This window comes from Rhinoderma darwinii, chromosome 3 (genome assembly GCF_050947455.1).
Source record: "Rhinoderma darwinii isolate aRhiDar2 chromosome 3, aRhiDar2.hap1, whole genome shotgun sequence".
Taxonomy (NCBI): domain Eukaryota; kingdom Metazoa; phylum Chordata; class Amphibia; order Anura; family Rhinodermatidae; genus Rhinoderma; species Rhinoderma darwinii.
In genome coordinates this window covers 393,767,380-393,911,558 of record NC_134689.1, presented here as the reverse complement: position 1 = coordinate 393,911,558, position 144,179 = coordinate 393,767,380, and the positions used below count along the sequence as shown (strand labels likewise).

At 43.8% G+C, this 144,179-nt stretch overlaps 2 protein-coding genes across 3 annotated transcripts in view; one reads left to right on the top strand and one right to left on the bottom strand.

Annotated features, from left to right (window-relative positions):
* The window catches only part of RAVER1 (ribonucleoprotein, PTB binding 1), a 14,761-nt gene extending 11,523 nt beyond the window's left edge, over positions 1–3,238 (top strand). For both annotated transcript variants that reach the window (XM_075858966.1, XM_075858967.1), the window contains exons 12-14: positions 630–764; positions 844–927; positions 1,981–3,238. In XM_075858966.1, coding sequence (XP_075715081.1) covers positions 630–764; positions 844–927; positions 1,981–2,127 — 366 coding nt within the window. In that variant the 3' untranslated portion in view covers positions 2,128–3,238. The remainder of the gene's footprint in view (positions 1–629; positions 765–843; positions 928–1,980) is intronic.
* Positions 3,239–64,124: 60,886 nt separating this feature from the next.
* LOC142748360 (intercellular adhesion molecule 5-like) lies at positions 64,125–92,199 on the bottom strand. Its single transcript, XM_075855447.1, has 5 exons — positions 91,977–92,199; positions 75,534–75,809; positions 69,405–69,638; positions 67,592–67,864; positions 64,125–66,792 (listed from the first exon to the last, which is right to left on the bottom strand). The coding sequence occupies exons 1-5, from the start codon at positions 92,038–92,040 to the stop codon at positions 66,677–66,679; spliced, it is 963 nt and encodes a 320-aa protein (XP_075711562.1). The 5' UTR covers positions 92,041–92,199; the 3' UTR covers positions 64,125–66,676.
* Between the last annotated feature and the right edge of the window lie 51,980 nt (positions 92,200–144,179).

Below are 144,179 nucleotides of genomic sequence, written 5' to 3'. Positions count from 1 at the left end.
TATCTGCTGCCATTTGTTTGGACTGTTGCATAGCGGCTGACAACTGCAGAAGATGGCATGGGCACAGCTTCCAAACCTGTGCCATCCCTAGGACTATCTGCGCCATACCGTTGTGGGAAGGGGTTAATATTAGAAAGTTGAGGCTGCAGCGCAGTAGTTGCTGCTTATTAGCGACTCTTGAGCGGGGGACTCTCCCTCTGACGTCCTATATGCCCTAGTAGCCACACGTCTGCGCCTCTGACAGCAATTCATTCTTGTAATTTGGGTTCTATGGGCAACTACTTTGTCCTTGCGCACACTCGCCTGAATTCTCTATTCAACATTTCAGCAATATGTTCTTACTAATACTGGCAAAACTGCTATATGGACCGTATTGACTCGTAAGGTCTCTTGGGGCATCTGACTGGCATAGCAGGTCTCACCAATCATTAGTTTTCAGTGCAGTGAATACGACTGCTTCCCCTCCCCACAACAAAGGGCCTCGTGTCACGGCGTCTCGGGTGCTCTGTCCGGGGACCGGATGCCTTTAGCAGCAGTTCTGTGTCACATCTCACTACTTTACCCCCCCCCCCCCCCTCTGTTAACAAGCAGAACTTTGAATTCCTGTTTGTATATATTGTACTCTGCAGATTTCCCCGCCCTCCAGATTTCGGGAGAGAAGCAGCAGCATGCCAGCCCCTTTGCCTCCCTTCATTGGAGGATCATCTACCTCTTACTTCACCAGCGGCTTGCAGGCTGGACTCCAGCAGACGCACCTGAATAAAGTAAGAGCGCCCCCTACTGGTGTTGTAGCTGCTCTGTATTTTTTCTATTGGATTTTTACCTGACCAGTTGTTTCTACAGGTGCTGGGTAGGCGTCCAAGCAGTCCTGGGGGAGTCGCATTAGATTATGAGGATCAGAGTCTGCCATCAGGAAACTCGTGTAAGGTGAGAACTCTGCCTGCCAGGAGGCTTTGTAATCTATTCTCATAGGTCGGAGCATCACACGATAACTGCATGGGTTTCTACTTTTCAAAACCTTCATTGGTGCTCAAAATCTAGTTGTCATAAACAGAGGCTCTTCTAAGTGGATCATGGAATTGTAATGACAGGGAAACAGATCTCAAACTGGAAATTACTCCAATCCTAGCGCAGCACCATAGACTGAAGCACTTACTACGGTCACCTGCCCAAAATAAATGCTGAGAATGTTACATTCCCCCCCCCCCCCCCACCCCCCCCCCCCTTCTAGGCCCCGCTCTTCCTGAGGTATTGGTGCTGTTAGTTTTGATGATCGACATGCTAATGAGGCCTTGGACTGTTCAGTGGGTAGCCAACACCGCTCACTTGGCAAAGTGAACCTTTCTGCTCGGACGCTGTCCAATCAGAGCGGACATTGTGTGAGCAACTCTGCTCTGATTGGACGGCATCAAAGTTCACTTCCACTTGGCAAGTGAGGTGTGAACTGCCCACTTGACTGTCAAAGGCTGCATTAGCATATTTGGCCCCAAAAATAACTGCACGGTCTCCCAAACGGTGGGGCTTAGGAAAAAAAAAACACGAGTCTGAGTCGCTGGCAATCTGACAGCAATGTCAGCTGCATTTTTTTTTTATTTTTTTCAGGTGACAGGTTTTTATATTATATGCTCAAATGAACTGTTAAAGCCAAATAAAACCATAATCCACCACGTGAGATGCTTGCTTGCTTGACTAAAGTTTCGCTAAATGGCTACTAACACGCTGCGTGGTGCTGTTCCTCTGTTGGTCCTCCTGGAAATGTGCCTTATTGACAGCTGGGTGTTACCGTTCTTCTATGGGGAATAACAGAGGAACAACACTACGCAGCGTTCTAGGACCAGGCGCAAGTATTCCTGAAACATATGTTGGTACAGCGGCCTGATCCTCTTTAGAGTAACCTTCCTCCCCATAAACAAGTCCGCAGTATATCATGGCATGTCTGGTTTCGTTCTCTGTCCTAATCTGTTTTCACTTTTATCTTAGACTCCCATAGGAGCACAGAAGCGAGGCTTTTCGCACTTGATCCCATCCCCCGAGCCTAGCCCTGAGGGGGGCTACGTTGGACAGCACTCGCAAGGCTTGGGAGGGCACTATGCCGACTCCTATATGAAGCGCAAGAGGATATTCTAGCTGCTGCCCGCCTGTCGCTGACAGCACCAAAGTGCCTGCTGCTCTGTCAGTTGCATTAGATTAAGGCTCTTATGTATTCAGTGGATTAACCACTAAGCTGCCAATGCTGTTTGCCATTGGCGCTTTGGAGTTGACCCCTATTTGTGTATCCGCTCTGCGCCTGGTTTATATATTCTACAAGTTTGTTTTTATTTAAGGTTTTCTATGTAAAGCTTCAGACTTCATTTACTCAGATTATTTAATTTATCTGTTTTTAATTGTTCTGCCCCCCCCCCCCCCCCCTCTCCGGCTGTCTCTTGTTTTGGTCCGCTGTGTCTTGTCATCTGTCAGTCGTGCTGGTGTTCATGTTGCTTTTCTGAGCCAAATAAGTTCCCTTCACGCCCTACCTATGCCAATCTGCTGCTTGCTGGGCACCTTTCATGTTGGAACTATTTTACAGCCCTGTCTTTGTAAATTTGCTTGCCATGTATTTACCTGTATACTTATAGGGGTGGTCTCTGGATCGTCCACCAACATCCAATTGGCTGAGGTTTTAGGCGCCCCCTGCAGGAAATGCACTGTAAAGCCGCCTGGGCACATTAAATACTGACCTGGCACTTTTTATTATGTTATATGGTGGAGGGTCTGGAAACAACTCCCGTTACCTCAAATACAAAAGGGCTGGGCGGATCAGATCTGTATTTGCTGCGTTCTTTTATCCTTTGAGATTTTACTTAGTTCGTAAAGTGCGATTTTTCAATGTATGATTTTATGCTTGTGATTTGGCAAGTTTTTTTTATTTTATTTTTTTCTGGACCTCCAGCAGTGTATCAGATAAATGGTTGGTGTGATTTTACTCTTATAACTGCGCTAATGTTGGATGACTTCTCCGTATGGGCATCATGTATAAAAGGGAAGGCGTTGCCTACAGCAACCTATCTCTCTCCCCATGTTACTATGGGCAACTTTATTTTGTTTTTTTGCGACCTCCCATAGTGTCTTACCAATCTGCTACACCGGGATCATTGCAGGGGTTTTGCTCGGGTGCACATGTGACTTTACTTTTGTGTTCCTCTGACTGTATCTAATGCTGGAAGTTACTTTTATTGCGAGTAAAACTATTTATAACAAACTAATTGGGTTTTATATTCATTCACCACTTGCAGGAAAGGATTATCCAAAACTCACTTCACTTATGTATAACTTATTTTATATTCAGCACTACATGGGTAGAATCTATCCTCGTAACTTGTATTTAGATGTCATTTATTTTATTCTGACCAATTGTGTGTTTTGTTTTATTAAAAAAAAAAAAAAAAAAGTGAAATCCCCAGTAATTAGAAGTCTTTGAGGTCCGTGTTAAACGGTCATGTCTGGGTGACCGCTAATATGGCTGACGTTACTGGCCACACAGGGTAGTAGTGTCTCTTTTATTTATATCTATATAATTTTGGGAACCAGTTGCATGCAGACCATGGAGTTGGATGTCGGTGTTTATTACAACGTGATAGGTACTGGCTTAGTTGGTAAAATTGGTCCTGCCAGTGTGTGATGGTGACGGGTTCCTCTTGAGGGAAATGCTCACATATTTATCATAGACCGCTGGCTCTGAGAATATCTTGGACAGTCTAGGCCGATGTCTTGCAGGATCAAGTCACACATCCTCCCCTACTTGGTGCAGGGCTAATCTCTGCTAGGGATATTAACCCTTTGTGGGCATCTTCAGTTTGGGCTTTTATCTGTGCTGTATATCTGGGTCATTATCCCTGTCCTGTATGTGACTGGTTTACCTGCTGGAATTTTTTTGAATGGGTTTTAAAAGTAAAGACTTTATGGAAAGAAACGATCGTGTCTGTTTCAATGTGTTCAGGTCATGCTCAGCTAATCAGATGCCGTCTGGTCGGTGTAGGGATCAATGGGCCTATCATTTGGAACAGTCTACCCTCTGAAAACACCTCGGCGACATGACAAGCCTGGGGTGGGGATTTTGTTAGACATTAGTGGCCGGTGCACCCTGCAATCGTGCCAATTGATTGACATGCCACAGTTGCTGTTGATTACAACCATCACCCTTTAGATGGTGTGGGCACAGCTCCAGTGCCCATTAGCTGTAGTCTTGGCAATCCCTTTGGTTCATGTGTACATTTTAGACTGGTTCTAGATAACTATAATGAACCTGTGGTTGGCACCAGTAAAATGCTCCATGGAAACTGCTTTAAAGCCGTTTTCTTTTTGGAAGGAGGTTCCATCTGAAGTGTCTTGTCATTCTACATTATAATGGCTTCTGAAGCTGTGGGACTTGCTTGCTCCCTGCTACTGCTGTGATTACCAGAGAAGAATGGGTTAACTCCCCGATATCAAGGCCCTTTCTGGAGATGTTCTTCATGAGATTTGTCAAACTGGACCCGACGTGGTGGAAAGTATAGGATTTACACAGAATGATCTAGCCTGCTGATGTGTATATTATCTATGTAGACTGAGGATCTTCACCATATAATTGCTGCCATCTTTATACAGAACCGGATTATATTACACCAAATAGGAGTGTGTCTGGGGCCATATGAGAACACAGCCCAATATATAGCATGTAGAAAAAGCATGCCCCACCATGTGAAGGATCCCAAATACATGATAGGCTATATTCGGACAGTGTGGTTTCTCCCACTATTTAAAAAAAAAAATTTTTTTGTCTTTTGCATCAAATTATTGTAAAATGTTTTTTAGATGCATATTTTTTTTAAGGTGGTTTTAACTGCATCATCTGAATATAGCTTTATGTCTAGTGTAGGGGCATGATGGATTTAAAGGCACCAAATACAATCCCTGTGTCATGCTCCACCCCCTGCACTGGACAGAACAATGGATCTGCTTTCTCTGTAATGTTCCTTTAGGCCTCATACACACGAGCCTGCATTTGCAACCATATCATTTGCAATTGCAGACTGTATAAAACACATGTTAACCTATGGGCCAATGCACACGACCGTGGTTTCCACAGTCCATGCATTACCCGGACCACAAACAAAATAAATAAATAGTATGTCATACAGTCCAAGCTCATTGAATCAATGTGTGCGATCTGTGAATTGCGGATGATACGCTGCAGCCCGTCGGTGCTGTAATCACAGACTGTGCGCATCTATGGTCGTGTGCGTGAGGCTTTACAAACAGCGTTTGTGTGGTAAAGTCTATAATGAAATACATCTTAATCATTGAATACAGAGGTTTCATTCACTCCCATCTCCACCGTGTATAAATCCAGCACTCGCCGTGTAGTCGTCTTTATAAACATTTGTGATAGAATGGGTCGTCATAAAGAGGTCACTGAATTCCAGCGTGGTCGAGTGCTGAGGTGCATAAGAGTCGCCGACGCTCTACTTACTCAATAACTAGTGCAAACCTCGTCTGGGATTAACATCCACACAAAAACTGACATGGCATGGGTTTCCATGGCCAAGCAGCTGCATGCCAGCCTTACATCACCAAGGACAATGCCAAGCATCAGATGGAGTGGTGTAAAGCCGCCGCCACTCTATCTGGCGAACACCAGGAGAACGTTGCCTGTCTGGCTGCATTGTGCCATCTGTAAAGTTTGGTGGAGGAAGGATGATACTGTGGGGGTGTTTTTCAGGGGTCGGTTTAGGCCCTTTAGTCCCAGTGAAGAAAAATATTAACACTTAATCATAACAAGACATATTGGACAATTGTAGTTTCCAAGTTTGGGGTTCGGCCCTTTTATGTTCCAGCATGACTGTGCACAAGGTCCATAAAGACATGGCTGGTTGGGGAAAGTTTGGTCTGGAAGAACATGACTGACCGCACAGTGTCCTGACCACAACCCCTCCGGGATGAACTATAACGGAGAGGGTGAGCCAGGCTGTCTCCCCCAACATCAGTATCTGATCTCCCAAACATTCTTCTGGGGCAAAAATTCTCACACTCCAAAATTTTGCAGAAAGCCCCGAGAAGAGTGGAAATGGTTATAGCTGCAAAAGGGAAACAACTCCATAGGATGGGATGTCATAAAAGCTCCTGTAGGTGTCCTAATACTTTTGTCCATGTAGATAATAAATCGCACTACAAACCATCCTTTTATTTGCAGCTTTTATCTAGCCTTTTGGTGGGTTTGTGTAGTTGGTGGCATCTTTTTAAAACACGGCATGCTCTAGTATGGCATTTTTCTGGCGTTTTCTACATAGGCCTCTCTAAAAGGAGTTAAAAAACACCAGAAACAAGTGTGACAAAGGGAAATAGAAAATACCACCCGAAAACACTTGTAAAAGAGGCAGTTCAAAAACTTGAATTTTTTTATGTGCAGAAAAAAACATTTGCAAAAAAGGCCCTTAGAAGTATTCATACGCTCATTATTTTTTTGGGCGGGGTATTGGGATAAAATAATCACGAACACTTCCTTTTACACGTAAACGTAAACCTGCGCAATAACATAAGCTCCCATCTAGAACTGACCTGATAGAGGGCTATACCATTAAAGAAGACCTCTCACCTCTAATGACTCGTCTGTTGTAGTAAATACTTGTATTCCCCATGAAATACCAATTCTGGAGCATCTTTCCTTATAGCTCTGTGTTGTGCCATTCCTCTGTTATTCCTCCAGGAAATATATGAATAAATGGACAGCTGGGTATTACCAGTAGGGGGGTGTGTCCCTACACAGTCACTCCCTCAGAGCTGATTGGACATTGGTCAGTCTGTGTAAGGACAACCCCCCTACATGTAACACCCAGTTGTCAATTTATTCATACATTTCTAGGAGGAATAACAGGGGAACGGCACAACAGATTTCAAAGAAAAGATGCTCCAGGATTGTTATAATAAAAGGGAATGCAATTATTTATTAAAATAGACATTTCAGCAGAGGTGACAACACCCCTGAGTACATTATACCCGTGCCTGTGTGGTTATTCCAGTTCGACCTGTGTTCCCTCTAAGCTTTTCGCTCGGGAAAGGAACGGGTTAAAATAACATTCTCACAAGATCAACAAGCCCAATAATGGAAAGGAACTCAGAGTGAGAGTAATGCGACCAACACACGGTTTTACTGCAAATCAGTGCAGGTTTTAAACTATTATTAACCCCTTGGTGCCACAAGCCGTACATTTACAAGTCTGCTCTTAAGGATCAGTTCAGTAAATGTATGGTAGTGATGATGCTGGCACAGAAGCCGAGCCAGGGGAGGACGCCAGTCGTCGATATCCAGCTCCCTGTAGTTAGACGCTGTTGTCAATAGTGACCGTGGCATCTAAGCGATCAAAATAAATGGAGGGGGCTCTCGTTTCCCGATCAGGGGTGTGATTGTTAAATATGGCAGCCAGGGGAGTAAGGCAGGCCCCCATGACTGCCATACAGAATTTCCTATGAAAAAGACAAACAAAATAAAGAATAACTGAAAAATAATAAAAGACATGGGTTTAGGAACAGTTACGGCTCTTGTACACGACCATGCCACTCTGCACGTTTTTCATGGCATCCGAGTGGCACCCGATAGTTTTCACGGACCCATTCACTTCAGTGGGTGAATTGGGTCTGTGAAAACAGACCCAACTCTCCGATCTGTAGGAAGATAGAACATGTCCTATCTTTCCATGGATCACGGACAGGACTCGGGTGGCGCACACAGTCGTGTGCAAAAGCCCTTAGGGAAAACGAAGAAAATCCCTGTGTCCTCAAGGCCAATAATAGCTTAATCTGTAAGGGGTTAATGTGTACGTTTGTGCCGGCAAACAGCAGTTCAACCAAAAACCGCACGGACTATAACAATCGTAAAACCTCATGTCAGCTTTGTGTTTATCACGGCTACTATGCTAAGGGTGCAGTCACACACGGCAGATTTTGTTGCAGAATTTTCTGCGACTGAAAATCTGTTCCATTCATCTGAAGGAACCTCGCAGAAATCCATGCACCTGATGCAGAAAAAAAACATTCAGATGAATGGAACGGATTTTTAGTCACAAAAACCCCTGCAACAAAATTTGACGCGTTTGACTGCAATCTTTAGGCCATGTTCACACAGGACGGACACGCTGCGTAAAAGCACACAGCGTATCCACCCTGAAAGCCGCAGGGATCTCCGCCGTAAAAACCGATATTTGTTCAAATCTCATCCACTCTGCTGCTACCGTATTATACTGCGGATTTTCCGCAACGCAAACCGTTGCGGAATATCCACAGTACTTATGCTACGTGTGAACCCGGTCTATTAGGGCTTGAACACAGTTCTAATCACCTGAACTACCAGCATAATAGACACCAGAAATGCGCCCGTATTACGCTAGTACAATAGACCCATCTAAGGCTTCGTTCACATCTGCGTCGGGGCTCCGTTCATGCGTTCCGTCGGACCTTTTCGTCAGGGTAACCCCTGAATGGAATCCAAACTAAAAAAAACGGAAACCATAGGGTTCCATTTGTATCATTATTGATTTCAATGGTGACAGATTCGGTGCCAATGGTTTCCGTTTGTCACCGCTGTGTAAGTGTTTCGAGTTTTGACGGAATCTATAGCGCAGTCAACTACGGTATTGATTCAGTCAAAACAACGGAAACCATTACACAACGGTGACAAAATTATCTAGCTGCATGTAAGCGTGCCCGTATATTACTCACCCGAGACGTGGAAATTGCCACAACTGTACTTACCGTGAAGCCGCAGCAGTTCAACGTAAACCAGGTACGTTTTTTGCAGCTTGGTTCTCAGCTGCGCGGCAATTACCACAGCTCAGCTACATCTTATATGGGCACCCGTAAACATGGACAGTCACTGGGGGGGGATTTAGGGCTCAGGCACAAGACACTTGCGCCAAATCCATCATGCCAAGTGTAACATTTTAGCAGCTTGTTCGATCGATGGCGTTTGTGACTAGAATGGGTAAGATTGTACTTTCTTGATCCCGGTGTGTGAGTAGGCTTCCGCGCCAACGTATAAAAAATGGGAACTCCGCACTCCAAGGTATTATGCAATAAGTGATATTTTATTTCACATATAGCGAATAGTAGTAATCCAAAAATAGGTTTAACATTTCGGTCTATACATTCGACCTTCTTCAGACACAGATTACGGATACGCAGCGCTTGCGACCTCGTGGCTGTCAGGTAATTGCGCCATTACCTAACAGCGACCGAGGTGACAAGCGCTGCATAGCCGTAATCTGTGTCTGAAGAAGGTCGAATGTATAGACCGAAATGTTAAACCTATTTTTGGATTACTACTATTCGCTATATGTGAAATAAAATATCACTTATTGCATAATACCTTGGAGTGCGGAGTTCCCATTTTTTATACAATGAGTAAGAAATGTGGGTTGTCCAGGATTAGAAAAAAAGTGTTCCCCCCCCCCCCATAAACAGCACCACTCTTATCCATAGGATGTGTCAGGTGTTGCAGCTCAGCCCCATTCATTTGAATTCAGACAGCCTGCAATACCAGACACAGACAAGAGTGGCGCTGCTTCTCCTAAAAAAATCATTGTTTTATTAATCTTGGACAACCAGGAAACTAGAAGCGCATTAAATGCAACCACCAGGCGTTCCCTTACAGAAAGCGCCGCCACTTATATCGAAAATTAAACCAGAGCGCAGTTTGTCATTTAGTATAACCCGGAGCCAGAACTTGAAGCTCCTGGTCCTGAACGCAAACAGGGCCCCCAACTAGACCATTTGTAGTTTTGGTCTCATGACCTTTTGGGCTTCACCCGCAACTACTGCCCCGCCTATAATTACACCGCTGGCACAACCAAATTTCCTAGAATGTAAGGGTCTATTCACACTGCTGCAATTTTATGGCAATAAATTGTGATTTGGCCACATATTGTTACTAGACCCTTCGATAATTGCGTCACTAGTCATTCCCTAATCTATATGTTATTGGGAAGGACTAGGACAGCCGCGGGTAGTCAAATGCTACATTGCCACATCTTACTTTCCTTTGATGATGCTGTATCTGAAGTTCTACATTGGACCGTGGAATTACCATCATGCAAGAGTCCAAAGAAATTCAGCTCTGCTACATCTGTCTGAAACATAAGTATATGAAGCTCCACACTTTCATATCAATCTATGGATATGCCCTCCACTCCTACCCTATAGAACCTGCACTCAGCTGCTTGCTGGGTATTCTGATCCAAAAGAGAAACAGCGCCACCAGCTGTCCACCTTTTATTAACTTGCCCCACAGGGGAGGATCATAGGAAGCAACAGGTGATCTTATTCTACAAATCACTCCCATTGCCTCCTGATCCATTTAACCCTCAAGCTGCTGAACAGAGCCCAAATTATTCTAAGGCTCCAATTGCTTAGCCCTCCCAGCAGACCCTCTGAAGGGTTAATATCTGTCCCATAGCACAGAGCTGGATTTTAATATGGCCCCAGCACCCAGGATGATCATTTTACACAAGGAATCGCTTGGAGTGAAGGTATTTTTGTTTTTTGATTTAGCAAAAATCTCACATACGATCAAGAAGCAGAGAAGGTGCAGGGGTTTTCCTAATCATCTATGGAACAATCCCCTTCCCAGGGGGGAGGCTTTGTGCATACTGAGCCCCTAAATCAAGGGATCCAGCGCCATGGAAGGGCTGATGCTTGTTGATGGAGATTATCCGGATTTTTCCTTGCTGGAAGAAGTTCTTTTGCCTCCTTATTTTGAGTCCGACCCGTGTTCAACTAGGGTCAATGTGCAAAGTGAGACGATTACACTTTTGGCACAATCGCAGTACCAAGAACAACCACGAGGCGCCGCTGTTGAATTGAATGACTCGGGAAGCTTACGGGGAGCCATGGACGCTAAACTGCAAAACCGCAGACGATCCAGCAGAGGGCGCAAGAAACGCGGCGCCAACAACAGGTGTGCTATGTGCATGCAGCGCAGGGAAGGATTGTGGGATACATCTAGTAATGTGGACAAGAATAGGTGTAATAATAAAAGGACTATAAAGAGGGAGGTATACAGGACTATATAAAGGTATAATAATAAGAGGACTATAAAGAGGGAGGTATACGGGACTATATAAAGGTATAATAATAAAAGGACTATAAAGCGGGAGGTATACAGGACTATATAATGGTGTAATAATTAAAGGACTATAAAGAGGGAGGTATACGGGACTATATAAAGGTATAATAATAAAAGGACTATAAAGCGGGAGGTATACAGGACTATATAATGGTGTAATAATTAAAGGACTATAAAGCGGGAGGTATACAGGACTATATAATGGTGTAATAATTAAAGGACTATAAAGAGGGAGGTATACGGGACTATATAAAGGTGTAATAATAAGAGGACTATAAAGAGGGAGGTATACAGGACTATATAAAGGTATAATAATAAGAGGACTATAAAGAGGGAGGTATACAGGACTATATAAAGGTATAATAATAAAAGGACAGGACTATATAAAGGTATAATAATAAGAGGACTATAAAGAGGGCGGTATACAGGACTATATAAAGGTATAATAATAAAAGGACTATAAAGTGGGAGGTATACAGGACTATATAAAGGTATAATAATAAGAGGACTATAAAGAGGGAGGTATACGGGACTATATAAAGGTGTAATAATAAAAGGACTATAAAGAGGGAGGTATACAGGACTATATAAAGGTATAATAATAAGAGGACTATAAAGAGGGAGGTATACGGGACTATATAAAGGTATAATAATAAAAGGACTATAAAGAGGGAGGTATACAGGACTATATAAAGGTGTAATAATAAAAGGACTATAAAGAGGGAGGTATACAGGACTATATAAAGGTGTAATAAAAGGACAGGACTATATAAAGGTATAATAATAAGAGGACTATAAAGAGGGAGGTATACAGGACTATATAAAGGTGTAATAAAAGGACAGGACTATATAAAGGTATAATAATAAGAGGACTATAAAGAGGGAGGTATACGGGACTATATAAAGGTATAATAATAAAAGGACTATAAAGAGGGAGGTATACAGGACTATATAAAGGTGTAATAAAAGGACAGGACTATATAAAGGTATAATAATAAGAGGACTATAAAGAGGGAGGTATACAGGACTATATAAAGGTGTAATAAAAGGACTATAAAGAGTGAGGTATACAGGACTATATAAAGGTGTAATAATAAAAGGACTATAAAGAGGGAGGTATACGGGACTATATAAAGGTATAATAATAAAAGGACTATAAAGAGGGAGGTATACAGGACTATATAAAGGTATAATAATAAAAGGACTATAAAGAGTGAGGTATACAGGACTATATAAAGGTATAATAATAAAAGGACTATAAAGAGGGAGGTATACAGGACTATATAAAGGTATAAAAATAAAAGGACAGGACTATAAAGAGGGAGGTATACAGGACTATATAAAGGTATAATAATAAAGGGACTATAAAGAGGGAGGTATACAGGACTATATAAAGGTATAATAATAAAAGGACTATAAAGCGGGAGGTATACAGGACTATATAAAGGTATAATAATAAAAGGACTATAAAGAGGGAGGTATACGGGACTATATAAAGGTTATGCAGATACAAAAAATAGGAGAGGAAAGGGGTGGGGAAGAAAAACAAATAGGAGGTGACCCCCTGGTCAAACAGGCAATCGTCTCAGCGTAAATATGAAAATATCAAAAAGTTTATTAGCAAAATATAATAAAATTGACAAAAATAACACCAATTGTGATCCTGTATCCAAAAAATTAAATAAACACAAATATGGGGGAACTGAGACGTCACAGGCCCGGCCGGGTTATTAAAATGAGCTCATATGGTACAAATAACCAAGTCGCTTATGGAAGCATAAATGATGCTACACATAACTGTATCATTCATGCCAATGTAATCACAATCTCATTACTCACACGGTCTATATATGATCAACTCACTTACTACTTACTATACAGATACAATTAGGTGTAGCATCATTTATGCTTCCATAAGCGACTTGGGTAATTGTACCATGTGAGCTTATTTTAATAACCCGGCCGGGCCTGTGACGTCTCAGTTCCCCCATATTTGTGTTTATTTTATTATTTGGATACAGGATCACAATTGGTGTTATTTTTGTAAATTTTATTATATTTTGCTAATAAACTTTTTGATATTTTTATATTTACGCTGAGCCGAGTGCCTGTTTGACCAGGGGGTCACCTCCTATTTGTCCCCCCCTTTTCCTTCCCCCCCCCTTTTCGTATCTGCATAAGGCCTTATTCACACGAACGTGTATGGACCTATGTTAGTCAATGGGGCCGTTCAGACAGTCCGTGATTTTCACGCAGCGTATGTCCGCTGCGTAAAACTCACGACATGTCCTGTACTTGGCTGTTTTTTTCGAGCATCATGCACCCATTGAAGTCAATGGGTGGGTGAAAATTGCGTGATTCGCGCTACAGTTGTAAAATAAATGAACGAAAACATAAAAGCACCTCCTGCTTTTATGTTTGGAAACATAAAAACAGAGTGTCATAAGCATGACATATGCGCGAAAATCACGCAGTACATACTGATGACACACGCAACTGCAACGCGCAAAAAACTCTGCGTTTTTTGCGAGCGCAAAACGCACACGTTCGTGTGAATAAGGCCTTACTGTTATTCCCTGGTTGGCACCGTACGATTTGTACTGAGCTCAAGCTGATTTAGAAATTATCTGATCTTCATATTTATTCTACTATATAAAGGTATAATATAAGGACAGGACTATAAAGAGGGAGGTATAATATAAGGACAGGACTATAAAGAGGGAGGTATAGTATAAGGACAGGACTATAAAGAGGCAGGTATAATATAAGGACAGGACTATAAAGAGGGAGGTATAATATAAGGACAGGACTATAAAGAGGGAGGTATAATATAAGGACAGGACTATAAAGGGGAGGTATAATATAAGGACAGGACTATAAAGAGGGAGGTATAATATAAGGACAGGACTATAAAGGGGGAGGTATAATATAAGGACAGGACTATAAAGAGGGAGGTATAATATTAGGACAGGACTATAAAGAGGGAGGTATAATATAAGGACAGGACTATAAAGAGGGAGGTATAATATAAGGACAGGACTATAAAGAGGGAGGTATAATATAAGGACAGGACTATAAAGAGGGAGGTATAATATAAGGACAGGACTATAAAGAGGGAGGTATAATATAAGGACAGGACTATAAAGAGGGAGGTATAATATAAGGACAGGACTATAAAGAGGGAGGTATAATATAAGGACAGGACTATAAAGAGGGAGGTATAATATTAGGACAGGACTATAAAGAGGGAGGTATAATATAAGGACAGGACTATAAAGAGGGAGGTATAATATAAGGACAGGACTATAAAGAGGGAGGTATAATATAAGGACAGGACTATAAAGAGGGAGGTATAGTATAAGGACAGGACTATAAAGAGGCAGGTATAATATAAGGACAGGACTATAAAGAGGGAGGTATAATATAAGGACAGGACTATAAAGAGGGAGGTATAATATAAGGACAGGACTATAAAGGGGAGGTATAATATAAGGACAGGACTATAAAGAGGGAGGTATAATATAAGGACAGGACTATAAAGGGGGAGGTATAATATAAGGACAGGACTATAAAGAGGGAGGTATAATATTAGGACAGGACTATAAAGAGGGAGGTATAATATAAGGACAGGACTATAAAGGGGAGGTATAATATAAGGACAGGACTATAAAGAGGGAGGTATAATATAAGGACAGGACTATAAAGAGGGAGGTATAATATAAGGACAGGACTATAAAGAGGGAGGTATAATATAAGGACAGGACTATAAAGAGGGAGGTATAATATAAGGACAGGACTATAAAGAGGGAGGTATAATATAAGGACAGGACTATAAAGAGGGAGGTATAATATAAGGACAGGACTATAAAGAGGGAGGTATAATATAAGGACAGGACTATAAAGAGGGAGGTATAATATAAGGACAGGACTATAAAGAGGGAGGTATAATATAAGGACAGGACTATAAAGAGGGAGGTATAATATAAGGACAGGACTATAAAGGGGAGGTATAATATAAGGACAGGACTATAAAGGGGGAGGTATAATATAAGGACAGGACTATAAAGGGGGAGGTATAATAAAAGGGAAGGACTATAAAGGGGGCGGTATAATAAAAGGACAGGACTATAAAGAGGGAGGTATAATATAAGGACAGGACTATAAAGAGGGAGGTATAATAACAAGACAGGATTATAATAAAACAACAAAACCACAAAGAATACAAAATGTTCTGTAATAATTCAAGTCAAGTATAATATTTTCCCATTAGGAATAATAGAATAATAATAATAAAAAAAAAATCTCATAAAATACCGTAATTACAGACATTGCTTGTTTCTTGCGTGAAAATCGCAGTCGCATGAGATTTTATAATTCCTTATGGGGTTTAGAAAAGTAAATAAAAATCACATGGGCAATTTTTTTGGACCTTGAGAGCAAATAAATGACCAAAGATGACCGCACTAATGTGAATGCGTTAGATCGCAGTGTGGTATCGCGCCTTATGGCATACGTCATATAGGAGGTCCCTGGCTATGAGCCAGAACACAGAGCCGCGACATTCACCTGGATGGCTGGCCTGTAATGCTATATATCTGGCCGGACAAGGCTTACCCAGAAAAATCAGCTGTTTCCCGGAGTTGTCAGCGGCCCGGCGCGATCAGCTTAATACCGCGGCGTCTCCATTGATTAGAATGATTAGAGAAACGGTTTGGTTTTTCTTTTTCCTGAAACAGCGCCATTTCTGTCCATGGGCTGTGTCTGGTATTGCAGCTCAAGCACATTTATTTGAATACCAGGCACAGTCGGATGAGATTAGAAAACGTTATTTTTTCCGTGTCCATCCTACCATTTAAGATCTTATGTGATCGCGATTTTAGACCATATCACAATCCAATTTTTATTTTTTTTTCACTCCTGAAAGAAAGCTCCACTTTAAAAAGCAGAAAACCCATGTGAGATAAGTTGTCATGGAGGCCCGGCCTAAGATCCCATGCACACGGCCATATTCCGGATTTTTGTTGTACGGTTCTACAGGGTGGGCCATTTATATGGATACACCTAAATAAAATGGGAATGGTTGGTGATATTAACTTCCTGTTTGTGGCACATTAGTATATGGGAGGGGGAAACTTTTCAAGCTGGGTGTTGACCATGGTGGCCATTTTGAAGTCGGCCATTTTGTATCCAACTTTAGTTTTTTCAATGGGAAGAGGGTCATGTGACACATCAAACTTATCGAGAATTTCACAAGAAAAACAATGGTGTGCTTGGTTTTAACGTTACTTTATTCTTTCATGAGTTATTTATGTCATTATGGGTGTCAGGTCCGAGCATTCCTAGATGAACAGTTTCCTGGAAAGTGGATTGGTCGTCGTGGGCCAGTTGAATGGCCCCCTAGGTCTCCCGATCTGACCCCCTTAGACTTTTATCTTTGGGGTAATCTGAAGGCAATTGTCTATGCTGTGAAGATATGAGATGTGCAGCAACTGAAACTACGGATACTGGAAGCCTGTGCTAGCATTTCTTCTGCGGTGTTGCTATCAGTGTGTGAAGAGTGGGATAAGAGGGTTGTATTGACAATCCAACACAATGGGCAGCACTTTGAACACATTTTATAAGTGGTCAGAAACTTGTAAATAACTCATGAAAGAATAAAGTAACGTTAAAACCAAGCACACCATTGTTTTTCTTGTGAAATTCTCGATAAGTTTGATGTGTCACATGACCCTCTTCCCATTGAAAAAACTAAAGTTGGATACAAAATGGCGACTTCAAAATGGCCGCCATGGTCAACACCCAGCTTGAAAAGTTTCCCCCCTCCCATATACTAATGTGCCACAAACAGGAAGTTAATATCACCAACCATTCCCATTTTATTTAGGTGTATCCATATAAATGGCCCACCCTGTATAATATGGGCCCATACTATATCTCCATGTGTAAGGGGATGTTCACACAGGCAAGAGACGCTGCAGATTTTCTGTTGCAGAAAATCTGAGGCGGAAAATCTGCAGCGGAATCTCAAAAATTCACATGTAAATTGGACACTGAAATCTGCAGCAAATAGTGCGTGTTTTTCTGCGCATATTGCTGCATAATTTCCGCAGCGGTTTTCACCTGCGGATTTAGTGTGAAGCATTGATAGTAGAAAACGTTGTGTTCTTGCGGTTTTTACTGCGCATTCGCTGTACAAGCTGCAACACAACTCAACTTGCGATTTTTAGTGCGAAATCTATGGTCTCCGTGGAAGTCTATGATCCAAACATGCAGCGTTTCCGCACAGAATACATACATTGACATGCTCCGGATTTGAAAGTCGCACCTCCGAACACTTCCCGCACAATTTTTTACGTTTTTTTTTCCTGCAGCGTGTGGCTGGGATTTGCAGAAATCCCCGGCACTTTGCTGCTACTGTAAATGCTGCGTAACTTCCAAACAGAATTCTGTCGCGGAAATTCGGCAGAATATACAGTAGTAGCAAAGTGCCGGGGATTTCTGCAAATCTCAGCCACACGCTGCGGAAAAAAAACCAGCTAACATTTTGCGCGCACAGTGTTTCAAATCTGCCGCATGTCGGTTTACGCTGCGCTTGCTGTGCGGAGATGCTGCGTGTTTGGCCCATAGACTTCAATAGGGAGCATACTGTACATTTCGCACTAAAAATCGCAAGTTGAGTTGTGTTGCGTTTTGTACAACAATTCCGCAAGGGAATCGCAGTATAGACCATGGAAAATCCACAGGTGCGCATAAAGTTTGCTACAATCAATGCGTCAGACTAAATCCACAGGTAAATCCGCTGCGGGTGTGCAACAAAAACGCAATATTTTCTGCAGATTTCTGTGTTTGATATACCTGCAGTATTTTCTAGATTCCGCTGCAGATTTTATGTTGCTGAAAATCTGCAGCGTCTCCTGCCTGTGTGAACATACCTTAAGGGTATGTTCACACGCACTAATTACGGACGTAATTCGGGCGTTTTTGCCCCGAATTACGTCCGAAAATAGCGCCTCGATAGCGCTGACAAACATCTGCCCATTGAAAGCAATGGGCAGACGTTTGTCTGTTCACACGAGGCGTATATTTACGCGCCGCTGTCAAATGACGGCGCGTAAATAGACGCCCGCGTCAAAGAAGTGACCTGTCACTTCTTTGGCCGTAATTGGAGCCGTTATTCATTGACTCCAATGAATAGCAGCGCTAATTACGCCCGTAATGGACGCGGCGTTCAAGCGCCTGCACATGCCGTTACGGCTGAAATTACGGGGATGTTTTCAGGCTGAAACATCCCCGTAATTTCAGCCGTTACGGACGCCCTCGTGTGAACATACCCTAATACTATCTCTGTGTGCGATATTGAGGCATACAGAGTTTATTTTCCTCACACATTCATTGGCGTTTTTCACTGTGTTTTTTTGAGGTAAAAAACGCTGCAGCCAGATGTTATTCTAAAGTCTATAGTGAATTACTGAAAAAAGGCTACATACCCAGTGTTTTGGTCTATGGCTTTTTGGGGTCCGTGCCGTTTTGGGCACAAAAGTCTTTGAATTCACATTGGGCTGCATCAAAACTTACTAATAAAATGACCCAGAAACGAATTGGATGAAAGACAAGAAGGTTTATTTCTGGGCAAAGTAAAAAAAATAAAAATTGCAAAAATAAAATCTTATACTTGCTTAGAATATTGAACAGGATTTTTATTTTTTCATCAATTTCAATCACATAATGTTGCTTTGTGGGCCCAGCCTGGGGTTCATACCTTGCGCCCCACACACCTGCTATATTGTAATACCAGGTAGCGCCACCAGATGACGCTAGATGTACAGCACTGACGGGAGCGCTATTCATTTAGCGCACCAGGCGATAATGCGTCTATGTATTGTGTATCAGGAATAGCGGGTGTTGAGTACAGGGGCAGGTACTGGTAGAATACCACGGTAAGGTGAAATATGAGCCGAATAAATACACCCAAAGTAGCTCGTCTATTATAATAATATATGGGGAGGGGGGTGGGGTGTATCCAGCGGCTGACCACCTGACAGAACGCTGTCCCTCATATCTGGACGTACATTCCACACTATAATAACATAGTAACGATGTCACCCCCAGGACTGGTTGTTACATTGTGTCTAGTGCCGCTCGTTACACTCTCCTCATCTCCTCAGTTACATTGTGTCCCGGTTATAGTCGCGATATTCCTCTGTATATGTGAACAGGTTTATGTGACTGGAGAGGCTTCATTACTGCCCCTTACTCATTCCCGCTTATATTTCCCGCTCAAATCCTAAATAATTACATCCCCAGAGGAACTGGTCTACAAGCTACGGCTCATGTCCTGCTGGGAGTTGTAGTGTCCTAAACTGCTGAGGAGCCAGAGCTTTACTACAATGTGGTTTCGACAGATATTGAACATATGAATATTTCTGTGAGAAAATACCTGTTCACACACACTATATATATATATATATGAGTGCCCCTTAAACAGGGTTAGCCAGGGAATATGTTTGGAGAATGTCCCACATGTAGGGCTATGCAGTGCCCCCATCACAGTGCTGGCAGCCAGAGAGTGCCCTTATTAACAGTGCTGACAGACTGAGCCCCTATAAGCAGAACTAGCCAGAAAATGCCCACAGAAACATTAATTTCACCAGAGAGTGTATCTATTAAGGGTCAGTTCACGCAGAGTTCTTTGACACGTATTTTGACACGGAAACCGCGTAGGAAAACCCGCCAAAAAAATGGCCGAAAATTCCTCTCATTGATTTCAATGGGAGGCGGAGGCATTTTTTCACTCGAGCGGGAAAAGCGCCTCGCTGGAAAAAGAAGGGACATGTCCTATCTTCGGGTGTTTACGCCTCTGACCTCCCATTGACATCAATGGGAGCCAGAGAAAGCGTAATTCGCTGCGTTTTTTGCCCGCGGTGCTCAATGGCAGGCAGAGTAAAATCTGCCTCAAAATTACAAACGGAATTTTGAGGCAGATTTTCTGCTTGCAAAAAACTCAGTGTGAGCCCAGCCTAACAGTGCTGATAGTATCCTATAAACAGGACTAGCCAGAAAGTGCCCCCATATACAGTGCTGATAGTATCCTATAAACAGGACTAGCCAGAAAGTGCCTCCCTATACAGTGCCGCCAGACAGAAAGTGTCCCCATATACAGTGCTGCCAGACAGAAAGTGCCCCCATATACAGTGCTGCCAGACAGAAAGTGCCCCCATATACAGTGCTGCCAGACAGAAAGTGCCCCCATATACAGTGCTGATAGTATCCTATAAACAGGACTAGCCAGAAAGTGCCTCCATATACAGTGCCGCCAGACAGAAAGTGTCCCCATATACAGTGCTGCCAGACAGAAAGTGCCCCCATATACAGTGCTGCCAGACAGAAAGTGCCCCCATATACAGTGCTGCCAGACAGAAAGTGCCCTAATATACAGTGCAGCCAGACAGAAAGTTCCCCCATATACAGTGCTGATAGTATCCTATAAACAGGACTAGCCAGAAAGTGCCTCCATATACAGTGCTGATAGTATCCTATAAACAGGACTATCCAGAAAGTGCCCCCATATACAGTGCTGCCAGACAGAAAGTGCCCCCATATACAGTGCTGCCAGACAGAAAGTGCCCCCATATACAGTGCTGCCAGACAGAAAGTGCCCCCATATACAGTGTTGCCAGACAGAAAGTGCCCCCATATACAGTGCTGCCAGACAGAAAGTGCCCCCATATACAGTGCTGCCAGACTGAAAGTGCCCCCATATACAGTGCTGCCAGACAGAAAGTGCCCTAATATACAGTGCAGCCAGACAGAAAGTTCCCCCATATACAGTGCTGATAGTATCCTATAAACAGGACTAGCCAGAAAGTGCCTCCATATACAGTGCTGATAGTATCCTATAAACAGGACTATCCAGAAAGTGCCCCCATATACAGTGCTGCCAGACAGAAAGTGCCCCCATATACAGTGCTGCCAGACAGAAAGTGCCCCCATATACAGTGCTGCCAGACAGAAAGTTCCCCCATATACAGTGCTGCCAGACAGAAAGTGCCCCCATATACAGTGCTGCCAGACAGAAAGTGCCCCCATATACAGTGCTGCCAGACAGAAAGTGCCCCCATATACAGTGCTGCCAGACTGAAAGTGCCCCCATATACAGTGCTGCCAGACTGAAAGTGCCCCCATATACAGTGCTGCCAGACTGAAAGTGCCCCCATATACAGTGCTGCCAGACAGAAAGTGCCCCCATATACAGTGCTGCCAGACAGAAAGTGCCCCCATATACAGTGCTGCCAGACAGAAAGTGCCTCCATATACAGTGCTGATAGTATCCTATAAACAGGACTAGCCAGAAAGTGACTACATATACAGTGCTGCCAGACAGAAAGTGTCCCCATATACAGTGCTGATAGTATCCTATAAACAGGACTATCCAGAAAGTGCCTCCATATACAGTGCTGCCAGACAGAAAGTGCCCCCATATACAGTGCTGCCAGACAGAAAGTGGCGCCATATACAGTGCTGCCAGACATTAAGTGCCCCCATATACAGTGCTGCCTGACAGAAAGTGCCCCCATATACAGTGCTGCCAGACAGATAGTGCCCCCATATACAGGGCTGCCAGACAGATAGTGCCCCCATATACAGTGCTGCCAGACAGAAAGTGCCCCATATACAGTGCTGCCAGACAGAAAGTGCCCCCATATACAGTGCTGCCAGACAGAAAGTGCCCCCATATACAGTGCTGCCAGACTGAAAGTGTCCCCATATACAGTGCTGCCAGACAGAAAGTGCCCCCATAGACAGTGCTGCCAGACAGAAAGTGCCCCCATATACAGTGCAACCAGACAGAAAGTGCCCCCATATACAGTGCTGATAGTATCCTATAAACAGGACTATCCAGAAAGTGCCTCCATATACAGTGCTGCCAGACAGAAAGTGCCCCCATATACAGTGCTGATAGTATCCTATAAACAGGACTAGCCAGAAAGTGCCTCTATATACAGTGCCGCCAGAAGGAAAAGTGTCCCAATATACAGTGCTGCCAGACAGAAAGTGCCCCCATATACAGTGCTGCCAGACAGAAAGTGCCCCCATATACAGTGCAACCAGACAGAAAGTGCCCCCATATACAGTGCTGATAGTATCCTATAAACAGGACTATCCAGAAAGTGCCTCCATATACAGTGCTGCCAGACAGAAAGTGCCCCCATATACAGTGCTGCCAGACAGAAAGTGCCCCCATATACAGTGCTGCCAGACAGAAAGTGCCCCCATATACAGTGCTGATAGTATCCTATAAACCGGACTAGTCAGAAAGTGCCCCCATATACAGTGCTGCCAGACAGAAAGTGCCCCCATATACAGTGCTGCCAGACAAAGTGCCCCCATATACAGTGCTGCCAGACAGAAAGTGCCCCCATATACAGTGCTGCCAGACTGAAAGTGCCCCCATATACAGTGCTGCCAGACAGAAAGTGCCCCCATATACAGTGCTGCCAGACAGAAAGTGCCCCCATATACAGTGCTGCCAGACAGAAAGTGCCCCCATATACAGTGCTGCCAGACAGAAAGTGCCTCCATATAAAGTGCTGATAGTATCCTATAAACAGGACTAGCCAGAAAGTGACTCCATATACAGTGCTGCCAGACAGAAAGTGTCCCCATATACAGTGCTGATAGTATCCTATAAACAGGACTAGCCAGAAAGTGCCCCCATATACAGTGCTGCCAGACAGAAAGTGCCCCTATATACAGTGCTGCCAGACAGAAAGTGCCCCCATATACAGTGCTGCCAGACATAAAGTGCCCCCATATACAGTGCTGCCAGACAGAAAGTGCCCCCATATACAGTGCTGATAGTATCCTATAAACAGGACTATCCAGAAAGTGCCTCCATATACAGTGCTGCCAGACAGAAAGTGCCCCCATATACAGTGCTGCCAGACAGAAAGTGGCGCCATATACAGTGCTGCCAGACAGAAAGTGCCCCCATATACAGTGCTGCCAGACAGAAAGTGCCCCCATATACAGTGCTGCCAGACAGAAAGTGCCTCCATATACAGGGCTGCCAGACAGAAAGTGCCCCACATATACAGTCAACTGCTCTATGTTCTCCGGTGTGTGGTTTATACACCTCCGCTGCAGTATGTTCCTCATAAAAATTAATAACAAAGTAAAAACCCCACAAGTAACATCAATGTGAGGATGGAGCAGTGGTCATGTTGTAGGTAGATGGGAGGATGGAGCACTGGTCGTGTTGTAGGTAGATGGGAGGATGGAGCACTGGTTGTGTTGTAGGTAGATGGGAGGATGGAGCACTGGTCGTGTTGTAGGTAGATGGGAGGATGGAGCAGTGGTCGTGTTGTAGGTAGATGGGAGGAGTGAGCACTGGTCATGTTATAGGTAGATGGGAGGATAGAGCACTGGTTATGTTGTAGGTAGATGGGAGGATGGAGCACTGGTTGTGTTGTAAGTGGATGGGAGGATGGAGCAGTGGTTGTGTTGTAGGTAGACGGGAGGATGGAGCACTGGTTATATTGTAGGTAGATGGGAGGATGGAGCCTGGATCATGTTGTAGGTAGATGGGAGGATGGAGCCGTGATAATGTTGTAGGTAGATGGGAGGATGGAGCACTGGTTGTGTTGTAGGTAGATGGGAGGATGGAGCACTGGTTGTGTTGTAGGTAGATGGGAGGATGGAGCACTGGTTGTGTTGTAGGTAGATGGGAGGATGGAGCACTGGTTATGTTGTAGGTAGATGGGAGGATGGAGCCGTGATCATGTTGTAGGTAGATGGGAGGATGGAGCACTGGTTATCAAGTAGGTAGATGGGAGGATGGAGCAGTGGTTATCATGTAGGTAGATGGGAGGATGGAGCACTGGTTATCATGTAGGTAGATGGGAGGATGGAGCCGTGATCATGTTGTAGGTAGATGGGAGGATGGAGCACTGGTTGTGTTGTAGGTAGATGGGAGGATGGAGCACTGGTTGTGTTGTAGGTAGATGGGAGGATGGAGCACTGGTTGTGTTGTAGGTAGATGGGAGGATGGAGCACTGGTTGTGTTGTAGGTAGATGGGAGGATGGAGCCGTGATCATGTTGTAGGTAGATGGGAGGATGGAGCACTGGTTATCAAGTAGGTAGATGGGAGGATGGAGCAGTGGTTATCATGTAGGTAGATGGGAGGATGGAGCAGTGGTTATCATGTAGGTAGATGGGAGGATGGAGCACTGGTTATCATGTAGGTAGATGGGAGGATGGAGCCGTGATCATGTTGTAGGTAGATGGGAGGATGGAGCACTGGTTGTGTTGTAGGTAGATGGGAGGATGGAGCACTGGTTGTGTTGTAGGTAGATGGGAGGATGGAGCACTGGTTATGTTGTAGGTAGATGGGAGGATGGAGCCGTGATCATGTTGTAGGTAGATGGGAGGATGGAGCCGTGATCATGTTGTAGGTAGATGGGAGGATGGAGCACTGGTTATCAAGTAGGTAGATGGGAGGATAGAGCAGTGGTTATCATGTAGGTAGATGGAGCACTGGTTATCATGTAGGTAGATGGGAGGATGGAGCAGTGATCATGTTGTAGGTAGATGGGATGTTGGAGCACTGGTCGTGTTGTAGGTAGATGGGAGGATGGAGCACTGGTTGTGTTGTAGGTAGATGGGAGGATGGAGCACTGGTCGTGTTGTAGATAGATGGGAGGATAGATCAGTGGTTATATTGTAGGTAGATGGGAGGATGGAGCAGTGATCATGTTGTAGGTAGATGGGAGGATGGAGCTCTGGTCGTGTTGTAGGTAGATGGGAGGATGGAGCACTGGTCATGTTGTAGGTAGATTGGAGGATGGAGCAGTGATCATGTTGTAGGTAGATGGGAGGATGGAGCAGTGATCATGTTGTAAGTAGATGGGTGGTTGGAGCAGTAATCATGTTGTAGGTAGATGGGAGAATGGAGCACTGGTTGTGTTGTAGGTAGATGGGAGGATGGAGCACTGGTTGTGTTGTAGGTAGATGGGAGGATGGAGCACTGGTCATGTTGTAGGTAGATGGGAGGATGGAGCAGTGGTTATCATGTAGGTAGATGGGAGGATGGAGCACTGGTTATCATGTAGGTAGATGGGAGGATGGAGCACTGGTTGTGTTGTAGGTAGATGGGAGGATGGAGCACTGGTTGTGTTGTAGGTAGATGGGAGGATGGAGCACTGGTTGTGTTGTAGGTAGATGGGAGGATGGAGCACTGGTTATGTTGTAGGTAGATGGGAGGATGGAGCCGTGATCATGTTGTAGGTAGATGGGAGGATGGAGCCGTGATCATGTTGTAGGTAGATGGGAGGATGGAGCACTGGTTATCAAGTAGGTAGATGGGAGGATGGAGCACTGGTCTTGTAGGTAGATGGGAGGATGGAGCAGTGATCATGTTGTAGGTAGATGGGAGGATGGAGCACTGGTCTTGTAGGTAGATGGGAGGATGGAGCAGTGATCATGTTGTAGGTAGATGGGAGGATGGAGCACTGGTCTTGTAGGTAGATGGGAGGATGGAGCAGTGATCATGTTGTAGGTAGATGGGAGGATGGAGCAGTGATCATGTTGTAGGTAGATGGGAGGATGGAGCATGGGTTATCATGTAGGTAGATGGGAGGATGGAGCATGGGTTATCATGTAGGTAGATGGGAGGATGGAGCAGTGATCATGTTGTAGGTAGATGGGAGGATGGAGCACTGGTCGTGTTGTAGGTAGATGGGAGGATGGAGCAGTGATCATGTTGTAGGTAGATGGGAGGATGGAGCACTGGTTATCATGTAGGTAGATGGGAGGATGGAGCACTGGTCATGTTGTAGGTAGATGGGAGGATGGAGCACTGGTCATGTTGTAGGTAGATGAGAGGATGGAGCAATGATCATGTAGGTAGATGGGAGGATGGAGCACTGGTTGTGTTGTAGGTAGATGGGAGGATGGAGCAATGATCATGTAGGTAGATGGGAGGATGGAGCACTGGTTGTGTTGTAGGTAGATGCGAGGATGGAGCAGTGATTATGTTGTAGGTAGATGGGAGGATGGAGCATGGGTTATCATGTAGGTAGATGGGAGGATGGAGCACTGGTCATGTTGTAGGTAGATGGGAGCATGGAGCACTGGTCATGTTGTAGGTAGATGGGAGGATGGAGCACTGGTCGTGTTGTAGGTAGATGGGAGGATGGAGCAGGGGTCATGTGTCATGTGTCGTAGCTGTGACTGCTATAGGGGTAATGTAGTATTACATGGCAGCAATTCAAATACCTGGTGAAGTCCACCAGAGAGGAAACTGCTCTTCCTTAGGTCCTCTGTAATCTCCATATGAATTGTCATTATGGGACCACCCCTTTGAATAGGTGTATTTGCAGTCCTACGTAAATCCACAATGAATTGTATTAAACATAGCTCTGCTCCATCTGTAGTTAGTTTTTCATGGCAGGTGAAGATTTTGCTTCCAGTTGGGAGACCATGGGGCATACTTTAAAATAGAAAACAAAATATTTATTGTGGCCCAAATTACGTTTCAAATGCGCCACTTTTATAATACGATTGTGCCACTTTTCTGGTGAACTTTATTTGATAAATGTGCCACTGTTTCTGCTACTGGTCCTCTTACAAAACCACTGAATCTCCACCGGATGTAATACGACTTTTATTACGTATGGATTCATATAGCTAGTATTGAACTCCATGGGAGCTGAATAAATCTGTATGGAGTGATTACCCCCTAGTGGTGGCTACCTGCAGCTGCAACTCGCTGTGCTACTTCCTCTATGGGAAAAAAGTTGCAAAAAATCTGTCCATGTTAAATGTAGAGATTTTTACAAAATTGCCTGCAAATTTGTTCCTCATAGGGAAACATTGAAGTAATCCTGCAATTTTGCCACGACTCTATACATTTATTATGTAGCTTTGGAGGATTTTTAGTTAATTTCAGATATCAGACTGAACAACACACTTAGGCCTGATTTACACGAGCGTGTGCGTTTTGCGTGCGCAAAAGGCACTTAACATCTGCGTGTGTCATCAGTGTATGATGCGCAGCTGCGTGATTTTCGCGCAGCCGCCATTATTATGACACTCCGTTTGGATGCTTGTAAACAGAAAAGCACGTGGTGCTTTTCTGTTTACATTCAGAGTTTGACAGCTGTTGCGCGAATCACGCAGTTCGCACGGAAGTGCTTCTGAGCGGCATACGTGATTTTCACGCACCCATTGACTTCAATGGGTGCGTGATGCTCGAACAGCGCACAAAGATAGGACATGTCGTGAGTTTTTTTCAGCGCACTCACGCTCAGCAAAACTTGCGGACTGTCTGCATGCCCCCATAGACTAATATAGGTGCGTACGACACGCGTGAAAAGCACGCGCGTCGCACGCACATATATCACGCATGTGTAAACGAGGCCTTAGACTTGTTTATGACACACAGATATTTTTTATGTTTTTTTTTTTTTTTTTTACAAATATTATACAGTTAAAGGTCATGGGTATTTTATAATAGTTTCTACAGTTACACAATTCCTTAGATAAAAAAAATAGACACAAAGGCAAAAATGTGCAGTAAGGATAAATTCCAGATCGCCCTCTTCTGTTATGGATTCTATTCCAGCTGTTCCTTAATTATCTGTTTCCAGGAAAGATGGGTGAAAACCAATATGGCTGCTATTACAGCTCTCACCCGGCATTCTCGGGCCACTGAAGGACAATCTGTTTAATTTTGCAGTGCTGCAAGCAGGGATGGTAGAGGCACCTGGTCAAGAAATTTGGTGGGGTCTCGCATCCAGGGCCCCACCTGACTTCCTATCAAAACCACATATAGGAGACGCATTAGTAGCCCTCTCCACTAAAGTCTATGGTAGTTATGGAGCCGGCCTCTTCCAAAGACTTCAAAAGAATAAGCCACATGCATGCGTGCTCCACCTCCTAGCTGGATAGGACCACCAAGAGGCCATTACGTAGGGTGGGTTAGAGAGTCCCTAAAGTGATTGAGGCCCCAGGACGCGTGCCTCATGTGCCCGCCCTATATTCCGACCCTGATTACAGGGAAGTCAAAGCGTATCTTGCCCATGTGCAGCAGGTACCCGGTTGATGGATCTGGTCTAGGCTAAAAACAACGCCAGGTTGAATGTGGTGGTGTCTGTGAAAAATTTTCATAAATGAGACCTGCTTATATGTGTTAATAAAGTGGTGCCGGAGCTTCATAAATATGGTGTTCAGCCAAACACTAACATTTTCAATGTAAATACTCCAGGAAGCTGAAATAAATGCAATTAAAAATCTGCCCTATAGAACTCTAAATCCTCTGCTTCCTTTCACCCAGAAAGTTATAAAACTGGATGTCTGCAGCCACCACTAGGGGGAGCTCACTACATATGGATTTTTACATCTACTATTGTGAACATTTCTGTGCAGTGAGCTCCACTTAGTGGCTGCTGCAGGAAAAACACTATGGGCAGATTTCCTAAGAATCCCACCCCATCAGACATAAAAAAAATTCACACACTCCTCCGCTTCTCCCTTCAGGCTCCCTCAGAATGCTGCGGCTATGCAAAGGACCTGGCGCAGGGTAGTGTCAGGGCCTTATATGTAACACAGCACTCAACATGCGTGCTTCATCACATACAACGTCCTGACACTGCAGGGCGAGCGTACGTTGTATGAGTCGCAACGTGATGAGAGAGCCTGAGCGGTAGATTTACTCTGTAATTTATGCCAGCAAAATCAAAATGCCTCGCTCCTAGTGAATGTCTTGGCGTATGCATGCTCTACTGGTTATCATGGACCGATAAAGGAAATCCAGACTAATGCAGAAATATAGGGTTAGAGGCATTGTTCGAAGCTGAGGCCAGAACTTCTGGGCCCCATTAAAACGGCTTGTCCTTCCAGTATTGCAGGTATGCCACTGAGAACCCTTTTAAGGAGGTTGTATAAGATCTAAAATAAAGGATCTGTTTTTTTTTTACAAATAGCGCCACTTTTGTCTATGTGTTGTTTCTAGTATTGCAACTCCGCCTAATTCAAGTAAATTGGGCTGAGCTGCAATTTTAGACACAGCCCATGGACAAGAGTGGCGCGGTTTCTAAAATCAAAACAGACCTTTTTACTAATCTCACTCAACTCCTTTAAGGCTGTGTTCACATCAGCGTTCCCTTCCGCTGAGGGGTTCCATTGGAGGTTTCTGTCGGGTTAACCCCTCAACCGAAAGGAAAACTGAAGCCTTAGATTCCGTTTCCCTCACCATTAATAATAATCTTTATTTATATAGCGCCAACATATTACGCAGCACTTTACAATTTAGAGGGAACATGAAACAAACAATATCAGACATTACATAGTGACAAAGTTCATTTACAATTCAAACCTGAGGAGTGAGGACCCTGCTCGCAAGAGTTTACAATCTATGAGGAAATAAGGGAGACACAAAGTGTAACAGTGTTTGTTCTGTACAATGGTCCGGCCATTTTTATACACGTGGGGTGGTAACATAAAGCTGCATGAGCCGGTCACCAGCCAGTATCCGTGTATGACGGACATGAAGAGAAGGAGTGTGAGGGAATCTTATTCTGATGACTAATCTAAAAGGAGGGCCATGGAAAGGAGTCAGATTAGGGAATGTTATAGGCCTGTCTAAATAGATGTGTTTTCAGGGCACGTTTAAAACTGAGGCTATTGGTAATTAATCGAATTGTCTGAGGTAGCGCATTCCAGAGGACTGGTGCAGCACGAGAGAAATCCTGGAGACAGGAGTGGGAGGTTCGGATTATGGAGGACTTTAATCTAAGGTCGTTGGCAGAACGTAGAGCCCGAGTAGGGTGGTAGACAGAGATGAGGGAGGAGATGTAAGAAGGTGCAGCACTGTGCAGAGCTTTGTGGGTGAGAGTAATAAGTTTGGGTATGGGCAACCAGTGTAGTGACTGGCAAAGATTAGAGGCGTTGGTGTAGCGGTTGGTCATAAATATGAGCCTGGCTGCTGCATTGAGGATAGATTGGAGAGGGGAGAGTTTAGTGAGGGGAAGACCGATTAGTAATGAGTTACAGTTACATTGAACTCAATGGCGACGGAAACCTAGTTAATGGTTTCCGTTTGTCCCCATTTTGACTAAATCAATAGCGCAGTCGACTACGCTACTGGTTCCGTCAAGAGCAACGGAACACTGTCACAGCGGTGACAAACAGAAACCATTAGCTAGCTTTGCATCACCATTGAGTTCAATGATGAGGGAAATGGAAGCTAAGGTTTCAGTTTGCCTTTCCGTTGAGGGGTTAACCCGACTGAAACCTCAGATGGAACCCCTCAACATTAGAGCAACGCTGATGTGAACAGGCCCTAAGATGCCCGCAGGTGCAGTAACCTTGTCTAAGCACCACATCACCACAACAGGTTGAGGGCCTCAGGTTTACCTTATTACCAACTGTTGATACTGAAGCAGACAAGTCAGGATAGGGAACAAGTGTGGAAATCAGAGAGGAACAAGGTCAAGCTAAGACGAAAAAATGTGGTACTCCAGTTTCTGAGCTGTATGTTATTAAACAGGCCAAGAGTTCAGTACAGAAGCAGATGATGACCAGGATCACAAATCATTTGACAATTGAGACAAATAAGCCAAAAGAGAGAGAACCTATAGTCATGTGGACAAAAATGTAGGACCAAGACAAGAGTCAAGAATGAAGTCTGAGAAATAGCTTTTAGGTCATGTACTAATCGGCAAGCATTTGTGAATATGGGACTCTTTAAGCAGGAGGAGATGGTGGTGGATCGTGGGGAGGTGACAGGGTTATGGTCACTTGGGACCCATGAGTGTTGTGAGCCAATGACCACACCATCACAGCTCATTGACTGCATTGTTGTTAGTACCGATGTCGAATAGGATTGGTGGTCCTTTATAGACCATATACAAAATGACATGGCCGATGTGACCTGTGTCGATCGTTTTTATAAAGCTAGCACCATATATGATGCATGTTTCCCAATATTTTAGTTTTCCATTGGTTTTCACATGAGGGATTTCTTCCATTATTATCTTAACTATTTTTCTTCCTAACCTACATCTTATTTTTTCTTTTTTAAAGGTTCTCTTCAGCAAAGGATGATAACTGGTGCCTGTCAAGAAGCAACTTAAAAAATTCCCCAAAAATTAGGCAAAAAATGTCATGTGCGACAGAAATTCCAGAACCCAGTATTATTTATTTACTGGAGGAAAGCATGAAAAAGCTACCAAAATGTGAGAGTACCCTGGAAGATGACCAAGTCTCCAAGAACAGTTGCTCCATGAATGGGGAACACATTAGGACCTCTTCTCTAAAGAAGAGTTATAGAGTCACTCAAAGTTCTTCCAGTATGACTAGTAATGCTATGGAGCTTCTGAATCTAATTAATATAAAATGCACTCATTTAAATAAATTAGGAGATAATCTAAGGATAGAAGATATGGATCACCGGTGGAGGAACGGTCCCAAGACCATGAAGGATAGCACTCCGAATTGTGCTGTCCTTTCCTTGGCTTCTGCTAATGAAACACTTAAGGTTCAAGACTCAGGATGGGAAAGCCCAATTAAAAATGGTGTCCTGTGGTCTGAAGATCACAACTCTGGTACTTCAGGTGAAGTGTCATTTGTGGAAAGAGATGAACATCAAACTGGAGAATGTTCCTTCCGAAGTACATCCACAAATTATGAGTTGTGTATAAGAAAGACCCCTCGAAAGCAACAGACCCCAACGAAAGGAGTGGAAAAACAGGATCCCTCCTTCCAGGGCATTGCGTTTCAGATGCATCTTTGTTTCGAGAAGGAGAAATGTAATGACTGTCGGCTCATTGTGACATCCTTTTACAGGTACGTAACATAAATTATTGGGGGATGTGCCATAGCATTTCCATTGAAGTATCCTTGTTAAACTATAGCCATAGGGGTTGCCCATGATTAGAAAAATATGGCTGATTTCTTCCAGAAACCGCGCCACACCTTTTCCATGGGTTATACATGTACTGCAGCTTTGCGCCATTGAAGGGGATGCGGCTGAGTTGCAATACCATGTACAACCTATTGACAGGTGTGGTGCACTTTTTAAAGATAGTAGCCATGTTATCTAATTCTGAACCACTTTATTAGACATAGCTTGGATGTTCGTGCAAAGGCTACCAGGGTCTACTTTTAGGGGAATACATAGCAGAGAGATGGCCACAAACCAAATCCATGCTGGGACAGGATGGCTTTGTGATTATACGATCCTACCCTCTTATCATCTTTTGTCAGACAGATTGGTATTGTGATGCCTGGGTTGATTCTCCTCTCACATGTTTGCTAATGTTTTGGAGAAGTGGAGCCTTATAAAAGTTCACATCACCTATATGGAATGGGGTTGCGGCCAATCTGAGGTGCGCCTCCTCTTTCTAGAGACCCCATCGCAGTTATATGTATTGTACATGTTTGTCTAGTCCTGTGTGGATTGTTCCCTCATAGACTGAAGCTTTGCTCCTCATTTTTAGCACATATGGGGTTGGTGTACTTGTAGTCTCTAGAAGCACCTTTACATTTCTAGATTGGAGGTTGCGGCTAGAATTACCCATGAAAAAAACCCAGTATAAAGTCCAATGAATCAAATCAGTGCAAAGTCTGAGGAGAAAAATGTTAACAATAACTATTGCTAAAAATGGTGTCTTAACCCCTTTAGGACGCAGCCTGTTTTGGCCTTGTGGACACAGATGATTTTTTCAAATCTGACATGTGTCACTTTATGTGGTAATAACTCCGGAATGCTTTTGCCTATCCAAGCGATTCTGAGATTGTTTTCTCGTGACATATTGTACTTTATGTTAGTGAAAAAATTTGGTCGATAAATTCAATATTTATTTGTGAAAAACGTAAAATTTTAGCGAAAATTTGCAAAAATTGGCATTTTTCTAAATTTAAATCTATTTGCTTGTGAAACAGATAGTAATACCACACAAAATAGTTACTAGTTAACATCCCCCATATGTCTACTTTATGTTTGCATCATTTTTTTCACGTACTTTTATTTTTCTAGGACGTTACGAGGCTTAGAACTTTAGCAGCAATTTCTCATATTTTCAATAAAATTTCAAAAGGCTATTTTTTCAGGGACCAGTTCAGTTGTGAAGTGGCTTTGAGGGCCTTATATATTAGAAAGTCCCCATAAATCACCCCATTTTGAAAACTGCACCCCTCAAGGTATTCAAAACCACATTCAGAAAGTATTTTAACCCTTTAGGCGTTTCACAGGAATTAAGGCAAAGTAGAGGTGAAATTTACAAATTTCATTTTTTTTGCCGAAATTCATTTGTAATAAAAAAAATCTGTAACACAGCAGGTTTTACCAGAGAAACGCAACTCAATATTTATTGCCAAGATTCTGCAGATTTTAGAATTATCCAACATGTGGCCCTAGTGTCCTAATGGACTGAAACACAGGCCTCAGAAGCAAAGGAGCACCTAGTGGATTTTGGGGCCTCCTTTTTTTAGGAATATATTTTAGGCACCATGTCAGGTTTGAGGAGGTCTTGTGGTACCTAAACAGTCGAAACCCCCAAAAAGTGACCCCATTTTGGAAACTACACCCCTCAAGGCATTTTTCTAGGGGTATAGTTAGCATATTGACCCCACAGTTTTTTTGCAGAATTTAGTGGAATTAGTCTGTGAAGATGAAAATCACCTATTTTTCTGTGGAAACATAGAATTTTTTTCATTTTTACAAGGAATAAAGGAGAAAAAGCCGCCCAACATTTGTAAAGCAATTTCTCCCGATTACGGCAGTACCCCATATGTGGTCTTAAACTGATGTTTGGACCCACAGCAGGGCTCAGGAGGGAGGGAGCGCCTTTTGGATTTTGGAGCGCAGAGTTTGCTGGATTGGTTTTCAGTGCCATGTCGGGTTTGCAACGCCCTGGAGGGAGCAAAACAGTGGAAACCCCCCAAAAGTCACCCTATTTTGGAATCTACACCCCTCAAGGAATTTTTCTAGGGGTATAGTGAGCATTTTGGCCCCTCAGGATCTTTTTTAGAGCTAAGGTGACCAAAAAAACAGCGATTTTGGAGCTTTAAATTCTTTATTTATTACAACGTTCACCGTGCGCAATAAATTACGTTTTAATTTATTCTGCCGGTCGGTACGATTACGCCGATACCATATGTGTATAGTTTTTTTTAAGTTTTGCAGCGTTTGCACAATAAAATTACATTTCTATAAAATAATTTATTTTCTGGGACATGCTATTCTGAGCCGTAACTTTTTTATTTTTTCGTCAAAAAAGCTGTGGGAGGTCTTGTTTTTTGCGGGACGGGTTGCAGTTTTTATTGGTACCATTTTGGGGTAAATGCGACTTTTTGATCACTTTTTATTCTATATCTTGGGAGGGGTGGTGACCAAAAAATAGCGATGCTGATAGTTTTCCGTTTATTTTGTTTGCTGCGTTCACCGTGCGGAAAAATTAACATTATAGTTTCATCGTTTGGGTCGTTACGAACGCGGCGATACCAAATATGTGTACTTTTTTTAACGGTTTCATTTTTTCCCTATAATAAATGACTTATTATAGGAAAACAAAACCTTTTATTTTTACACTTTTATAAAACATTTTTATTAACTTTTTTTACTTTTTACACTTTATATTTTTGTTTTATTAACAAAATTATTAGCTCTGATTGCTGCTAGAATACATTACACTACCTAGGTAGTGTAATCTATTCCAACTGTCAGTGTGACGTCACAGTCACTCTGACAGTTGGTCTACGAGGATCAGCAGAGGCTGATCCTCATAGGCTGACATACATGGCAGACTTGGGGGCCGTTGTCTGGCCCCCGGGTGCCATCACAAGCATCAGAAGCCCCCACGATTGCATGAGGGCTGCTGATGCGCTACAAACCCGCTACATGCGGAGATCGCAATCGAGCCCCGCATGTAACAGGTTAATTGCCGAAATCAGCGGCGATGAGCCGCTGATCGGCAACACTGGAGAGTGTCAGCTGTCGGGGACAGCTGATCTCCAAGTTCCCAATGCACACTGTCGCCGACAGTGTGCATCGGGAACGACACAGTGACTTCCTGTCACTCTGACAGGAAGCCTATCAGGACCAGCCGAAGGTTGGTCCTGATGGGCTTCCGTCCATGGCAGACCCGGAAGCCATTGTTTGGCTTCCGTTTGCCATACTAACTATCGCCAGACCCCGCGATTTCGGACGGGGCTCTGCCGATATGCTAGAAACCCGATCGCCGAATTTAAGGGGTTAATTCGCTGAAATCAGCGGCAAAGGACCGCTGGGCGGCAAGAGGGGAGTGTCAGCTGTCGGCGACAGCTGACCACCCGGTTCCCGGTGCACACTGTCGCCGACAGTGTGCACCGGGAAAAACTCAGTAACTGTACGTCCTCGTGCGGGAAGTAACCTCCCGCAACGACGGACAGTTACGTCCTCGTGCGGATAGGGGTTAACAGCCGGACTGACCTTCTGTATTTTTTGCAGCCGAGGAAGAAGTAAGAGAAAGAGCACAAAATCCAGACTCCGATTTAAATCAACTTCTCTGTCCAGTGGCTCAGAAGACGATCAGATGCCTACATCCACCTCAAGTAGTGATCTCTATGTTACACTGTTGTCTATGGTCATAGATAATAATCACACTGCACTGTATAATGATAGCGAGTATCTATACACTGATAATAATCACTCTACACTGTATAATAATACTGAGTATCTATACACTGATAATAATCACACTGCACTGTATAATAATACTGAATATCTATACACTGATACTAATCACACTGCACTGTATAATAATACTGAATATCTATACACTGATAATAATCACACTGCACTGTATAACAATACTGAGTATCTATACACTGATAATAATCACACTGCATTGTATAATAATACTGAGTATCTATACACTGATAATAATCACACTGCACTGTATAATAATACCGAGTATCTATACACTGATAATAATCACACTGCACTGTATAATAATACCGAGTATCTATACACTGATAATAATCACACTGCACTGTATAATAATACCGAGTATCTATACACTGATAATAATCACTTTGCACTGTATAATAATACCGAGTATCTATACACTGATAATAATCACACTGCACTGTATAATAATACCGAGTTTCTACACACTGATAATAATCACACTGCACTGTATAATAATACTGAGTATCTATACACTGATAATAATCACACTGCACTGTATAATAATACCGAGTATCTATACACTGATAATAATCACACTGCACTGTATAATAATACCGAGTATCTATACACTGATAATAATCACACTGCACTGTATAATAATACTGAGTATCTATACACTGATAATAATCACACTGCACTGTATGATACTGAGTATCTATACACTGATAATAATCACACTGCACTGTATAATAATACCGAGTATCTATACACTGATAATAATCACACTGCATTGTATAATAATACAGAGTATCTATACACTGATAATAATCACACTGCACTGTATAATAATACCGAGTATCTATACACTGATAATAATCACACTGCATTGTATAATAATACAGAGTATCTATACACTGATAATAATCACACTGCACTGTATAATAATAATGAGTATCTATACACTGATAATAATCACACTGCACTGTATGATACTGAGTATCTATACACTGATAATAATCACACTGCACTATATAATAATACCGAGTATCTATACACTGATAATAATCACACTGCACTGTATAATAATAATGAGTATCTATACACTGATAATAATCACACTGCACTGTATGATACTGAGTATCTATACACTGATAATAATCACACTGCACTGTATAATAATACCGAGTATCTATACACTGATAATAATCACACTGCACTGTATAATAATACTGAGTATCTATACACTGATAATAATCACACTGCACTCTATAATAATACCGAGTATCTATACACTGATAATAATCACACTGCACTGTATAATAATACCGAGTATCTATACACTGATAATAATCACACTGCATTGTATAATAATACTGAGTATCTATACACTGATAATAATCACACTGCATTGTATAATAATACAGAGTATCTATACACTGATAATAATCACACTGCACTGTATAATAATACTGAGTATCTATACACTGATAATAATCACACTGCTGTATAATAATACTGAGTATCTATACACTGATAATAATAACGCTGCACTGTATAATAATACCGAGTATCTATACACTGATAATAATCACACTGCACTGTATAATAATACCAAGTATCTATACACTGATAATAATCACACTGCACTGTATAATAATACCGAGTATCTATACACTGATAATAATCACACTGCACTGTATAATAATACCGAGTATCTATACACTGATAATAATCACACTGCACTGTATAATAATACCGAGTATCTATACACTGATAATAATCACACTGCACTGTATAATGATAGCGAGTGTATATATACACTGATAATAATCACTCTACACTGTATAATAATACCGAGTATCTATACACTGATAATAATCACACTGCACTGTATAATGATAGCGAGTGTATATATACACTGATAATAATCACTCTACACTGTATAATAATACTGAGTATCTATACACTGATAATAATCACACTGCACTGTATAATAATACTGAATATCTATACACTGATACTAATCACACTGCACTGTATAATAATACTGAATATCTATACACTGATAATAATCACACTGCACTGTATAATAATACTGAATATCTATACACTGATACTAATCACACTGCACTGTATAATAATACTGAATATCTATACACTGATAATAATCACACTGCACTGTATAACAATACTGAGTATCTATACACTGATAATAATCACACTGCACTGTATAATAATACCGAGTATCTATACACTGATAATAATCACACTGCACTGTATAATAATACCGAGTATCTATACACTGATAATAATCACTTTGCACTGTATAATAATACCGAGTATCTACACACTGATAATAATCACACTGCACTGTATAATAATACTGAGTATCTATACACTGATAATAATCACACTACACTGTATAATAATACTGAGTATCTATACACTGATAATAATCACACTGCACTGTATAATAATACCGAGTATCTATACACTGATAATAATCATACTACACTGTATAATAATACAGAGTATCTATACACTGATAATAATCACACTGCACTGTATAAGAATACCGAGTATCTATACACTGATAATAATCACACTGCACTGTATAAGAATACCGAGTATCTATACACTGATAATAATCACACTGCACTGTATAATAATACCGAGTATCTATACACTGATAATAATCACACTGCACTGTATAATAATACCGAGTATCTACACACTGATAATAATCACACTGCACTGTATAATAATACCGAGTATCTATACACTGATAATATTCACACTGCACTGTATAATAATACAGAGTATCTATACACTGATAATAATCACACTGCACTGTATAATAATACCGAGTATCTATACACTGATAATAATCACACTGCACTGTATAATAATACCGGGTATCTATACACTGATAATAATCACACTGCACTGTATAATGATACCGAGTATCTATACACTGATAATAATCACACTGTACTGTATAATAATACTGAGTATCTATACACTGATAATAATCACACTGTACTGTATAATAATACTGAGTATCTATACACTGATAATAATCACACTGCACTTTATAATAATACTGAGTATCTATACACTGATAATAATCACACTGCACTGTATAATAATAGTGAGTATCTATACACTGATAATAATCACACTGCATGTATAATAATACCGAGTATCTATACACTGATAATAATCACACTACACTGTATAATAATACCGAGTATCTATACACTGATAATAATCACACTGCACTGTATAATAATACCGAGTATCTATACACTGATAATAATCACACTGCACTGTATAATAATACCGAGTATCTATACACTGATAATAATCACACTGCACTGTATAATAATACCGAGTATCTATACACTGATAATAATCACACTGCACTGTATAATAATACCGAGTATCTATACACTGATAATAATCACACTGCACTGTATAATAATACCGAGTATCTATACACTGATAATAATCACACTGCACTGTATAATAATACCGAGTATCTATACACTGATAATAATCACACTGCACTGTATAATAATACCGAGTATCTATACACTGATAATAATCACACTGCACTGTATAATAATACCGAGTATCTATACACTGATAATAATCACACTGCACTGTATAATAATAATGAGTATCTATACACTGATAATAATCACACTGCACTATATAATAATACCGAGTATCTATACACTGATAATAATCACACTACACTGTATAATAATACCGAGTATCTATACACTGATAATAATCACACTGTACTGTATAATAATACCGAGTATCTATACACTGATAATAATCACACTGCACTGTATAATGATACCGAGTATCTATACACTGATAATAATCACACTGCACTGTATAAGAATACCGAGTATCTATACACTGATAATAATCACACTGCACTTTATAATAATACCGAGTATCTATACACTGATAATAATCACACTGCACTGTATAATAATACTGAGTATCTATACACTGATAATAATCACACTGCACTGTATAATAATACAGAGTATCTATACACTGATAATAATCACACTGCACTGTATAATAATACTGAGTATCTATACACTGATAATAATCACACTGCACTGTATAATAATACCGAGTATCTATACACTGATAATAATCACACTGTACTGTATAATGATAGCGAGTATCTATACACTGATAATAATCACACTACACTGTATAATAATACTGAGTATCTATACACTGATAATAATCACACTGTACTGTATAATAATACAGAGTATCTGTACACTGATAATAATCACACTGCACTGTATAATAATACTGAGTATCTATACACTGATAATAATCACACTGCACTGTATAATAATACCGAGTATCTATACACTGATAATAATCACACTGTACTGTATAATAATACAGAGTATCTATACACTGATAATAATCACACTGCACTGTATAATAATACTGAGTATCTATACACTGATAATAATCACACTGCGCTGTATAATAATACCGAGTATCTATACACTGATAATAATCACACTGCACTGTATAATAATAATGAGTATCTATACACTGATAATAATCACACTGCACTGTATAATAATAGCGAGTATCTATACACTGATAATAATCACACTGCACTGTATAATAATACCGAGTATCTATACACTGATAATAATCACACTGCACTGTATAATAATACAGAGTATCTATACACTGATAATAATCACACTGCACTCTATAATAATACCGAGTATCTATACACTGATAATAATCACACTGCACTGTATAATAATACCGAGTATCTATACACTGATAATAATCACACTGCATTGTATAATAATACTGAGTATCTATACACTGATAATAATCACACTGCATTGTATAATAATACAGAGTATCTATACACTGATAATAATCACACTGCACTGTATAATAATACTGAGTATCTATACACTGATAATAATCACACTGCTGTATAATAATACTGAGTATCTATACACTGATAATAATAACGCTGCACTGTATAATAATACCGAGTATCTATACACTGATAATAATCACGCTGCACTGTATAATAATACCAAGTATCTATACACTGATAATAATCACACTGCACTGTATAATAATACCGAGTATCTATACACTGATAATAATCACACTGCACTGTATAATAATACCGAGTATCTATACACTGATAATAATCACACTGCACTGTATAATAATACCGAGTATCTATACACTGATAATAATCACACTGCACTGTATAATGATAGCGAGTGTATATATACACTGATAATAATCACTCTACACTGTATAATAATACTGAGTATCTATACACTGATAATAATCACACTGCACTGTATAATAATACTGAATATCTATACACTGATACTAATCACACTGCACTGTATAATAATACTGAATATCTATACACTGATAATAATCACACTGCACTGTATAATAATACTGAATATCTATACACTGATACTAATCACACTGCACTGTATAATAATACTGAATATCTATACACTGATAATAATCACACTGCACTGTATAATAATACCGAGTATCTATACACTGATAATAATCACACTGCACTGTATAATAATACCGAGTATCTATACACTGATAATAATCACACTGCACTGTATAATAATACCGAGTATCTATACACTGATAATAATCACTTTGCACTGTATAATAATACCGAGTATCTACACACTGATAATAATCACACTGCACTGTATAATAATACCGAGTATCTATACACTGATAATAATCACACTACACTGTATAATAATACTGAGTATCTATACACTGATAATAATCACACTGCACTGTATAATAATACCGAGTATCTATACACTGATAATAATCATACTACACTGTATAATAATACAGAGTATCTATACACTGATAATAATCACACTGCACTGTATAAGAATACCGAGTATCTATACACTGATAATAATCACACTGCACTGTATAAGAATACCGAGTATCTATACACTGATAATAATCACACTGCACTGTATAATAATACCGAGTATCTATACACTGATAATAATCACACTGCACTGTATAATAATACCGAGTATCTACACACTGATAATAATCACACTGCACTGTATAATAATACCGAGTATCTATACACTGATAATAATCACACTGCACTGTATAATAATACCGGGTATCTATACACTGATAATAATCACACTGCACTGTATAATGATACCGAGTATCTATACACTGATAATAATCACACTGTACTGTATAATAATACCGAGTATCTATACACTGATCATAATCACACTGTACTGTATAATAATACTGAGTATCTATACACTGATAATAATCACACTGCACTTTATAATAATACTGAGTATCTATACACTGATAATAATCACACTGCACTGTATAATAATACCGAGTATCTATACACTGATAATAATCACACTGCACTGTATAATAATACCGAGTATCTATACACTGATAATAATCACACTGCACTGTATAATAATACTGAGTATCTATACACTGATAATAATCACACTGCACTGTATAATAATACCGAGTATCTATACACTGATAATAATCACACTGCACTGTATAATAATACCGAGTATCTATACACTGATAATAATCACACTGCACTGTATAATAATACAGAGTATCTATACACTGATAATAATCACACTGCACTGTATAATAATAATGAGTATCTATACACTGATAATAATCACACTGCACTGTATAATAATACCGAGTATCTATACACTGATAATAATCACACTACACTGTATAATAATACTGAGTATCTATACACTGATAATAATCACACTGTACTGTATAATAATACCGAGTATCTATACACTGATAATAATCACACTGCACTGTATAATGATACCGAGTATCTATACACTGATAATAATCACACTGCACTGTATAAGAATACCGAGTATCTATACACTGATTATTATCACACTGCACTGTATAATAATACCGAGTATCTATACACTGATAATAATCACACTACACTGTATAATAATACCGAGTATCTATACACTGATAATAATCACACTGTACTGTATAATAATACAGAGTATCTATACACTGATAATAATCACACTGCACTGTATAATAATACTGAGTATCTATACACTGATAATAATCACACTGCGCTGTATAATAATACCGAGTATCTATACACTGATAATAATCACACTGCACTGTATAATAATAATGAGTATCTATACACTGATAATAATCACACTGCGCTGTATAATAATACCGAGTATCTATACACTGATAATAATCACACTGCACTGTATAATAATAATGAGTATCTATACACTGATAATAATCACACTGCGCTGTATAATAATACCGAGTATCTATACACTGATAATAATCACACTGCACTGTGTAAGAATACCGAGTATCTATACACTGATAATAATCACACTGCACTTTATAATAATACCGAGTATCTATACACTGATAATAATCACACTGCACTGTATAATAATACTGAGTATCTATACACTGATAATAATCACACTGCACTGTATAATAATACAGAGTATCTATACACTGATAATAATCACACTGCACTGTATAATAATACTGAGTATCTATACACTGATAATAATCACACTGCACTGTATAATAATACCGAGTATCTATACACTGATAATAATCACACTGTACTGTATAATGATAGCGAGTATCTATACACTGATAATAATCACACTACACTGTATAATAATACTGAGTATCTATACACTGATAATAATCACACTGTACTGTATAATAATACAGAGTATCTATACACTGATAATAATCACACTGCACTGTATAATAATACTGAGTATCTATACACTGATAATAATCACACTGCACTGTATAATAATACCGAGTATCTATACACTGATAATAATCACACTACACTGTATAATAATACTGAGTATCTATACACTGATAATAATCACACTGTACTGTATAATAATACAGAGTATCTATACACTGATAATAATCACACTGCACTGTATAATAATACTGAGTATCTATACACTGATAATAATCACACTGCGCTGTATAATAATACCGAGTATCTATACACTGATAATAATCACACTGCACTGTATAATAATAATAAGTATCTATACACTGATAATAATCACACTGCGCTGTATAATAATACCGAGTATCTATACACTGATAATAATCACACTGCACTGTATAATAATACAGAGTATCTATACACTGATAATAATCACACTACACTGTATAATAATACTGAGTATCTATACACTGATAATAATCACACTGTACTGTATAATAATACAGAGTATCTATACACTGATAATAATCACACTGCACTGTATAATAATACTGAGTATCTATACACTGATAATAATCACACTGCACTGTATAATAATACCGAGTATCTATACACTGATAATAATCACACTACACTGTATAATAATACTGAGTATCTATACACTGATAATAATCACACTGTACTGTATAATAATACAGAGTATCTATACACTGATAATAATCACACTGCACTGTATAATAATACTGAGTATCTATACACTGATAATAATCACACTGCGCTGTATAATAATACCGAGTATCTATACACTGATAATGATCACACTGCACTGTATAATGATAGCGAGTATCTATACACTGATAATAATCACACTGCACTATATAATAATACCGAGTATCTATACACTGATAATAATCACACTGCACTGTATAATAATAATGAGTATCTATACACTGATAATAATCACACTGCACTGTATAATAATAGCGAGTATCTATACACTGATAATAATCACACTGCACTGTATAATAATACCGAGTATCTATACACTGATAATAATCACACTGCACTGTATAATAATACAGAGTATCTATACACTGATAATAATCACACTGCACTCTATAATAATACCGAGTATCTATACACTGATAATAATCACACTGCACTGTATAATAATACCGAGTATCTATACACTGATAATAATCACACTGCATTGTATAATAATACTGAGTATCTATACACTGATAATAATCACACTGCATTGTATAATAATACAGAGTATCTATACACTGATAATAATCACACTGCACTGTATAATAATACTGAGTATCTATACACTGATAATAATCACACTGCTGTATAATAATACTGAGTATCTATACACTGATAATAATAACGCTGCACTGTATAATAATACCGAGTATCTATACACTGATAATAATCACACTGCACTGTATAATAATACCGAGTATCTATACACTGATAATAATCACACTGCACTGTATAATAATACCGAGTATCTATACACTGATAATAATCACACTGCACTGTATAATAATACCGAGTATCTATACACTGATAATAATCACACTGCACTGTATAATGATAGCGAGTGTATATATACACTGATAATAATCACACTGCACTGTATAATGATACCGAGTATCTATACACTGATAATAATCACACTGCACTGTATAAGAATACCGAGTATCTATACACTGATAATAATCACACTGCACTTTATAATAACACCGAGTATCTATACACTGATAATAATCACACTGCACTGTATAATAATACCGAGTATCTATACACTGATAATAATCACACTGCACTGTATAATAATACAGAGTATCTATACACTGATAATAATCACACTGCACTGTATAATAATACTGAGTATCTATACACTGATAATAATCACACTGCACTGTATAATAATACCGAGTATCTATACACTGATAATAATCACACTGTACTGTATAATGATAGCGAGTATCTATACACTGATAATAATCACACTACACTGTATAATAATACTGAGTATCTATACACTGATAATAATCACACTGTACTGTATAATAATACAGAGTATCTATACACTGATAATAATCACACTGCACTGTATAATAATACTGAGTATCTATACACTGATAATAATCACACTGCACTGTATAATAATACCGAGTATCTATACACTGATAATAATCACACTACACTGTATAATAATACTGAGTATCTATACACTGATAATAATCACACTGTACTGTATAATAATACAGAGTATCTATACACTGATAATAATCACACTGCACTGTATAATAATACTGAGTATCTATACACTGATAATAATCACACTGCGCTGTATAATAATACCGAGTATCTATACACTGATAATAATCACACTGCACTGTATAATAATAATGAGTATCTATACACTGATAATAATCACACTGCGCTGTATAATAATACCGAGTATCTATACACTGATAATAATCACACTGCACTGTATAATAATACTGAGTATCTATACACTGATAATAATCACACTGCACTGTATAATAATACCGAGTATCTATACACTGATAATAATCACACTGCACTGTATAATAATAATGAGTATCTATACACTGATAATAATCACACTGCACTGTATAATAATAATGAGTATCTATACACTGATAATAATCACACTGCACTGTATAATAATAATGAGTATCTGCACACCATATTGAATAAATACTTTTGTTTAGGAAACAAACAATGTGCATCTTGTAAGACCCAGAAAACTCCACTGTGGAGGGATGCAGAGGATGGCACACCACTATGTAACGCCTGTGGAATCAGGTAAAGTATGAAATGCAAAACAAAGTATTAAAATCTTATATGAAATGTGGTGTAGGAATCATAAATATCTCCTGCTATAGGTGGTGTGGCAACAGTTTACATGGCACTAGTGAGCTTGAAATCGCAGTCTGCAGTCTGTTATGCATTTGCTATGTATATTTGAGATAGGAATGGATTGTGAGTCTTTGCAATTATCTCCGTTTGGTTACGTCATATTTATAGATGTATATATGAATAAAGTGCCATATCATCCCAAATAATTTGTGCCATACAGTGCTCACATAAATAGTGGACACATTGCCCACAGAGAACCATGTGTTTTCTATACAGTACAATAAATGACATACTGTACCCATATAGAAACCAAATATTGCTCACAACATGCCAAATAATACCTACATACAGCCATATAGTGCCTCACAGTTTGCAAATCACTTCTCTAGGGCAGCGTTTATCAAAGTGCGAGGTGCGGGTCCATGCCGGTCCTGGGCATTGGTACAAAGTAAGAACTCCAGCCATATAGTACTGCTGGTTGATTACGGTGGCTATTTCCGCTTCCCCGCTGACGCTTCGTGTAATACTGACTAAGCGTTGGCTGAAAGGAAGCTGAAATTGATCAGGAGTGGGGATTAGCGAATGTTCTGAAATTCGTTTTGGGTCCGATTTTGTCGAGCCGGCCATCTGCTTCAACTCAGTCTGACTCTGAATAAATTTGTCGCTAATTGAAAGTGCCCCGATTCCCCTGACAAGTCGCGTATGACACTCTGAGGACTTCTAGGATTTTATCCAACCCCTTTTAGGCTCTTTAACACCAAGACAGCATTAGTAATGTTAAAGTAACCGCAACTTATATGTCCATGTGTAAACGGATGATAGCCGGTGGTAACTTAGAGCCTGTTTAAAAACGCACTGCACTGTCAGATTTTTTTATGCTTTTTAAAATTAAAAAACGTCAATTGGACACAGACCGAAGTATATCCAAATGCTTGATGCAGTATAACACGCCAATTTTTTTGTAGTTGTATCAGATATATGCAAAACAAAAAGTGACGTTCTGTCCGTGATGTCTGTTTCATAAGGCAGGGGCACGCTATCAGCGCTAGGATTAAATGGTAACTAAACTTTCCAAAAACGTTTGACCTGTCATAGTGACATGTCAGAAGTTTTGATCGGTGGGGGTCCAAGCACTGGTTGGCGCTGCTTAAGTAATATGGGCGTTGCATGGTGGTATTAGTTTGGCACTGCTGGGTAGGTATGTTGTGCTGCACTGTGGCATTGGTTTAGCGCTGCTTGTGAGGTATGTTGTGCTGCATTTTGGTATTTGGTGCTTCTAGGGGGTGTTCTGTGCATTGCACTCTGGTGTTTGGTTAGTTCTGCTGAAGTAACATGGGCACTGCATGGTGGTATTTGTTTGGCACTGCTAGAGACGTAATATGGGTGGGCTCTGCCTAGCAGTATTTGTTCGCTGGTGAGGCGCCGGCATCACCATAGATCGGCTTGTGAGGTCTGAGTAGAAGAAGTTTGAGAAGCCCTGATATAGGACATAGATTAATTAGTTTTGTATGTGACCTTAGATTTACATAGTGGGGCTATAAACTGTTGCTGTTGTATATCAAACTAAGCTGCCCACGCATTCTTCTGTTGATGGTGAATGTGTATGGCATGTATACTTCTATAGGTTTTTTGTTATATTACTTGATTTCCATGATTGTGTTTAGGGGAATCTATAGTTACTTATTTGGATTGATCATTGTATTTTCATAGGTGGCAGTATACAATCCACTTCTGTTCAAAAGAAGGCCTTTGTTGTAAAGGAAGGGTTTTTGGCTCAGGGTGGACCACCTTAACCTAACCTTTCTTTATAGTTTTGACTTGTTGAAGCCTCTACAGAGATCTGTCTAGAGAAATCATTTCTCATGCAACTCCTACCCACACACTCTGTTTCCACACGGAGCTGGAAATCTTCCCACATTCCTCGGCGTGCCCGGGAATTCCCACTTAGCACGTGCAACTAACTTTTTCCACTGTTTTTCAAATTAAATGTTGGACTCTAAAAACTCTCCAAAACCAATGCACGATGCAAGATTGCAGTCACTTCTTTATATGTTTAGTGTCTACCAGAATCCCAGTGTTCCCAAATGCAGAGCTGTCATGCCTGGATTTCCAGCAGGGAAAACAACACTGAATTCTCACCAGGTTCTCAATCTGTCATTGTTCAGGAGCCTACAACCTATTCCCAAACAGGCATGGGAATATTTGCGACTTATGGCACACATTGCACCTGAAAATTAGGCTGATGTACCCCAGACAGGTATTTGTCTTATTAATTCTCCCACATTGTGCATGTAGAATATCGCTGACGAGGTCCTTGAGAAGACCCCCATTGAATTGTGCGTTTGCACAGGTCGCATCACTTGTTACTAATGAAGCCACTGGCTCTAATAGCCTGGGCACCTGGAGTTTCACCCTTAATCGCACACTTGGTGCCTGAAGCTATGAAAAGTCAGCTTCATTCCCTAGTTTATTGATTTGGCAGTATGATTTTGACACTATATAATGCACCATAAGCGTGGCCTTTGATAGATGGTATTACACAGGCCACCAACCAACCAATGGCCCTGGATTTAACTATAGTTCAGTAGATGTGTGCGTCGTCCTGGTCTTGGGGGTGTAATATGGACATTAAAATCCAGCTGCATTATTGCTCTTTGGAACTGGCCTTACTTAGGTTAAAAAAGTCACTCATCTGTCAAATTCAACCTTTCTACGGACAAGATGCAAAACAAAATCCTCCAGGTGATTGTAGACAATTTTGCATCATGGAGAATGGGGGATTCCTTTGTGAGCCTCCAAAGAATCCCTGGATCAATTTATCATCACCCCCCCCCCCTTGGTAATAATAACCACTAAGATTGTATTTGCCATGATTACCTCTTAGAATTGGGTATTCCAATATTTACTCTTACTGTAAAGAACCCTTTCCTGTATTGATGTTGGAATTGTCTTTTATCCACTCGTAAATTATATCCCCTGGTCTATAAAGAATACACAAATCATCTGCAGATTCTTTATATTGACCTTATATACACACCGATCAGCCATAACATTATTACCACTGACAGGTGAAGTGAATAACATTGAGTATCTGGTTACAATGGCCCCTGACAAGGGGGTGTATATTAGGCAGCAAGTGATCAGTCAGTTCTTGAAGGTGTTGTGTTGGAAGAGGAAAAATAAGCAAATGTAAGTATCTGAGCAACTTTGATAAGGGCTGAATTGTAACAGCTAGACGGGCATCTCCAAAATGGCAGGTCTTGTGGGGTGTTACTGGTATGAAGTGGTTAGTACCTACCAAAAGTGGCCCAAGGAAGGAAAACCGCTGACAGGTTCATGGGTGCTCAAAACTTGTTGATGCATCTGGCGAGTGAAGGCTAGCCTGTCTGATCTGATCCCACAGAAGAGATACTGTAGCAAAAATTACAAAAAAATTACTGTTGACTATGATAGAGCGAGCACACAGAGCATCACAGCTTGCTACGTTTGACTTGTCTGTGGCTACAAAGCTCTAGAGTGCCCATGCTGACCCCTGTCCACCACCAAAAGCGCCTACAATAGGCACATGAGCACCAGAACTGGACCATGGAGCAGTGGAAGAAGGAGGCCCGGTCTGATGAATCACATTTTCTTTTATATCATGTGGACGAGCGGGTGCGCGTGCGTCACTTATCTTGGGAAGAGATGGCATCAGGATGCACTATGGGAAGAAGACAAGGCGGTGGAGGCAGTGTGATGTTCTGGGCAATGTTCTACTGGGAGACCTTAGGTCCTGGCATTCATGTGGATGTTATTTTGACACATACCACATACCTAAACATTGCTGCAGACCAACTACACCCCTTCATGGTAACAGTATTCCCTAATGGCAGTGGCCTCGTTTAGCAGGATAATGCCTGGCTCACTGCAAACCTTGTTCACTAATAGTTTCATATAGAGGTCAAGGTGTTGACTTGTTTCCAAATTCCCCAGTTCTCAATCCGATCAAGCATCTGTGGGATGTGCTGGAAAAATAAGTCCGATCCATGGAGGCCGCACCTCACAACTTACAGAACTTAAATGGAGAGTACATTTTAAACAACGTGTGCTAATCTAATAGTATACCTGATATATATCAACCTGCAGAAAATGGGGGTTTGTCTTTTCACTGCCTACTATACAAGTTTATAGAGAGGGGAGGGGGAGCAGAGTGAAAAAGACAGACAGACTGCAGCTACTCATAAGTGTTTTAACTCACCCCAGTGCTGTATTCCTAGCTACACAACTCATTACTGTTATATAATGTTCTTCATGCTGCAGCAGCTTATATATATGATAGGGATAGAAGAGGAGAATCCTGCTCATCTATGTGTGCAGTGTATAGAAGACATGATAGCCGTTCGGCTTACTAGCTGAGGGACAACTGAGAATTATAGATGAGCCTACAGAGGGGAAAACAATGCAGAATACAAGTCATATAATTGCCAGAAATAGCGTTATTCCTCATGTACACACATATGACAGCTTCTTCTGAAAAGTTCCCTGAAAGGTTAGGTGGCACGATGGGTGCGTGAACCCACTGGGCCGTACCACCGTAGCGGGATAGCAGCTGGCCAACAGGATACCAAGTCAAAGTCTATCGTTCGGATAAGGGTACCTGTGGTAAATTTATACAGTAGCGATGGTAGGCTCGGATGGGACCTTGGCAGCAGGCAGACACCATGCATGGTGTAACACGGAAGGCATAGTATACAGCGCAACACAACTCCAACTCTTTATGGCACAGGAACAAGGTAGCCCAGGATACAGGTAGCAGGAACGGGAACACTGGGAACTGGAAAACACTAAGGGACCATTTGCAAAGACTAACATGCGTAACACAGCAACGCTCAGGCAATGAAGGAAGGGGCAGGGCACTTCTTATAGTCCAGGGTGATCACGGGACACAGCAGAGTGAAGCGGAAGTGAGCGCTGGCGTCTCCTGAGGAGGAGATGCGGGCCAGCGCTCACTGATCCATGGCTGCGGCCGTCAGGGAGTGAGTAATCCCGACGGTCCGCAGCCATGGGTGTTACAGTATCCCCCCTTTTATGCCCCCTCCTCTTTGGGCCAGAGCGGGAGAGAAACTTCTTCAGGAGGGTAGGAGCATTGAGGTTCTCCTCTGGCTCCCAGGACCTCTCCTCTGGACAAAACTCCCTCCAATCCACCAAAGTTCTACCTCCTACACTCTTGGTGTCCAGGATCTCCGTAACCTCGAATGTATCTGGTGAACTGCTAGGGGCAACTGTAAGACTAGGAATCTTGGTGTAGTGGTTCAGGACCACAGGCTTCAGGAGGGAGACATGGAAGGAGTTGGGTATCTTGAGGGTAGGAGGCAGCCGAAACTTGTAGGAGACAAGGGTCCGAGGAACCTGGGAGCAAACTTGTATGATGGCAGCCTCAGCCAGATATTTCTAGAGGACATCCAGACCTTGGTACCTGGAAGAAACTGGGGAAGTTTTCTTCTCCTTGTGTCTCCCTTTCGTTTCATGCGGTCGACCACCAGCAGAATGGGGGATCAGGTTTGCTGCCAGATCTGCAAGAAGGCCCTAAAAGCAGAATTGGATGTGGGCACCTCGGACATAATGGGGGCATCGGACACAGGCAGAGGCTGGAGCAGGCCAGCAGGTTTGGAGTGAGCAACCTTGTTGGCCGCGCACACCGTGCAGGACCAAACAAAGTCCTTGATGTCTTTGGGCAGCGTGGGCCACCAGAAATGATGGGCAATGAGGTCTCTTGTCTTATGGGTACCCGCGTGACCTGCCAGTTTGAAGCTGTGTCCCCATCGGAGGATTCTCCCTCTGTCTGCCAGGCGCACAAAAATCTTCCCCGGAGGGATATCTCTTGCTTGCAGAGGGTTGACAGACATAATTCAGAATGGATCAATAATATTTTGTGGAGACTCCATGGTGTCCTCTGTCTTGAACTACCTGGATAAGGCATCGGCCCTCACAGTCTTGTCGCTCGGGCGGTAATGGAGCTCAAACTGGAACCGGGCAAAGAACGGCGAGCACCTGCCTTGACGTGGGTTCAGTCGTTGGGCCATCTGGAGATAGATGAGGTTCTTGTGGTCAGTAAAAATCAGGATGGGATGAGCTGCACTCCTCTAGTAAGTGTCTCCATTCCCCCAGAGCCAACTTGATGACCAGTAAATCCCGATCCCCAATCGAGTAGTTGCGCTCTGCGGAAGAGAAAAGTTATAGTAATAGCCACATACCACTGCCTTGCCTTTGGGACCTCTCTTGAACGGAAGTGCGCCAGCACCAACCGAAAACGAAAACTGTCGAGATACATCAGGATGATAAAGGTTAGAGGCTGACTTGAAGGCACTCTTTAGGCTATTAAATGGGGATTCAGCCTCTGGAGTCCACACCTTGGAGTTCATGCCTCTCTTGGTGAATTGCCGGTAGAAATTGGTGAATCGAAAGAAAAACGCTGTATGGACCTTACGCCTTGAGGATGTGGCCATTCCAGAATGGCCTTTACCTTCTCCAGATCTATCTTGAGACCTTGGTCCGAGATGATGTAGCCCAGGAAGGGTAGAGAATTCCTCTCAAACATGCACTTCTCCAGCTTTGCATACAGGCGATTTCTCCCTCAATCGCAGCAGAACTTGACGGTCATGTCTCTGATGAGTCAACGGGTCTGGGAAAATAATTAAGATGTCATCTAGAAGATGTCATTGACGAATTCTTAGAAGACTTTACACAGGGCGAAGGGCATCTCCAGATATTCATAGTGCCCATCTCGGGTGTTAAATGCCGTCTTCCATTCATCACCCTGGCAATCCGGATGAGGTTGTAAACCCCACGCAGGTCTAGTTTATAAAAAAGGTTGTCTCCTCGTATGCGGTCAAAAAGCTCTGAAATCTATGGCAACAGATATCTATTTTTGACTGTGATCTGGTTGAGACCCCGGTAGTCAATGCAGGGTCGCAGAGAACCGTACTTCTTTTTGACGAAGAAGAACCAGGCTCCGGCCTGGGACGAGGACTTCCGTATGAAACCCCTCTCCAGATTCTCCTTAATATAGGCCGACATAGACTGAGTCTCTGGCAAGGAGAGAGGGTATACCCTACCACGGGGAAGGGATGCATCAGGAACCAGCTCGATAGGGCAGTCATACGCCCGGTGTGGAGGCAGCGTCTCCGCCTCCGTCCTGCTGAAGACATCCGAGAACAGAGAATAATGAGAAGGCAATCCTGCCAATGACTGAGGCCGAGGAGGCTGGGCCGTATGGATCTGCCCCAGGCAGCAGTTGAGGCAGTTGGGACCCCACTGAAGAATCTCTCCGGAATTCCAGTCCAGAACTGGGGCATGTAGTTGGAGCCTGGGCAGGCCCAGCAACACAGGATTGATGGCCTTGGGTAGAACAAGAAACGAGATGAGCTCGGAATGAAGGGCTCCCAATGAAGGGCTCTCGGTTTGGTCACAGCTATGATCGGGTCTAGCAAGGGTAGTCCATTCACCGAGACGACGATCAATAGCCTCTCCAGGGAGGTCGTAGGCAACTGGAGGATATCTGGAAAACACTAAGGGCCCTTCTTATAGTCCAGGGTGAACATGGGCTAATTTGGTATACAATTCAGGTGCAAGTGCTGGCCCTTTAAGGCCTGGCACGAGCGAGAGCACGCACCCTACGGGACACAGCAGAGTGAAGCGGAAGTGAGCGCTGGCGTCTCCTGAGGAGGAGATGCGGGCCAGCGCTCACTGATCCGTGGCTGCGACTATCAGGGGGTGAGAAATCCAGACGGTCCGCGGTCATGGGTGTTACATTAGATACACTTTAAAGGATCTGCTGCAAACGTCTTAATGCCAGATACCATGGGACACCGTCAAAGATCTTGGGAGTCCATGCCTTGACGGGTCAGGGCTGTTTTCTAGTACGAAGGGAACCTACAACAATATTAGGCATGTGGTTTTAACCCTTTCCTGCCGCAGCCATTTTTCAGGATTTTCACTTTTGTTTTTTCCTCCCCACCTTCCAAAAGCCATAACTCTTTAATTTTTCCATCAATATTGGCATATGAGGGCTTGTCTTTTGCGGGACGAATTGTAGATTTTCACAGCCCCATTTTTTGTACCATAAATTGTAGTGGGAAATGGAAAAAAAATATATATGTGGGGTGGAATTGGAAAAAAGAGATTCCTCAACCTTTTGGGTGGTTTTGTTTTTAACGGCGTTCAACGTACAGTAAAAACGGCATGTTAACATTATTCTGCGGGTCAATACGATTACAGGGATACCAAATTTATATCGTTTTCTTTTATGTTTTACTACTTTTACAAGGAAAAAACTGATTGTTAAAAATAAAATTAGATTTTTGTCACCACATTCTGAGAGCCATAACATTTTTATTTTTCTGTCGATTTAGCCGTGTGAGGGTTTATTTTTTGCAGGGCGGGCTGCAGTTTATATTAGTACCATTTTGGGGTTCGTGAGACTTTTTGATCACTTTTTATTTCATTTTTTGTAGGAGAAGAAGGGACCAATAAACAGCAATTCTGATGGTTTTAATTTTTGTATTTTCTACGGCGTTCATCGTGCAGACTAAATAATGATATATTGTAATAGTTCAGACTTTTACGGACGCGTCGATACCGGTTATGTTAGCTTTTGAATTTTTTCACATTGTGCTTGAGAGAAAATGGGAAAAGGGGGGTTTTATGAGCTTTTAATTTTTTTAGTTTTTTTTAAAATTTGTTAAAAAAAACTTTATTTTAATGATTTTTTACTTGTCCCCCTAGGGGACTTTAACCAGCGATCGTTAGATCGCTTGCATGATATACTGCAATACTAATGTATTGCAGTATATCGCGTTTCTGACAGTCTCCTTTGAAGCCCTGCCGGAGGCAGAGCTTCATAGGAGTAGAAAGATGGCGGACCTGGGGGACTTCGTCAGGTCCCCAGGCAGCTGTGCCAACCAACGGCTCCCCCCATCTCGCCGCGGTGGGGCCGTTGGGACGTTACAGGGGGTCGCCCCCCTGTTTTTAGTAATTTAAATGGCGCGATCGCTATTGAAAGCGGCATATAACGGGTTAAAGAGGCTCTGTCACCAGATTTTGCAACCCCTATCTGCTATTGCAGCAGATAGGCGCTGCAATGTAGATTACAGTAACGTTTTTATTTTTAAAAAACGAGCATTTTTGGCCAAGTTATGACCATTTTCGTATTTATGCAAATGAGGCTTGCAAAAGTACAACTGGGCGTGTTGAAAAGTAAAAGTACAACTGGGCGTGTATTAGTGCGTACATCGGGGCGTGTTTACTACTTTTACTAGCTGGGCGTTGTGTATAGAAGTATCATCCACTTCTCTTCACAACGCCCAGCTTCTGGCAGTGCAGACACAGCCGTGTTCTCCAGAGATCACGCTGTGTCGTCACTCACAGGTCCTGCATCGTGTCAGACGAGCGAGGACACATCGGCACCAGAGGCTTCAGATGATTCTGCAGCAGCATCGGCGTTTGCAGGTAAGTCGATGTAGCTACTTACCTGCAAATGCTGATGCTGCTGCAGAATCAACTGTAGCCTCTGGTGCCGACACGATGCAGGACCTGTGAGTGACGTCACAGATCTGCACTGCCAGAAGCTGGGCATTCTGAAGAGAAGTGGATGATACTTCTCTTCAGAATGCCCAGCTAGTAAAAGTAGTAAACACGCCCCGATGTACGCACATAATACACGCCCAGTTGTACTTTTACTTTTCAACACGCCCAGTTGTACTTTTGCAAGCCTCATTTGCATAAATACGAAAATGGTCATAACTTGGCCAAAAATGCTGTTTTTTTAAAAATAAAAACGTTACTGTAATCTACATTGCAGCGCCTATCTGCTGCAATAGCAGATAGGGGTTGCAAAATCTGGTGACAGAGCCTCTTTAAACAAGCGGGATCGCGCTCGAAAGGGATCCCGCTCGTTACCCAGAAGTGTCGGCTGTAACACACAGCCGACACACTCGCTCTTTGGAGCGGTCTCCGCGTGTGAGCCCGCTCCATATTCCCCCACCCGGCTTGCACCGTATATATACGGCGGATGTCGTGAAGGGGTTACTGTTGTGGCTGATCAGTGTATATTGCTTGAGTTTAATTCATACTTGTCCAGAAGTCTTCCACAATCTGAGAACTCCCAGGCTCTTGGCAGGTGTAAGCATTAGACACAGTCTAGACCAGGGGTCTCAAAATCGGCCGGGTAAGTGGGCCACATATAGAAAAAATGGGAAGTTGATGGGCCGCATTATTTTCAAATTTGATACAATACAAAATTATTGTTAATCAGTTAGTTATTTGAACTACTATAATAATACTACATTACTATAATAATAATACCGCTAGGTTTAAAATTTGAGAGATTTCTCCACGTGCTTATTTCAACAATCCAGTTTTGCCGTTTAAGTGTCGCTAAATGTAGTCCGGCGGCTCAGTTAGCAGCGTTTGGCAGACAGACATGTCAAGATTGGGCAGCCCACTTTAGATAGTGCCACAGTGCCCTCTGCGGATGCTGCCACAGTGCCCTCTGCGGATGCTGCCACAGTGCCCTCTGCGGATGCTGCCACAGTGCCCTCTGCGGATGCTGCCACAGTTCCCTCTGCGGATGCTGCCACAGTGCCCTCTACAGATAATGCCACAGTGCATTCTGTAGATAATGCAACACACCCCTAGATAATGCCTCAGTGCCCTCCGTAGATGCTGTCACAGTGCCCTCCGTAGATGCTGCCACAGTGCCCTCCGCAGATGCTGCCACAGTGCCCTCCGCAGTACCCTCCGCAGATAATGCCACACACACCCCAAGTAGATAGCTCCATTGGGGCCCCCTCTAGGAGTGGAATCCCCAGCCAGTGCTTTGCCGACGCTTTGGATGGGGATTCCTCTACTGTTGGAGCCCCAATGGAGCTATCTACTTGGGGTGTGTGTGGCATTATTTGCAGAGGGCACTGTGGCAGCATCTGCGGAGGGTGCTGCGCATATATATGGACAGAGATGTCTGGGAATTCCACAGAGTCCCGGAGCAGAGCCTGTACTAGCGCTCTGCCCGGGGCTCCGCTCTGGGGAAGCCCCAGACATCGTGTGTCCAAACATGGACACCGATGTCCGAGAATTCCACAGAGTCCAGGAGCAGAGCCGATACTAACGCTCAGCACGGGACACTGGGGAAGCACCAGACATCGCTGTTTATATGTGGACAGCAATGTCAGGGAATTCCAGTGTCCCAGAGCAGAGTCTGTACTAGCGGCTCTGTGTCCCGCGGGCCGCAGATGACCACCCCAGGGGCCGCAGGCGGCATGCTTGAGGCCCCTGGTCTAGTCTGTAGCTGTCCAACAGAGACAGTAAGTCATACAACACTCCTACTCGACAGAGCGTCTCTAAAACAGTGCCACAGAGATCAGTTCAGGGCTTTAGCCCCTCCCACCATGCATCTCATGCTCTACCTTTTATGGTAGTTATGTCACTGCACACATCATTAGACTGGGTTCACATAGAGTTTTTTGCAGGCGGAAAATCTGGCTCAAAATTCAGTTTGGAATTTTAAGGCATATTTTGCTCTGCCTGCACGCCGATTTTCGTGGCTTTTTCGCCCGCGGCCATTGAGTGCTGCAGGCAAAAAATGCAGTGAAATACGCTTTCTCGTCCTCCCATCGATGTAAACGCCCGAAGATAGGGCACACCCCTTCTTTTTGCCTCTGCCTCAATCAATGGGAGGCATTTTCAGCCTTTTTTTGGCGCGTTTTCTGACGCAGTTTCCGCATCAAGAAACTCGTCAAAAAGCTCTGTGTGAACTCCCTCTTTCACTACCAGGTGGGTATGATGTTCTTTCTGTGGAATGCTGTATTTTTCTACCAGATATCCAAAAATTTCCGTTTTAGACTCTTCAGTACAGAGGACATTCTTGGAGATCATTCTTTTCTCTTCTTCCTTTTTTTTTGCAAATCTAATCCAAGTATTGACATAGTTGGTATTGCTAGTCTCCTGTGAATCCTATTTTCACCCAGTCACTTTGTTATTCCGGAGTACAGATAATAGGCAGGAGATAGCAGAGCGTCTCAAGTAGAAAATATATTTAACAGTCCGTCCAGACAGGTCAGTCTGTACCTATCTACAGTAGTCAGTCCATCAGTCTACCAGTCCAGCAACATCACTTTAAGGCCAGGATCCCACACGCAGTTTTGATGACGTTTTTGGCTCCATTCATTGAGCCAAACCCAGGTGTGGACAAAAGAAAGGAGATTCATCAGTTCTTTCCTTTATGCCTTTCCTTCATTTTGGATCCACTTTTGGCATTAGCTCAAAACAACTGAGCTAAAAACTGCACCAAAACTGTGTGTGTGTTCTTGTCCTTAGCGTTTTTATTCAGGCATAAAACTTTCTGAACTCACATTGAATGTTTTATGCAAGAACAAAAAAGAATAAAGTGATGCTGACGTCCGGCAGCTCTTTCTCTCATTGTGGAGTCCTAAGCACTGTTCTTAGATGAGGTTACAAGGCCTTAATGGGAATGTGTCATGTATTTAATTTTAGTTTTATTAATTAAAGACTTTAAATACTTAGATAAAGATAAATGATCTGTTTGCTCTTATTTTTTTTTTTTATGTTGTAGGTATTTTATTTTTTATGTATAAAACCTTCCCTCGGGGCAGCCATATTGGAGACACACACTTCTTTTCTGTAGTTCCTGTATAGTCTGTGCAGCAGGGTGTGTGCGCTTTATGGCAACTGAAATGAATTTGAGTAAATTGACATAGAAATAGCATAGTCTCAAGGAAGTGATAAAGGTCCAGTCCCTCCCCCAGAGAGCTGCATACAGAGCCTTATCTGTGTATATAGTGTACAGTCCTAGCCAAAAGTTTTGAGACTAAAACAAATTTTGATTTTCATAAAGTTTGCTGGTTGTGTTTTTAGATCTTTTTAGCCAGACTTTTCTATGGTATACTGAAGTACAATTATAAGCATCTCATAAGTTTTTAAACTTTTATTGACAAATACATCAAGTTTATGCAAAGACTTAATATTTACAGTTTTGACCCTTGTTTTTCAAGACTTCTGCAATTCCCCTGGCATGCTGGATATCAGCTGATGGGCCAAATCCTGACTGATGACAACCAATTCTTGCCTAATCAGTGCTTGAAGTTTATCACAATTTCTGTGCTTTTGTTTGTCCACCCACTTTTTGACGATTCATCACAGGTTCTAAATGGGATTGAGATCTGGGGAGTTACCTGGCCATGGACCCAAAATGTCAATATTTTGTTCACTGAGCCACTTAGTTACCACTTTTGCCTTGTGACATGGTGCTCCATCATGCTGAAAAAAAGCATTGTTCATCACTAAATTGCACCTGGATCATTGGGAGAAGTTGCTTTTGGAGGATGTTTAGATACTATTCTTTATTCATGGAAGTGTTCTTAGGCAAAATTGTGAGTGAGCCCACTCCCATGGATGAAAAGCAACCCCACACATGAATGGTCTCCGGATGCTTTACTGTTGGCATGACACAGAACTCATGATGGCGCTCTCCTTTTCTTCTCCGAACTATCATTCTTCCAGATGTCCCAAACAGTCTGAAGGGGGCTTCATCAGAGAAAATAATGCTACCCCAGTACTGTGCAGTCCCATCCCTATACTTCCTGCAGAATATCAATCTGTCCTTGATGTGTTTCTTGGAGAGAAGTGGCTTCTTTGCTGCCCTTCTTGACACCAGGTCATCCTCTAAAAGCCGTCGCCTCACTGTACGTGCAGATGCACTGATACCTGCCTTCTGCCATACCTGAGCAAGCTCTGCACTGATGCTGAACTGATCCCATAGCTGAATGCTCTGTAGGAGATGGTCCTGGCACTTACTGGACTTTTTTGGGTGCCCTGAAGCCTTCTTCACAGCAATTTAAGCACTGTCCTTGAAGTTCTTGATGATCCGATAAATGGTAAGGGGCAATCACACAAGCAGCAATGTCCTTGCCTGTAAAGCCCTTTTGATGCAATGCAATAATGACTACACGTATTTCCTTTGAAAGTAACCATGGTTAACAGAAGAAGACAATGATTTCAAGCACCATCCCCCTTTTAAAGTCCCAAGTCTGCTCTTATAATTCAATTAGCATGACAGAGTAATATGAGCTGCCTTGTCCTCGTTAACACTTTCTCCTGAGCTAACTTAGGATCACTGAAATGATGTTAGCAAGTCATTTTGTGGCAGGGGCTGAAATGCAGTGAAAATGGGGTTTTGGGATTAAAGGGAAGGTGTCATGATTTTTTTTTTTATTATATTGCTTTTAATATAATATTAACAAAAATTGTATTTAATTGTGTTCTCATTTTTTACTTTTTAATGTATTCTTACTTTTACTTCTCTATGGGGGGCTGACATTTATTTTTCATCTCTCTGTGTCGATTAACGACACATACAGAGATGCTATATGGCACATACAACCCCATAGAGAATGCGAACGGGAGCCATTCCATTTTCAGTTGCGTGCGCCGTCTATGTGGGAACGGCGCATGCGCCGCTCCCACACAGACCAAAAACGAAGCTCGTTCGTAGAGCGAAATCCAGCGCCATTTTCATATGGACCGGAAGCCGCTGCCGGACAGTAAGATGACGACTTCGGGCCGCGGCTTCCGGCCATATGTTCAATGAAGCGAAGGCGTAAGGAAGAGGAGCATAGACCAGCGGAGGCGGTGGCAGGAGCAGGTAATTTATGTTCGTGTATGATGTGTGTATTATGTTCGTGTATGTTCGTGTGATATGGTCTGCTGAGCCCTGTATCTAATCCTCCTAGCACTGTACAGTCGCTCAGAAAATGGCGGCACACAGTGTAGGAGGTTTGAAGAAATTCAAACCCTTCCTTCTCCCGGCACTAGCCAGAAGAAGAGAGGGGGGATTGTGTGAGGACACTAGAGGAGAGTGTTTCCTCCCCAAATTTGCAGCATAAATCAATGAGGTTGCTTTACCACCGTGATCATGCTGCAATTTTGGGAATTGCTCCCTCTAGTGGCCAGCACATGGAAATAATATAAATTAGAATCTAATTTATAATATTTCCTGACTTGTGAAAAAATTAAAACAATGTGTAATCACTTAAATACTAATTGTTTAACTGAATTTATTTTTTTAGAATTTCAATCGACACATTCCCTTTAAGTTAATTTTGATGGCAAGGAATGTCTTTGCAAATCATCTGATCACTCTTCATAACAATTTAGAGTTAATGCAAATTCCACTTTAAAATGCAAGTTTCAAACTTTTGCGAAAACTAAAATTTGCGCCATTCTCAAAACTTTTGGCCAGGACTGTAAAGTATTACTGTCCTATCTATTAGAGCTGTCATTAACTTGCCCACCCTCTAATGATAATTAAATGACTCCCCTCTTCCTGTGCCTCTATATACAGCAAAGCTGACAAGTGAACCACAGAGAACAGAAAATATCAGCTTGATGCGACTGCTCTAGTGGCTGGCGTGAAAACGGCAATATTTATAGATTTTTTTTATTTTTATGTGGATAGACCTTTTTAAAAAAATGCGTATAATAAAAGCCTGATTTAAATAATATGTCATTTTCTGACGATGTATTCCCTTTAAGGGTTAAGACCTGAACTTCTTTGTATGTTCTTCTTGGATGTGTTGTGACTTTCTGGATGAGTTGTTGCTGCACCCTTGGACTAATTTTAGCAGAACAGCCACTCCTGGAAAGATCTGAAATGTTCCAAGTCTTTTTGATTTAGAGATCTCTGTAGTTTGATTATGTCAAAGAGCATTAGAAATAGCTTTGATACACTTTCTAGACTGAAATATTTAAACATCTCCTCTGGAATCTCCTTTTGCTGTAGAAACGTCTTGACTAGTTCTCTCTCATTGTAATCTTCAGTATGTATTGAGGTTTAGGCTGAGTTTACTGCATATTTGCCACTTATTTTTAACAAAAATTTCACAAGGGAACACAGCCTAATTCTGTTAAAATGACAGGATAATGATCTTAGATTCGACAAGAGTGGCTGAAATAAAAATGGATGTGGTCAGTCCATAAAATGTATCTTATTAACCTTTAAATCTTTAGAAATTGGATAATAAGGGAACAAAGAAGGCAGTCACATTTTTTTATAGGCTGTATTCATATGTGATGTTTTTGTTTGAGATTTTACAGTAAAAATTACAGTAAAATATTTTATTGAATATCGGAAAGGGGACAAATAATTTTCAAAGCATTGTACGTCTCAATTGGTGTCATAACCTACGTGGAAATTTGATAAACCTCATCACAAGCAGACAGACCCCTTATGGAGTGAAATCTAAACCAGTGTTTTTCTAAGACTGTGGCGCCCCCAGCTGTTGCAAAACTACAACTCACTTCTGCTGTCAGGGCATGCTGAGAGTTGTAGTTTCGAAACTGCTAGAGACTCCTAGGTTGGAGACCACAAAAGCTATACAAATGCTTCAACCTTCTTGTTTAGAAAATGCAGAGTTTATTATGTGCGTTATCCAATTAGATTCTGCATATTTTCTTGCTATTCTATGATACAGCAAAGTCACTTGTAAGTTGCTGTTTTCACAGTTTCATGAAATTAAGAGTAAAAACAGAAGAGCAGACTCATTCCTGCCAAAATGCTTTGTACTGAGGTCTGGTCTCTTCTATAAAAGATTGTTTATAGTTACTGTTCTATGTGTTTGTGGTTGTCAAGAGCCCAGTTTAGAATTTCTCAAAGATTTTTTTTCCCTATCTGTCTTGCCTGAAGGAATAGCTTTAGAATATCAACGCTGAATATTTCTACATGGGAAAGTGTTCAGATATCTCCCATTTCTACACCAACAAAATGGACTGTGCACTCGCATTCTCGGAATTGGTGGGTTTCCGTCATTGGATAGGTCATAAGTCAATCCTTAGTAAAAATCGCAATACTTCACTTTATGAGGTCTCGACCACAACCTTGTGAACAGCTTCATGTCCAGACACTGAATGAAGAAGCTCCATCTGCCTCTAACATAGCAGGAAGTCACAGCACAATCTGAAGTACCATTTAATGTCTGTCTGCAACTGAGGACACTCCCTTCACTCTGTCATCTATTGTCAGAGAAAACAAAAATAATGAATGTTTTAATTTAGATCTGCCTGATCCTTTTATCCCCTCAACAGATCAGCGGCCCAGCGTTGTGTTGCAGCCAATTATCCGACTCTCGCTATAGAAATTAGATAGTTGTCACCTCTCACTACAAACATGCCACCAACTAATGAAGTTGTAGTTTTGATCGACCGGTGGCATGGCTTTCTGTCATCTGTATCCTAGGTTCTGAACCGGTGGTATGTGTACACCAGGGGTTATACTCCATGTCTCTAGGAAGCACCTGCACTGTCCTCATGCTGTGCTTTTTATGGGTGCAATACAGTGTAGCTTCATATCCTTGGGGTACTTTTAATGCAATTTATTTGAGTAATGTGTATTTGGCTTGGGAACATGGAGAAACATTGATACATGACCACCTTCTAAGAATGTGATAGGCATTTGGTCCCAATTTCTTGTATAAGTATTTTTTATTATGTTTGGTAATTTATTATTTATACACCAAATTATAATACATATGACAAGCACATAAAACATATTGTAATATACAGTGTATAAACTCCTTCTATATTGTATCTTTGAATAGCAACCCCCAATATTCCATTGAATTTCTACACCCCTACTCTTATTACTTCACATAACAATAGCTCCTCTATTACATTGACTTGTAAGCTTTCATGCTATGCTGTTATCTTAGGTACAAGAAATATGGTATGAGATGTGGCCGATGCTGGAATATCCCCAAAAAAGATGGAAAATCGTGCTCGAGATACTGTGGATGTGGTGGGATGTTTAGGGCTCCTGTATAAAATCAGGTAACTTTATGTTTTGTCAGACTGATGCCATGGAATATTCCGGGTATGTTATAATAGACACTCCACTTTAATTTGTAAGAAACAAACCATTTTTTGATACATTTTATTGAGCTATCTTTTATCAGACATTCATCATCAAGTTTTTATAACGTTTTCTGATTGGATGAACTTAAACAAGCCTGTGCAACATAGAAAGGCAGTCTACTGAATAGCAGTCCTACTAAGACCACCTATAAACATGTAGCTGTCTGTACTGAGATGGTGGTCATAATGGTGTTAAGGTCTGGGGGCCCCACTAGGAACAGTAGCCCATTTACAATTGCAACCTCTGTAACCCACACTAGGCCACAATTGTCTATTAGGCCATTGGTTACAATGAGCAGCTCTTACTCTAGTAGTCCTGATGTATTTATGTATTACATGAACTCCCACTTACTTGAATGTAATGCCACATAAATAGTAAGCAGGCAATTATGCTGACATTTACAACCAATTGCTGGGACCTCTCATGATCAGCTCAATGCAAGTGGATGCATGAGAGCGGTTCATCATTAAAAAGACTGTCTGGATTACCAGAAACTATTTTCAGAACCCATTCTCATGTACCATATTATAAAATACTGGATTAATAGAGTGGAATCTCTGACTCAGGATCCTCATCTATTAACTAGAGCAGAGAGTGACTACGAAGAGCGTCTTTCTCTCTGGAGGACCCAACACGCCCATGTACTACATAGACAGCCCATTGTTTTCAATGGGAACTGTGTAATGCTTCATTTTCCCTGTGGTGGTGCTATAGAGGATTTAAAAACTTGCTGACAGGTTCACCTACAGATCACAGCTGATTGCTGGAAATCCCAGGAGCAGGACATCCTGTGATCAGCATATTGTCAGGGGAACCTTGTAACAAAAAGAGACTAACCCAAATGAACAAACCCTTTAAACACTTGTAATTGTTACACATGCACAGTAGTTCTCTATATAAATACTATAATCCGTTTCATTGACTTTGTGATAGTCTATATCTCTTTCTGTCTTAGGACGATGAAGACTTCCATTAACAGATTGATTTATGTTCTCTCCGTCTCGTTGCTGTTCTACATTTGTTTACAAAAAAAGAGGAAAATAACAAAATGACATGAATGAAAAAAAAAAAGATAATGAATTTTTTCATGTCCGTTAATTCTAATAATAAAGTTAATTTATATTGTTACAAATCTGTCTGTGTACTTCTGTGCTGAAAAAAGAGATGAAAGAGCTTGGCTACCATTTCACTATGGCAAGGAGGCGTTTATCATGGTAGAATCAGGGCATAATCACAACTTATGCTGGGGGAACTGCAACATTGATACCTTTAGTGGCATACTGTTAAAAAAAACAAAAAACGTGACACTCTTATCTATGGTCAGTATTGTAGAACTAGACGTGGACCGCACATCCTTTGATCTATAGCTGCTAGGCAAAAATTTATAAACATGAAGTTCTTTGTTAACATTTTGATCAAATTTTATAAGCCCACTTGCCACTTCACGGCAACCTATTTAAAGTAGGTCCCTACTCTATTGGTTGCAGCACTGCATGGCAGCCATTGCCAGTGCAACGCCGCAGCTTTTTGCTTAGAACCAGCACTCCACACATTTGGCCCAGGTGATTTTAATTTAGGAATGACCTCCTAAGTGTTTCCACTCTTGTGCTCTCAGTTGGCCAGTAAGAGCTGCAACCAATAGAGTAGGGACCCACTTTAAAGAGGTCGCTGTGAAGTGGCAAGTGGGCTTTTACAATTTGATCAAAGTATTAACAAAGAACCTCATGTTCGTGTTTAGAATTTTTTTGCCTAGCAGCTATAGATCAAGGTATAATAAGTGGATGTGCGGTCCATGTCTAGTTCTACAATACTGATACTCTTATCTATGGGCTGTGTCTGGTATTGCAGCTCTGACCCAATTACTTAGCTGCAATATTAAACACAGCCTTTGGATAAGGGTGGCACTGTTTTAAATGTTTTTAAAATCTGATACAACCCATACAAGCTTCCAATTTAGCTTGAACTTGGGTTTCTGAAAATCTTGCATGTGTATGCGTGAGTCAAAGCATTCTAACAATACAACACGTTGTTTTCCATACAGAAAATAAAAATTGCAAAATGTTTAATTCCAATTTGTATATATAGAAAATGTAATAGTGCACATTGCTTTGTACGTCAACAAATAACACACAGGATTAAAACAAATAATAGAAACTTGAATGTAACAACACCGCTAAGAGTCCAAACAATGCAGGTTCCATCTTCTCGGCGCCATTACGGCCCGTCAATTTTCCGAGATCAACTTCTGGAACTGAAATACAAAGACCACTTTATAATTTGTATGATGTTACAGTATAGAAGTCTATAACTGCTATAAAATCCCTCTCCCAGGCCTCGAAGTATACAGATGCTTTATAATATAATCTCTTTCTTATTCCTGCATCTTTTCCCCTTTTCTTTCAGGTTTTCTATACTTCAGTAATATCCTTTTATGTTAAACCTTTTCCTGTTGCCCAAGTCTGAGAGACCTGAAACAAGTCTGCGAACCATGGACAGTCAGGCTGGATTAACACGAGCATGTTCGGTCCGTGAAGGACGGAACGTATTTCGGCCGCAAGTCCCGGACCGTACACACTGCAGGGAGCCGGGCTCCTAGCATCATAGTTATGTACGACGCTAGGATTCCCTGCCTCTCCGTGGAACTACTGTCCCGTACTGAAAACATGATTACAGCACGGGACAGTTGTCCTGCAGCGAAGCAGGGACTCCTAGCATCGTACATAACTATGATGTTAGGAGCCCGGCTCCCTGCAGTGTGTTCGGTCCGGGACTTGCGGCCGAAATACGTTCCGTCCTTTACGGACCGAACATGCTCGTGTGAATCCAGCCTCAGTCTATTGCACAGCAGATAAAACTTACTTTGACCACTTCAGTATATGAAGTTTACATGTACATAGTAGTCACTGAGACAGTAAGTCTAATTGTTGCTAGGAAACGTCAACTTTCACAATCCTGTAATATAATGAATGGCTCCTGCTCTCATTGTCAATGGACCAACACTGTTTGGACATTTTGGACATATTTGATGGACAATTCCTCTATAAACGTACCGATCTCTGGTTCATGTACAGTAATTTTCTGTTTTAGCATCTGGATTCCGTGTTTGTTTTGTGCGATGCAGATGTAAAATCCATCATGTGCTCTCTTCACATCCTTAATTTGTATGGTCCGGTTATCATGATCATAAAGCAGCTGAGTTGTGGGGGTGTGCCAGCTGTAGGATGGAGGGGGTATGGCATCCGCGTCACAAATCAGAGTCACATTTTCCCCTTCCGATACGGAGTCTGATGGTTGAACTATAATAAGGGATATTCTAGGCTCATCTGGATGTAAGAAATAGATAAGACAATGTTATCATAAAAGGTGAAAAATGGTAAGAACCCCTTATAACTAGGTACACCTCATAGATGTTGGGCAAAGACATTTGGTGGGTTTGTCAGAACAGATCAGAGTGGGTCAGCTTCTCACATTGTGTAAATGTTTTTGTGTTAAAAAAAACCATTTCAGGGCCTAGTGGGCTTGGAAGTCCCATTTAAAAACATTTCTACACTTGTAGAGTGAGTAAGCCCTACATGATGTAGACAGGGTCCCAAGGTGACTCTGCCACCCAAGGACCCACTTACCCCTGGAGGCAAATCTTGAGTTATGGTACAAACATTTCATTACTTTTAGTTCGGATTCTGACTGAGTTTCCAATCCACAAAGACAAAAAAAAGGATGAAATAAGACATTTTTTTTTTTTTTCGTTCAGTTGTCCTATGACTGTCATATACAAGAGAATTTGCCATCCAAATTCTGTCAATTTTGCGGGAAGTCCAACTTCTCTTGGGGATCAAATGGGTTGTATTTTTTTTTTTTATTATTTGAATTATCTACAGCTGCCTTTTTTCTACAGGTGGCAGAACACAACAAAACTGTTAGGGTATGTTCACACGCACTAATTATGGACGTAATTCGGGCGTTTTTGCCCCGAATTACGTCCGAAAAATGCGCCTCGATAGCGTTGACAAACATCTGCCCAATGAAAGCAATGGGCAGACGTTTGTCTGTTCACACGAGGCGTAATTTACGCGCCGCTGTCAAATGACGGCGCGTAAATAGACGCCCGCGTCAAAGAAGTGACCTGTCACTTCTTTGGGCGTAATTGGAGCCGTTATTCATTGACTCCAATGAAAAGCAGCGCCAATTACGTCCGTAATGGACGCGGCGTTCAAGCGCCTGCACATGCCGTTACGGCTGAAATTACGGGGATGTTTCCTCCTGAAAACATCCCCGTAATTTCAGCCGTTACGGACGCTGTCGTGTGAACATACCCTTAGGCTGGGTTCACACGAGCACATAAACGTCCGTAATGGACGGACGTATTTCGGCCGGAAGTCCCGGACCGAACTCAGTGCAGGGAGCCGTGCTCCTAGCATCATAGTTATGTACGATGCTAGGAGTCCCTGCCTCTCCGTGGAACTACTGTCCCGTGCTGAAAACATGATTACAGTACGGGACAGTTGTCCTGCAGAGAGGCAGGGACTCCTAGCATCGTACATAACTATGATGCTAGGAGCCCGGCTCCCTGCACTGAGTTCGGTCCGGGACTTCCGGCCGAAATACGTCCGTCCATTACGGACGTTAATGTGCTCGTGTGAACCCAGCCTTAAACTTATGCAGGTTTTTACAAGGGTATCATGCCTATGTCTGCTTAGAAACAATAATAAGATTGGCTTTTGGTGTTTGCGATGGGTTGAGTAGGACTGGAAAGGAAGTCTATGATGGTGTAGGCATCTGTGTTTTTTTTCAATCCTGTGTACAGCTGACATATCTAGATCCCACCCTTCACCCATAACCCATTTACTTCACGCAGACACTTACACTGCACAGATACCGTTACTGTCTTTGACACGGCATCAAAGTTGGAAGCTCTGCATCTGAAGTCACCAGACATGTTTTTGAGTGTTGTGAATTTCTCCCCCTCCATATACACGATGCTGTCCTTCACACAGACCACGGATGGTGGTGGGAATCCTCTGGCCTTACAGTGGAAGCTGTTTTCCTCTCCCTCTATCCAAACCAGCTTATTGGGACAGTCTGTAAACTCTGGTTCAGCTGGAGGAAAGAAGATAGAATAGTAAGTGTTGCTGTTTGGAATTTATGGGATTTAGGTGGCGTAAGTGGCTGCAAGGGGTTGCAGGAAAATCAATTGCAGGAGGCCTACTACACCTTTGGACCCATAACCCAACCAGCCTCCTATGAAGAATTACATGAGGATGGGGCAATGACCTCTTCTTATTGTACAATAACGTAATTGCAAAGTCATTAATGGTTAGGTGAGGGGCCCAGGTCTAGCTTTTGCCCCAGGATACAGGACAACCAAACTACACCTCTGTATGGTTTCCTCACATAAGACAGGACCTATTTTAGTGTCCGACTTAAAATACACTAAAAAACCTTCATAGCCGTTTCGCGTACAACGCTTTCTCAAGCCCTCTTGAGAAAGAGAGCTCGAGAAAGCGTTGTACGCAAAACGGCTGTTGCCTGACACTGTTTCCGTCTCCCCCCCCAAGCCTTTTTTAAAGGCATTAGTGAATTTTCTATGTCAGACCGGGTGCGTGCGGCTTTTTTCTCTCTGCTTGCATTGTGTTGATGAGTATCTAACTTCTATGCTGAATAATCAGTGCTTGAGGATAGGACCCAATGCCCTAAGCTCCAAACGAATCGTTGTTCCTATGATAACACTTCTCGGCCAGTGCTCCACTGGTTCACCATCCACAAGTTCACTTCCTAACTGACTTGAATAGCAAATTGTGAGTATAGTGTATGTGGACATTGATGGTGATTTGAGTCCACACATTGTCCCTATGACTACACTGAACTGCCTAAGAATAGGCTGGAAGGGCTGTTATTGGGACCTCTGAGAAGAAGAGCTTCAAATACTGATAATTCCGCAAAGAAATAAAAATATCTTGGTTAAGTGTCTACCTATTAAAATATGTTTCTCACGTTTTAGCTGCACTTAAAGGGGCTGTCTCCTTTGGAAACTCCCTTTTTGATAAAATAATCCCCTGACAAGACGCTGATTATGGTGGGTTGGCCAGCGGCTGGGACCCCCAGTGATCAGCTATAATCTATTGGAGATCCTTGCAAGTGTTCAATTTCCCTGCAGCGCCACCACAGGGTAGAGGAATCATTACATAGTTCCCATTGATATCAATGTGCTATCTGTATACTGCACAGACATGCTGGTTCTGACCCAGGACCCCCTCTTTTAACTCAGAATTCCCTAATAGGGTATTTGAAAAGGCAATAACACTTTTAAGTGCTTTTTATATAACAATTGTTTTAGTTCCTTTTTAAAGGGGCCCTATGAGAATACATATGACTATGAAGGTGATCACGAGTCCTGGTGCCGGAGGGCATGACTTCTCTGCCGCATAAGAAGACGTTAGTATTATAAATGGCACATGGTAGGTGGGGGACCCTGGTACAGCTTTTGTATTGGAGCCCGGGAGCTTAAAGTGTAGCTAAACGTTCGACAAACTTCTGACATGTCATAGTGACATGTCAGAAGTTTGTATTGGTGGGGGTCTGAGCACTGAGACCCCCACCACTCGCTAGAATGAAGCAGCTGAAGCCTTCGTTTGAGCGCTCAGCTGCTTCATGTCTGTTCGGCTTTTTCCGGAAATAAATGAAGTGGTGTACGGACTCAATAGAAAGTCTATGAGCCCGTACTCTGATACATCGGCTTTCCGGATAAAGCCGAACAGAAACGAAGCAGCTGAGCGCTCACACGAGCACTTCAGCTGCTTCGTTCTAGCGATTGGTGGGGGTCTCAGTGCTCGGACCCCCACCAATACAAACTTCTGACATGTCACTATGACATGTCAGAAGTTTGTTGAATGTTTAGCTACACTTTAGCTACACTCTGGCAAATATCCACATATTTGGGCCTTGTAGCATCTATAGTACAGACGCCCTATAAACCATATATGTCACTAATTCCTGATGTTGTAGTTACTATGTAAGCTTCGTTCCCATGATTTCTGGTACATCTTGTACAGAATAGTGCCCCCCTTGTGTCAGTGACGTCTACTGGCCTTAATCCAAGCACTTCAGCAAAATCTTCACGAGGAAGGCTGAATGCAGAGTGAATCTTGGCCTTTTTCGGATACAATAATCCTTCTCCACACTGGTTTTAAACGAAAAAAATCCTAAAATAACAAAACGTTCCAAGACAGAAAAAAATCTGCTGTAGATCTGAGAAACTTGTCTGCAAACAAGTTCTGTATGAGTCATGTACTCTGTTCCCTTCCAGGATTCCCCCACACATGGGCTCGTGCCTGGTATTGTAGGGTGCTCCAAGTATAGTTGTGTTCAAAGGGGGTTTACGCAAGTATTAAGTCATGTCGTATGGCAGCAGTGGTATAGCTACTCTACCTATCAGGCCGGGTTCACACTTGGCGTATATACTGCAGATTTTCCGCAACGTATTTAGTTGTAGAAAATCTGCAGCATAATACAGTAGCAGAAGAGTGGATGAGATTTCAGCAAATCTCATCCACACGCTACGTAAATGATAAGCGCAAAAACTCTCAGAAATTGACCTGTGGTGCGTTTTTCTAAATCTGCAGCATGTCTATTGCATTTGCGTAATCGCTGCTTTCTTGTTGCCCCTTTTTCCCCATTGAATTCAATAGGAAGGTAAGATCCGCAGATGTTGCAATTTTTGCGGTGGTAAATCTGCGATTCCGCCTCAAAAATCACAACTCCGAAAACAATAACATCTTATACTTACTCAGAATTCTGTGTTTCTTCATCCAGGCCGGCCTCTGGGGATGACGTTTCATCCCATGTGACCACTGTAGCATATCACAGGCTGCAGCAGTCGCAGGGGATGAAACGTCATCCCAGGAGGCTGGTCTGCTCAACTTCAGAGGGTAAGGCCCCATGCACATGAACGTAAAAACGCCCGTAATTAGGGGCCCATAGAATTCTATTGGCCATGGGTACCTCCCCGTATGCTTACGGGAAGGTACCCGTGCCGTTAAAAAATATAGAACATGTCCTATTTCAGGCCGTAATTACGGCACGGGCAGGCCCATAGAAGTCTATGGGGCTCCCGTAATTACGGGTGACTACGTGTGTGCACCCGTAATTACGGGAGTGTTGTTAGGCGACGTCAGGAGATAGTCACTGTCCAGGGTGCTGAAAGAGTTAACTGATCGGCAGTAATTCTTTCAGCACCCGGAACAGTGACTACCGATCACAATATACATCAACCTGTAAAAAAAATAGAAGTTCATACTTACGCAGAACACCCTGCTTCTCCAGTCCGGCCTCCAATCACAGGCCAATCACAGGCTGCAGCAGTCACATGGGCTGCAGCGTCATCCAGGGAGGTCGGACTGGATGTCAAGAGAGGGACGCGTCACCAAGACAACGGCCGGGTAAGTATGAATTTCTTTTACTTTTTCTGCGGAAAGGGCTGTCCCTTCTCTCTATCCTGCACTGATAGAGAGAAGGGGCTGCTGATTAGTGCAGTGCAATTTTGCAGCGAAAACGTGCCCGTAAATACGGGTGGAATACTGGTGACACCGGACCCGGATTTACGGGCACGGGTCCATAAATATTGGTGCAATACGGGTGGAATACGTGTGACCAAGGACCCGTATTTACGCCAGTATTTACGGGAGGACAAAAATACGTTTGTGTGCATGAGGCCTCATTATGGCCGTTTTTTTTTTCTCTCTCCTGTTTTCCGCAGCTGAAATTCTTCCCTAAAAACTGCACCACAATTTGGTGCGGTTTTTCGGCCGGAAATTACCTGCAGCCACCAGGGTGGATATGCTGTGTACCTTTTATGCAGCACATCTGCTCTGTGTGAACTTACCGTGAGGGCTCATTTACACGAGCGTGTTATACGTCCGTGCAACGCGCGTGATTTTCACGTGCGTTGCACAGACCTATATTAGTCTATGGGGCCGTGCAGACAGGTGCGTGACTTTCACGCAGCATATGTCCGCTGCGTGAAACGCACAACATGTCCTATATTTGTGCGCTGTTCACGCATCACGCACCCATTGAAGTCAATGGATGCGTGAAAACCGCACATGTCACACGGAAGCACTTCCGTGGGACAAGCGTTATTCGCGCAACAGCACTGTAAAGGATGAATGAAAACAGAAAAGCAACACGTGCTTTTCTGTTTACAAACATCCAAACGGAGTGTTATAATGATGGCGGCTGCGCGAAAATCACGCTGCCACGCATCATACGCTGATGAGACACGGAGCTGTTAAGTGCCTTTTGCGCACGCAAAATGCCACGTTTTTTGCGTGCTCAAAACGCACACGCTCGTGTAAACCCGGCCTGAAGGTGTATTTTCAGTTACCTATTCACTTCTTGTAGAGATCTTCCTCACAGTGTTTTCAAGGTGTTGTGTGGTTTAGAAAATCTATTTTCAAATAATCCTTTAGGAAATTCTGAGTTTATAGGGAGCGTCCTCTATTCAAGACCCTCATCAATTAGCCGGAGGGTAGGCAGCTTCAAAGAGCATCTTTCTCTTTGCCCTTCCATTAATTTCAATGGGCACCATGTAATGCTTTATTTCCCCTGTGGTGGCGCTGCAGAGGAATTAAACACTTGCAGACAGGTTTGACCAAAGTTACAGTTGATCACTGTGGTTTCCAGCAAAAGGACACCCTGTCATCAGATTATTATAGGGAGACCAAAGCGGACAACCCCTTTAAATATTAAATTATTAATATGCCATTGAAAACCATACATAAAAAAACACAATTGCATTCTTTACAGTCCGTACCACAATTGCAGTTTCCCATAGAAGCAGTTCAAGGAACAGAAGGAGGATATTGCAAGGGAAATTCTTGATGCACTGCTCCTTCATTTATAAAGAATAGACAACCCAAGACTGGGAATTTGCCTTGTTAGATCCTAGTTTGAATTTTGTCCGTCATGTGATCGTTCCTGCCTTAGCGGTTCTGTAGTCCGCTCCCTTGTGTTTGCTGCGGTAGAAACCTTTCTGTCACCACAAGGGGGAGCACACTGCATATTTATTCTTGAATTCAATGGGAGCTGGATAAATCCCTCTGCAGTGAGCTCCCTCTTGTGGTGGCTGCAAGCAGACAGAATTTTATAATTTATCAGAATAAGTTTTTTGCAGGCAGAAAATTCTGCCTGGAAGAATCAGCTCTGGTTTTTTTAAGTAATTTTGCACGACAGGCGTATTTTGATGTGTTTTGTGCCACGGTTTTTGAGGCGTTTTTTTCCCTCTTTCTTCAACAGGCAAAGGAAAAACTGAGAGCGCTTTTTGCCATAAAACGTGTCAAAAAAACGCGGCATTTTTTTTTCCATCTCCCATTGATTTCAAAGGGGTTTTTGAGGCGGGAAACGCCTCAATATAGGACATGCTGCTTCTTTTTCCCGCTAGCGTTTTTTTTTCCATGGGAGGCAATTTCAGCCATTCTTTGCCACCGTTTCCGTGGCAAAAAAAGTGTGAGCAGGGCCTTATTATGTAAGGGAAAAGCAGGACTTATTTAGGTTACATAAAATTTAATTATAGCTTAACATTTCTGCAAAAAACCAACACCATTAACTCATTATCCTGAAACATATAATAAAAAACGGAATAATTATGTTATTATAAAATAAGTGTAAACCACCCTAGACATCCAGAGATATTAGATATTGACCTATAATCAGCCTAGACCACCACTAAAAAGAATATTTGTATTAACACCTTCATCACCCTTGATCAAGCCAATTACTATTATCCAAAAAAATGTGTGATGTAGTACATGTACAGAGTTGGCAAGGTGAGTATAATTGGATTGGGAAGGAGGAGAATTTTGCCATCACCATAGTGGGCGCCAACGCTCTTAGAGACCCCCCCCCTTTGTCAAAATTGGCATTGAGGGTGTTGTGGTCTGGCTGATGTAGACCACTGGGACCACATTGCTTCTTCTTTAACTTTGGTTACATACGTACTCTGAATATTTAGCCTTTGAGGTTTGCTCTTGGTCCTGAAGTGAGCCTCGCAGGATAACTCCACCTCGTGCATGTCTTTGGTGACTTCCAGTGTGCAGGTGACATTAGAGAAATTTCCCTTGTGAGATACACAGTTCTTGAGTTTCTCCTCTGTGATGATCCGTAATTCCACCTCCAGACATTGGCATTCACTGGACGGCAGCAGGCAGGTCACCTTTGTTTCTTCATTGATTTTTATCTTATCTTCCAAGCTTATTATGGGAATTGGAAGCAGAGCTGTTGAAAGGAGGGAAATATAATATTTTAATTTTGTTTAAAAATAGTAAACAATAAAAAAGATATACTTATAGTGTACCGCTGCAAGTGTAACGACTCGTAGAATACTTTTATCGCAGGGTAAACAATGGTGGATTTGCCTTTATTACCCCTTAAAAAATGTAAAAAATAAATTAAATAAATTATATGTAACACCAAAATTGTACCAATAAAAAAAAAGACACCTAGCCGAACAAAAAACAAGGCATCATGCGGCTATGTCGAAAAAAAGAAATAAATTATGGCTCTTAAAATGATAACCCGGCATTAGCAATCCTTAAAGAGGCTCTGTCACAAGTTTATAACTGCCCTATCTTCTACCTAATCTAATAATCTGATAAGTAATGTGTTGTTTTTTTTAAAAAACTTTTATTTTTGACAAAGTTATGAGCATTTGGAGGCCATGTGTTTTCATTCTCCCGACACTCCGGTAAAGTTTATGTGGGAGTAAGTGACAGCACAGCGTGATCTCGCGAGATCACGCTGTACTGTTTGTACAGCTGGATGTAATGGCAGGAAGGAGGTGAAGGGAAAGTGAGCCCTAATCTACCCACCGCCCTGTCCCTGCCTACTTGCAACGACCCGCCCTAGGCGACGGGGTACAACTGGGCGGCGGTCCCTACGCTGTCTAAGTGCACGGGAGAACAAACAGGGAACACGCAAGGGAAGGGGCAGTAGCCACGGAACGCCGCGAGGAAATGGAGCGGTGAATGAGTAGTCAGGACCAGGATGAAGTGGAGTATACCAAAGTGAGCACGGAGAAGGAAGCAAGCCAGGGGCAAAGCAAAGCAGGTTAAGCGGAACTGCAGCAAGGCAGAAGCACGGCAGAAGCACGGCAGAAGCAGGCTGGAGCAAGCAGCAGTGAGGCCAGGAATCCAGAAGAATTACAAGCACTGAGGAAGAGAACACGGCAGGTAATAAAGGACAGGGGGCGGAGCTAACTCCGACTGACCAGGCCGCGATAGGCTCTCCCACTCCTGAGCCTGCCACCCTGGTTGGTGGGAGATGGTGTCAGTCGAACAGGTCTGGCCTCAGGTGTGGATTGATTAATCCCAGGAGTATACCTAGAAGTAGTACCTGGCAGATCCCTAACACTGGACATGAATGAAGACATGAATGAAGAGAAGTGTATGACTCTGATGTAACGTCCGTGGTCGCTGACCACAAACTCCTTCCATCCAGTCGACACCCTTCTCTCCAGAGATGTCTGCACATACGGCCGTCATGGTCCACAGTGACCACCAGGGTGCGCTCGCGAGCTCAGTCCAGACTCAAGAAGCCAAAGCGCACGCATGTGAGAGATTGAACGAATTGCTCCCAGAGCACCCTGGGCTATAAGAAGGTCTCAGCCCCTTCTTCCCACGCCTGAGCGTTGTTGTCGTATCCTAAGTCTGTCTTGCAAATGGTCCCCTAGTGTTTCCTGCTCCCAGTGTATCCTGTAACCTATATCCTGATCTAGTGCCGTGTTGAGCTGTGCTCTGCTGTACACCACGCCTGTCCTGCTGCTCCACGCCTGACGTCTACCTGCTGCCTAGTCCCAGCCAAGCCTGCCTTGCTACTGTCCGAGCTGCCATAGGTACCCTATATGAACTATAGACTCTGACCTGTGCCCTGTTGGCCAACTGCCATACCGCCTTGGCGGTATGGCCCTGGGTCCGCGAACCCTACGTGACAGAACGCTCAGGCCATGGACCCCGCTGGTCGATCCAAGACCATGACAACGTCACAAGAGATGCGGGCGGATATGCTACACCTTCGGTCTCGACAGGACCAACTCCTCCAGGCCTTGAACATTCTTGCACGTCGGCAGGAGGCACGAGCTGCTGTTCCTCCTACTACACCTCCTGGCAGTACTGTTCCTCAGACTACACCTCCTGTTGATCCTCGTTTTTGTTTGCCACTTCCTGACCACTATGATGGAGACGTAAGTACCTGTCATGGATTTTTGAACCAGTGCCAGATCCACTTCAGCCTGTATTCAAGGGCATTTTCGTCTGATGGTGCAAGGGTCGCTTTCATCATCTCTCTTCTTACTTGCAAGGCCCTTGTATGGGGGAACCCTATCTGGGAGAGACCCGTGACTTCCAGGGGCTCCTCCGGATATTTTGCACGGTGTTTGAGGAGCCTGGACGAGTCTCCTCATCTGCGGCTTCCTTGCTGAACCTACACCAATGCGACATCTCTCTGGGTGAGTACGCCATCCACTTCCGCACCCTGGCGGGAGAACTGTTGTGCAACAATGAGGCCCTAGTGGCTACATTCTGGCATGGACTGTCTCCTAAGATTAAAGACGAACTTGCCGCTCGAGACCTGCCATCTACCCTGGATGACCTCATCCTCCTGGCTGCCCGGATTGATAGAAGGCTCCGAGAACGGCTCCAAGAGGTTCGTCGGGAGGGAGGCCTTCCTAGTCTGGCCCCTACCTTGCAGCAACCCCTGCCGTCCTCAGATGCCGATCCTCCTCAGGAGTCTGTGAGGATGGACCAATGTAAGCTATCTACCAAGGAGAAACAATGCAGACGCACTTCGGGACTCTGTCTTTATTGCGGCCTCGGAGGCCATCTTGTGCGTCTGTGTCCCCAAAAGCCCCAAAGCCTAGGGTTGGTAGGAGAGACAACCTTGGGTAAAGAAGGACTCCCGTCTAAGTTGTCCATACTCGTGACCATAGTGTCCGGTGAGAAAACGCATCAGGTCTCTGCGTATCCGGACTCTGGATCCGCTGCTAATTTCATTTGTAGAGACCTGGTGGACCTTCTCCAATTACCTACTACCCCTCTCGATAGACCATTGATGTTTGCATCAGTAAATGGATTACCTCTGCCAGACCCAGTTATAGCTGTGACCAAGCCGCTGAGGCTCCAAGTAGGGGCTCTCCACTCCAAACTTCTACCGTTCTATGTCCTGTCCAAGGCCATTAACCCTGTGCTGCTGGGTCTGCCTTGGCTCACACTACATGCCCCAGTCCTGAACTCTGATCCCTGGTGCATCCCTTGCCCGTGGTAGGATATATCCTCTCTCCCTGCCAGAGACTCTGTCCATGTCCACCTATGTCAAGGAGAACTTGGGGAGGGGTTTCATATGGAAGTCTTCCTCTCCGGCAGGAGCCGGGTTCTTCTTCATCAAGAAAAAGGATGGCTCCCTGCGTCCTTGTATTGACTACCGGGGTCTCAACCAGATCACGGTGAAGAATAAATATCCGTTGCCGCTGATCTCTGAATTATTTGATCGAATACGTGATGCCAAAACTATTTCCAAATTAGACCTGCATGGGGCTTACAACCTAATCCGGATTTGCCAGGGTGACGAATGGAAGACTGCATTTAACACCCGTGATGGACACTATGAGTATCTAGTAATGCCCTTCGGCTTCTGTAATGCTCCTGCGGTCTTCCAGGAGTTTGTTAATGACATTTTCTGTGACCTCCTCTATGTTTGTGTTGTGGTCTATCTTGATGACACCTTGATTTTTTCTCCAGATCCTGTGACTCATCAGAGACATGTCCGTCAGGTTTTAATGCGGTTAAGAGAGAATCGTCTGTACGCTAAGTTGGAGAAGTGCGTGTTTGAAAAGGATGCTCTGCCCTTCCTTGGCTACATTGTCTCGAATAGAGGTCTCAAGATGGACCCTGAAAAGGTAAAGTCCGTTCTGGAATGGCCACGCCCTCAAGGCTTGAGTGCCATACAGCGCTTTCTGGGATTCACCAATTTTTATAGACAGTTTATTCCAAACTTCTCCTCACTGACATCTATCTCTGTCGGTGCTGGTGCACTCCTGTTCCAGAGAGATTCCAAGAGCAAGTCTATGGTATGTGGATATTTCTCTAAGCTCTTCTCTTCCGCAGAACGCAACTACTCGGTTGGGGATCGGGAGTTACTGGCCATCAAGTTGGCCCTGGAGGAGTGGAGACATCTACTAGAGGGCGCAGCTCATCCCATCCTGATTTTTACGGACCACAAGAATCTCACCTATCTCCAGACTGCCCAACGGCTGAATCCTCGTCAGGCCAAGTGGTCGCTGTTCTTTACCAGGTTCCAGTTTGAGCTCCATTATTGCACGGCCGACAAGAATGTGAGGGCTGATGCCTTGTCCAGGTCTTTCGAGACAGAGGACACCATGGAGATGCCACAGAACATTATTGATTCATCTTGCATTGTCTCTGTAAATCCCCTGCAAGTTGGGGACATTCCTCCAGGGAGGACTTTTGTGCGAATCCTCTGCTGGGGACACTCCTCTAGACTGGCAGGTCACGCGGGTGACCTGTGAGACCCAAGATCTGATTTCCCGTCATTTCTGGTGGTCCACGCTGCCCAAGGACATTTTGGACTTTGTTTCTTCCTGCTCAGTGTGTGCAGCTAACAAGGTCGCTCACTCCAGACCTGCTGGCCTGCTCCAGCCATTGCCTGTGCCCGATGCTCCCTGGCAGCATATAGCTATGAACTTTATTACTGACCTGCCTCTCTCTGTTGGATGCAGTGCTGTCTGGGTGGTGGTGAATCGATTTTCGAAGATGGCCCACTTCATTCCTCTAACCGGTCTTCCTTCTACTTCTCTACTGGCCAAGCTGTTCATCCAACACATCTTCCGCCTGCACGGCTTACCGCAGCATATTGTGTCTGATCGGGGGTTCAGTTTACCTCGAAGTTCTGGAGAGCCCTCTGCGGACTCCTAGGTGTAAAGTTGGACTTTTCCTCGGCCTACCATCCTCAGTCCAATGGTCAGGTCGAGAGGATCAATCAGATCTTGGAGAACTACTTACGCCACTTCATCTCCAAGCAGCACGATGACTGGGTACAGTTGCTGCCATGGGCTGAATTCTCATACAACAATCGCACCAGCGAGTCCACACAGAAGACACCGTTCTTCATTGTCTACGGCCAACACCCAGGAATTTCTCTCCCGGTGCCTGATACGTCCGAGGTACCAGCTGCTGACACGGCTTTTAGGAACTTTCTGCAGATCTTGCAGCAGACTTGACCCTCCATCCTGCTGGCGGTCAACCGCATGAAATGGAAGGTGGACACAAGGAGAAGAGAACCTCCTCAGTTTCTTCATGGCACGAAGGTCTGGCTGTCCTCCAGGAATATTCAACTGAGGGTGCCGTCGTACAAATTTTCTCCCAGGCTCCTCGGACCCTTCATGATCCTACAGCAGATCAACCCTGTCGCCTACAAGCTTCAGCTGCCTCCTACTCTCAAGATCCCCAACTCCTTCCATGTCTCTCTCCTGAAGCCTGTGGTTCTGAACTGCTTTACCCAGACTCCTAGCCCTGCGGTTGCCTCCAGCGGTCCCTCAGAACACAGAGGAAGAACATTTTATTTAGTAGATTGGAAGGGTTTTGGTCCAGAAGAGAGGTCCTGGGAGCCAGAAGAGAATCTCAGCGCTCCTACCCTCATTAAGAGGTTTCTCTCTCGTTCTGGACCCAAGAGGAGGGGACATAAGAGGGGGGATACTGTAACCTCCGTGGTCGCTGACCACGAACTCCTTCCATCCAGTCGACGCCCTTCTCTCCAGAGATGTCTGCACATACGGCCATCATGTTCCACAGTGACCACCAGGGTGCACTCGCGAGCTCAGTCCAGACTCAAGAAGCCAGAGATGTGGGAGATTGAGCTAATTGCAACACATTACTTATCTACATTAAAGTGCCTATTAGATCAGGTAGAAGATAGGGCAGTTATAAACTGGTGACAGAGCCTCTTTCAGGGTTAAATTTGACATTGAATGGTGGTCATGGCCACACGTGCGGGAAATATTGGACCACAGTTTAAAAGACTTTTCTAGAGATATACAGGTTTAAACCACCCACCTGAATATACACAGATGAAAAAACACAGATGAAAAAACATTGACTATAACATGCAGATTTAATGATCAATACAGACATAAATAGTGAGATAAATGCTCATCGAAACCAAGAAATCCTCCAAAACAAGAACTGCTATTTTTGTTAGCGGCTGCCCTCTCTGAATAATGAAAGGGGTAGTGAGCCACTTTTTAAATAGATGATCCAGGTAGATTCCAAATGTTTTTGAAGATTCAGGAAAATTTCCAGGTCCATATTGTAGTGATTAATGAACACACCCAAAATACACTGTTATACCAGGGTATCTCTGCCAGAACGCTGCCAGGACTTGTTAGCGGAATTCATAGCAGAAGAGAATGTTTACACAGCCGTGTGTTATCAAAACAATGCACTAGACGGGCCCTCAGGACAAACGTATACTTTTGCAAAAGTTTGTTATGTAGAGGTTCTGCGCATTAGGGTTAGGGTTGTATATGCAATCACTGACTTGCCATATACAGTTATATGCAAAAGTTTTAGGCAGTTGTGGAAAATGCTGCAAAGTAAGAATGCTTTAAAAAAATAGAAGTGTTAATATTTGTTTTTTATCAATTAACAAAATACAAAGTGAATGAACAGAAGATAAATCCAAATCAAATGAATATTTGTGTGACCACCCTTTGCCTTGAAAACAGCATCAATTATTCTAGGTACACTTGCACAAAGTCATGGATTTTGTAGGATTATTGTCAGGTGTATGATTAACCAATTATAACAAATAGGTGAAAATGATCATCATTTTCATATGTAGGTTGAAACACAGTCATTAACTGTAACAGAAACATCTGTGTGGGAGGCTTAAAACTGGGTGAGGGACAGTCAAACTTTGCTACAAATATGAGGTTGTGGAAGACTGTTTCATATCACAGGTCCACCATGGGAAGACTGAGCATATCAACAAGACACCAGGTAGTTATACTGCATCAGCAAGGCCTCTCCCAGGCAAAGATTTCAAAGCAGACTGGGGTTTCAAGATTTGCTGTTCAAGCTCTTTTGAAGAAGCACAAAGAAACGGGGAACGTAGAGGAGCGTAAACGCAGTGGTGGGCCAAGGAAACTTAGTGCAGCAGATCAAAGATACATCATTCTTATTTCCCTTTGAAATCAGATGTCCAGCAGTGCCATTGGTTCAGAACTTTCTAGCGCAGAAGCCAATGGGACCCATCTACTGTTCGGAGACGTCTGGCCAGAAGTGGTCTTCATGGAAGAATTTCGGCCAAAAAGGCCGTACCTTTGACGTGGAATAAGGCCAAGCGACTCAACTATGCACGGAAAAATATTGGAACTGGGGTGCAGAAAAATGGCAGCAGGTGCTCTGGACTCATGAGTCAAAATGTGAAATATTTGGCTGTATCAGAAGGCAGTTTATTCGCTGAAGGGCTTGAGAGTGGTACAATAATGAGTGTCTGCAGGCAACAGTGAAGCATGGTGGAGGTTCCTTGCAAGTTTGGGGTTGCATTTCAGCAAATGGAGTTGGGGATTTGGTCAGGATTAATGGTGTTCTCAATGCTGAGAAATATAGGCAGATACTTATATATCATTCAATACCATCAGGGAGGCGTCTGGCTCCTAATTTTTTTATGCAGCAGGACAACGACCCCAAACATACAGCCAATGACATTAACAACTATCTTCAGCGTAAAGACAAACAAGGAGCCCTGGACGTGATGGTATGGCCCGCACAGAGCCCTGATCTCAACATTATAAAGTCTGTCTACATGAAGAGAGAGAAGGATTTGAGGAAGCCTACATCAACAGAAGATCTGTGGTTAGTTCTCCAAGATGGGAGCAACCTCCCTGCCAAGTTGCTTCAAAATCTGAGTACAAGTGTACCTAGAAGAATTGATGCTGTTTTTAAGGCAAAGGGTGGTCACACCAAATATTGATTTGATTTAGATTTCTCTTCTGTCTATTCACTTTACATTTTGTTAATTGATAAAAAAAATAACAATTAAAGGCTATGTAAACCTTTGAAAGGAATTTTTTTAATAAAAAGGTCATCAGAAGTGTCAACCCCTTTGACACTTCTACTTTTGAAAGCATTCTTACTTTGCAGCATTTTTTCACAACTGCCTAAAACTTTTGCTCAATACGGTATATAGATGTCCCACACTTTGTTCATCACATGTTTTATTTTGGCTACGATCACATGCAGCAGAATTGCTTCAGATTTTCTTTCCGCACTTGAGGATATTACAGCAGCAGCAAAGTGGATGAGATTTTAACAAATCTCATCCTCCCGCTGCAGAAAAATTCGGTGCAGAGATTGACCTGCGTTGTGGTATTTTCCCATATTGAGTTTAATAGGGAAGTAAAAATCAACAACAAAAACCGACTGTTGCGATTTTTGCTGTGGAAAAGCTGCATGACCGCAGCAAAAATCAAAAGTAGGAAACAAAAAATAAATCCCTATTTCCCCTCTTCTCACCTCTTCTTCTCTGCAGCGGAAAATGCATCAGAAAATCTTCACCAAAGAAAACACAATTCGGTGCAGACTTTCGTCCTGAACTCCCTGTGGTATCTGGGTCGGATTTGCTGTGTATCTGGAAGCTTGAATTTTTTTCTTATGGCTTATTTGGATTTGTGTTTGGATATTGGATTTTGGCTGATTTCTACACCTACATGTCTTTAGGTTTTATGTTCTGTAGAATGGTTGCACTGTAAGGGAATGTTCACACGGCAGCGTCCGTAACGGCTGAAATTACGGGGATGTTTTCAGGAGAATACATCCCCGTAATTTCAGCCGTAACGGCATGTGCAGGCGCTTGAACACCGCGTCCATTACGGACGTAATTGGCGCTGCTTTTCATTGGAGTCCATGAATAATGGCTCCAATTACGCCCCAAGAAGTGACAGGTCACTTCTTTGACGCGGGCGTCTATTTACGCGCCGTCATTTGACAGCGGCGCGTAAATATACGCCTCGTGTGAACAGACAAACGTCAGCCCATTGCTTTCAATGGGCAGATGTTTGTCAACGCTTTCAAGCCGCATTTTTCGGATGTAATTCGGGGCAAAAACGCCCGAATTACATCCGTAATTAGTGTGTGTGTGAACATACCCTAATACCTACACACCCCATACGAGAGTGGTACTAAAGCTTTCAAAGAGAACGTCTACCCTTCAGTGTCATGCTTTTAGTTGCCAATTATTTTTGGTGTCAGTGGATGGCACCACTGGTCTTCTAAGAAATTGGCATTAATGTGTGTGCCTGAGTTAGCAAAATTAGTTTAAAAACTCCAGTAGGGACAGGACTGATGTGACTAGGACAGGCTCAAGTCTGTGGAGGCTCCTACACAAAATATAATAGGGTTCCCTCCCATTTTTATGAGGAAAATTATTACGGACCGAAAGGCAATGTTTTAGGGGTCAATACCTGCCTATTCCGGCATGCGATGGAGCATTGCACAATTTTTATTCTCACTGATTCCATACATATCAGTGAGAAAAACCTCCATGTGCCTTCTTGTAAGATCACAGGCCCACAGCGGTACAGTGTGGGCCCATAGTTTACTATAAGCATTTTATTATCGATAAGTACAACACAGATCTGGCCATGTAAGCGTAATACTTTAAACTGCTCAAACTATAGTATGAACTTTGCCTAAATAATACCAACTCATAGTAGCAAACAACAGTACCAAAAAGTACCCAAAAAATGCTGCTCTATAGTCCCTAAATAAAAGTGCCATACAGTGCCTAAATGAAATGACTATACAGTGCCTAAATAATAATAATAATACTATAGTTGGCCCCATGGGGTAAGGTTTTTTTCAGAAGCTGCCAGTGTATCTTAAACTGGGACGGGTTAATGGGGCAATTTTCCCTTTTGGATGAGACTGAATACATTGTGGGGTATTTATTATGTAAAACACAGTTTCATGATGGATGTGGAAGTGCATTGTAATTTTCTGATACACATGATACATAATACATGCTATACTGCTGCTAACTATGGTATATAGGAAGGATACAAAGGATTTTTTTGTAGCTTTTTAGCACGGCTTCCAAGATGCTAGAAGTCATATTTTATATTAGTCTTGTTTCAGTAAGAATAACAGACTGAGTCATAAATATGGAACATTTACTGGGGAGTGCTATATTTTCCTTTTTGCCTGGAATATAGCATATGGGTGTCCTAGGTTTTTGTTAAATTTTCTCTGGAATAATAGAGACATGATCCATCCATTGTTTAAGAGGACAGATAGCCACTGCGCCTTGTCTGACTCACATAACTAGTGTTTTGATCCCATACACAGTCATATATTCCTACCAATGCACCTGTAGGTCCACAAGGGTTGGAACAGACCCCATTACAGTCCCAGTTGGAACTAACATTCCTAATTTTGTTATTCCATTGTTAAACCTGCTGTAGCACAGATACATTATACACAATGGAAAAATCAGGAGTGGACTGAGTGTGGTCTAGGTCATAAACTGCTTATATATGCTTATACAAAGGATATAGGTCAAGTTTGAGCAGTATTTTTGTATTTTGAAGTCTTTCACTTACATTTTAACAAGTGCGGATCTATCTTGATAGTGGATATGGGAATACCAGTAGGGCATTTACCCCAGTGGCCATGGGGTAAATGCCACACTGGTCAGTCTGTCTATGTGTCATTCTTCTGAAGGCCAAATGTCGGTGGGTCCCTGTTCTAAGTCCCAGGCATTTATTGCACCATTGTTTTAAACCCCAAATATCAGTGGGCCACTGTTCAGAACCCCAAATGTCAGTAGGTCACTGTTCTAAATTCCAATAAAGGGGACCAGACCAAGTTGGGCGCATCCCTTTTTTTAAAGGGTTTGTTTCAGGAAGACAACACCTTTTTGAAAAGAAGCCGGCATCTGCTGCTGCAGGTGGAATGTAGCATCAGATGCCGGCCATTCAACTGAATTGCTGTCCATGTGATGAATGGATGCACCGAGCCTGCCAGAGCGGGACCCACTTTTATAGAGCAGCACTTAGTTCTGGCACATAGAGTGCGGTCCCAAGCGGTGCCCGCCTCTCCCCTATGTACACTCCAGCTGATCATTCCCGGTCTGGCAGCCGAAACACCCAGAGATCAGCACCATGGTGGTAAACTCTGAGCAGTCCTTTTCTCTGGCTAAAAGAGGGGGATTCTGAGCAGTGGTTCCCACCTCTGATGTCCATATGCCCTAATGGGCCATATGGACAGAGGTTTTCCCAATAGGACAACCCCTTTAAGGCTTGCACTGTGCTGTTTTCCTTTGTATTGACTTGTGAGTGTCAATAACTTAGGATCCCTATGTGTGACTGTGCCATCTGTTCTGAACTCTTAGTGCCATTTTTTAGTTTTCCTTATTGTTCTGGAATATCATATCCCGTTGCTTTGTGACCAACAGAGTTATGTGTTATGTGTGTGCACAACTTGTAAAAGAAAACTACACACAAATAATAAAATTTTCTTCCAAAGAATATTTTAGGCTCCGTTCACATTTGCATTGTGGCATCCATTCATAATGCCCAACGGACCCCATTGTGCACGCAGAGACGTTTTCCTGTCAAATATGAGGAAATCTGTGACGGCGAATCTGACTCAGATGCAAACAGATATATGTAACTAAGAAAATTCCTCTCTAGTGACAAAAGCTCTGACCCTTTAACCCCTTCCCGCATTTTCACGAAGTAGTATATTACTACATCTCCACGCATTTATTCTATAAACTAACAAAATGGTGAAATAGGTGAATTGATTAGCTCACCCTGACCCCTGACCAAATCGGAGCACAAAGCTTTCACATTTGGACGCTGTGTAGAATCAGTCCCCCCTTACAGTTGGTACCTCCCAGAGTAGTAGGAAATCTCAGTGTAGTAACAACCTCCCACTTCCAAAAATGAGGAAGTAGAACTCTGTTCCTGTAAAATGGAATGAAATCCTCCTTTCTGCTAATGATATGTATTTGAGAAAAGTCTTATAATTGAATCTATTGTCACTTACTGGATTTTTCTCCGAACTGATAGGTCCCCTTTAAATGGAATCTGTCAGCAGTTTTGAGCTCTTAAATCTGCAGATTGCGCTATATACAGGGTGGGCAGTGTAGTGTAACTATATCAGTGTTGTCGTTCATGCAAACTGCCGGGAAATCATCATATTAATGGCACCGGCGCCACTTTCGCTAGTGCTCTGGGCTCTCCACACTGAGCGCTTCAAACCCCTCCCCTCTGCTCTAGCGTCCAATCAGGAGACCACTAGATCAGTCACTCAGAGCAGAGGGGAGGGACTGGCAGCGATCAGGGGCCGTTTCCGTCCCTTGTGATGGCGGGGTCGGAGGCATTATAATGTAGATTTCTCGTTCATGCATTTCTGACACCATCGCCATAGTTAAGCTAAACTTCCCATCCTGTATATAGCGCTGTCAGCACTGGTGCCAGATTCCCTTTAAAATCTAGGTTATTGGTAGAACCATAAATCCAAACTAAACCCGAATTCACACGGGAGATTTCTACTAGTGTGATTAAAAAAAATCATAAAACTCTGAGATGATGTAAGATCAGGCTCGAATATTGAGTCCCTGTCGCTCAGAAATTAATCTCTGAAAAACGAAAAAACAATCAGTGTGAGACATTGCATGGCAGCCATTAAAATCTAGGAACCGCCAGTGTAATACAGATATGCCGGGTTCCCTAGAGGGCGTTCTGCTCTTTGTAGCAGCTTTCCACTCTGGTTATTAAAGGAGTATCCCGAGCTGGTGAACTCTACTCTATTCCATCCGTATGCCTTGAAAGGGCATACATATAGGGGGTGACTAAAATGGTCAAAGCAAAGCCACACATAGACCCATAGTTAGATGCACCATTAGGGTATGTTCACACGGCCTACTTTCGGCTGTTTTTCGGGCTGTAAACGCCCGAAAAATGGGCGAGAAATCAGAAGCAGAACGCCTCCAAACATCTGCCCATTGATTTCAATGGGAAAAACGGCGTTCTGTTCCGACGGGCCGTTTTTTTACGTGGCCGTTTTTCAAAACGGCCGCGTAAAAAATTGGCCGTGAAAAAAAAGTGCAGGTCACTTCTTGGGATGTTTTTGGAGCCGTTTTTCATTGACTCTATAGAAAACAGCTCCAAAAATGGCCTTAAAACACGCTGCGAAAAACGCTGCGAAAATTGTGAGTGGCTTAAAAAACGTCTGAAAATAAGGAGCTATTTTCCCTTGAAAACAACTCTGTATTTTCAAACGTTTTTGAGTTTGCGTGTGAACATACCCTTACTACAAAGCTTGATGTTAGTCAGCGCAACATTGCCATATAAGGTCCCATGCACACGACCGTAAAAAAACTCAGTAACTGCGGACCCGCCCGGTTCTATTAGCAGCGGACACCATTCCGTATCGCTACGGAAGGGTGTCCGTGCCGTAGAACCGTGCCGGGAAATATGGAGCATGTCCTACTTTTCGCTGTTTGCGGGCCGTACTCTCATACTTTGTATGGGAGCACGGCACGAAAATGCGGCCTGCGGGTGTCGGCGGCCAGCCGTGCCCACAATCAAGGGTCGTGATTACGGGCACGGTCGTGTGCATGAGGCCTAAGTAATCTATATTCAATGCCTATGGCTCAAATGTGGTAGAAGTAACCTCTCTTTTATAAAGTCACAGTCTGCATTACTGAGTATATAGTGGGGGTTATCCTCCCTACTGGCCCAATACATGGTCGATCATTCCCGAACACTAAGATAGTGACTCGCTACTCAGCCAATAAATCAACAGTCGTCTATTAGTCACTCACACCTTTCTGTAACTGTCAGACCGTGCCCTGCCCAGCAATTGACAGCAGTCCCCCCCTGCATGGCTATACAGCAGTTTCCGCCCTACTTTGCACTACAGCAGTTTCCACCCTACTTTGCACTACAACAGTTTCCGCACTGCTTTGCTGTACAGCAGTTTCTGCTCTGCTTTGCTATACAGCAGTTTTCACCTTGCTTTGCTATACAGCAGTTTCCGCCCTGCTTGGCTATCCCTCCGCTTTAGGGACTCGCTAGAATATGGGAGTACCTTCACTCACCCCCACGGGATCTTTGGGCGTTCATGCAGTAGCACTCCTCTATCGTGTCTGCTCACAGTCTTTCTACTGTCTCTTTCAGTTCTGTCTCGCCTCATATGGTCCTGCACAGCCAGTACTCTCTCCTACACTCCTGTCACTTTTACCTTCACCCAGGGCCCTGTGCTCCTACCAGTCTGCTCAACCACGCTTCCCCTTAGCATCTCCCTGCTACGTCAAACCCAAGACCTGATTCTCACTGCCACGGCTGTTATCTGGGCGACTCTTGCTGCAATGCGTTGAGCTGTGTATACTTCAGCTCCGGCTGGCGACTACTGAGAGCTGGCGCCCTGCGGCCTACACTCTATTGTCCCGGTTACACAGACTTTTCAGGTATCCCATGTGGGGTCTCAGCCACACACTTCGTAGTAAACATGCAGCATAGAGCACAACACAACACAACACGGCACTGTATACAGAAACATAACTTAGCAAGAACATTAACACTTTTGTAATGGGGCAACTGTGACACTTATCGTGCACCCCCTACAGAGCCACAGGCTGCAGACCACCGATTTACAGAAATCCCTACTTACCGTAACCTCTGGAACTCTAGCCCCATCTCTGTTGGGCCCTATAAGAGATACTTTGCCTGTTTGAGTACATTGTCGACCTCCTTATTTGCTAACATAGCAGCACCTGTGGAGACCACATCCCGGTGTAGGTTGTCACCACCCATTAAAATGGAGATGAGATGATCCTGGGATCTTCACCTTCTCTCCAGGGACCCCCATAGTAGCCATATGGCCACACCTTTATATTTCTTACGCCCTGGATAGGCAGGCAGAATTAATACGAGTTGTATATCCGAAAGATTTTATCCACCCTGCTTGTTGCCTGTGAGACATCATTGTATTACATTACTAAACCCCATTAAGCTGGCCATAGATTCCATTGTTTTTGGCAGGATTTACAGCTAATCTGCTAGTACTGTATATAAACAACTAGTAGCCTCCGCCAGTCATTCATTTTGGGTAGCGGGCAAGTCATGATGGAATTTTTTAATTGTTTTTCTCCCCCACCTCCCGTCACAGAAATATCTTGAGCCAAATGTGCATATTAAAGGAGCAGATTGGGGCAATTTATGTCTTTGGCTACCTTCAAATGGCAAATTCATTGCTAAATTTCTGGGATAATTGGATTCCTTGTGTATGTGTATGAGACAATGCCTGAGGTCGGAATTACATTGTAGGCTCTGCCCGTTGTACAGTATGTGTACAGTGGGTTCCATATATATATATATATATATATATATATATATATATATATAAGATTACAACAACTATTTAAAGGAGAAAACCCTATAAAAATCTCCAGGGCTGTCACCAGATAAGAGACCTCCAGACCCTTGAATGCCAGGTATGTGCAGCACCTACACCATTAAGGTGGGACTGGACCACCAGAGGATCCTCCTGTGAGCCCAAGCTCTGACATGAGGACCAGCAGAAGACAATCCAATTTGTAGATGACAGTAAAGCAGGTCACTTGCTGCTGGGTGTCTCTCACTTTTTTGGGTTATTTCTCCAATAACCTATTAGTCCTTACTCAATATATGACCTAAGTTTACAATGTCAACAGCAGAAGATACAATGAAATCAGGAGGGGACCATCGATGAGGTATTCAAAAATAATTTTCTCTGGTGGGACCTGGGTACATCAGTTTGATATTGACTATACATTAGTCCTGGCTTTGTGTGTGGAGGAGTCGCTCTTCTGTAGCAGAAGAACAATTAATGAAGTTAATGACCAATAATAATACAAAATAATGACCTTTAAAATCTCTCCAGAATGGCGAACACATCAGTTCTGTGATTGGAACCAGGTCTCTCTCGTTGAGTATCTGACTAGAAACGGGACTAAGTGGAACCAGCCGTATACCAGGGAGGTTTCATCTTGAAACTAAGCCAATTTCAGCTTTCTTCTTGTTACTCATTCTTACAAATATTCTCTTCTGAAACCTAAAAAGTAATGGCATTCCTCTGTACAGCTCTACATAGCCTTGTATAGACTGCAGAACTCCTGCCAACTGCAGACGATGATGATTATTATTCTCCACCTCTACGAAGTTACTAAACAGTGCTAAACCTTAATATTCCTCCGACCATTTATCCGTCGCTTCATGTTATGACCTTGCACACTCCATAATTCAACATATAGGAACATTCAAAAGCATTCAGATTCCCATCATCTATTACCCATATAGATACTGCATCCCAGGATAGAGCTTACCATGTACTCGGCAGATTCTGAAAATGTATACGATGATTAGAGACCAAAGACAGGAGACCTCCATACTGAGAAGATTGAAGATGGTCTACAGGGTCACAGAGGAACTTGTAGGGTCTGCGTGAAGAATGCCGAGCGTCAGGGATGGACCAAGATGATCTGCTTGTCTCTAAGCTTTCAGGAGGTTTTTTTTTTGGTGCTGCGGGCTTTGGAATAAACTGCTAGTAAACTGTTGAAAGAGGTTTATTAAGACACGTGTTATGATGAATGGGTGGGATTGTTTAGAGCAACAGTAACCATTTATGGAACATTGACAGAAAAGCTAGAGGGAGACGTTGTGTAATGAGTCACATAGAACTGTTACATGTGGTAATGGGAGGAGATATAGGGAGTGGCTATATGTTGTAATAGGAGGAGATATAGAGAGGGGTTATATGGAGTAATAGGAGGAGATATAAGGAGAGGTTATATGGAGTAATAGGAGGAGATATAGGGAGATGTTATATGGAGTAATAGGAGGAGATATAGGGAGAGGATATATGTTGTAATAGGAGGAGATATAGAGAGGGGTTATATGGAGTAATAGGAGGAGATATAAGGAGAGGATATATGGAGTAATAGGAGGAGATATAGGGGAGAGGTTATATGTAGTAATAGGAGGAGATATAGGGAGAGTATATATGGAGTAATAGGAGGAGATATAGGGAGAGGATATATGGAGTAATAGGAGGAGATATAGGGGAGAGGTTATATGTAGTAATAGGAGGAGATATAGGGAGAGGTTATATGGAGTAATAGGAGGATATATAGGGAGAGGTTATATGGAGTAATAGGAGGAGATATAGGGAGATGTTATATGTAGTAATAGGAGGAGGTATAGGGAGAGGTTATATGGAGTAATAGGAGGAGATATAGGGAGAGGATATATGGAGTAATAGGAGGAGATATAGGGAGAGGATATATGGAGTAATAGGAGGAGATATAGGGAGAGGATATATGGAGTAATAGGAGGAGATATAGGGAGAGGATATATGGAGTAATAGGAGGAGATATAGGGAGATGTTATATGGAGTAATAGGAGGAGATATAGGGAGAGGTTATATGGAGTAATAGGAGGAGATATAGGGAGAGGTTATATGTAGTAATAGGAGGAGATATAGGGAGAGGTTATATGGAGTAATAGGAGGAGATATAGGGAGAGGATATATGGAGTAATAGGAGGAGATATAGGAGATGTTATATGGGGTAATAGGAGGAGATATATAGAGATGTTATATGTAGTAATAGGAGGAGATATAGCGAGAGGATATATGGAGTAATAGGAGGAGATATAGGGAGAGGTTATATAGAGTAATGGGAGAGGATATAAGGAGAGGTTATATGGGGTAATAGGAGGAGATATAGGGAGATGTTATACAGAGTAATAGGAGGAGATATAGGGAGAGGTTATATGTAGTAATAGGAGGATATATAGGGAGAGGATATATGGAGTAATAGGAGGAGATATAGGAGAGGTTATATGGAGTAATAGGAGAAGATATAGGGAGATGTTATATAGAGTAATAGGAGGAGATATAGGGAGATGTTATATGGAGTAATAGGAGGAGATATAGGGAGAGGTTATAAGGAGTATTAGGAGGAGATATAGGAGAGGTTATACGGAGCAATAGGAGGAGATATAGGGAGAAGTTATATGGAGTAATAGGAGGAGATGTAGGGAGAGGTTGTATGCAGTAATAGGAGGAGATACAGATAGGAGTTATATGGAGTAATAGGAGGAGGTATAGGGAGAGGCTATATGGAGTAATATGAGGAGATATAGGGAGATGTTATATGGAGTAATAGGAGGAGATATAGGAGAGGTCATATGGAGTAATAGGAGGAGATATAGGAGAGGTTATATGGAGTAATAGTAGGAGATATAGGATACATTATATGGAGTAATAGGAGGAGATCTATGAAATATTATTTATTGCAATGGGAGGAGATATGGGGAGAGGATAAATGGAGTAATAGGAGGAGATATAGGGAGCGGATATATGGAGTAATAGGGGGTTATATAGGGAGATGTTATATGGAGTAATAGAAAGAGATATAGGGAGATGTTATATGGAGTAATAGGAGGAGATATAGGGAGAGGATATATGTAGTAATAGGAGGAGATATAGGGAGGTTATATGTAGTAATAGGAGGAGGAGATATAGAGATAGGTTATATGGAATAATATGAGGATATATAGGAGGAGTTATATGTAGTAATAGGAGGAGATATAGGGAGAATTTATATGAAGTAATAGGAGGAGATATAGGGAGAGGCTGTATGGAGAAATCGGAGAATATATAGGGAAAGGTTATATGGAGTAATAGGAGGCGATATAGAGAGATGTTATATGGAATAATAGGAGGAGATATAGGGAGATGTTCTATAGAGTTAAAGGAGGAGACATAGGGAGATGTTATATGGAGTAATAAGAGGAGATATAGCAGACATTATATGTAGTGATAGTGTCATGATGCGGGGTGTGCACCCACTGGGCCGTGCCGCGTAGCGGGATGGCAGCTGGCCAAATAGGTATAGTACAGTGTCTATAGTTCAGAAAGGGTACCTGTGGCAACTCGGACAGTAGCAAGGCAGGCTCGGCTGGGAGCAGACAGCAGGTAGACGTCATGCATTGAGCAGCAGAACAGGCGTGGAATACAGCACGACACGACAACAGTTTCAGCAGGGCACTTGAACAGGACAGCAGGGGATACAGGAACACGGAACACTTGGGAACTGGAAGACACTAGGAGACCATTTGCAAGACAAACTTTGGATAACGAACAACACTCAGGCAAAGAACAAGAGGGCAGAGTCCTTTTTATAGTCCAGTATCATTCTGGGCTTGATTGTAGACTTCCTGCAATTATGCGCGCACTGGCCCTTTAAGACCATGCACGCGCGGGCTCCCTTACCTCGAAAGTCCCTGACGAGCCGCCAGGAGCCACTGCGGAACTAGGAGTCCTGAAGTAGCGGTTCAGGACCACGGGCTTCAGCAATGAGACATGGAAGAAGTGAGGGATCTTGTGGGTAGAAGGCAGCCGCAGCTTGTAAGACACCGGGTTAATCTGTAGCAGGATCTCGAAGGGTCCGAGGAACCTAGGAGCAAATTTGCAGGACGGCACCCTCAGCCAGATATTCTTTGAAGACAACCAGACCTTCGTACCTGGAAGAAACTGAGGAGGATCCCGTCTTCTAGTATCTGCCTTTTTCTTCATGCGGTCCACTGCCAGCAGGATAGAAGATCGGGTCTGTTGCCATATTTGCAGAAAGTCCCTGAAGGTAGAGTCAGCTGCAGGTACCTGGGACATAGTAGAGACAGGAAGAGGTATTCGAGGGTGTTGGCCGTAGACGATGAAGAACGGACTGCAGGTGGTGGACCCACTAGTGTGGTTATTATAGGAGAACTCTGCCCACGGGAGCAGCTGCACCCAGTCATCATGCCGTCTGGAAACAAAGTGACGCAGATAGTTCTCCATAATCTGGTTAACCCTCTCAACTTGCCCATTGGATTGGGGATGATAGGCCGAATAGAAGGACAACTGCAGAGTGCTCTCCAAAACTTAGAGGTGAACTGGACTCCTCGATCCGAGACAAGCCGTTCAGACGGAAGATGTGTTGAATGAAGAGGTCGGCCAATCGCGCAGCAGAAGGCAGACCAGTCTAGGGAACAAAATGAGCCATTTTAGAAAATCGATCCACCACCACCAAGATCACACTGCAACCCGCAGAGGGAGGGAGACCCATGACAAAAGTCCATTGCAACATGCTGCCAGGGAGCAATGGGCACAGGCAGCGGCTGGAGCAGACCAGCCGGTCTGGAGCAGGCAACTTTATTTGCTATGCATACCGTACATGAGGAGACAAAGTCTACGACGTCTTTGGGCAGCGTGGGCCACCAGAACTGACGGACGATTAGATCTTGGGTCTTACGAGCACCCGCGTGACCTGCCAGCTTGGAACTGTGACCCCAACAAAGGATTCTTCCTCTGTCTGCCAGACGTACAAAATTCCTTACCGGAGGAATGTCTCTAACTTGCAGAGGGTTCACAGAGAAGATGCAGGAAGGCTCAATAATATTCTGTGGGGACTCCACAGTGTCCTCTGTTTCAAATGACCTAGACAAGGCATCTGCCTTCACATTCTTGTCGGCAGACGGTTGTGGAGTTCGAACCAGAACCGAGCAAAGAACAACGACCACCTGGCTTGACGAGGATTCAACCGCTGAGCCGTCTGTAGATAGTTCAGGTTCTTGTGATCCATGAAGACCAGAATAGGGTGGACTGCGCCTTCCAGTAGGTGTCTCCACTCCTGCAGAGCCAGCTTGATGGCCAATAACTCCCGATCCCCAATTGAGTGGTTGCGCTCTGCGGAAGAAAACAGCTTAGAATAGTAGCCACATACCACAGTCTTGCCTTTCGAACCTTTCTGGAACAACAGTTCACCAGCACCAACAGAGGAAGCGTCTACCTCTAATGAAAACAGTAGGGATACATCAGGGTTGTGAAGAATAGAGGCTAACGTGAAGGCTTTTTTTAAGGATTCAAATGCGCACCTTGACATTCATACCCTTTTTAGTAAGGGTAGAGATGGGAGCTGTCAAAGACGAGATGTTGGGAATGAACAGCCGGTAGAAGTTGGCGAATCACACGAAGCGTTGTATGGCCCTTAAGCCTTGGGGGCGTGGCCATTCCAGGACAGACTTTACCTTCTCAGGGTCCATCTTGAGACCCTTATCGGAGATGATATAGCCCAGGAAGGGAAGAGACTTTTTTTCAAACACGCACTTTTCCAGCTTAGCATAAAGATGATTCTCCCTTAAATTAAGCAACACCTGGCAGACTTGACTTTGATGAGTTACTGGATCTGGGGAAAAAATCAAAATGTCATAGAGATACACCACAACACAAACATAGAGGTGCTCACGAAAAATGTCATTGACAAATTCTTGAAACACCGCGGGGGCGTTACATAAGTCGAAGGGCATAACTAGGTATTCATAGTGCCCATCACGTGTATTAAATGCAGTCTTCCACTCGTCACCGTGACGAATCCGAATCAGATTGTAGGCCCCCGAAGGTCCAGTTTAGAAAAAAAAATTGCCCCCTGTATGCGATCAAACAGTTCCGAAATCAAAGGCAATGGGTACCTGTTCTTCACCGCGATCTGGTTGAGGCCTCGGTAGTCAATGCAGGCGGCATCCATCTTTCTTCTTGACAAAGAAAAACCCAGCTCCAGCCGGGGATGAGGATTTACGAAAGAAGCCCCTTTCCAGATTCTCCTTAATGTAGGCAGACATAGGCTGGGTCTCAGGCAAGGATGTCTTCTTATCGAAGACATCAGAGAACATAGAGTAACAAGAAGGCAACCCTGCCAATGACTGATGCGGAGGAGACTGTGGTGGAGGAATATGACCCAGACAGCGGTCGAGACACTTGGGACCCCACTGGAGAACCTATCCAGAGTTCCAATCCAGGACTGGGATGTGCAAACGGAGCCAAGGCAAACCCAGCAGCACGGGGTTGACGGCCTTGGGCGAGACAAACAGAGAGATGAGCTCAGAGTGAAGAGCTCCCACTTAAAGTCTCAATGACTTGGTGTGGCAGAACGGGTGACGGTTACAGGCATTGTACCCAGATAAAGGTTAAGCCTGCCGCAAACCGTCGCACTCCCGCCATCCGGGTGCCATAGCTTAGATGGCGCCCGGTGCTAGATGGGGATATGTCCCCTAAAACTGCATTACGTTATGTTTGATAACCAGATGTTTTATATTGTATTCTATTTAGTGCTGCTTCACTGTCCTCCCCCTCTAGGGTTAATCTTATACTGAAGGAGAATGAGTCACAGGCTGAGAGCGGGAACATGTGTAATGTAAATAAGAAAAAGGAGGGGGCCTGTTTCCTGAGTGAGGGATATAGCTGTGCTGGATGAGTTCTCAGTTGAGTTGCAGCCCAGGAGAGGATGAGATAGCAGTGTGAGCTGCAGGCAGGGGCTGTCTACCTCAGAGATGGTACCTGACCTAGGGACAGTAACAGAGGACAAGTGCTGGAGTCCCATCTAACTAATGAAGATCTGGAGACACCCCAAAGGATGAAACGTACAGTGGAGAGACCCCATAGTGAGGTAGCCTGTTCCATCCAGCCCAGAGGGGAGAAGCAGCGATGCATTGGTTCTGTGTGTGTCTGTCCCTGTTAATAAACGCGCCGCTGTGGCTTGTCCCCTGTTAATCTGTGTCGCCTGAATCTATCGCCCACATTCTCTTGGCGTAAACCGACCCCCACTGACTTTCCCGGTTTCGCCACACTTGGTCACAGACAAAACTGGGTCAGGCAATGGCAGTCCATCTACCGAGGCAACGTTCAACGGCCTTTCCAGCGGGACAGTGGGCAACTGAAGAAGATCCACAAGGTCTTGGCAGATTAAATTGGCTGCAGAGTCAGAGTCCAGGTAGGCAGAGACCGGTTGGGGCTTCCCGCCAGCAATGATGGTCATGGGAATGAACAGTTTGGAGGAGAGTTCTCGATTACATGCAGTAGCACCCAGGGTTGTCTCTCCAACCAAACCTAGGCGTTGGGGTTTTTTGGCTTCTGAGGACACAGGCCAGCGAGTCCTCAATATAAACAGAGTGCAGAGGTGCGCCTGCGCTGTTTCTTGAACAGACAATATTAGCCGATCCACCTGCATCGGAACATCGGGCAAAGTAGTAGAAGGCGGCAAGAGGTGTTGCTGGAAGTTGGGTGCCAGTCTAGGAAGCCGTCTCTACTGTTGAACCTCATGAGATTTCGTCCTGAGCCTTATGTCCACCCGAGTAGCAAGCAGAATCGGGTCGTCCAAGGCAGGTGGTAGATCTCGAGCAGCAAGTTTGTCCTTGATCTCGGGCGATAGACCATGCCAGAAGGATGCTACCAAGGCCTCATTGTTCCAGGACAGTTCTCCTGCCAGGGTCCGGAACTGGATGGTGTATTCGCGCACGGAGGTGTCCTCCTGGCGAAGGTTAAAGATAGCAGTGGCTGCTGACGAGACTCATCCTGGCTCCTCGAAAACAGTACGGAATAACCGTACAAACTCCTGTAAGTCTTAGGTCTCGGGTCCCTGACGTTTCCAGATTGGGTTCACCCATGCCAGGGCCTTGCCGGCAAGTAAAGACACGATGAAGGCGATCTTGGTTCCGTCCGACGGAAAAGCTTGGGCGTGCAGGGTAAAATGGATATGGCATTGGTTCAGAAACCCTTTGCATGTACTTGGGTCTCCATGGGACCGAGAAGGTAATGGCAGCGAGAACCGAGGATCCGAACCGGAACTGCCAGGAGGTGTAGCAGGAGCGGAGGAGCTTGCATAGGAGCAGGAAGGGAAGCAGCTAGCATCTTTAGCTGCTGTGCCATGGAGTCCACTACCACAAGAAGTTGATCCTGTCTTGCTCGGAGATCCTGCAGGTCCGCCTGCATGTCTTGGGAGGGTGACATGCCCTTGAATTGACCAGCAGGGTCCATGGCCTGAGCGTACTGTCACGATGCGGGGTGTGTACCCACTGGGCAGTGCCGCATAGTGGGATGGCAGCTGGCCAAACAGGTATAGTACAGAGTCTATAGTCCAGAAAGGGTACCTGTGGCAACTCGAACAGTAGCAAGGCAGGCTCGGCTGGGACCAGGCAGCAGGTAGACGTCAGGCGTGGAGCAGCAGAACAGGCGTGGAATACAGCACAACACGACAACAACTTCAGCACGGCACTTGACCAGGACAGCACGGGATACAGGATACAGGGACAGGGAACACTTGGGAACTGGAAGACACTAGGAGACCATTTGCAAGACAAAATTTGGGTAACGAACAACGCTCAGGCAAAGAACAAGAGGGCAGAGCCCTTTTTATAGTCCAGTAGCATTCTGGGCTTGATTGCAGACGTCCTGCAATTATGCGCGCACTGGACCTTTAAGACCGTGCACGCGCGGGGGCGGGCGCGCCCTCCGGAGAAAGTCTCGTTACCAAGGAAGTGAGTGCCGGCGCCTCACAGGGGGACGACGCTACAGGGAACTCACATGTCCATGGCCGCGGCCGTCGAGGGGTAAGTCAGAACGGCGGGCCGTGGCCATAGACGTTACTAATAGGAGGAAATATAGGAGATATTATTTATAGTAATAGGAGGAGATATAGGGAGAGGTTATATGGCGTAATAGGAGGAGCTATAGGGAGAGGTTATATGGAGTAATAGGAGGAGATATAAGGAGAGGTTATATGGAGTAATAGGAGATATAGGAGAGGTTATATGGAGTAATAGAAGGAGATATAGGGAGGCTATATGTAGTAAAAGGAGATATAGGGAGATGTTATATTGTGTAAAAGGAGGAGATATATGGAGAGGTTATATGGAGTAATGGAAGATATAGGGAGATGTTATACCGTATGTAGTAATAAGAGGAGATATAGAGAGGTTATATGGAGTAATAGGAGGAGGAGTTATAGGGAGAGGTTATATGGAATAATATGAGGAGATATAGGGGGAGTTATATCTAGTAATATGAAGTAATAGGAGGAGATATAGGGAGAGGCTATATGGAGAAATCTGAGAATATATAGGGGAAGGTTATATGGAGTAATAGGAGGAGATATAGAGAGATGTTATATGGAGTAATAGGAGGAGATATAGGGAGATGTTATTTATAGTAACAGGAGGAGCTATAGGGAGAGGATATATGAAGTAATAGGTGGAGCTATAGGGAGAAGTTATATGGAGTAATAGGAGGAGCTATAGGGAGAGGTTAAATGGAGTATTAGGAGGAGATATAAGGTGAGGTTATATGGAGTAATAGGAAGAGATATAGGAGAGGTTATATGGAGCAATAGGAGGAGATATAAGGAGAGGTTATATGGAGTAATAGGAGGAAATATAGGAGAGGTTATATGTATTAATAGGAGGAGATATAGGAGAGGTTATATGGAGTAATAGGAGGAGATATAGGAAATATTATTTATTGTAGTATGAGGAGATATAGGGAGAGGTTATATTAAGTATATTAAGTAATAGGAGGAGATATAGGGATAGTTTATATGCAGTAATAGGAGGAGATATAGGGAGCGGATATATGTAGTAATAGGAGGCAATATAGGGGAATGTTATATGGGGTAATAAGAAGAGATATAGGGACATGTTATATGGAGTAATAGGAGGAGATATAGGGAGAGGTTATATAGAGTAATATGAGGAGATATAGGGAGAGGTTATATGCAGTAATAGGAGGAGATATAGGGAGGTTATATGTAGTAATAGGAGATATAGGGAGATGTTATATTGTGTAAAAGGGAGGAGATATAGAGAGAGGTTATACCATATGTAGTAATAGGAGGAGATATATAGAGAGGTTATATGGAGTATTAGGAGGGAGAGTTATATGGAGAGGTTATATGGAATAATATGAGGAGATATAGGGGGAGTTATATGTAGTAATAGTAGGAGATATAGGGAGAAGTTATATGAAGTAATAGGAGGAGATATAGGGAGAGGCTATATTGAGGAATCGGAGAAGATATAGGGAAATGTTATATGGAGTAATATGAGGAGTAATAGGGAGAGGTTATATGGAGTAATAGGAGATATAGGGAGATGTTATATGGAGTAATAGGAGGAGATATAGGGATATTTTATATGTAGTAATAAAAGAAGATATAGGAGGTTATATGGAGTTATAGGAGGAGATATAGGGAGATGTTATATGGAGTAATAGAAGAAGATATAGGGAGGGCTTATATGGAGTAATAGGAGGACATATAGGAAGATGTTATATGAAGTAATATGAGTAGATATAGTGAGAGGTTATATAGAGTTAAAGGAGGAGATATAGGGAGATGTTATATGTAGTAATAGGAGGAGATATAGACGGATGTTATATGGAGTAATAGGAGGAGATATAGGGAGAGGTTATATGGAGTAATAGGAGGAGATATAGGGAGAGGATATATGGAGTAATAGGAGGAAATATAGGGAGAGGATATATGTAGTAATAGGAGGAGATATAGGAAATATAATTTATAGTAATAAGAGGAGATATAGAGAGAGGTTATATGGAGTAATAGGAGGAGATATAGGGAGAGGTTATATGGAGTAATAGTAGGAGATATAGGGCGAGGTTATATGGAGTATTAGGAGGGGATAGAGGGAGAAGTTATATGGAGTAATAGGAGGAGATATAGGAGAGGTTATATGAAGTATCACAATCTGTTGGTATGTGGAGCCACTGGGCCGTACTGCCGAAGCGGGATTGCAGCTGGCTAAACAGTGTACCAAGTAAAGTCTATAGTCTGAGCAAAGGTACCTGTGGTAGTACAGACAGTAGTGATGGTTAGGCTCAGATGGGACCTTGGTAGCAGACACCAGGCATGGTGTAACACAACACGACTCCAACTCTATTAAGGCACAGGAACAAGGTAGCACGGGATACAGGATACAAGTAGCAGGAACGGGAACACTGGGAATAGGAAAACACTGAGGGACCATTTGCTGGACTGACACAGGAAAACACAACGCTCAGGCAATGAGTGAAGGGGCAGGGCCCTTCTTATAGTCCAGAGTGATTAGACAATTCTAAATATGTGTGCTTGCTGGCCCTTTAAGGCCGGGACTGATCTCGCGCGCGCACCCTAGTGGTCACTGCAGGCCAGGAAGGCCTCATGTGCGGGCATATCCGGGATGGAAGGTGTCGGCAAGATGAGAGGAGTCTGCAGCCTCAGACGTTACATGAAGTAGTAGTAGGAGATTTAGGGGGATGTTATATGGAGTAATATGAGGAGATATAGGAAGTGGTTATACAAAGTAATAGGAGGAGATATAGGGATGCTATATGAAGTTATAGGAGGAGATATAGCCATAAATACAATATTAAATATTGTACAGAGTTAAATCCAGCGTCTCACTTGTAACATCTTCTCTGATTAGGGTCATTCCCGTTCCCTTTTCTTTCCATTCGTCTTAGATTGTAATAACAACTTGTTCGGATTATAATTCGTCTCTACAAAGTCTAATCATGCTGTGAATGCAAATAGATGGTTCTTCACACTGTAATAGTGCCCCCTTAGTACCCCTCACAGTAATAGTATTCCCCTTTGTGCAGTGCAAAGTTACAGTACCCCCACATAGTAATAGTGCCACTATGTGCCCTTACCTTTCAAAATGCACTCTTTGTATGGCACACAGTAATAGTGCTCCTACACAGTGATGATGCCCCCTGAGTGCCCCCTAACATTAATAATGCCCACTTAGAACCCATCACACAGTAAGGATGGCCCATTGGAGTCGCTTCACAGTAATATTGCACCCTTAGGATGCCTGCTTACTGCCCCTACACAGTCAGAATGCCCCCTTAGAGCCCCACATAGAAATGATGTCCCCTTAGTGCCCCACACTGTATTAGTGCCCCTTATTGCTCACACACTAATAGCTCCCCCTTTGTGCAGTACTCAGTAATAGTGCCCCAACACAGTAATAGTGCCTCTTTATGCGCCAATACTTTCAGAGTGCCTTCTTTGTGTGGCACATAGTAAAAGTGCCCCCATACAGTAATGATGCCCTTTAAGCGTCCCCTCACAGTAATAATGCCTTCTTAGAACCTCTCACACAGTAAGGATGCTCTGTAAATGGCACCTCACAGTAATAATTCCCACTAAGGATGTCCATCTTATTGCCCCATATAGTAAGAATGTCCCCTTAGAGAACCTACATAGATATTATGTCCCCTTAGTGCCACTCACAGTTATAATTCCACCTTAGCACCGCCACACAGTATGGATGCCTCCTTAGTGTCCTCTCATAGAACTGATACACCTTTAGTTCCCTCTTCAGAGTAATGATGGTGCCTTAGTGCCCTACAGTAGTGATGTCCTGTTAATGCCCCCCACACAGCAGTGATAACCCCTAGTTGCTCCGAAACAGTAGTGATGCCCCCTTAGTGCCTCCCACCATAGAAATAGTGCCCCTTAACATAATAAAAGCATTACCCATCTTTCCCTATTCCCAAGACAAACGGAGTACCTCATTCTTCAGGCCTGATCTGGCATCTGCAGTCGGTGGCTTGGTGCAGGCAGGTGCGATGACGATGTCAGGGGTCAATGAGTAAATGGTGGAGCAGGGAGCTGATGGACGCAGATACAATTAAAAGCAGAGATTGGAACAGCACTCCTTATATTACCTGGTAGAATAGTGGTGCACGCCAAATCACAGCCATGGTCCCAGCCTCCCCAATAGTGCAGAAAAAATGGAAATGGTAGGTAGCACTCAGTTAAGGTGTAGATGAATCACCAGTGGTTTATTCCAGTATACAGCAACGTTTCGGCTTGTGTAAACCTTAATCAAGCATACGTATGCTTGATAAAGGCTTACACAAGCCGACGCATCGCTGTATACTGGAATAAACCACTGGTGATTCATCTACACCTTAACTGAGTGCTGCCTACTACTTTAATTATTTCTGCAGATACAATTAAAAGTGGCGCCAGATGGACCAGGCCTCCATGGAACCATGGGCTACGCAGCAGAAGAAGCTACTGCTGCTACAGCGGTAGTCACGCCACTATGTGTAAGTGGTGTGTGCATGGCATGTGTCTAGTTTGTGAGTGGTATGTGTATAACAGTGGCGTAACTACCGCCGTAGCAGCCGTAGCGGCTGCTACGGCCCCCACCATGGCCGTAGGCTCCGCTAGCAGCCGCTATGGCTACTACAGCGCGACGCCACTGGACACGACTACGGCAGAGCAGGGAGGTATCTCCCCGCTCTGCCATTAAACAAGAGACATGTATCCTCTATCCACAGGATAGGGGATACATGTGTGATCGCTGGCATTGATAGGGAGAACGGGGGGACTGAAAGTCCCCTGAAGTTCTCCATCACAAACCTCGGACTTCCGGGGTCTGTGTCGGCAGCTCCGTAGAAATTAATGGAGCGCCGGTCGCGCTTGTGCGCATGCGTGACCAGCGCTCCTTTCATTTTTATTGAGCTGCGCAGACGCCGGAAGTCAGAGGTTAGTCATGGAGAACTTCAGGGGGACTTTCGGTCCCCCGTTCTCACTATCGCTGCCAGCGATCACACATGTATCCCCTATCCTGTGGATAGGGGATACATGTCTTTTGTAGGACACGCTGTAGGTCGCATTTTTTTGGGAGGGGGGACGCTGTATGGCGTTCCCTACAGGGGGGGGGCTGTATGGCGTTCCCTACAGGGGGGGGGGGCTGTATGGCGTTCTCTACAGAGGGGGCTGTATGGCGTTCTCTACATGGGGGCTGTATGGCGTTCTCTACAGGGGGGGCTGTATGGCGTTCTCTACAGGGGAGGCTGTATGGCGTTCTCTACAGGGGGGCTGTATGGCGTTATCTACAGGTGGGGCTGTATGGCGTTAGCGCCATACAGCCCCCTCTGTAGATAATGCCATACAGCCCCCCCCTGTAGAGAGCGCCATACAGTCCCCCTGTAGATAACGCCATACAGCCCCCTCTGTAGATAACGCCATACAGCCCCCCACTGTAGAGAACGCCATACAACCCCCCCTGTAGGGAACGCCATACAGCCCCCTCTGTAGATAACGCCATACAGCCCCCTCTGTAGATAACGCCATACAGCCCCCCTGTAGACAGCGCCATACAGCCCCCTGTAGATAACGCCATACAGCCCCCTCTGTAGATAACGCCATACAGCCCCCCACTGTAGAGAACACCATACAGCCCCCCCTGTAGGGAATGCCATACAGCCCCCTCTGTAGATAACGCCATACAGCCCCCCCTGTAGAGAGCTCCATACAGCCCCCCTGTAGATAACGCCATACAGCCCCCTCTGTAGATAACGCCATACAGAGCCCTCCTGTAGGGAACACCATACGGCCCCCCCTGTAGGGAATGCCATACAGCCCCCTCTGTAGATAACGCCATACAGACCCCCTGTAGATAACGCCATACAGACCCCCCCTGTAGATAACGCCATACAGACCCCCCCTGTAGATAACGCCATATAGACCCCCTGTAGATAACGCCATACATCCCCCACTGTAGAGAACGCTATACAGAGTCCCCCCTGTAGATAACGCCATACAGCCCCCTCTGTTTATATCTACAAAGGGGGCTGTATGGTGTTACCTACAGGGGGGCTGTATGGCGCTATCTACAGAGGGGGCTGTATGGCGTTATCTACAGGGGGGCTGTATGGCGTTATCTACAGGGGGGGCTGTAAAAAAGGCTCTATCTACAAGGGGGGTTGTGTGACACCCAGGGGAGGGGGGGCCCCAGTCAAAAGTTTGCTATGGGGCCCAGTCTTTCCTAGTTACGCCCCTGGTGTACAGAATGTATCCAACATGCGAGTGGTGAATGAGAGGAGCCTATGCCTTATGAAAGTGACACCGTGATAATGACTTGTGAGGCTCCTGCTTACTGCTGGAAAACTCCATCATCCGATGTCCAGTTTTCTCCGGACAAGACAAAGATTACAGTCCACAGCGTGAAAAAGAGTCACCTCGGAAAGTACAAGTGCACAGCAAGTAACAAGCATGTGAGCCACACTTTAGAGGAGGATCTCCCCTCGCAGGTTATTTACCAGTTATCAGTACAGGGATGTGTATTGGATTAAGGGGGGGGGGTCAAATTTTTGCCACCAATCGATCATCCATGTGTCCTCAGGGTTGATAGGTCAATTGGTGATGTGGAGCTGGAAATAATCTATGAGTCGTAAATTGTAGCTTCTGGGCCTTAATGCGAAATCTGTAACGGGGCACCTCAACTATTAAGTGCCATAAAGTACTGGTTTCTTCCTATGAGGCAGTGGGACCTCAAGCTCCTGGGCCTCTGCACCCACTATAGTTAAACCTCTGTTTAATGGTGCTGATATGGCACTGACGGGTTCAGTGTCATCGGGTCGGATCCCCCTGTAATTGATCACATGTAAGTTCATAACTTAGATGTGTTCGGTAACAGCTCGATCCTGCGTGTTAGGCCTCCTGCACACTTCTGACACGGTTTTCACGGCCGTTTGTGACGGATCCGTGTGCAATCCCGTGTGCACTCCGTGTTTCCGTTTCCGTGGCCGAGCATGGTGCTGTCCAGGGTGCTGAAACAGTTAATGGGCTGCACTGATTGCCGGTAACTCTTTCAGCCCCCTTGACAGTACCATGCTCGGCGCGCGGAAAATACAATTTTAATGTAATAAAATAAAAAAAAATAAAAAAATGTATACTTCCTTTCCTCCTGTCCGGCCTCCAGCGATGACGTTTCATCCATGTCGCCACTGCAGCCAATCACAGGCTGTAGTGGCGGTCACGCACGTCAGGATGACGTCAGAAGGCCGACCTTCAGGGATGACGCTTCGTCCCACGTGACCGCCTCTGCAGCCAATCACAGGCTGCAGCGGCCTCTGCAGCCAATCACAGGCTGCCGCGTCATTCTGGAAGGTTGGACTGGAGGAAGAAGAGGGACTCGTCACCAAGACAACGACCGGGTAAGTATGAACTGATTTTTATTTTATTTTTAATCAGCAGCCTCTTTTCTCTATCAGTGATTGATAGAGACAAGTGGCTGCCGATTAGTGTAATATTTCTGTTATGTTTTACTGCCCGCCCGGCGGTTGCTAGGCAACGGCTCTGTCACACACGGACGGCACACGGATGGCACACGGATGCCTTCCGTGTGCCTTCAGTTTTTTGGACGGCCCCATTGACTTGCATGGGCCTCACGGTCACGGAATCCCGGACCAAAGTAGGACATGCTTTACTTTGGATCGGAACGGAGCAACGGACCGTCCAAAAAACTGAAGTGTGCATGGCCCCATTGAAATGAATGGGTTAAGGGTGCTATCCGTCAAAAAAACGGTTAGCACCCTGAAGGAAAAAACGGAAGTCAGCATGGGGCCTTAGAGACCCTTAGGACCCGCTGCCACTGAACCCGTCAGTGCCGCTAATCTGATGGTCGCAGGTTTCAGCGCTAGATACAGCTGCTCTGTATACAGAATACAAAGCAGCTGTATCTCAAAAAGTAAAAATTATTTTTAACAAAAAGTATTTAGAAAGTTGCACAAAACATACCGATACACATATGTGTGTGCGTATATATATATATATATATATATATATATATATATACAGTGAAGGAAATAAGTATTTGATCCCTTGCTGATTTTGTAAGTTTGCCCACTGTCAAAGACATGAGCAGTCTAGAATTTTTAGGCTAGGTTAATTTTACCAGTGAGAGATAGATTATATATATAAAAAAAAAAAAAGAAAATCACATAGTAAAAATTATATATATTTATTTGCATTGTGCAAAGAGAAATAAGTATTTTATCCCTTTGGCAAACAAGACTTAATACTTGGTGGCAAAACCCTTGTTGGCAAGCACAGCAGTCAGACGTTTTTTTGTAGTTGATGATGAGGTTTGCACACATGTTAGATGGAATTTTGGCCCACTCCTCTTTGCAGATCATCTGTAAATCATTAAGATTTCGAGGCTGTCGCTTGGCAACTCGGATCTTCAGCTCCCTCCATAAGTTTTCGATGGGATTAAGGTCTGGAGACTGGCTAGGCCACTCCATGACCTTAATGTGCTTCTTTTTGAGCCACTCCTTTGTTGCCTTGGCTGTATGTTTCGGGTCATTGTCGTGCTGGAAGACCCAGCCACGAGCCATTTTTAATGTCCTGGTGGGGGGAAGGAGGTTGTCACTTAGGATTTGATGGTACATGGCTCCATCCATTCTCCCATTGATGCGGTGAAGTAGTCCTGTGCCCTTAGCAGAGAAACACCCCCAAAACATAATGTTTCCACCTCCATGCTTGACAGTGGGGACGGTGTTCTTTGGGTCATAGGCAGCATTTCTCTTCCCCCAAACATGGCGAGTTGAGTTAATGCCAAAGAGCTCAATTTTAGTCTCATCTGACCACAGCACCTTCTCCCAATCACTCTCAGAATCATCCAGATGTTCATTTGCAAACTTCAGATCGGCCTGTACAAGTGCCTTCTTGAGCAGGGGGACCTTGCGGGCACTGCCGGATTTTAATCCATTACAGCGTAATGTGTTACCAATGGTTTTCTTGGTGACTGTGGTCCCAGCTGCCTTGAGATCATTAACAAGTTCCCCCCGTGTAGTTTTCGGCTGAGCTCTCACCTTCCTCAGGATCAAGGATACCCCACGAGGTGAGATTTTGCATGGAGCCCCAGATCGATGTCGATTGACAGTCATTTTGTATGTCTTCCATTTTCTTACTATTGCTGTAAAGGATCTGCCAGGCACAGCTTCGGGGTTAACGCCCATAGATAATCAGTCTGCACCTGCTTCTGTGTCTGTGAGACTGACTCCATCTTCCACCACTCAGGGTGGCAGGCTTAGGAGTGGGAGAACCTATCACAGCCTGGCCAGACGGAGCTAGCTCCCGCCCTCTGTCTATTTATACCTGCCTTTCTTGTTCCTCCTTTGCTTGTGAGTCTTTTCGTTTGGTTTCCTTTTCCTGGCCCTGCTGCAGCGTCTTGTACTATTGTCCTTGCTTCATATTTACCCCGGCTTGCTGACTACTCTTCTGCTCTGCGTTTGGTACCGCGTACACTCCTGGTTTGACTCGGCTTGTTTACTTCTCTTGTTGCTCACGGTGTTGCCGTGGGCAACTGCCCCTTTCTCCCCCTAGCTCTGTGTACCCTTGTCTGTTTGTCTGTCATGCACTTATTGAGCGTAGGGACTGTCACCCAGTTGTACCCCGTCGCCTAGGGCGGGTCGTTGCAAGTAGGCAGGGACTGAGTGGCGGGTAGATTAGGGCTCACTTGTCTGTTTCCCTATCCCTGTCATTACAATTGCACCAACAGTTGTCTCCTTCTCACCCAGCGTCTTACTTATGGTTTTGTAGCCCATTGCAGCCTTGTGCAGGTCTATGATCTTGTCCCTGACATCCTTAGGCTGGGTTCACACAAGCATATTAACGTCCGTAATGGACGGACGTATTTCGGCCGGAAGTCCCGGACCGAACTCAGTGCAGGGAGCCGGGCTCCTAGCATCATAGTTATGTACGATGCTAGGAGTCCCTGCCTCTCTGCAGGACAACTGTCCCGTACTGTAATAATTTTTTTTTTGGAGAGGCAGTGACTCCTAGCATCGTACATAACTATGACGCATTAACGTTCCAAGAGACTATTTTCATGTTATTGGGCCGTGTATAAGATGAGCTAAAGTGCCTAAAAGTCGTGCTAAGTTCGGGGAGTCAGATCCGTCCTTTTCCCAGAGCCATGTATAAACATTAACAACATAACCAAAACCCGGCTTATAAGCCAGAACCAAACTCCATGTCAAGGCCAACCGGCTCTTATCTAACAAAACCATAAAATCACCTACGGCAAGGGTTAGCAACCCCTTAATACCCACTGGTGTACGTGACTTCACTTTTTTCTGTTATGTCAAAACACGCCCCTCCCTCCCCCTCCCCCCCAGCCTGCATATATGGCTCCTTCCATGAGGAAGTAGCACCTGCCCTTGCCACCTCATTACCTCTTTGTCGCCTGTGCACACTTTTATACATTCCCATATCGTCAATTTAACAGCCTAGAGTCCGTTTGGATTATATCCTCACATATCCACATGAATCTTGCTTCGCCTCAAGGTTTCCCTACCTCCTTTTCCCAGATCTCCTACCACAATTTCCCCCAGTCCGCCATCTGTGACAGATATAACTAATCCCTTGCGTGGGGGAGGCATTGTATCATTCCCGGTCGATCCCGCCCACAAGGAAAAATCTCAGAGCCTGATCTAACTCCCTCACTAATCCCCTATAGTGAAAATGCAGGGAAATACCAGAATGCATACATTTCAACCTTGTAACATTGTATCATTATAACAATAGGTCAACTGTTGACCGGTACAGAGTGCCGTATAAGACCGCCAAATATCTCCCTCCAAACTTTCAAATTATCTGTAAACTTATCTGTAGCCGGTCGGAATCTGCAATTGGTCTACAGCGTCCACAAAATCATCCTCACATCAGCTTAAATAAAATGTGCTGAAAAGGACTTCGTCCGTCAATCAGGAGACGTGGATCGGGTGCGGTCCCTCGTTCGCCTCTGCGGTTTCGGAGAGTCCCCTCCATTTCTGGCTCGACCCCCCCGGGATCTTCCAGGTGTGGGCATTAAAGCTTCTGCCCAGGTTCGCTCCATATTTAGTCGGTTCCGTTTGGCTTCTCTCGACTTGCGATTTGGACTGTGTACTGGACTGTGACTCTCCTCTTGCTGGGGTATGTGCCTACAAAGCTCCGTAAGTGCGTCCTCCGCTTCCTGTGGCGTGGTGAAAACCTTGTTCCGCCCGTTCTCTTGAAACACCCGCAAGATGGCTGGGTACTGCAGGTTAAAGCGTATTTTCGCTTGGAACAGCGCGGTGCAGATCTTGCTGAAAGCCCGCCTTCGTTTTGCAACCTCCGCCGAGAAATCCTCAAAAAGGAGCACTTTCATGCCCATTATTTCCAAAGGACGCGATCTGCTGCGGAATGCTTTCATGAGTGCCACCTTGTCATTGTAGTCCAACAACTTAAAGATTACTTGTCTGGGACGTAGCGAACTCTGGTCGTCTGTTGCTGGGAGGTTTCTGGGGTCCGGCCCCACTCTGTGCGCCCTCTCCACCCGGCAAGACCTAAAGCTTCTGGCAATGTCCTCTCACACACTCGTTGCAAATCAGAAGATATCACCGCTTCTTTCGGCCCCACCAGTCGCAGGTTGCTCCTCCTGGAGCGGTTTTCCAGATCCTCCACCTTGTCCCCCAACTGCGTAGTAACAGACAGCACCCCTCTAAGTTTGGATTGCAGATGCTCATTTTCATCCTCCAGCAGCGTCATACGCTGTTCTAACTCATCAGCTCTGATAGTGACTTGTGCCAGCTCTGCATGCACGCGGTTTAGGGAATCTTGCACCGTTTTTTCCAGTGCCTTTTGCAGGTCTGGCGCTATCTGTTTGGCTACTTCACGGGCCAGGGCTACATAATCAATGGCTGCAGGAAGAGCGAACATTATGTGTTCTGTCGGGCTTGAAAGCTGGGACTGATGGTGCTGCAGCTCATCTTCCAGTGTGTATAGCAGGGTCGCAGTGGCGGGAAGCGCCGCCATCTTACCTCCATTTACCACGGCCGCGGCTGAGTCTTCCCTGGCTGGCTTCTGCGCGCTTCTGAGGAGGTACCTGGTGATGTTTCCGTGTGCAGGGCTGGTGACTTCACCGCTGATTGTCGTCGCCGAAGCGACTATTGCGAGCAAACAGGCTGGACGGGAGCGGGAGCTCAGTCACTCGCGTCCTGCATCCCCAGCGCCGGAACCGAAAGTCAGGCTGAACTCTTAATGGTTGGTAGGGGATCAAATACTTATTTCTCTGTGCACAATGCAAATAAATATATATAATTTTGACTATGTGATTTTCTGTTTTTTTGTTTTTTTTAAATATAATCTATCTCTCACTGGTAAAATTAACCTAGCCTAAAAATTCTTGACTGTTCATGTCTTTGACAGTGGGCAAACTTACAAAATCAGCAAGGGATCAAATACTTATTTCCTTCACTGTGTATATATATATATATACATATATATATATATATATATATATATATATATATATATATATATACATACATACGCACACACATATGTGTATCGGTATGTTTTGTGCAACTTTCTAAATACTTTTTGTTAAAAATAATTTGCACTTTTTGAGATACAGCTGCTTTGTATTCTGTATACAGAGCAGCTGTATCTAGCGCTTAAACCTGCGTCCATCAGATTAGCGGCAGTATATATATATATATATACTGTATATATATATATATATGCACTAGAAAAAGTATATATGTGTCCGTCTGTCTGTTTGTGTGTTCATTGGATTTGTTTCAAGGGTGCCCGGGAGTCTAATCCATGCCCTTATATTTTCTTGCTTTCTGGTGAAATCACTAGTAGCCCTATATACCCCAGCAGTCACACACTGTTTATTTAAATTTTAACTTCCTAAATATCTAACAGCTAAAGTCGTAGGAAATGGAGTTATAAGACTGTGACAGAGCCTGTTGCTTAACAACATTGCCGTTTTATTACCAGTTGGCCGTAGACTATGGTAGGATCATAATTGAAAATAGCATCATGCATGAAATCCCACTCATTAGCATGCTGAACATGATGTGCTCCATCAGCTTGCTGACTGGCCTGGGTCCAGGCAGGGGTCTCTGGGCTTCTGAGAGCCACATGTCTGATCTGTTGCTGAGAAAGCCTGAGTTTGCTGAGGAGTTTCAGCAGCTCGAGCAGCAGTAAGATGCATTTGATCAGCTTGCAGTTGGGCAAGAGGATTCTCTGCAGCTAGTAATTCAGCTTTCCTCCTGGCCATCAGTAATCTGATTGGTTGCTATAAGTAACTGCTCCCCTGTACCTTCTCATCTAGGATCTAAAAGTGCACTACCTGCTACTGCCAGATAAAACATCTTTACTATAAAAGCAAATGTCTGTATTCGCTTTTATAGTATTGGATCGTGATCATATGATAATGGCTGAGAACAGAGAACACAGAAACCTTCATACACACCCGATGTACTTATGTGCCAAACTTGTGGTCAAATAGTTTAGGTGTTTGGAGGCTTATAGAGGATGACAAACAGACATTTGCGATAAAGGTTGATAACAGAGAACAACGGCAAGCCTGGGAACTTTACGAAAACCTTACCGAACACCGATGTACCTATGTGCCAAATTTTGGGTCAAATAGTTCAGGTGTTTGGATGCCTAAAGAGGACGACAAACAGACATTCGCTATAATGGCTGATAATAGAGAACAACTACAAGGTTGGGACATTTAGGAAAACCTTCCCGGACACCTGATTTACCTATGTGCAAAAATTTGGGGTCCAATGAATCAGGCGTTTAGATGCCTATGGAGGACCGACAAACAGACATTGACTTTTATAATATAGAATAGCAGAGTTCCCCCGGCTTCACACTGGACTATTTGTTTGTTGTTTGTGTGTGTGTGGTTAAAAACTTAATTCCCTACAGATATAAAGCCAACATATCCAATAAAGTCCAAGTGCAGGGTTCCTATTTGGAGGCAGGACTAGTCTGAAAGGGGTTCAATTTATGAGAATGCTGAAATCCAAGGGCTCGGTTCTGTTGAGATATTTCAGCAGCTCGGGCAGCAGCCATGCGCTTTACCACAGGAGTCTTTCGTCTAAGTGCAGGTTCCTTTTTGGAGGCATGACTGGTAAGAAAGGGTTTCAACTTATGAGAAGACTCAAATCCTGTATAGGTGCAGCTCATTTACAGCGAGTAACACGTTGAGTAAAGATAAATGGCTGGGTTGTTATGGAAACCTGGTCTAAAACTGTGTGTATGTGAGGCTAAGGGCATGCCCCCACGTGGCGGATTTCCTCCGCAACTGTCCGCATCAATGCCGCACCTAATCCGGGTTGCGGATTACGGCTGCGGATCTGCCCAAAATGTGCAGTAAATTGATGCGGACTAGCTGCTGCGGACTGCGGAAAAAGTGCTTCCCTTCTCTCTATCAGTGCAGGATAGAGAGAAGGGACAGCACTTTCCCTAGTGAAAGTAAACGAATTTCATACTTACCGGCCGTTGTCTTGGTGACGCGTCCCTCTTTCGGCATCCAGCCCGACCTCCCTGGATGACGCGGCAGTCCATGTGACCGCTGCAGCCTGTGATTGGCTGCAGCCGTCACTTAGACTGAAACGTCATCCTGGGAAGCTGGACTGGAGACAGAAGCAGGGAGTTCTCGGTAAGTATGAACTTCTATTTTTTTACAGGTTGCTGTATATTGGGATCGGTAGTCACTGTCCAGGGTGCAGAAACAGTTACTGCCGATCGCTTAACTCTTTCAGCACCCTGGACAGTGACTATTTACTGACGTCTCCTAGCAACGCTTCCGTAATTCCGGGAGCCCCATTGACTTCCTCAGTCTGGCTGTAGACCTAGAAATACATAGGTCCAGCCAGAATGAAGAAATGTCATGTTAAAAAAGAAAGACGCATCCGCAGCACACATAACATGTGCATGACAGCTGCGGACTTCATTGCGGAATTTAGAATCTCCATTGAAGTCAATGGAGAAATTCCGCCATGAGTCCGCAACCAGTCCGCCACTGCTCCGCAACAGACAGAGCATGCTGCGGACACCAAATTCCGCTCCGCAGCCTATGCTCCGCAGCGGAATTTTACGCATCGTCTAAACGAACACTTCTAAATTTAAGTGGAAGTCAATGGAGAAACGGCTCCGCTGCGGATTAACGCTGCGGAGTGTCCGCAGCGGAATTCAAGTGAAATTCCGCCACGTGTGAACCCAGCCTTAGAATGAAGGACCTGCGAGCTTCTATTGGCTAATACAGGTCATGTGATATGTGGTGTCATATTTGCTTTTGTGAATATGTCGAGATTGGTAGGTCCTAGAGAGCTGAAACCTAGTCTAAACCTTCGGAAGCGCGTGATTTACGTATGTGCCAAATTTGGTGGAGATTGGTCCAATCGTTTGGCCGTGCATAAAGAACATGCAACAGACAACATACATCAGACAACAGAAATTCATTATATATATATATATATATATATATAAATATATATATATATATGTATATATATATATAGATATATATATATATATATATATATATATATATATATATATATATTTAAAAAAATAAACTATTTCAAAGGTTTACATGGCCTTTAAATACAAATAAGAGTTAATGGGACAGTGCTATTTCTCCTTCCGAAACTCATAGAGGCGACTTAAGGCCCACTTACAATAGGTAATTATTATTATGGTTTGCTCATTTCCGAGTGATTGCAATGATAATTGTAAATGAAGGACGCGACCAATTATAAAACTTGATCTAGATCTAACGCCAAATAATTTGTAAATGTCTCTCGTGAGAGACGTCTCCAGGCAGCACTGACGCTCCTCTTACTCCTTGATTATTCGTTGGTGGTTTGAGAAAAGGAGCCTTAAAGGGGTTTTACCATGAGAGACGTTGATGATATATCCACAGGATATGTCATAAATGTCAGATAGATGCGGGTCCCACCTCTGGGACCCGCACCTATCTCCAGAACGGGGCCCCCTAAACCCCGTTCTGGCGCTCTGTTGCGACTGATCCAGGTGAATTCCGACCATGAAAAAGGTTACATGGTCGGGAGTTACAAAAACAGTGTATCTCGCTGAGCTACGCTGTTTCCGTAAATCCCATAGAATTGAATGGTAGTTACGGCAAAAGCTCACATGCTACGTTGCTTCCATAGCTGCCATTACGGGTTTAGGGGGCCCCGTTCTAGAGATTAGTGCGGGTCCCAGAGGGGGGACGTGCATCTATCTGACATTAATGACATATTCTGTGGATATGTCATAAATGTCTCTCATGGGAAAACCCCTTTAACCCCTTAACAACCAAGGACGAAAATGAACGTCATGGTCGGCTGCTAGTTCCCGCACCAGGACGTTCATTTTCGTCCGCATTTCAAACTGTCACTCTGTGTAAACACAGAGTGACAGGCGCGCGCTGACAGTTGTCCCCGACAGCTGAGACATCAGTCTTGCCGGACAGCGGACCATCGCCGCTGATTTTGCCAGTTAACCCCTTAAGTGCGGCGACGGATTGCCGTCGCCGCATTTAAGTGGTTTGAAGCACATCAGCAGCCCCCACGAAGTGATCGTGGGGGCTACCGATGCTTGTCACGGCAATCGGAGGTCAGATAATGACCTCCGGGTTGCCATGTACGGAAGCCTCGGAAGAACAGCCTCCGGCTGTTCCTCCTCTGCTTCCTGTCAGTGTGACAGTCACGTCACAATGACAACTGGAGTACATTACACTACGTGTGTAGTGTAATGTACTCTAACAGCGATCAAAGCTGCAAGACTAAGTGTCCCCTAGTGGGACAAGTTAAAAAAGTAAAAAAAAGTAATACAAATGTTTTAAAAAAAGTGTAAAAATAAAAGTTATAAGTTCTATAAACACTAAATGCTTTTTTTCCTATAATAAGACTTTTATTATAGAAAAAAAATGAACACGTTAAAAAAGTACACATATTTGGTATCATCGCGTTCGTAACGACCCCAACTATAAAACTATAATGTTATTTTCCCCGCATGATGAACACGCCAAAAAAAATCAATAAAAAACTACGACAGAATCGCAATTTTTTTGGTCACCACCCCTCCCAAAATAGAGAATAAAAAGTGATCAAAAAGTCGCATGTACCCGAAAATAGTACCAGTAAAAACTTCTATCCGTCCCGCAAAAAACAAGCCCTTACACAGCTTTTTTGACAAAAAAAATTAAAAAATTATGGCTCTCAGAATATGGTGACACAGAATTTTTTTTTTTTATAAATAAGTCATTTTATTGCGCAAACGCTAAAAAAAAGGACCAAACCTATATTCATCTGGTATCGCCGTAATCGTACCAACCCTCAGAATAAAGTAAAAATGTCACCTATAGCGTACGGTGAGCGCCGCAAAAAGAAAACCTAAAAAACGGTGTCAGAATTCCTGTTTTTTGCTCAGGATTGCAAAAAAATTGAATAAAAAGTGAACAAAAAAAATCGCATGTACCCCAAAATGGTACCAATGAAAACTACAGATTGTCCCGCAACAAATAAGCCCTCACACGGCTCCGGTGGTGAAAAAATAAAAAAGTTCTGGCTTTCAGAATATGGCGATGCAAAATGTGCAGAGTGTTCCAAAAGTGGATAAGATCGGGCGCCATTTATCAGTGCGACACCGGCCACATATCTATGAATTATTATTTATTTACCCCATTATTATACCCTCTTATTATGCCCTGATGTTCTCCGCACAGATTACATATGCCCCCACATTATAAACTGAAATACCAGCAAAACCCCAAACAGAGCAGTTACCAAGCAAAATCTGCGCTCCAAAAGCAAAATGGCGTCCCTCCCTTCTGAGCCCTGCAGCGTGCCCAAGCAGCAGTTTGCGCCCACACATATGGCGTCGCCATACCCGAGAGAATCCGCTTAACGTTTTATGAGGTATTTGTCTTCTGTGGCACAAACTGGGCACAACATATTATGCACTAAAATGGCGTATCAGTGGAAAATTGCAATTTTTACTTTGAACCATCCGCTGCGCATTAACCCCTTTGCGCACTATGACTTAATTGCCCGTCATGGTGCGGCGGTTGATGTATGGAGCCGGCTCACGTGCTGAGCCCGCTCCATACGCTGCGGGTGTCGGCTGCGTATTACAGCAGGCCCCCTTGGTACTAACGGACAGGTACAGCGATCGCTCTGTTACAGAAGCCTGTAAGAATAACAATATACTGCAATACATTAGTATTGCAGTATATTGTACCAGTGATCCAATGATCGCTGGATCAAGTCCCCTAAGGGGATTGAATAATAAAATGTGTAGAAGAATTCTAGTTATTAGTAGTGAGAATTTTTTTTTTTAATGTTAAAAAAACAAAACACCTTTTCGTATTTTTCTTCTAAAGTAATTTAAAAAAATGAATCGTGTGTAAAAATGTATCGCTACGTCCGTAAAAGTCAGAACTATTACAATATAGCAATATTTAATTTGTACAGTGAACACCTTAAAAAAATGTAATAATTGAAACCGCCAAAATCGCTATTTTTTTTTTTTGTCACCTTCGCTCTAAAAAAAAATGTAATACAACTTTTGAATCACTTTTTATGTACCAAAAAATGGTACCAATAAAAACTGCAGCTCCTCCCGCAAGAAATAAGCCCTCACACCACTCTATTGATGGAAAAAAAAAAAAGTTATGGCTCTTGGAAAGCGGGGAGTGAAAATCTAAAATATGAAAGCAAAAAATGGATCAGTCCTGAAAGGGTTAATTCATTTCTAATGAAAAAACGTATGACCACACGTGGGGTATTTCCGTACTCGGGAGAAATTGCTTTATAAAAAATGGTTGGTTTTTTTCCTCCTTTATCCCTCGTGAAAATGAGAAAATGCAACACTTTAGTGGAAAAAAATGTTGATATTAATTTTCGCGCCCTAATTCTAATAAACTCTGCAAAAGACCCGTGGGGTGTAAATGTTCACTATAACCCTAAAAAAATTCCTTGAAGGTTTTTCCAAAATGGGGTCACTTTTGGTGGGTTTCCACTGTTTTGGTCCCTCCAGTGCATTGCAAATGCGACATGGCACCGAAAACCATTCCAGCAAAATCATAAATCCAAATGGCGCTCCTTCCCTTCTGAGCCCTGCTGTGGGTCCAAACAGCAGTTTATTACCACATATGGGGTATTGTCGTAATCGGGAGACATTGCTTTACAAATGTTGGGGTGCATTTTCTTCGTTATTCCTTGTAAATAATAAAAATTTCTATGTTGTTTCAGAAAAAAAGTACATTTTAATTTTTACAGACTAATTCCAATATATTTAGCGAAAAACCTGTGTGGTCAAAATGCTAACTATACCCCTAGATAAATACCTTAAGGGGTCTAGTTTTCGAAATGGGGTCGTTTATGGGGAGTTTCTAACGTTCTGGCAGCTCAAATCTTCTCCAAATGTACAGTGGGGCCTAAAACATTTTCAAACAAAATATGAGTCCTGAAAGCCTCCGGGTGTTCCCTTCCTTTGGGGCCCTGCCGGGTGTCCAAACAGCGCATTAGGGCCACAATGTGGGTATTTTTGAAAACAGGAGAAAGAGGGTGATAGATTTTGGGGTGTGTTTCTTCATTTTCATGGTCGCTTTACAAAGAAATCGGTCTTCAAACAAATACTTTTATGAAAAAAGTGAAATTATTATTTTTTTCACCTGATATGCATTAATTTAGCAAAGAACTGTGGGGTCAAAATACTTACTATACCCCTAAATAAATACCTTATGGGGTCTAGTTTTCTAAATGGGGTCGTTTATGGGGAGTTTCTATCGTTCTGGCAGCTCAAAGCCTCTCCAAATGTACAGTGGGGTCTAAAACATTTTCAAGCAAAATATGAGTCCTGAAAGCCTCCGGGTGTTCCCTTCCTTTTGGGTCCTGCCGTGTGTCCAGGCAGCGCATTAGGGCCACAATGTGGGTATTTTTGAAAACAGGAGAAAGAGGGTGATAGATTTTGGGGTGTGTTTCTTCATTTTCATGTTCGCTTTACAAAGAAATCGGTCTTCAAACTAATACTTTTATTAAAAAAGTGAAATTATTATTTTTTTCACCTGATATGAATTAAATTTAGCAAAGAACTGTGGGGTCAAAACACTTACTATACACCTAAATAATTACGTTATGGGGTCTAGTTTTCTAAATGGGGTCGTTTATGGGGAGTTTCTATCGTTCTGGCAGCTCAAAGCCTCTCCAAATGTACAGTGGGGCCTAAAACATTTTCAAGCAAAATATGAGTCCTGAAAGCCTCCGGGTGCTCCCTTCCTTTTTGGTCCTGCCGTGTGTCCAGGCAGCGCATTAGGGCCACAATGTTGGTATTTTTGAAAACAGGAGAAACAGGGTGATAGATTTTGTGGTGTGTTTCTTCATTCTCATGGTCGCTTTACAAAGAAATTGGTCTTCAAACTGATACTTTTATGAAAAAAAGTGAAATTATTTTTTTTTTCACCTGCTATGTATTAAATTTAGCAAAAAACTGTGGGGTCAAAATACTTACTATACCCTTAGGTAAATACCTTAACCCCTTCCCGACATTTGCCGTACATGTACGTCATGGAAAGCATTGACTTCCCGCAAAATGCCGTACATGTACGTCAAATGTTTGGCACCGGCTCAAAAGCTGAGTCGGTGCCATCATCACCGGATCTCAGCTGTATCTTACAGCTGACATCCGACTGTAACGGCGGGGACCGAAATTAGCTTCGATCCCTGCCATTAACCCCTTAAGTGCAGCGCTCAAACGCGATCGCTGCACTTAAGGTGTTTGCAGCTCATCGGAGCCCCAGCAATGAAATTGCCGGGGTTCCAGTGGCTGCAATGGCAACCGGAGACCTAATACTGGCCTCCCGGTCTGCCTAGCACCGAAGCCAGTCAAGATCCGCCCGGCGGCGGAGCCTGATCGGCTTCCGTAGCTGCCGGCAAGATGGCGCCGGGTCAGGAGCTGATCCGGCGTCATCAGCGGTGGAAGTCAGCTGTACTGTACAGCTGACATCCACCTGTAACGGCAGGAACCGGAGCTAGCTCCGATCCCTGCCATTAACCCCTTCGATGCAGCAATCGAAAGCGATTGCTGCATCGTAGCGGTTACTAGCAGATCAACAGCCCTGACAGGCAATCGGGACTGGCGACTGCTGTTATGGCAACAGGAGACACAATGGTCTCCTGCTCTGCCATTACGGAAGCCGATTTAGGCCCCGCCGGGAGGCGAAGCCTAATCGGCTTGCTGTCAGTGAATGACTGACAGATCTAATACATTGCACTACATAGGTAGTGCAATGTATTAGAAAAAAAAAAATCTGACCGTTGGACCTTCAAGTCCCCTAGTGGGACTTGAAGAAAACTGTAAAAAAAAGTATAAAAAAGTGTAAAAAAAAGTGCAAAAAATAAAAGTTTGAAAACAATAAAAGTTTCAAGTAATCAAATCAAAAACACAATCCCCCTTTTACTCTTATCAAGTCCTTTATTATTGAAAAATAATAAACCATATGTATTTGGTATCGCCACGACCGTAACGACCTGAGGTATCAAAATATTGTATTATTTATTGCACGCGGTGAACAGCGTAAAAAAAACCGTAAAAAACGTTACCAGAGTTTCTGTTTTTTAGTCACTTTGCCCTACAAATATTAGAATAAAAAGTGATCAAAAAGTCGCGCTTATCCAAAAATGGTACCTATAAAAACTATAGCTTGTCCCGCAAAAAACAAGCCCTCATACACCTCCGTCAACAAATAATTAAAACGTTATGGTTCTCACAACTTGGCGACAGAAAAAAAATACATTCTTTTTACAAAAGTAATTTTATTGTGAAAAAAGTTGTAAAACATAAAAAAGTGCTATAAATTAGGTATCGCCGGAATCGTACTGACCCGCAGAATAAAGTTAACATGTCATTTATAACGCATGGTGAACGTTGTATAAAAAAAAACGAAAAAAGCTGTGCCAGAATTGCGTTTTTTTGTTTACCTGGCATCCCAAAAAATAGGATAAAAGGTTATCAAAAAGTCGCATATACCCCAAAATGGTACCAATAATAACTACAGCTCGTCCCGCAACAAACCAGCCCTCATACCGCTACGTCTATGAAAAATAAAATTAGTTATGGCTCCAATAAGTCAGGAAATAAAAAAATATGCAGTTGTGCCCGAGGGGAACATTTCTTCAGTTTGAAGAGGCGATTTATCAAGGACCTAAAATTAGGGAACCAGGAAAGGGAGGGCCCAAACATACCAGGACAACACTTCACAGCAAAATTCCTCAAACTACAAAGGTGCAGAGTGTGGACCAAAAGGGGGATAAGAAATTACACCATTTATCAGTGCGACACTGGCCTGTGCGGAAAGGATTGCTTCACAGCGTAACACACATCTATGGATTATTATTTTTTTTCATACCACCTGACTATGCCCCTTATATACTCCGCCCCGCTTACATGTACCCCCACATTATAAAACACCAGCAATACTCAAGCAAATTTAGTACCAAGCAAAATCCGCTCTCCAAAAGCCAAATGGTGCTCCCTCGGCTCTGAACTCTACAGCGTGCCCAAACAGCAGTTTCCTTCAACATATATGGCATCGTCATACCCGGGAGAACCCTTTTAACAATTTTTGGGGTGTGTGTCTCCAGTGTCATAAGTTTGGCATGACATATTTGCCACTGAATGGCATATCTAGGGAAAAATATACATTTTTAATTTGCACCATCCGCAGCGCAATCATTTATGGAAAAGACCTGTGGGGTGAAAATGCTCACTACACCTCTTAATAAATGCCTTGAGGGGTGCAGTTTCCATAATGGGGTCACTTCTCAGGGGTTTCTTTTTATTATTTCACATCTGAGCCTCTGCAGTTGTGAACCAATACTTTGTAAATCGCCAAATTAGGCCTCCACTCCGCATGGTACTCTTTACTCCTGAGCCCTGTCATATGTCCAGGCAAAAGATTAGGGCCACATGTAGGGTGTTTATAAAACCGGGAAACACCGCATAATAATTAGAGGGCTGTCTTGTTATGGTGGCACAAGCCGGGCACCACATATTGGCATATCTATGGAAGAAAATCCCATTTTCACTCTGCAACATCGAGTGAACACTAATTTCTACAAAACACCTGCAGGGTTAAAATGCTTACTACACCCCTTGGTAAATGCATTGAGGGGTGTCGTTTCCAAAATGGGGTCACTTCTTGGGGGTTTCCACTGTTTTGGGCCCACAGGCGCCCAGAAACCAATCCAGCAACATCTGCACTCCAAATGGCGGTCCTTTCCTTCTGAGCCCTGCCGTTTGCCCAAACAGCAGTTTATGACCACATATGGGGTATTGCCGTACTCGGGAGAAATTGCTTTACAAATTTTGGGTTCTTTTTTTCCTTTATTTGTTGAGAAAATGAAAAAATTTGCGCTAAAGCTACGTCTTATTGAAGAAAAAGGACTGTTTTTATTTTCACTGCCTAATTCTAATAAATTCTATGAAACATCTGTGGGGTCAAAATGCTTACTACACCCCTAGATGAATTCCTCAAGAGGTGTAGTTTCCTAAATGGAGTCCCTTTTTGGGCGTTTTCATTGTTTTGTCCCCTCAGGGGCTTTGCAAATGTGACATGGCCTCCGCAAACCATTCCTGCTAAATGTGATCTCAAAAAGCCAAATAGTGCTCTTTCCCTTCTAAGCCCTGCCGTGTGTCCAAACAGCCGTTTATTACCACATGTGGGGTATTGTTTTACTCGGGAGAAATTGCTTTACAAATTTTGTGGTGCTTTTTCTCCTTCAGTCCTTCTGGAAATGAGAAAAAATTTGCTAAACCTAGATTTTTTTTGAAAAAATGTAGATTATTATTTTCAGGGCCTACTTTCAATATTTTCTGCAAAAAAACTGTGGGGTCAAATCGCTCACTATACCTCTAGATAATTTCCTCAATGGGTGTAGTCTCCAAAATGGGGTCACTTGTGGGGGGTTTCCACTGTTTTTGTCCCCTCAGGGGCTTCGTAAATGTGACATGGCCTCCGCAAACCATTCCTGCTAAATGTGGACTCCAAAAGCCAAACGGCGCTCTTTCCCTTCTAAGCCCTGCCGTGTGTTCAAACAGCTGTTTATTACCACATGTGGGGTATTGTTTTACTCAGGAGAAATTGCTTTACAAATTTTGTGGTTCTTTTTCTCCTTCAGTCCTTGTGGAAATGAGAATAAATTAGCTAAACCTACATTTTCTTTGAAAAAATTTAGATTATCATTTTCACAGCCTACTTCCAATAATTTATGCAAAAAACCTGTGGGGTCAAAACGCTCACTATACCCCTAGATAATTTCCTCAATGGGTGTAGTTTCCGAAATGGGGTCACTTGTGGGGGGTTTCCACTGTTTTGTCCCCTCAGGGGCTTTGTAAATGTGACATGGCCTCTCAAACCATTCCTGCTAAATTTGAGCTCCAAAAGCCAAACGGCGCTCTTTCCTTTCTAAGACCTGCCGTGTGTCCAAATATCCATTTATTACCACATGTGGGGTAGAGTTTTACTCGGGAGAAATTGCTTTACAAATTTTGCGGTGCTTTTTCTCCTTTAGTCCTTGTGGAAATGAGAAAAAAAATCGCTAAACTTACATTTTCTTTGAAGAAATGTTGATTTTAATTTTCACGGCCTACTTCCAATAATTTCTGTAAAAAACCTGTGCGGTCAAAATGCTCACTACACCCCTAGATAATTTCCTTGAGGTGTCTAGTTTCCCAGATGGGGTCACTTTTGGGGGATTTTCACTGTTTTGGCACCGCAAGAGCCCTTCAAACCTGACATGGTGCCTAAAATATATTCTAACAAAAATAAGGCCCAAAAATCCACTAGGTGCTCCTTTGCTTCTGAAGCCGGTGCTTCAGTCCAGTAGTACGCTACGGCCACATGTGGGATATTTCCTAAAACTGCAGAAACTGGGCAACAAATATTGAGTTGCATTTCTCTGGTAAAACCTTATGTGTTATAAAAAAAATTGTATTAAAAATTTATTTCTGCAAAAAAATATGAAATTTGTACATTTCACCTCTACTTTGCTTTATTTCCTGTGAAATGTGTAAAGGGTTAAGACATTTTCTAAATGCTCTTTTGAATACTTTGAGGGGTGAACTTTTTAAAATGGGGTGACTTTTTGTGGGTTTCTAATATATAAGGCCCTCAAAACCACTTCACAACTGAACTGGCCCCTGTAAAAATAGCCTTTTGAAATTTTCTTGAAAATGTGAGAAATTGCTGCTAAAGTTCTAAGCCTTGTGATGTCATAGAAAAATAAAAGGATGTTCAAAAAACTATGCCAATCTAAAGTAGACATATGGGTGATGTTAATTAGCAACAATTTTGTGTGTTATAACTGCCTGTCTTACAAGCAGATACATTTAAATTGAGAAAAATGCTAATTTTTGCAATTTTTCACTATATTTTCGTGTTTTTCACAATTAAATACTGAATGTATCGACCAAATTTTACCACTATCTTAAAGTCCAATGTGTCACGAGAAAAAAATCTCAGAATCGCCCGCATAGGTGAAAGCATTTCGACGTTATTACCACATAAAGTGAAACATGTCAGATTTGAAAAATGAGGCTCTGTCAGGAAGGTCAAAAGTGGCTAAAGAGGGAAGGGGTTAAGGGGTCTAGTTTTCTAAATGGGGTCATTTGTGGGGGTTTCCATCACTCTGAGACCTATGAGCCTCTGAAAACCTGGCTTGGTGCAGGAAAACAAAATGTACTTCCAAATTTATAAAATTATTATTCAATTTGTAAGTCCTCTAAATTGCTGAAAATTTATTTTATTTTTTCAAAAGTGCTGCCAAAATGGAGTAAAGAGATAGAAATATATATTTAATTAAAAAAATTGTACAGTATGTTTGTACATATGTGACATATTGCAGTTAAAAATAGGGGAAAATGGTAATTTTTACAAAATTTCTTCCATTTTTCTATTTTTTAATTAATTTCCGCAAATTGTATCAGTCTACTTTTACCACTAAAATAAAGTACAACATGTGACGAAAAAACAATGTCAGAATTACTTGGATATTCAAAACTTTCACAGAGTTATTCTCTGATAAAGTCAGAAATACCAGATTTGACAAATATGGCTTGGTCATTAAGGTACAAACATGCCCGGTCATTAAGGGGTTAAGCCACAGAGCAATCTGCTGACCAAAAAAACACCCAGAGATACAAATGATTTTGATCCTGTTAGTGGTAAACTCTACGATTATAAAATTTATGGTGATGGCCCTAGGGGCTCCATTATTCTACAGCACAACTTTTTCTGGACTGAGTGCCACATGGTACTACTATCAAGGGTATTTGTATGAGACATTCATTGCATACATGTGAGTAGCCACCAGAGGGCGCTCACATGCATCTTCCTAGACCTGCACATCTATGCTCAGTACAGGGAAAAGAAAACAGAGCTGAATACTTTGACAGCCATGCCTTTCTGAACTATTGGGACACAGACAAGCATGCAGAGATCGGCATCTTGGGCATGCAGGTTGTGCACTCTTGCTCTTGACTCCGTCCATTCATGGTGAGAAAAATTAGCTAGAGAGCACCAATAATTCAGGTCTGCAGGTGGGGGGAGAGAAAGGATGGTTCTTACAGCTCAAGGCAATCAATTCCAGGGGAAAGTGCAGGAATGTAGCATGCAGAGGTAGGATTTAAAGGAGTATTTCCACTTCAGATATTTATGGCTCATCAGACATAAGATCTCTGGGAGTTCATGAGCTGGGACTACTACTAAATTCTAGAACAGAATGGATACAGTACTTGCAAAAGTCGATATAAATAAAGTACACAGCTCAAAAATACACTAGCGTCCCTCAAACAATAAGAATTATTGTGGGCAGTTGGATGCCAGCGAATTCCTGTAAAGACCGCACTAACAATAGCATCAGCGCTCCAACAATAAAGAGACCTATGTAGAAATAGCGACTTGCAGCATGTATTCCTGCTGCAAACTACCAATAAGCAGATCCTACATTTTGACAAAAAATTATTCGTACATAATGACACCAAATGTAGAAAGAAGAAACATCGGAGACAATGGTGTAACATTTTCCCGATTTCTAGTAGACACGTCTAGTTCCTCTAGATACTTTGGTGAGGATAATGGGTTTAGTAGTCCTCTTGTGTGCTGTATCAGGTAAAGTCCCAAATCAGCTTTGTATGGCTAAATTCTCAAAGAACTGAAGACGTTCCGTCCGGAGTGTGCGCATTCAGGCTCCATGGCCATTTTGAGTGTGTAACGTCACAAGCAGGGCCGCCCTTAGGGGTGTGCAACCTGTGCCATTTCACAGGGCGCATCACTCCAGCAGGTGGAAGGGGGCGCTGCGCTGGCTCCTTTCCCCTGCATATTTCAGAAGCACTCGGGCCCGGCAACTAAGCAGCTGCTTTTCGCCCAGGCGCTTCTTCACTCACTGGCGTCGCTACTGCTGCTAGCAGCCATAGGGGCTGCTAGCGATGACATCGGGCATGAGGGCGCCCTTGCCACCTGTCGGGACCCCACTATGGTCAGTGGCGCCGCTAGCAGCCACTGCGGCTGCTACAGTGGTAGCGACGCCATTATAGCAGAGCAGGGAGGTATCTTCCCGCTCTGCTATCTAGTAGCGCCACTGTAGCTGCCTGAAGGAGCGGAATCCCGTGTGGCCGGAGATTCTGCTCCTGGACGATATGGACAGTGACATCAGGGGCAACTCCTGAAGCGGAATCCCCGTCCACAGCATTGCCGACTCTGTGACCGGGGATTCTACTCCAGGGGAAGCCCCTTATGTCATTGTCCATAAATGGACACAGACGACAGGGGCTTCTCCTGGAGTGGAATAACCAGTCACAGCGTCGGCAATGCTGTGGACGGGGATTCCGCTTCAAGAGTTCCCATGATGGACATATATGGACAGAGACATCAAGCGCTCCGTCCAGTAGCAGAATTCCTGGCCACAGGGCTATTCCGCTCCTTCAGGGAGCTACAGTGGCGCTATCTACAAGTGGGCTGTGTGGCACTACCTACAAGGGGGCTGTGTGGCACTACCTAACGGGTCTGTGTGGCACTATCTACCAGGGGGCTGTCTGGCACTACCTACCAGGGGCCTGTGTGGCACTACCTACCAGGGGGCTGTCTGGCACCACCTACCAGGCGGCTATGTGGCACTACCTACCTGGGGGCTGTGTGGCACTACCTACAGGGGGCTGTGTGGCACTACCTACAAGGGTACAAGGGGCTGTGTGGCACTACCTACAGGAGGCTGTGTGGCACCATCTACAAGGGGGCTGTGTGGCACCATCTACAAGGGGGCTGTGTGGCACCATCTACAAGGGGGCTGTGTGGCACTACCAACAATGGAGCTGTGTGGCACTACCTACAAGGAGGCTGTATGGCACTACCTACAAGGGGGCTGTGTGGCACTACCTACAAGGGAGCTGTGTGGCACCACCTACCAGGGGGCTGTGTGGCACTACCTACAGGGTGCTGTGTAGCCCTACCTACAAGGAGGCTGTGTGGCACTACCTACAGTGGGCTGTGTGGCACTACCTACAAGGGGTTGTGTGGCACTATCTACTAGGGACTGTGTGGCACTATCTACAGCGGGCTGTGTGGCACTATCTACACGGGGTCTGTGGTGCTACCTACAAGGGGGCTTTGTGGCACTACCTACAGGGGGCTGTGTGGCTCTACCTACAGGGGATGGTGTGACACTACCTACAAGGGGCTGTGTGGCACTATCTACAGGGGGCTGTGTGGCACTACCTACAAGGCGGCTGTGTGGCACTACCTACAAGGGGGCTGTGTGGCACTACCTACAGGGGGCAGTGTGGCACCATCGGCAAGGGGGCTGTGTAGCACCACCTACAAGGGTTCTGTGTGGCACTATCCACCAAGGGGCTGTGTGGCACCACCTACAGGGTGCTGTGTAGCCCTACCTACAAGGGGCTGTGTGGCACTATCTACAAGGGGGCTGTGTGGCACTATCTACAGGGGGAATCTGTGAGTGGCGGGCTGATGATCATTTTAGTGAGAGTGGTGGGCTGATGAACATTTTACTGTGAATGCTGGGCTGATGGTCATTGTACTGTGAGCGGGGAGCTGATATTCTTCAAGTGGTTTCCACCTCTGAGCTCCAATTGAAATTAATAGGAGGCAGAAAATACCTTCTGCGCTCGTTTGGACGCTGTCAATTCCTGAAGGAATTTTGAGGCAGATTTTTTTTGCCTTGCAAAAACCGTTGTGTGAACATACCCTATGAGTGTAGTGCTTGTTTTTAGCCATTTTCTGTCTTTCGCGAAACTATTTGTGGTAGGGGTGCCCTAAGGAAATTTTATTTTTCCAGTGGTGCCTCAAGTCTAAAAAGGTTGGGAAACTCTGTACTAGGCTACAGGATCATGCCGGCCTATGCAAAGATCCCGTCGTGGAGCAGCTCAGTTCGTCGTGGGAACGGGGCCTAGGTGAGTACAATTTTTTGGGGGGGGGGGGGGGGCACTGTCTACAAGGGGAAGGTGGGGGGCTGTATGGTACGATCTACGAGGAGGTGGTGGATAATGGCACTGTCTACAGGAGGCTGTGTGGCACAATCTACAGGGGGACACTATCTACAAGGGGGCTGTGTGGCACTACCTACCAGGGGGCTGTGTGGCACTACCTACCAGGGGGCTGTCTGGCACTACCTATCAGGGGGCTGTGTGGCACTATCTACCAGGGTACTGTGTGGCACTACCGACAGGGGGCTGTGTGGCACTACTTACAAGGGGCTGTGTGGCACAACCTACACCGGGGCTGTGTGGCACCTCCTACAGGGGGCCATGTGGCACTACATACAGGAGGCTGTGTGGCATTACCTACAAGGGGGCTGTGTGGCACTACCTACTAGGGGCTGTGTGGCACTACCTACAAGGGAGCTGTGTGGCACTACCTACAAGGGAGCTGTGTGGCACTACCTACAAGAGGGCTGTGTGGCACTACCTACAAGGGAGCTGTGTGGCACTACCTACCAGGGGGCTGTGTGGCACTACCTACAAGGGGGCTCTGTGGCACTACCTACAAGGGGGCTGTGTGGCACTACCTACAGGGGGCTGTGTGGCACCATCGGCAAGGGGGCTGTGTAGCACCACCTACAAGGGACTGTGTGGCACTACTTACAAGGGAGCTGTGTGGCACTACCTACAAGGGAGCTGTGTGGCACTACCTACAAGAGGGCTGTGTGGCACTACCTACAAGGGAGCTGTGTGGCACTACCTACCAGGGGGCTGTGTGGCACTACCTACAAGGGGGCTCTGTGGCACTACCTACAAGGGGGCTGTGTGGCACTACCTACAGGGGACTGTGTGGCACCATCGGCAAGGGGGCTGTGTAGCACCACCTACAAGGGGTCTGTGTGGCACTATCCACCAAGGGGCTGTGTGGCACCACCTACAGGGTGCTGTGTAGCCCTACCTACAAGGGACTGTGTGGCACTATCTACTGGGGGCTGTGTGGCACTACCTACAAGGGGGCTTTGTAGCACTACCTACAAGTGGGCTATGTGGCACTACCTACAAGGGGGTTGTGTGGCACTATCTACAGGGGGAATCTGTGAGTGGCGGGCTGATGATCATTTTAGTGAGAGTGGTGGGCTGATGGACATTTTACTGTGAATGCTGGGCTGATGGTCATTGTACTGTGAGTGGGGAGCTGATATTCTTCAAGTGGTTTCCACCTCTGAGCTCCAATTGAAATTAATAGGAGGCAGAAAATACCTTCTGTGCTCGTTTGGACGCTGTCAATTCCTGAAGGAATTTTGAGGCAGATTTTTTTTTGCCTTGCAAAAACCGCTGTGTGAACATACCCTATGAGTGTAGTGCTTGTTTTTAGCCATTTTCTGTCTTTCGCGAAACAATTTGTGGTAGGGGTGCCCTAAGGACATTTTATTTTTCCAGTGGTACCTCAAGTCCAAAAAGGTTGGGAAACTCTGTACTAGGCTACAGGATCATGCCGGCCTATGCAAAGATCCCGTCGTGGAGCAGCTCAGTTCGTCGTGGGAACGGGGCCTAGGTGAGTACAATTTTTTTTGGGGGGGCACTGTCTACAAGGGGGCTGTGTGACACTACCTACCAGGGGGCTGTGTGGCACTACCTACCAGGGGGCTGTCTGGCACTACCTATCAGGGAGCTGTGTGGCACTATCTACCAGGGTGCTGTGTGGCACTACCGAAAGGGGGCTGTGTGGCACTACCTACAGGGGACTGTGTGGCACTACCTACAAGGGGCTGTGTGGCACTATCTACTAGGGGCTGTGTGGCACTACCTACAAGGGAGCTGTGTGGCACTACCTACATGGGGGTTGTATGGCACTACCTACAAGGGTACAAGGGGGCTGTGTGGCACTACCTACAAGGGAGCTGTGTGGCACTACCTACCAGGGGGCTGTGTGGCACTACCTACAGGGTGCTGTGTGGCACTACCTACAGTGGGCTGTGTGGCACTACTTACAAGGGGCTATGTGGCACTATCTCAAGGGGCTGTGTGGCACAATCTTCAGCGGGCTGTGTTGCACTACCTACAAGGGGCTGCATGGCTCTACCTACAAGAGGGCTGTGTGGCACTATTTACAGGGGGAATCTGTGAGTGGCGGGCTGATGGTCATTTTCGTGAGAGTGGCGGTGTGATGGACATTTTACTGTGAGGGCTGGGCTGATGGTCATTGTACTGTGAGTGGGGGGGCTGATGGTCATTGTACTGTGAGTGGGGGCTGATGGTCATTTTACTGTGAGTGGGGGGCTGATGGTCTTCAAGTGGTTTCCACCTCTGAGCTCCAATTGAAATTAATAGGAGGCAGAAAATACCTTCGGCGCTCGTTTGGAGATTTTTTTCCCTGCTTCTCTTGCATTAGCTTCAACGGCTTAAAAAAAAAAAATAGGTTAAACAGCGCTGTGAATTCCTGAAGGAATTTTGAGGCAGGCCTTAAACCGCTGTGTGAACATACCCTATGAGTGTAGTGCTTGTTTTTAGCCATTTTCTGTCTTTCGCGAAACAATTTGTGGTAGGGGTGCCCTAAGGAAATTTTATTTTTCCAGTGGTGCCTCAAGTCCAAAAAGGTTGGGAAACTCTGTACTAGGCTACAGGATCATGCCGGCCTATGCAAAGATCCCGTCGTGAAGCAGCTCAGTTCGTTGTGGGAACGGGGCCTAGGTGAGTACAATTTTTTTGGGCGGGGGCACTGTCTACAAGGGGGCTGTGTGGCACTACCTACCAGGGGGCTGTGTGGCACTACCTACCAGGGGGCTGTCTGGCACTACCTATCAGGGGGCTGTGTGGCACTATCTACCAGGGTGCTGTGTGGCACTACCGACAGGGGGCTGTGTGGCACTACCTACAGGGGACTGTGTGGCACTACTTACAAGGGGCTGTGTGGCACTACCTACACCGGGGCTGTGTGGCACCTCCTACAGGGCGCCATGTGGCACCTCATACAGGAGGCTGTGTGGCATTACCTACAAGGGGGCTGTGTGGCACTACCTACTAGGGGCTGTGTGGCACTACCTACAAGGGAGCTGTGTGGCACTACCTACAAGGGGGTTGTATGGCACTACCTACAAGGGGGCTGTGTGGCACCACCTACAAGGGAGCTGTGTGGCACTACCTACCAGGGGGCTGTTTGGCACTACCTACAGGGTGCTGTGTAGCCCTACCTACAAGGGGGCTGTGTGGCACTACCTACAGTGGGCTGTGTGGCACTACTTACAATGGGCTATGTGGCACTATCTCAAGGGGCTGTGTGGCACAATCTTCAGCGGGCTGTGTGGCACTACCTACAAGGGGGCTGTGTGGCACTACCTACAAGGGGCTGCATGGCTCTACCTACAAGAGGGCTGTGTGGCACTATTTACAGGGGGAATCTGTGAGTGGTGGGCTGATGGTCATTTTCGTGAGAGTGGCGGTGTGATGGTCATTTTACTGTGTGGGCTGGGCTGATGGTCATTGTACTGTGAGTGGGGGCTGATGGTCATTTTACTGTGAGTGGGGGGCTGATAGTCTTCAAGTGGTTTCCACCTCTGAGCTCCAATTGAAATTAATAGGAGGCAGAAAATACCTTCGGCGCTCGTTTGGAGATTTTTTTTCCTGCTTCTCTTGCATTAGCTTCAACGGCTTAAAAAAAAAATAAAAAAAAATAGGTTAAACAACGCTGTGAATTCCTGAAGGAATTTTGAGGCAGATTTTTTTGCCTTTTAAAAAACGCTGTGTGAACCCTACGAGCGTAGTGCTTCATTTTCTGTCTTTCTCGAAACATTTTTTGGTAGGGGGGTGCCCTGAGGAAGTTTTATTTTTCTAGTGGTGCCTTGAGTCTGAAAAGGTTGGGAAACTCTGTGCTAGTCTACAGGATCATGCCGGCCTACGCAAGCATCCCGTCGTGGAGCAGCTCAGTTCGTCATGGGAACGGGGCCTAGGTGAGTACATTTTTTTTTTTGGAGGCACTGTCTACAAGGGTGAGGTGGGGGCTGTATGGCACGATCTACAAGGAGAAAGTGGGGGATAATGGCACAGTCTACAGGAGGCTGTATGGCACAATCTACAGGGGGCACTATCTACAAGGGGGGGCTGTGTGTGGCAGCCAGGGGAGGGGGGCATTACACTGTGTGGGGGCCACTAAGCAGTCATTATTCTGTGTAGGGGTACTACAGGTTGCAATATACTGTGTGTCGCACTTAGGGGGCATAATACTGTGTGGGCACAATTAAAGTACAAAATAATTTGTCCTTGAAGGGGTTATAATATGTTATGTTATTAAATATTATTATTATACTGTATGGGGGGCACTAAAGGGGCATTATACTGTGTGGGGGCACTATATAGGTCATTATACTGTGGGGGCATTATACTTTTTTTATGGGGCATTTTTTTAATGATGGGATGGGGTGCTGAAAGATAATTTCGCATGGGGTGCCATCTATCCTAAGGCCGACCCTGGCCACAAGCATCAGTGGCCCACAGAGGCTCTTACACATCAGCGTTGGAGGCACCATTAGTGGCCTCCATTGCAATCCGGCAAAGAATACTGGAAACAATAGGACAGCATGCTGTACTCTTGTTTCCAGCAAAACTATGGACCCCCCTGACGGAGAGCCGACGGAACCCATTAAAGTCAATGGGTTCGGTTGGCCACCAGTGGTGTCCATGGTACAATGGAATTTGCGCTTTTGTTTTTTTCCTTTGTGCTGCTCTGGCGGATTGGAATGGCAAACGCTGGTGTGAAGCCAGGCTTAGAATTCTTATGCAAAGAAAAGGAAAATTCGAAAAGGGGTTTTCAATACAATTCTGTATTGGAATTCTAAAGTTATGGAAATCATCCAAGTTTTGAAAAAATTTGGATTCATAAGATGTGAGTCCCGACTCATTGACTCCCAGCTACTCCCAGCCGCTTTGATATCAAATACATGCAGGCCTTATTAAAGCAGACTTAGTCTGAAAAATGTGGACAGTCCCTTTAAGTTGGGATAAGAATTTCAAATACATCAATGCATGAAGTGTTGTTTATTCCAACGAGATATCACAGACAGGTACAGAACATTTGCACACAGAATTCATGTCTTTTCTCATGTTCTCCAAGTGATTTGTTTCATTTACTTACTAACATCTCACCCACACATTTTTACTCTTAGGGCTTCTTAAGTTTTTTGAACGTTAGAGGATTTTCCTCTCTTTATAACTTGTGATGGCCTATAGAGATTGACATGGACCCAATGACCAAACTATTCTTCACCACAGTTTCTTCTCCTAAAGTTATTTTCCTAGAAAACCAAAGTTAATATAGCAAAAACATATAGAGGAAAGCCTGGTTTTCGTGCTGCCAAGCCTCTGCCCATATGTTCAAAGTCATTTTTGTCTCGAACTGAAGACATGAATAATGTGAGACTGGTCACTAGGGATTTACTGCCTGACAACCCCATATAAACGGCTGGGAGGGTGTAACGTCTAAGGGTGTAACGTCTATGGCTGCGAACCGTCGTTTAGACTTTCCCGCTGACGGCTCCGGCCATGGACGTCTGTGTTCCCGGCGGCATCTCCCTCCAGGGAGATGCTGGCACTCACTTCCGGGTTCTGAGACTGTTTCCCGCAGGGCGCGCACGCCTACGCGTGCACGGCCTTAAAGGGCCAGTACGCATCCAGTTGTTAATAATCTATAATTATCCCAGAATGCTGCTGGACTATAAAAAGGGCTCTGCCCACTTCTTTCTTGCCTGAGCATTGTTGTATACCTAAAGTTTGTCTTGCAAATGGTCTCCCAGTGTTTTCCAGTTCCCAATGTTACCCGTTCCTGCTGCCTGTACCCTGTATCTCGTGCTGCCTTGCCTCTGTGCCATCTACTGTGAAAGTCAAGTTGTGTCGTCCGCTGCATCCACTGTGCCCTCTACAGTGAGAGTCAAGTCGTGTCTTCCGCTGCATCTACTGTGCCATCTACAGTGAAAATCAAGTTGTGTTACCGCTACTGTCTACATTGCCTCAGGTACCCTTTCTGGACTATAGACATTGTTTTGTACCTAGTTGGCCAGCTGCTATCCTGCTACGTGGTACGGCCCAGAGGGTCCACACCCCGCGCCATGACAGTACGCTCAGGCCATGGACCCTGCTCGTCAATTCAAGGGCATGTCACCCTCCCAAGCCATGCAGGCGGACCTGCAGGATCTGCGAGCACGACAGGATCAACTTGTGGCAGTAGACTCCATGGCACAGCAGCTAGGGGCGCTGGCTACTTCCTTCTCTGCTCCTATTCAAGCTCCTCCGATCGACCCTCCTGCTACACCTCCTCGCAGTTCCTGTTCGGATCTTCGGTTCTTGCTGCCATTGCCACCTCGGTTCCATGGAGATGCAAGTACATACAGGGGGTTTCTGAACCAATGCCATATCCACTTCACTCTGCACGCCCGAGCATTTCCTTCGGGCGGAGTCAGGATCGCCTTCATTATGTCTCTACTTGCCGGCCCTGGCGTGGGCGAATCCAATCTGGGAACGACAGGGATCCGAGACTCGAGACTTCCAGGGGTTCGTGCGGTTATTCTGTACCGTATTCGAGGAGCCTGGCCGAGTCTCGTCGGTAGTCACTGCTATCTTTAACCTTCGCCAGGAGGACACCTCCGTGGGCGAATACACCATCCAGTTCTGGACCCTGGCAGGAGAACTGTCCTGGAACAATGAGGCCTTGGTAGCATCCTTCTGGCATGGCCTATCGCCCGAGATCAAGGACGAACTTGCTGCTCGAGATCTACTAGCTGCCTTGGTCGACCTGATTCTACTTGCTACTCGAGTGGCCATAAGGCTCAGAGAGAGATCTCAAGAGATTCGACAGGAGAGACGGCTTCCCAGACTGGCACCCAACTTCCAGCAACCCCTCTTGCCTTCTTCTACTGCTCTGCCCAAGGTTCCGATGCAGGTGGATCGGCTTAAACTGTCTGTTCAAGAGAAACAGCGCAGGTGCACCTCTTGACTTTATATTGCGGCCTCGCTGGCCATGTCGTGCGTCTGGGTCCCCAGAAGCCAATAAACCCCAACGCCTAGGATTGGTTGGAGAGACAACCCTGGGCGATACTGCATTTAATAGAGAACTCACCTCCAAACTGTTCATTCCTGTGACCATCGTTGCTGGCGAGAGGTCCCATCCAGTCTTTGCCTACCTGAACTCCGGCTCTGCAACTAATTTCATCTGCCAAGACCTTGTGGATCTTCTTCCGTTACCCACTGTTCTGCTGGAAAGGCCATTGATCGTTGCCTCGATAGATGAACTACTTTTGCCTGACCCAGTTTTGTCTGTGACCAAGCCGTTAAGACTTCAAGTGGGAGTTCTTCACTCTGACCTCATCTCCCTGTTTGTGCTGCCCAAGGCTGTCAACCCCGTGTTGCTGGGTTTGCCTTGGCTCTGTCTACACAACCCAGTCCTGGATTGGAATTCTGGAGAGGTTCTCCAGTGGGGTCCCAAGTGTCTCGACCCCTGTCTGGTGCATGTCCATACACCTCAGTCTCCTCCGCATCAGTCATTGGCAGGGTTGCCTCCTTGTTACACTCTGTTCCCAGATGTCTTAAGCAAGAAGGAAGCAGAGATGTTGCCACCACATCGAGCATATGATTGCCCTATCGACTTGGTTCCTGATTTGTCCCCTCCTCGCGGTAGAGTATACCCTCTCTCCTTGCCTGAGACCCAGTCTATGTCAGCCTACATTAAGGAGAATCTGGAGAGGGGCTTCATACGTAAATCCTCATCCCCGGCCGGAGCCGGGTTTTTCTTTGTCAAGAAGAAAGATGGATCCCTCCAACCCTGCATTGACTACCGAGGCCTCAACCAGATCATGGTGAAGAACAGGTACACATTGCCTTTGATTTCAGAACTGTTTGATCGCATACGGGGGGGGGGGGCAAACATTTTTTCTAAGCTAGATCTGCGGGGGGTTTACAATCTAATCCTGATGTGTCAGGGTGACGAGTGGAAGACTGCATTTAATACATGTAATGGACACTACGAATATCTGGTCATGCCCTTCGGCCTGTGTAACGCCCCCGCGGTGTTTCAAGAATTTGTCAATGACATTTTTCATGATCTCCTCTATGTCTGTGTTGTGGTGTATCTCGATGATATTTTGATATTTTCCCCGGATCTTGTGACTCATCACAAGGGTCATGTCCGCCAGGTGTTGCTTCGATTGAGGGAGAATAGTCTTTACGCCAAGCTGGAGAAGTGCGTGTTTGCAAAAAAGTCGCTACCCTTCCTGGGCTATATCATCTCCGATCTGGGTCTCAAAATCAACCCTGAGGAGGTAAAAGCTGTCCTGGAATGGCCACGCTCCCAAGGCTTAAGGGCCATACAACGCTTCCTGGGATTTGCCAACTTCTACCGGCTGTTCATTCCCAACTTCTCTTCATTAACAGTCCCCATATACACCCTCACTAAAAAGGGTATGAATGTCAAGGTGTGGACTCCAGAAGCAGAAGTCGCATTTAAAACCATAAAAAAGGCCTTCACGTCAGCCTCTATTCTTCATCACCCTGATGTGTCCCTACAGTTTTCATTACAGGTGGACACTTCTGCTGTTGGTGTCAGTGCACTTTTGTTCCAGAGAGGTTCGAAAGGCAAGACTGTGGTATGTGGCTACTATTCTAAGCTGTTATCTCCCGCAGAGCGCAACTACTCGATTGGGGATCGGGAGTTACTGGCCATCAAGCTGGCCCTGCAGGAGTGGAGGCACCTACTGGAAGGCGCAGCTTAACCTATCCTGGTCTTCACGGACCACAAGAACCTGACCTATGTACAGATGGCTCAATGGCTGAATCCTCGTCAAGCCAGGTGGTCGTTGTTCTTTGCTCGGTTCCGGTTCGAACTCCATTACCGACCTGCCGACAAGAATGTGAGGGCCGATGCCTTGTCTAGGTCGTTTGAAACAGAGGACACTGTGGAGTCCCCACAGAATATTATTGAGCCTTCTTGCATCTTCTCTGTGAACCCTCTGCAGTTAGAGACATTCCTCTGGGAAGAACTTTTGTACGTCTGGCAGACAAAGAAAGAATCCTTTGATGGGGGTCACAGTTCCATGCTGGCAGGTCACGCGGGTGCCCGTAAGACCCGAGACCTAATTGCTCGTCAGTTCTGATGGCCCACGCTGCCCAAAGACGTCATGGACTTTGTCTCCTCCTGTACGGTGTGCACAGCAAACAAAGTTGCCCACTCCAGACCAGCTGGTCTACTCCAACCACTGACTGTGCCGGATGCCCCCTGGCAGCATGTTGCTATGGACTTTGTCACAGATCTGCCTCTCTCTGCGGCATGCAGTGTGATCTGGGTGGTGGTGGATCGATTTTCTAAAATGGCTCATTTTGTTCCTCTGACTGGTCTGCCTTCTGCTGCTCGACTGGCCGACCTCTTCGTTCAACACATCTTCCGTCTGCACGGGTTGCCTCTACATATTGTCTCGGATCGAGGGGTCCAGTTCCCCTCGAAGTACTGGAGAGCACTCTGCGGCCTCCTCGGTGTAAAGTTGGACTTCTCCTCGGCTTATCATCCTCAGTCCAATGGACAAGTCGAAAGGGTTAACCAGATTATGGAGAACTATCTGCGGCACTTTGTCTCCAGACAACATGATGCTGTCCCGTGGGCGGAGTTCTCCTATAATAACCATACTAATGAGTCCACCACCTCCAGTCCGTTCTTCATCATCTACGGCCAACATCCTCGTATACCTCTTCCTGTCTCTACTATGTCCCAGATACCTGCAGCTGACTCTACCTTCAGGGACTTTCTGGAGATATGACAACAGACACGATCTTTTATTCTGCTGGCGGTGGACCGCATGAAGAGAAAGGCAGACACTAGAAGTCGAGAACCTCCTCAGTTTCTTCCAGGTACGAAGGTCTGGCTGTCTTCCAGGAATATCCGGCTGAGGGTGCCGTCTTGCAAGTTTGCTCCTAGGTTCCTCGACCCTTCGAGAATCTGCTACAAATCAATCCTGTGTCTTACAAGCTTTGGCTGCCTCCTACCCTCAAGATCCCTAACTCCTTCCATGTCTCATTGCTGAAGCTCGTGGTCCTGAAACGCTACTCCAGGACTCATAGTTCCGCAGTGGCTCCTGGCGGCTCGTCAGGGACTTTTGAAGTGAGGGAGATCCTGGTCACCAAGAAAGTGTGAGGAAGGACGTTTTATTTGGTGGATTGGAGGGGATTTGGCCCAGAGGAGAGGTCTTGGGAGCCAGAGGAGAACATCGATGCTCCTGCCCTCATGAAGAGATTTCTCTCCCGCTCTGGGCCCAAGAGGGGGGGGGGCGCAAGAGGGGGGATACTGTAACGTCTATGGCCGTGGACAGTCGTTGAGTCTTACCCGCTGACGATCCGGCCATGGACGTCTGTGTTCCTGGCAGGCATCTCCCTCCAGGGAGACACCATGACTCACTTCCGGGTTCTGAGACTGTTTCCCGCAGGGCTCCCTCCTGCATGCACGGCCTTAAAGGGCCAGTATGCGTCCAATTGTTAATAATCTGTAATTAGCCCAGAATGCTGCTGGACTATAAAAAGGGCTCTTCCCACTTGTTCCTTGCCTGAGCGTTGTTTTATACCTAAAGTTTGTCTTGCAAATGGTCTCCCAGTGTTTTCCAGTTCCCAGTGTTACCCGTTCCTGCTGCCTGTACCCTGTAGCCCGTGCTACCGTGCCTTTGTGCCATCTACTGTGAAAGTCAAGTCGTGTCTTCCGCTGCATCCACTGTGCCATCTACAGTGAGAGTCAAGTTGTGTCTTCCGCTGCATCTACTGTGCCATCTACAGTGAAAGTCAAGTTGTGTTACCGCTACTGTCTACATTGCCTCAGGTACCCTTTCTGGACTATAGACATTGTTTTGTACCTAGTTGGCCAGCTGCTATCCCACTACGCCATACGACCCAGTGGGTCCACACCCCGCGCCTTGACATAGGGTATACCCAGCCTGTCTTAAATTAACGGGATTGGCACCGTATTAACATTAGACAAGGGAAAATGGAGCAGCCGTTGGCAGCCATCACATCATGCCATTCCCTTTCTTGAAGCCAGACAAATCAAGGAGTTGTCTCATGGCGACAAACCCTTTCGATATTCCCTATTAGGGTATGTAGACGTCATAAAAGAGGGAGAACGCTTGAGACCCCCTTGAATTGAAGACTGCTAACAAAAATCAGCTCTAGCTTTGGTCAGGCCCGGCCCGTCCATCTATAAAATATGAATGGCGTAATTCTACTCCTACTGCATATTACCCCTGCAGTAACAGCTGAGACATAAGCTGATCCGTGGGTGGACTTTAATTTAACAAATGGTTGTCTTGATGAGACAACCCCTTTAACATTATCCTAACCCCCTTTTCCCCCTTACTTCTCATGTATTACAAGTTAAGGCCAAAATCTCTGGTCGTGGTGGGCTAGTGACCTCATCAGCATAATGTAGCTGATGTCATCAACACATCTTGGACTATTGCTCTTGACTATGGATAAAGTGAAGATCAAAAAAATTGTAGTTTGTCAAAAGTTCTACATAGCATCCCATACATAGTTAGATTTTTAGTCAGATCATTACAGGTGACCCTAACATCAGATCATGAACGGCTTTAGTGACCTTTCTACAGATCTGGTGACATGTTAGACCATGTTGTACAATCAGATAGACTATTGGCTTTCTGGTTTCTAGTGGCAGATTCCTTCAGAAATCGTAATGTCTTGCAATTCTAAGAGTTCCTTCAGGCTACCTGTATATAAAAAAAATATTTCTGGGGTATCTAGAAGATCACAGGGGAACGTATTTGACCTATGTGAGCACTGAGACCCCCCTTCATGACTATTATAGATTTGTAAGAAGAAGGCAACATGTTCTTTTTCCCATGAAATGTATTTGTTAATCACAGTTGAATAAAACTATGGGAGAAATATAACGATTTGAACTTTGGGCCATTTTTGAAGTTCTGTCATTTTCTGTGCCTCAGCATTTTACATATTTCTCACATCACTGAGGAAGGGAAAGAGAAAAGATGGCTTCTGGCCAGAGAGGACATTCCAACACGAGGAGTCATTGCATTTTATCTGATTCCTACCCAGTTATGGGTCTGTAGATCACAAGTACCGAGTCCAGACCTGGGAGTGGCATTCCTGCACCTTCTCATCGCTGATCTGGAAATTATTCCGGAATTCAGAATGTTCAGATTTTGTGGAAAGCATCCACTAATAATAAAGGAGGTGTTCTTCACATCCTTCTCTACAGATAAAGGTAGCTTGTTACACTTTCTGGAACCATAGGAACTCATACTTAGGCTTTATTCAGATGAACGAGTGTAAATTCAGACGTGAAAAACTGCCATTTTTCACATTCGAGTTGCACCTGTGCGGAACCCATTTTGACGGATCCCTCATAGACTTGAGTCTATTGTGGGAAAAGTGAAAACGGCCGAAAATAGGACATGTCCTATTTTTTCACGGGCCCTGCACGTGGTCCGTTAAAACAACGGCCGTGTGAACAACCCCATTGAAATACATTGTAAAAAAAGTCTGTCACACGGACGATATTTACGTTCGTCTGAATAAGCCCTTAGGATGTACCCCATTGTTTATACTGCTTTTACCCAGCCTGCATGTACTAAATGAGCATCCATGTATGTAGTGAGCGTGCACACATGTATAGTATTTCATGAGTATGTGTATGTGTCTGCGTATCGTAACTTATGGCATTGTTGAGGTGTACAGTATGGCAGCATTGTTTAGGTGAATTTCTGACAGCAATGTTTAGGTGTACGGTATTGCTTCATTATTTATGCACTTATATGAGAGCACTGACTTGTGCATGTTTATCCATGTGTATTTGTTCAAGTGCACTTTTTCTATGCATTGTACCCCCATGTTGCCACCTATCTCCGTCCAATATAAAAACCCAAAATGTGATGCAGCTGGGTGCTGCTAATATTATTATTATTAGTTGTAGTTATGTCCTAAAATATAAGTTTTTATCTGTATTAAAAACTGAGGCCTCATGCACACGGACGTGCCCGTAAACCGCGGGCCGCATTTTCGTGCCGTGCTCCCATACAAAGTATGGGAGTGCGGCCCGTAAAATCCAAAAAGTAGGACATGCTTCATAATTCCTGGCACAGTTCTACGGCACGGACACCCTTCCGGCCAATAGAACCGGGCGGATACGTAATTGCAGACCGTATTTCGGTCCGCAATTACAGATAATTTTCACGGTCGTGTGCATGGGGCCTGACCAAGGATTTGGTGTAGTGTACCTTAAACAGTCAGTGTAATTTGATTAAATTACAGGATATCATCCTATTATTAGGCCTTGTTTTTTGCTAAAAAAAACCCCCGATGTGTAAACGTGTCAAAAACGCTAGCATTTTTGCAAAGTGCTTTTCAAAGTATAGGCGTTTTTCACTGCGTTTTTCAACGCGTTTTCGGTGCGTTTTTGGGCGTGTAATTAGGACTCCCATTAAGTATGGGAATTAGGCACGTTTTTGTTGCATTTTTGGTGGTTTTGCGCGCCAACAATTGACCCGACCTTTCTTTTTTTACACGACACATTTTTTAAACACGCGAGTGTAAAAAAAATGCGTCGTATGTATGATAATGTGTTTTCCCATTGATGTCATTAAAGAGGCTCTGTCACCATATTATAAGTGCCCTATCTTCTACATAATGTGATCGGCGCTGTAATGTAGATTGCAGCAGTGTTTTTTATTTAGAAAACCAATATATTTTGACAGAGTTATGGCTGGAAGCGATGTCTATTCACTGTCAAGACACTTCAGTAACGTTAATGTGTGAGTAAGTGACAGCACATCATGATCTCGCAAGATCACTATCTGCAGTGTAAATGAATGGAGAGAAGTGTATGAAACTGATTGGTCAGCCTCATACGCTTCCCTTTACAACGCCCACTTGGTCAAAAGCTAAAAAACGCCCAGTTGGGCATTAAGAAAGTCATTAGCATAAATCTAAAATAGGTCATAACTCAAAATTGATTGTTTTTCTAAATAAAAAACACTGCTGTAATCTACATTACAGCGCCGATCAAAATTATGTAGAAGATAGGCCTCTTATAATGTGGTGACAGAGCCTCTTTAAAACAAGCATTTTTGACTAATTTTTTATGCGTTTTTCAGCACGTAAAATGTGGCAATAACGCGTCGAATACACGCTGTGTGAGCAAGGCCTTAGGATATCCACTTTTTACAATGTCATTTTGTTAAAAGAGTCACATGAAAATAAGTTGATCACAGGGTGGGTGGGACTGCCAGTGATCAGATATAATATTTGGGGTGAACCTGGCAGCAAGTGTTCAATCTCCCTGCAGCATCACCACAGGGAAAATTAAGCATTACATAGTTCCCAGTAATAGCAATGGGTTGTCTGTATAGTGTATGGATGTGCCAGGAGAGAGAGAGAGAGAGAGAGAGAGAGAGAGAGAGAGAGACTCTCTTTGTGGATAATAGATGAGGGTCCTAAACAGTGTATATCCCATCTAAAAACTCAGATTTTCCTTATCCGGAACCAGAAGTCAAGAACCTAAAAAGATCAGTTGTCCAGTTTATAAGAAACAATTCCGTA

What these genes read in the sequence shown, in the direction of transcription:
- LOC142748360 (XM_075855447.1), bottom strand. Translation starts at nt 92,040, where the DNA reads ATGGAGGTCTCCTGTCTTTGGTCTCTAATCATCGTATACATTTTCAGA. An exon ending in CAGAATCTGCCGAGTACATG is followed by an intron (nt 75,810 to 91,976) that starts GTAAGCTCTATC and finishes TCCTTTCAACAG; the next exon opens with CTCTGCTTCCAATTCCCATA. An exon ending in TGTACATGAACCAGAGATCG is followed by an intron (nt 66,793 to 67,591) that starts GTACGTTTATAG and finishes TTTGTATTTCAG; the next exon opens with TTCCAGAAGTTGATCTCGGA.